General features: G+C 41.8%; 6 protein-coding genes and 1 long non-coding RNA gene across 9 annotated transcripts in view; 6 read left to right on the top strand and 1 right to left on the bottom strand.

Moving 5' to 3' along the window:
* Nucleotides 1–29,576: 29,576 nt before the first annotated feature.
* On the bottom strand, nucleotides 29,577–37,861 carry LOC309713481. The gene is made up of 3 exons (XR_014278593.1): nucleotides 37,822–37,861; nucleotides 37,432–37,528; nucleotides 29,577–29,732 (listed from the first exon to the last, which is right to left on the bottom strand). It is a non-coding gene; the product is annotated as an uncharacterized lncRNA (long non-coding RNA).
* Nucleotides 37,862–47,865: 10,004 nt separating this feature from the next.
* Nucleotides 47,866–61,809, top strand: fam171a2b (family with sequence similarity 171 member A2b). Its single transcript, XM_082544299.1, has 8 exons — nucleotides 47,866–48,185; nucleotides 52,490–52,717; nucleotides 53,325–53,417; nucleotides 55,298–55,456; nucleotides 55,773–55,952; nucleotides 56,051–56,164; nucleotides 56,665–56,791; nucleotides 57,393–61,809. Exons 1-8 carry the CDS (start codon nucleotides 48,089–48,091, stop codon nucleotides 58,879–58,881), a joined length of 2,487 nt encoding a protein of 828 aa, XP_082400425.1. The 5' UTR covers nucleotides 47,866–48,088; the 3' UTR covers nucleotides 58,882–61,809.
* A 1,103-nt stretch (nucleotides 61,810–62,912) lies between these two features.
* Nucleotides 62,913–87,697, top strand: grnb (granulin b). 3 transcript variants are annotated; one of them, XM_082544295.1, is made up of 18 exons: nucleotides 62,913–63,033; nucleotides 63,334–63,409; nucleotides 66,419–66,559; nucleotides 68,692–68,817; nucleotides 69,438–69,551; nucleotides 70,748–70,889; nucleotides 71,008–71,135; nucleotides 71,324–71,453; nucleotides 71,537–71,628; nucleotides 72,249–72,393; nucleotides 72,771–72,877; nucleotides 73,047–73,283; nucleotides 73,762–73,998; nucleotides 76,152–76,247; nucleotides 84,252–84,506; nucleotides 84,586–84,819; nucleotides 85,179–85,427; nucleotides 85,696–87,697. In XM_082544295.1, the coding sequence occupies exons 2-18, from the start codon at nucleotides 63,407–63,409 to the stop codon at nucleotides 85,840–85,842; spliced, it is 2,583 nt and encodes an 860-aa protein (XP_082400421.1). In that variant the 5' UTR covers nucleotides 62,913–63,033; nucleotides 63,334–63,406; the 3' UTR covers nucleotides 85,843–87,697. The 3 variants fall into 3 exon arrangements, with proteins under 3 accessions (XP_082400421.1, XP_082400423.1, XP_082400422.1); XM_082544297.1 differs by lacking the exon at nucleotides 66,419–66,559; XM_082544296.1 differs by lacking the exon at nucleotides 76,152–76,247.
* Nucleotides 87,698–97,327: 9,630 nt separating this feature from the next.
* On the top strand, nucleotides 97,328–104,758 carry LOC309713354 (serine/threonine-protein kinase pim-1-like; the record flags this gene model as incomplete). Its single annotated transcript, XM_082544913.1, has 7 exons — nucleotides 97,328–97,358; nucleotides 103,431–103,525; nucleotides 103,663–103,710; nucleotides 103,814–104,032; nucleotides 104,140–104,320; nucleotides 104,407–104,577; nucleotides 104,667–104,758. The coding sequence occupies exons 1-7, from the start codon at nucleotides 97,343–97,345 to the stop codon at nucleotides 104,756–104,758; spliced, it is 822 nt and encodes a 273-aa protein (XP_082401039.1). The 5' UTR covers nucleotides 97,328–97,342.
* Nucleotides 104,759–106,051: 1,293 nt separating this feature from the next.
* On the top strand, nucleotides 106,052–117,261 carry map3k14b (mitogen-activated protein kinase kinase kinase 14b; the record flags this gene model as incomplete). Its single annotated transcript, XM_082544912.1, has 16 exons — nucleotides 106,052–106,892; nucleotides 106,994–107,034; nucleotides 108,650–108,926; nucleotides 109,575–109,650; nucleotides 110,003–110,810; nucleotides 111,490–111,624; nucleotides 111,763–111,892; nucleotides 111,976–112,104; nucleotides 113,112–113,216; nucleotides 113,647–113,810; nucleotides 113,900–114,050; nucleotides 115,098–115,664; nucleotides 116,146–116,252; nucleotides 116,510–116,630; nucleotides 116,707–116,807; nucleotides 117,097–117,261. The coding sequence occupies exons 3-16, from the start codon at nucleotides 108,656–108,658 to the stop codon at nucleotides 117,259–117,261; spliced, it is 3,030 nt and encodes a 1,009-aa protein (XP_082401038.1). The 5' UTR covers nucleotides 106,052–106,892; nucleotides 106,994–107,034; nucleotides 108,650–108,655.
* A 4,407-nt stretch (nucleotides 117,262–121,668) lies between these two features.
* On the top strand, nucleotides 121,669–130,538 carry arf2b (ARF GTPase 2b). Its single transcript, XM_082544156.1, has 5 exons — nucleotides 121,669–121,779; nucleotides 122,878–123,035; nucleotides 123,841–123,951; nucleotides 126,348–126,472; nucleotides 128,607–130,538. The coding sequence occupies exons 2-5, from the start codon at nucleotides 122,888–122,890 to the stop codon at nucleotides 128,766–128,768; spliced, it is 546 nt and encodes a 181-aa protein (XP_082400282.1). The 5' UTR covers nucleotides 121,669–121,779; nucleotides 122,878–122,887; the 3' UTR covers nucleotides 128,769–130,538.
* A 3,034-nt stretch (nucleotides 130,539–133,572) lies between these two features.
* Nucleotides 133,573–144,179, top strand: part of grb7 (growth factor receptor bound protein 7) — a 21,932-nt gene continuing 11,325 nt past the window's right edge. Inside the window, exons 1-3 of the mRNA XM_082543507.1 lie at nucleotides 133,573–133,732; nucleotides 139,683–139,851; nucleotides 141,509–141,626. Coding sequence (XP_082399633.1) covers nucleotides 139,688–139,851; nucleotides 141,509–141,626 — 282 coding nt within the window. The 5' untranslated portion in view covers nucleotides 133,573–133,732; nucleotides 139,683–139,687. The remainder of the gene's footprint in view (nucleotides 133,733–139,682; nucleotides 139,852–141,508; nucleotides 141,627–144,179) is intronic.

Raw genomic sequence — 144,179 nt, 5'->3', positions numbered from 1 at the left:
TTTTGTCTTAGTGACGATTAAACTGAATGTCAGCAGATGTCAACATTTCTTAGTGCCAAATCAAGGCCGACTCTCCTACCTGCTCAATCAAAGCGCTTAAAGAATACTAAATTACTGAAAGCAGATATTTAAGTAGTCAGATTTCCTGTAAGAGCCTCATCTTTATCTGACAGCTCAATGCTGGTTTAACGAATCAATTTAATAAACACTCACGTGAGTAAAAGTCCTGTGTGTGAACCAAAATTACAGTTAATGGCGGCACGTAAAGGAATAGTGAGAAATGTCGTGTTGGAGCTCGTGCATGATTGTGAGTGTTAGTCTGATGATAGCTACAGCTGTGAAAGGATTTAAAGGCTTGAAAGAAACACCTGATGCCAATTAGCTAATACAAGCAGACTCCACCGCTGCGCTTGTGAACGAACACTTTTTGCACATTACCTTTTCACCCCAATCACACAGCCCTTATTAGCTCAGTTCAATTTTCAGCTGGGATTTACCCTCATTTTTCACATATTTTTCATGTGAACAGCTTGAAATGATCTCCTTACGTGTTCTGATCCTTCAGCGAACTTCATCGAGATGATCCTTTGAGTTTAATTACAGCAGGAAAACGTACAGCAGAATAGAACTACTGGCTGGTGGCAAACAAGTGTTGCTGAAGAGGAAAAATTTAATTGCTACAACAATCAGCCAAAGCTGAATTACCAGTTGGGGTAGAACAAGCCTCTGGCTTCCTGAAGGTTCATTGTGTGGAAGTTATTTGATAAAATGCAGATTAATATAGCCATAACACTGTGTGGTAACCTAACAGTCTATAACTGAAATGACAAGGGTCTAATAAGGTAAAGGCCTTCATTATATAATCTAGAGGCCTTGGGTTGTATGTTCGCAGAGAACAATCCACAGAGGGGACCCATAGAGGCCCACGGCTCATATTTTGCTGTGGGCCTCTCGGTCATGCAGTCAGTAAGCAGAAACTTATAAGGTTCAGCTCTGCTCACAGTGGCTGGGTGACACAGTGGAGAGACCCACAACAAGCCTGGCACATGTTGTTTGGGTGGAGATCAAGTGGCACTCTACAGGCTGCAATGCAAATGCCCCAACCTGCAGTTCCCTCTTATGGCCACTTGAGGCTGTGAATCAGTTCCCATAGACTAGCTCTTAAAACGCACAACTTTACAGTAGAAATAAACATGTTTACAGCTACAAACATCTCTAAATCTCTAAAGTTTTTTGTGTGGATTTTGTTTATGTGTAAACTTTGACCAGTACAGGGATACCAGTCAAAATCTAAACTGAAGCCACCTACAATAGAATCAAATGCAGTGCCTTATGAGGATCATACACAAAGCTCACAATGTACAGCACACACACACACAAACAGTGTGACATGTTCTTGTTATAAAGATTTCCACAAGTCAGAGGCTTCAGTTTCTCTGCTACCGCCTGCTCTGCTGGGCTCCTTCACAGCTCCTCTGCCTGTCCTGCCTGACAGCCTCTCAGCTCCGCCTCCTCACCGCTGCTGACCACCTCCCCAGGGGTTCTGTTTACATCTGCAACTTCCTGCATGGCCTCCTGAGAGCTTTGCTCTTCTCCAAAGGCTTCCTGTCCGGACTCCCGAGGGGCTCTGCCTTTGTATGCAACTTTCTGCACAGCCAAGCGCTGCCTTCACTACTCCTGTCTGTCTCCTCATCCTCTGGGTCATCCAGGTAAGCTACCTCAACACTGAACACCGCCGGCGTTCTAGGTAGACCCAGGTTATCCTGTCTGCTTTGCCTCCATGCTGTTATCTGGATCGTCCTCTCCTGTCTACTCAGCCTACAGGTTGGGTGCCAGGAGATTTCCTGTCTGCAAAACCTTCAGGCAGCAACCGCCTGCTCCACCCATCCCACCTGTCTTCCCTGCCTCAGACCTGTCCAGCTAAATGGCCTGTCCTCTGTGCTGCAGCCTTGGGTTGTTCTGTTGATGCCTCTGGGCCACCCACCTGTGTGGGCTCTTCTGCTGACCTGCGAAGTGTCTGCTAGAACTTGAACTCTCCTACCTGGTCTGCAGTGCAAACTTTACTTGCTTGTGCAAACCCTGCAATGTGGCTAAAAGACTGTCAACACCTGAGTAAAAGAACGATCCACAAAGCTCACCTTTCAACACTAAATTCACAGATAACCATTATTGGAAAGGTTTGAACATCTACAGGTTCCCCGGCAGAGTGGATACAGCATTTGATGAGGACCACGCGATGTGGTCGAAAGCTACACAGAAAGCAGAAACTCCGTCAAATTTCAACACAGATGAGAACAGCTGTCAGAAATGACAGCTCAATTTGCTAATGATGAGAGCGCGTGACTGCTGACAGCTCCAGAACAAGTGAAGATTGAGGCCTTGAGTTTAAATTACTTTTTCAAATTTAAAGTTTTAAATACATCAGTTGTCAGTAAGAAAATATCATGAATTCATTCATCAAATCAATGCAGACACTTCAAAAGCTTTCCGAGAGAGGAAAACTCGTCAAGTCAGTGAGACGGTGACCTAGAAACAGGCATCGCCTTCATATTTAAGCAGTCGCTCTATGTGTGCATGTGTGTGTGTGTGTGTGTGTGCGCATGCACGTGTGAGGCATTGTATCCTCGTGCTGACTCTTGCTTTGAGTTTTTTGCAACATCTGTGCACTGTGTCTTACCGGCACATTCAGAGCAACACTTCAAGAGCCCTCCCAACAATAACAAACACAAAGCAGTCTAAAACACACTCCAACAATCTGCAGGCGCAGTCAGGACGGGTGTGTGAGGGAGAAACAAAGGCAGCGTGCTGCAGAGAGAACAAGTAACAGCGGTTCTGCTTTTGTACTGAGGGAGGACAATGCGCTGTGTGATGTGCACGCTCCCAATCCTGCTCTTCTCTCACACGCCCGACGCTCTGAGATATTTCATGTGGTAAACAATCTCAAGACTCGGTCCTTGAACTGAGTTTGTCACAAAGCCAATATGAGTTACAGCCGAAGCCTTCGGAAGATGGCGTATTGATTTTCTGACAGGCTCGGATGTAGTAGCACCTTCCAAATGTGACACAGCTCTGCATGTTGATGAGGCCGCAAACAAAGAAGGGCTTAAAGCACCGCTAACCTGTGATGGATACAAGTAGGTTCATTTAAGAAGCCAGGCTGGGTTTTTTTAGAGCGATGAGTAGACTTATTAGCATTTTCCATCCACATGCAAAACAGCCGTGACATTTATGGTCCGTAGCGTAAGGCCAGTGTGGAGAGGCTACCATGACAGAGTACCGGATTATTGTTTGCAAAAAAAAGAAGTGTTCTTCACCACAGGATGAAATAAACACAGCATTTAATTTCAGATACTGTCCAGAGGATTAGGTCCCGACAATCACATTTAGCAGAAATACATTTGGTTTGGGCAATTTTAGTGACATCATCATTTTACACTCCTGACATTTATGAGGAGAGAGGCGGCAGTTGTGTAACGTGGTAACAAAACAGATGGATGCAGTCTTCGCACAGTAATAGCTGTCATTGTGTTGTAACTGTCTAGTGTTGTCCATGTAGCTGTAAAATTGTGTGGAACTGGAGGCGCAGTAACATATTAGGAGTGACATGATGTGAAAATGCAGAAAATAAAAATAAAGGCACGAGAAAATGCATTTTGAAAACATACAGTTATGAATAAATAAATAAATCTAAACAGATGGCGGTATGAAAACACAAAAATCAAAAAGAGATTTAAATAATTTCAAGACTATAAAATGATAAATGTACATGAGATGTTAAAGTGACTAAGATATAGAAAAATGAATTGTATAACATTTATTTAAAAACTATTTTACAAATTTATGAAAAAGAAATAATAATTAGAAAGATCATTTAAAAAATCTTCAGTTTAATTATTGACAAAAATCAAACAAAAACAGTCACTATGCAAACTGATCTTGTGGTCTGTTATACAAATGGCAGCACCACTAACAAAGAAAACTAGTGTAGGTAATCTGTGCAAACCAAGGTCCACCGCAGCATCACCTGACTCGGCTGCCTGGAAGACAAGGTGTCAAAAGAGGTGCGAAGAGACCCAGAATCGAGGCCAGCAGATGGAGGTCTGCTGTAGGTTAAAAGCTAATACTAAGTAGCTCTACTGTTTGTACTTTTGGCCAGTGTAGACTCTCTAGAAAACAAATCGGATTGCCTTAGACTCCATCTCACTACAAAGTCTCATACACAGCCTGAAATAAAGAACTGATGCATGTTTATCATCATATAAATATGGCTGTACAGTAACATCCCTGATACAGCCATCCAGATACAGGGATAACACCATCATGGAGGGAACACAGTAACACTGAATAAGGCCTGTGGTGGTGGGCTTCGTCTATTATATCAACAGAGGCTGGTGTGTTGATGCCTCAGTAGTTATCACTCATTGCTCGCCACTGACTGATTGTTTTTTAACGTGAAATTCTGCTGGGTTCTTTCTATCAAGAGAATTCAGTGTAATTATGGTCATGCCAGCTTACATCCTTCCTGGTGCGAATGCTAATGAGACACTGCACGAGCTCCACAATGCCATCAGCGACCAAAAAAAACGACCCACCCCAAGGGTTTTTTTTTTTTTCATTGTTCCTGGTGCTTTCAACCATACCAAACTAAAAACCAGCAGAAACAAAGTTTTACCCACAACACTTTTCCCAACATTGCCAGAAGGGGCGGGAATATGTTTGACCTATTTTACTCCAACATCTGTGACTCACACAAAGCCATCCCTGTCCCCCACCTGGGTCATTCCTACCACCTTTGTGTTTTTCTCTTCCCAGCATACAGATCACTGCTCAAACTATTCCGGCCAATAAAAAGAACCATCAGAGTTTTGCTCTGTGGAGCCATCACAACCCTACAGCACTGCTTTGAGAGCACAGGCTGCAATATATTCATGGAAGCAATCACTTATGACTAGCACATCTGTCTGGAGGAATACATAGACTCCGTTCACAGCGAAGTAGATCAAGGCTATCACTGTAGTAAAAGACTGTAACCACACATGTCAGCCAAACTAGAAACCATGGCTAACATCTCAAGTCCACCTCTGGGTCTTTTATGAGCTAGACAGGCCTGTAAACCGCCAATGGAAGGCAGCTGGGTGGATTTTGAGTCTGAATTACCTCTACACCCACCATAGAGAAGCAGGTGCTCCATCTGGCCATGGCTGATTTGAGGAGCACATCATCAATATCTTAGCAAATCGTATCTCAGTAACTATCTCCTTGTAGCACTGACTTCCACTATAATGAAGTGCTTTGAGGAAGTGGTCTAAAGCCCTATCCTCTCTTCCATCCCCACTGCCTGCCTCCCCAACCTCTCTACATCTCCAACACCCGTCTGCTTTACCACACTTTGACAAACGTCATGTCAAAATTCCAGCTGGTGAGAAAACTCCTTCTGCTCAACCTCAACACCTCAGGCTGTATGCTCAGCGCTCTGTTATTCACCCGGCTCACCCATTACTGCAACCCCAAGTCTGAGTTCAACCTCATCATGAAGTATGCTGAAGACATGATCAGCAGTAATGATGATGCATCAGACAGAGAGGAGGTGGAACGTCTGGTAAGCTGGGACCACAACAACACAACAACACTCTGTCTCTTAAGGTAGACAAAACCAAAGAGGCCCACCAGCCTTCACTGCTAATTCAGTGATTTTTAAGTAGAGTCAGAAGCAAAGAGTTCTTTTTGTGCACATCTCTGACACCTCTCCCATCATCGATCCTTACCGTCCCCCCCATCACCCCTAACCAGTCACCACAGATGGACGACCCTCCCCGAGCCTGTTTTTTTCCCTCCCACTAAGTGTTTGCTCAAAGAGGGTTGTTGGGTTTTCTCTGTATTATTGCGGGGTCTTCACCTTACAATGTAAAGCACCTTGAGGTGACTGTTGTTGTGATTTAGCACTAAATAAATAAAACTGAATTGAACATTTAACAGAGGAACTGCAGAAAGCTTCCTGCAGAGCACAGTGAGGCAGGTGAGAACATTCATAGGAACATCCTTCCCCTTATCCATGTTCCAGACATGCTGCATTTGCAGAGCCTCTGCTATTGTGAAGAACCCCACCCAACCCACATACAGCCTGGCTGCCCTTCTGCAATCAGGCAGAAGGTTCTGCAGCATTAAGAGTCAGACTGCGAGTCTCTACAATCACTGCAATCTATCAAAAGCCTAAACCACCCCGTGATTGTTGTTGTCTGTCTGGTTTTGCTATTTATTGTTGAATGTGCACAGTTGTGTGTTTATTGGTTATGTACTTTAGTCCATATGAAACTATATTTGCATTCAGCCATATACTCTATATATGGAAGAGTTACAGTAAAGCTGACTCATTTACAAATAAGTGAAAAAAATGCAACAAAAAAGGGATTAAAAATTAAAAATTCATGAAAATAAGTAGTTTGTATTTTATATTTCACATTTGCGGAGCTTCTTTGCTTTCTGCAACTCTGGTTTCACCCTGACCATGAAGGGTTTTCTTCTCTTATTTTCTCTGCAACATTAAACATGTCTATTTTGATTTATTGCTGTTAAACAATAAAACATTGTAGAGATATAGAGACAAACAAATAAATAAATAAAAGACAGTGTGCACAAACAGAAAGACAAATGTCCCTAGCCCACAGGGAATTGAAGGGCCTGCGCCCTTAATTCATGTGGACACCCAAAGTGTGTTTCTGTCCTACATTCATCCATTATGGTGCAAGGAAGACACCAATAAGTGGACAACAGGATGCAGCGGGTTACTCTCCTTTAACCTGTTTTAGCCCGTTTGCTTCAGTTTTTCATCCACATGTCAGACAATTATTATTTTTTTGTGTCAATCGATATTTCTGTCCATTCATCCGTCTACAGTTTGTTTATCCACATTTTCTGTCTCTTCCCAGAGACTGAAAAAAAGGAAATGACTGTCCACAAACCCCTCCCTCGATTTATGGACGCTTATAGATGCATCATCACTGGCATCTGGTGAGTGTTGCTTTGTGAAGGATTACATAAACACTCAAATATAACAGCAGTGGGTAAATGAAAGCCAGTGTCCCTCTTTACATCACAGCTCAGCACTTTTAGTCCTCCTTCACACTGGTCCCCCATGCTGAGACAATGCCTCACATTTTCATTAAGTTTTCAAATGCCAACAATGCACAGCAGACTGTATCCAAAGGGTGTGAAACAAGCTTTCATCATGTTTTTGCTGTCTTTATCTTTTGATCACCAGGAAACATTTTAGTGAATTAAAGTCAGTCAAGTTATGGTGATTTCAGTGAATCTAACAGAAACTACTACAAAGAAAAAGGCATACAGTTACAGTAAAGACTGTGAGGCTTTCCCTAGTTTCCTTTCGAGGGTTAATAAACACTGTATATTTATCATGCTAAATGCTAAATATCACTGATATTTAGCATTTAGCATGCTAAACCTGTAATGCTAAACCACCTGTAAGATTAGCAGCAATGTAAAACTACACAACCTACACAATCTTTTCCCTGCTTTTAGCTTGTTGGGCTCTGGTCACCCTAATGAGGCTGTGCACTAGAGTAGCATGTTAACATGCTGATCCCATTAATTAGTTTCTGTTCAGCAGGATTTGCAGCATTTTCAGTGGAAAAACCTTTAAATGACAATTTGCATATTAACGATCATGAGAAGGAGCTCTTGGCACATTTGTAGGCAATGCTGCATCTGTGCTGTGTATAAAGCTGGGAAACATGCCGCCTGCTGAGAGTGAAGAAGTCACTTGGATGAGGGATAAAATGCTTTCCCCCAATGAAAATGCTGCACCCAGATGAATTAACTTTCTGGCATGCCTTAGGTGGATTATTGATCATGCACCAAGACATGAACGTGCTGATGTCTAAGGTCAGTCAGAAGGCCAGAGGGATACTGGGATAGTTGGGCACTTGTGTGGAGCAGCTGAGTAAATCCATAGACTGTATATAACAGATGGACAACTGCAATGCCAGTTATTGGTTACTGAACTAAAATGGACAATATGACTGCAGTGCATTTTGCTAACTATGATATTATACTCAGGGTAATGCTGTTATATTTAATAATGTAACAATTCTAGAACATAAATGTAACATATTCCCAAATTTGGTAGGTAATGTTGTTGCTAGGATCCTTGCAGCATAATGTAATTTGAATACCAAGAAATGAGAAACACTGATAAAAAAAAATTCTAAACAGCCTGTCTGAACTGCCATAGTTAGCTGTAAGCTGCTGCAACACTGTGTGCCGCTATTCTGTTGCAGCAGCTTACGGCTCTCCGTCTCAGTACAGTTTGAGATGCTTCGTACACCTTGGACATCACAGGGCTAACACAAAGAGACACTCGTTCAAATGTAACACCAGTTGCCTTAACGTGTATGTGTTTGGACTGCAAGAGGAAACCAGTGGACACAGAGAATCCACGCAGGCACAGGAAGAACTGTAAACTGTATAAAAGGCCGAATGAATAAGATAATATAAGAACATGATAAATATTCACATTAAGAACACAGCATTGTATTTAGTGGTTTTCAAGTTCAGTGTTTAATATGGATATGGCTGCAGGGTAAAAACTGCAAGAATCATCTGGTGTGAGTTTTTATGGATGAAGATGCCACTTGGTGGGAGTTGGTGATGTCTTGTTTCTATAATCCTCTGCAGAGCCTTCCTATCAGCTGCAGAGCGGCTCCCATACCATACAAGGACACCATAGGTCAGGACAATCTCAATGGTGCAGCTGTAGTAGGACACCAGCAGTTGCTGTGAGAGTTTCCTGAGTGTGTAATGGTTTAGTCCCGGGGTTTGGAGTCAAATATGACCATTTTTGGATGAGCGATGAATGTGCTCTGAGATATGTTTTTCTTTTCTTCTCTTTCATTTCTCTTTGACTGTACTTGGGGGGGGGAGTGAGCCCATCTTTGCCCCCTCCTCGGGTGAAGGTATCCTTTCTGGGCTTGGCATCTGCACACCTGCAGCTCATTTCCTCGTCAATCTCTGTGCACCTAAGGAACAACTAAGGCTGCTATTTGTCGCCAGATCATCCCATCATTTAGCATATGAACTATGTAGTCCAGTGTACAGTAGTTGGTCCTCGCCTGTTTTCCAGTTGTCTGCCTGAAGCCTTTATCCAGTCTCTCAGAGCTCACTCCTGTGTTCCAGTAAGATGTGCAGAATACACAGATTACACGGACCTGTGTCTCCGTTAGAATCCACTCTCCACAGTGGAATCAAACCTTAGTCAAGTACCTGCCTCTCCATCCAACTCAGCTCCAGTCATCTGGAAACCTACCTGCTTGTCACACATCAGCGCTGCCCCTTCCCATCCTCAGAGTCTAGTCACAGTCTGCCCTCAGTAAGTGCTATGCTTTTCTGTTCCTCAGTAATTTTTTTATTTCTCTGCTTTCAGAAACCTCACTTGTTTGACAGCACCGTTAATAGATCCCCAATCCACCCGCCTATTGTTAACCTCCTCAGTTCTGTAAACAAATATTTAAAACTTTTTGTGGTCTGAGTCAATTCAGTTCAGTTAAATTCAATAACTTTTATTTATATTGCACCAAATCACAACAACAGTTGCCTGAAGCCTTATTATATTGTAAGGTAGAGACCACCGATGAGCAAGCACTTTGGAGACAGTGGGAAGGAGAAACTCCCTTTTAACAGGAAGAAACCTCCAGCAGAGCCAGGCTCAGGGAGGGGCGGGGCCATCTGCCACGACAGGCTGGGGGTGATCCTGCGATCTAGTAAGTGCAAAAATACGACAGTCTAAGAAGTTTTGCATTTATGAACTGCACAGTTGTAACACGCAGACATTAACTGGTGGAAGTGAGGCAACTTCTGGAGCCAGCGCCTAGTGGCCATTACAGGAACTGCATTTTTAAGTATCACATATGGCTTCACACTTCAGCCAGAGAGGTTATAATGTTTATGTGGTTCAGGTAAGGATGATAGTTTTGGGGGTAAAAAATTTCAGCTGTAACCGTGTGTTTGACAGCACTGAGGGCAAAATTCTCCCATGCTGGAGTATAGCCTGACAGGATAACAAACACCTGACAATTAGCATAGAACACAAAGCTCAGCTAAGCATGAATTATTATTTCTTTTAGTTTTCTGTTTTGCATTCTGAAAAAGCTCATTTTGATCCGAGATGTTGCTGGAGGATTAATGCATTTAATCTTACAAAATTTCATTGCAGTCAATACAAAAGCTGCTTCCATCAAAACCAAATGTCAGATTGCTGTATGAGGGGATCAGTGAATTATTTGAATTCATCATGTGAGAGCCAATAATAAGGTAGCGGACTGACAGTCCTGTTTATAGTGAAAATGTGTAGAGAAAAGTAATAGTAATCCATCAAACAGTTGTTGAGACATCTCCCAGAAAACCCTAAAAGTCAACAGATGGTGGCAGAATAAATGTGAAAAGCACCAAAGCTGGCGTGATTTACCTTCTGAGCACCATGAATAGCGGTCACCTGGCACCTTATGATGGTCCTGGTGGAAAAGTTTGTCATCTGAGTTTAACCTCGAGGCATAATACTAACCAAGCACCAAACTAATGGAAGCCATTGTGGAGCAGAATTTTTAAAAATGAACCCGACATCCGAATCATATATATATATATATATATATATATATATATATATATATATATATATATATATATATATATATATATATAAAATTTTTGAAGCATTGCTAGTAAAAACAAAGAAGAGATTTGTTTCATTTCCAGGTTTTTAGATTATGCAAGTGGTTACAGCTTCTGTAATCAGTAAACATATGTTCGCAGTATGAACTGATTTAATATAAAAACAGCACAAATGTTCTTTGTATGAGCTGAAAAATGAAACAAATATAAACGTGCTGTTGGTGCCTTTTGTAGCATTTTAATGCCGTGTTCTAACAAGTAATCGTGTTTACTGTGAGGCCATCCAACAACCTTCATCTCCAATTTTGGTAAGTGACATTATAATATTTTATTAGCCTCCTGGGACCAATGAGCAGATATCTGTCTGTGTGATTAACTCAAAGTTTCAAAGTCCATGAATACAGATTACTAACCAAGTTTATGGTCAGGTTTAGAGTTAACTTTCCTAATTAGCACTAAACTGTTTGTGTATTATTAGAAAGTTAATTTTGACCCAGTGATTTATTGCTTAAGGTAAAGTTGGGCTGACTCATTGCTATAGGTGGCAAATTAAAGTCCCTCAAAACCACACAATGTCAGTGTCCTGATGGTGGAAGAGGAAAACTCAGGGGCTTGGCCCCAAAGAGGAATTCATCATCTTGCTGCAGTATGTTTGTATAAAATCCAACAAAGACTTTAACTTGCATGAAAGTCAGACAAATCCAGCCTTTGGGCATTGTGAATATATTGTTCAGAATTTTATGGCGAGCCATCCAAAAGCTGTGGAGGCATGTCACTAACGGCCAGGAACGTCACCCCTATGATGGTGCTGAGGGAAAAGCTGACGGATCACTACAATAAGTAGCCTGAATTCGGGAAGCATGAGCAAAATTAAAGCCTTCCAACTGACGTTTGTTGAAGTATTTCCATCTGTAAAGTGGTCATCTGACTCATGCTGATGCTGCCATCCACGGAGCTGTGCCTGGTTTAAAATGGGCTTCACACACGCACAGCATTAGGATATGTAATACAGGCGTCACAGAGAGCGTGCAGGACCAGGCACAGTTCGTGGAGAATTGATTATGTCTTGTCAGCGGTTCCGGTGTCAGGCTTTTACTTATCAAGTGGTTGTGTTCCCATGGTCCTGGCAGAGCTGCAGCAGGTGTGAAGGTCAACAGGAGAGTCATATTTTAATCAAAGACCAAGGAGCTAAAAATAAAACTCCCCCAGCGTGCTCTGCACTGTGAGACTCAAGGAGATGTGAAAAGGCTCTGTAGCGCACACGTTTTAATTATCACGCATACACACTGGGGTTGTTGTTATGCATAAATGTCTGCTAGACAGGGCTGCGCCGAGGAAGCGATAGCAGTGCTCCCGGAGTCTGAACTCGAGCCAAGACTGACAGCAGGAATCAGACTGCACCAACAAAGTGACACAGGCAGCAGTTACTGACATGTGTGCCAAGGCTCGAGACTCATCTGATATGTGTGTGCCTGCGTGTGTTTCCATCTGCTTTTATATTATATGCAGAGTAGATGCTGCGGTCAAAATAATTGCCTCATCACTATATATCGCCAGGGCGTGTTGATTACTTTGGTGCAACACCGAGTGGAAGCCAAGGTGTGAATTTATAGGCAGGCTGAAAATTAAACGCCCTTGAAAAATAAACAGGTACATGAATACTGAGAAGGTGCAGAGAGAAACAAAAGACAAACACACAAGAGAGCAGAATTTTCTTTTTGTTCATTAACTTGCTGGGCTTCGTTGGCTTTCCTCAAATTAGAAAACACGGCTGATGTTTGAGCCCAAATTGCTTCATCTTATGAGGGTTGCTCTGTCTGGTAGCTCCAAATACTATCAGGAACTAAATGTACTACTGAAAATACGAGCTAAACTCCAAAGAAACCGTGATTTTGGTGAAGTCGGGTATTTATAAATCCACTAAAAGTTGTTCACAAATCCTTGAAATGTCTCTCATGCAAACATAAAGCCTTAAAATGACAATAAAGCCTTAAATCCACATTTCACAACTGCTGCAGACAACACAAGTGAGATCTGCTGTCTATCTGAAAATTATTGCAAAGTAATTTGATGGAGACTTTACTGCAGACCAGATGCAAGCTCTAAATCATGGCGTGAATGTTATTTTTCTGGCTTTCATTGTGACTCCAGCGGCATAACAGCAGGGCTAACAAAAGCAACCCTTAGTATAATAATGGCTGTAATTTCTTAATGGTCAGTGCTGTGATTTTACTCAGCCCCTCCAGTTAAAGCTGTAAGTCTGCACTTTTAGCTCAAATTCATTATGTAATCATAACTTGATTTTCTTTTTTTCTATGTCCCAGTATGAACCTAACTGCAGCTTTCACACACAAGTACACACAATGCTGGCATAATGGGCAGACTGTGGGTTTCCAGGCCCATCCAAGACATCCCTGTGCTCCCTCACTGGAAATCATACATACTTTTAAAACTACAAATCAAGTCAAACTATATTAGGTAGGAAGTCATTGTAGTTATAACCAGGTTCAAGCTAATGATTTGGTTAATGATAGCTAAATAGAGGTAGGCAACATGACTGAGGAGGACACAGACCTCATTAGGAAGCAAATGGGAAAGTGTGGAGGTGATTCTCACTCACTGTCGCAGTCACAGAGTCCAGCTTTCCCCACGGTGATCCGTTTAATCTGCTGAGCAGCTACCAAAGACGCCTTCTGTTTTTGTGGCTGCATTTCTCTGAGTGCACAACACTGGTTGTAATCGTGCACGCCAGTTTATCAAGTCATTTAAATATAGTTAGCTTGAATATCCCGTGCAGCCTTTAAAATGATTCCAGTCTATTGTTTTCTTAATTTTATAGACTTAATACGCTCAGTTTCACATTCAAATGTTTCAGGGAGAAAGTGTTTTCTGTGTACATCCGCTTATCACTACTCATATATGTGAACTTATCATTACAACTGTAACAAATATGTTTGCATTTTGTATTAACATTTTCACCATGAAAATTCAGAAAACTATCAATGGTGTAAACACAGGCACTACCACAGGGGAGCACAATAGACACAAAGACAAAGGCTAATGAGAGATGGGAGTATTTACACACACAGAAATAAAGCAGGTGAAGTGGAAACAGTTGGGACAAATAGACACCACAGAAATATAATTACCAAAGTAAAGCAGGAAAAGAAGAACAATGACTAAAATCAAGAAACAGAAGCCAAAGCTGAAACTACAACTAGTAACTAAAAATACAGTCAAAAATAAAAATTATCAGGAAACTAAATGTAACTACACTCAGTATCTCTGGATCTTACTGTTTATCTTTAAACCAGTAAAGACAAACAGTAAGACAGCAGCGCAGTGTGCACTCGCAGCATGTTACACTGTTAGCAGTCCCACTATGACGAATAATGGAATTACTTATGTAATAAACTCACACAACCTAATGTGCAACATTAAAAATACTTTACCAAGAAGTGAGACTCATTTTTTAAAGCGGTCAGTTCTTAAGTTCTTTATTTTGTTGAACCACAAAAAAATGAATTTGTCTGTGTTTTGTTGAGCACTGACCTATGAATCATTCAAGCATAAAAAGGCACCTAATTTAAGAGCTGAGCAGTGTGGTGCCCACACAGACACGTCTGCACATAACAGAGAACCAATTTTAATACACATATTTTTCTCCCCCCCCCCCCCTTTCTTAAGTTGAATCAGTGAAAAGTGTTTAAAAGGCATGAAATTTCTATTTTTATTTTTTGCACCAACAAGTTGATTCCCACGCTGTTACTTGGAAGTGTGACGTATCTGATCACAGTGTGCAGTGTGATCTTAAAAATTTGAGGAAACTGGACAAAGTGGAGGTGGAGAGGTGGGCCTACTGCTTCCCAGACTGGCAGCTGTGCACCTGCAGTGTACTTAACGACTGTGGCTGCATTCTCTGCCTGATTGTCTTGTCTGCTATGGTAGTAAACTGGCTCACAGGTCTAGTGTTTGCACAGTGTACAATCCTCTGTGCTCGCTTGCTTCGCAGTTACCTACCAGAAGTTTGTTGCATGTCCTTCAGACTCCACTCCTGTGTGTCTGTAAGGAGTCTAAAGCACAGTCAGACACTTACTTGCTCCATTTGAACCAGCTGGCTGTTGCAGAAATAATCTACCCTTCTCTTCCTCCAAAGCAGTGACATTTTGTCACATTTTCCTGACAAACAGGGAGCATGTGAGTTACCCGAGTGCCCTCGCCTTCCCTGTTTAGTCGGGCAGATCAAACTGTCTAACTTTACTGCATAAGGTGGTTACTTCTAATTGGATCACTTCCAAACTCTTGCTGCCTTTAATTCTGATTGGATAGTCTTGAATATTTTCATCCTGTTTGTATTCATTGATGAAAGTGTCAACACATTTCGTCGTAGTTTTTGTCATTGTACATTTGTTTTTATTTATCGTCTCGTTTTCGTCAGAAAAAAAAAAACTGACCAGTCTAAAAAGAAAACTAAGAAAAGTATCAGTCAACAAAATCAACACTGCTGTTAACTCTACATTGTTTAGGAAGGGAAACAGGGAGAAAATGCTGCACACAGTGGAGGCTCTGTCACAGTTTGAAGCAGCCTTTCAGTCAGTGGTTTAAGATCTTGTTGGATTATTAACTCACCTGCAGCAGATGGCTGCCCCTCCCTGAACCTGGTTCTCCTGGAGGTTTCTTCCTGTTAAAAGGGAGGGCCGGTGTCCTGCAGGTTTTAGATGTGTCCTTGATCCAACACAGCTGATTTAAATGGCTAAACTACCTCCTCAACATGTCTTGAAGTTCTCCAGAGGCCTGGCAATGTACTAATCATTTGGTTCAGGTGTGTTGACCCAGAGTGATATCCAAATCCTGCAGGACACCGGCCCTCGAGGCCTCGAGTTCCCCATCCCTGTCATAGGGGGTCATATGATTGTTGGGTTTTTCTCTGGACGTATTATTTCAGCGTCTACCTTATAATATAAAGCACCTTGTGGTGACCGTTGTTGTGATTTGGTGCTGTACAAATAAGTGTCTGATATACAATACAGTAAAAGCACACCTGAATAGAAAAAAGCACACAATGCACTGAGACAGAGCCGGGACACCAACACTATTGAAGCAGTGTGGGATCATCTTGACAGAGAACAGAACAAAAGGCGGTGAAAACCCAAAGAAAGGCCTTGAATGTCCTTCAAGAAGCCTGAGCTGTCAGTAAACAAACAAATATAAGTGCAATAACTGAAGGTTACACAATAAACAAAGCTAAGAGCAAAGACATCACGAAGCACCCAAGAATGTAAGAATGTTAGCTAACGTTAGATTTGTTAGCTATGGTTTTTAAATATTAACAGTTCATCTCTGACCATGAACCTTTTTTTTTTTTTTTTTTGAAGTAGTCGTTTCAATTTTCAAAACTTTTAAGTATGCTAGCTTATAGCTGAACGATCTCTGCGAGCTCCCACAGGACTAGTTACACTGAAACAACAGAGATGTGTTATACTTTGGATAATTATGTGTATTTATGTGCCCTTTGTTCATGACTCACTTTCATTTGTCAGTGGATACAATCAAGACTTTTCTTTTAAGACTGATTTGATTAACACTTTTAACTTAAACACACTCTTGATTATATGGAGCCATGCATCAATTTTCTGTTCTTTTTTTTTTTGGCCTGTCCCATTTGGTTCTTTAGCCGTCAGAATTGTTGTCTGAAGACCAACAAGGATACCCAATGGATTTACTTTACCAAATGGATCATCATGGCCTTGCCGTATTGGTCCATTTGATCGACCTTTGTTGTTATTATTTATTTTATTATATTTTCAGTTGTTACAGACGGGACAGACATGACTGAGGGATAGGAAAGGGAAAAAGAAAGATGAAGGAAAAGAAAAACAGAAGGGAAGAGGGACAGTGAGAGAGGGCACTTAAAAGAGAAAATCTCCTGACCTGGATCACCTGTTGAGAGAAAAAGAAGAGAAAACAAGCAAAAAACAAAACAAAACAGAGCAACATACTAAACACAACACCATCACGTTAATCAGCAGTAAATACGAAATGTTGAATGTTGTTGTGTAGCAAGCAGGACCGACAGCGCACAATGTGCTTGGAAATAGCACCAATAAAGGTGTAGTTTATGTCTATGAACAGTGGACACCCGCGTGCAATTTTCTGTTCTCCACTGAAGTGGACCCATTAATTCCTCCGGGTTTACAGAGGTGACACCTCACATTGTAATATAACTGTTTTTCCTGAAGCACATATATAATTCAAATAGGCTATAATTTCACAACTCTTCAGCTGCTGTGTTATCTCAGAACAAACTTTTGCTTACAGAACGTGTTTTGCAGTCTTTCTGCTGCCTCATCCTTAATTACTGCAGCTTGTTTTGAGTTTACAAAATGATACGAGAAAATCAGGGTTTTACTGAGTAATAACAGCTTTTAGAAAATAACACGCCTCACTAAATATGAGCATTTCCTTTTAAAAATCAACATTGTCCCCTTATAATGACTTGAGAGCTGCTCTTTAAGGACACTGCACTTCACTGGAAGTAGGACCGCTTGATGAATGTGTCCTATTCTTGAGCTTTCATGAAAAGAACTTTTTCACCCTGAAGCTAGACTTTTGTCTTTGGTGCTACTGATCTCAAGTGGTAGCTGACACTTTTGTTACCTACTTATTATTATGAAGTATGAACAGTAGAAAAGGTGTAGCCAGCATTTTCTGTAACAGGGCCAGAATGAAGAGAAAGACTGGATAGAAACATGCAAATGACTAAAACCCTTTTATTTTGGTCTATAAGCTTCCTTGTTCTACTTTTATCTTGCGCTTGATTCACAGATTACTTTCTGAGGATGTTTTGTGATTTTAATTGTAAATTGTTTTTAGTGATTTAAAGTTCGGTAACCGCTAACAAGCTAGCCCTGTCTCATTTTCCCATTGTCGGGTAGGTGTTGTGGAGGTGGGCATCTCACTACATCTCCTCCGACAGAAGATTTTCTTCTGAGCATTTTCAGCTGTGTGGAACTCAGCGAGGCTACAGAGAAGAACAAGGATTACTTTACATCTCAATCATGTTTTTGAACATTGGTTCCTTGCATATTCCTCCTGTCTGCATCTAATCCCGGGAATATACGTGCTCCATGTCAGTGCATCTTCAACTTTCTGAAGAGGTTGTTTTCAGATCTCATTAGGAGTCTTTCATTTAGTCCGCACAGGGTCTTTTATATAATTGTCTCTATGGCACTTTGGAATCTGAAGATCATCTGTAATTACCCCGAGAGACTAAAACCCATTTTTGTGGTGCAGAAACAGTAAACGGTGTCATTTTTGTACCACAGATCAGGTTCGTTAATTAAAAGAAAACCCAAATAATTAAGAGACATTAAAATAGTTCTGAGTCAAGAACTGCTCAGATAAAGAGTGACTTATATTTAAAATTTGCTGCTTTTTTTTTAATAATAAATGTTTCATTAGATTTTTTTCGTGTATCAATCACCCACACTTTGGAAATCTCTGCAGCTCCTGAATCAAACTTCCTGGCCTCACTATCTTGTCGGTGCAGCTTGTGTATTTTGAGTTGTAGGGAGCAGAGAGTCACTTCTGAGACATCTCTGAGATGAACTGTGTTGCACTGAGTGGGATTACACTTATTGTTTTGAATGGGTGTGAGGTGGCTGCAGCTGTGCCTGATTATATCACTTTCTTCTTCTACTTCTTTGTCCTTTATTCAGATTTCGTTTTTGCTTTACGTTAAGGGTCCGTGTTTTTTCTCCACTTACCTCCTCCGCTCCTTTTTTCACATCCTTGTTATTGTCCTAATTGAGCTCACCTGTGCCTTATTATCCCTCCCACAGTGACTGCAGGGAGTCCGTCTACTCCCTGCAGTCTTTGTTAAGAGTGTCTCTTCTTCATGTTCCTAAATCATCTTCTGTTGGCTGCCTGTTTACTGGCTTTCATTTCTTTTGAATTTTGACATGATTTTGGACTTCATCAGCTGCTTTTGTAATCTTAACCTCTCTGCTAGGCTCCACTGCCTCGTGTTTAGCAGCTGTTTTCTCCTGTTGAATTTATTTTTGACTGGACTTTCCCGACTCATCGAGCAGCGCTTTTCTTTTTTATACGAGCAATTAAAGTTTCATTTACCTCGTTGCCAGGCCGTCGTCTTTTGTCTGCACTTGGGTTCACGTTAATCTTGTATAATCTCTGCACAGCCAGAACACTTACATGGTGAATAAAGAATCTGACTCTCTTAGCTGTTGTTTCATCACTTAAGCTCTGCTCATTGTGACAACAAAAGAGAGACCAAAAGTAGATGATGCAATTTCTGGAAAAACTGTGGGCTTGGTCTTTGGCTTGCTGTTAAATAGTTTAAAGTGGAAATGTTGGCTAAAAAAACGCTAAAGGGAGATAACAGTTTATGCTATTATCAGAAAAAGATGAAAAAATGTGATTTAGGAGAGAGTGAATAATCTAGTCATCAGAAGGTTGGTGGTTTAATCACAGGTTTAAAAGTGCCTAGCCAAGAAAAAAGTAATTGTGTGAATACGTGCGAGTAATGCTTGTACTAAGAAAAGTTCAAATAGACTAGACGTGTTATTTAAGTACAAGTGCATTTGCACAGATGGGTTTAAACAGGCTAAATAAGTGTGCAGGTTCATTTTAGCTGGGACTGTATTGAGGTTTTGCAGACATGTAACGTCAACTTGTTCCCCATTTTGGATGTGTGACAGTCGTGGTGACAATGTACGATCAAGTGAACAATCAAACCAGCCTGGAGACCTGTCCACTGGTGATCTGGCAACCACGCTTTCCCTCACGAAAAATAACCATTCCTCCATCAGATGTGTTTCCTGGTGTCCTAGTCATGCTACAGACTGGTCAGTGACCCCTGAGTGAGGTAAAAAAGAGAAACAGTCACTCGGTCCTGTACGTAGCGGAGGCTTGCGTTTGCTCACTGGGTGCAGAATGTTTCTTCATCGCTTCGTTTTGGCCACGTTTTACCACAAGTCTAGTGATAAATCTACAATAGACTAAGGTTAAAATCCCAATCTAGTAAGTGTCCCCAGGCTAAACCTGGAACACTAATGGTACCGAATCCCTCTTTGTGGGAGTCAAGCAGAGAGAGGTTGAACATAGGCAAAGTAGCGCTAAGTGACAGAGAGGCAATCTCTTTCCACTGAACAAACTCATGTCTCCGCTACATAACACTTACCATTACCCACACGGCCGATATACATTGGCAATGCTTCGCTGTGGTGTCTGGGAGTCACTAGAATTTTAGAAGAATCAGAAGAATTTTAATGCAGCACCTTCTTTGCAATCAATTTCATCCAGTGAGAGCAAGCAGGCTTCTGGAGCTACCACCAGCCCGCTGGGTAATACATAGTTTTCCTTAGGAACCAGTGGTTATCTGACAACCAGTAAGATGGACAAGTCGTGAGTGATGTGCATATGAGGCCTCATGAGAATTCTCACTTGAGTTAAATCATATCAACCAATTGGGGTTGAGTTGGGGGGTTTTCTGCACAACAAACATATAACAAGATTGTTTCTTTTGGAATAATCCCACCAATGAGTAATGGGAAGCTGAGCTGCATGCATGACTTAATGGATGTATGCGTGTGACAGAGAGGTGCAGCTCAAGAGTTCAACATCATGTAAATACAAACAACATCTCCTTCCAATCAATTGGAAGCCCTTCCAGATTTCTAAGCCAAACTGTTTGCAGCTATGCCTCAGTAATGTCAAAGCAGTGTGTATATCGATCCCACTCAGGCGGTCAAAGCTGAAGCTTTTAGGCACCTGTGGCATTTGGATCATGATGCACACGTGACTATCAAATCACTCTCAAATCATTATATAAACAATGACATAAAACTAAAAGTCAGGTGCAAGGAGAGCGTCAGCAGATTCTGCTCACATGTGGAAAGTAAGTCATGTAAACATCTTCTCAGTAAAAGCTGTCTCATTATGAGGGGGCAATAAACTCACAAAAGGAGGGTAAAGCTAAAGAAGGGACCCTTGAAGCTGGCCTGCAGAGGAATAAACACCATAGTTTGATACAGAGCAAGCCTAAAAGGCTTATGTAGGCTTGATATATCTCATTTTAATGAAGAGCTTTCTCGAAAACATGTAGCTGATTCTAAAATCAAAATTAATGAGACACTGATGTGCAAATCCTTCAGATTTATCACAGAGAGAAGAGGCCCTGGTCCTGATGGTCTGGGAGGGAAAATACAGAAGTATTGCATGCATTTACCATCCTCTTTGGAATGACAGAAAGTTCCCAGCATATGGAAAGAATCTGCTGTGATGCCAGCGACAAAGGGTAAGTCTCTTACTGCACTCAGTTATCATAGTTCTGTGGCCCTCGCATCTGTTATTATGAAAACATTTGATCACATTGTTAAATCTGAAGTTTTATATGCAGTGTGTGCCATGCTGAAGTCCACACAGTTTGCCTTTAGGGCACATTGGGAAACGGGCTGCGCTGTTAAAACACTGCACTAAGTGGCAGTGAAAGAAATCAGATCCATCCATGTTTGCTTTTTATTAACTTTTCATCTGCTTTTAATTTCATTCATCAATTTCATTCATTGCAAAATGGGAAGCGGATTTATCAGTTAACTTAGACCTAAACTTCTGGTCTCAGATTTGCTTAAAAACCTTTCATCTAATTAGAAATCCCAGTCTGCAATTAATACAATACAAAATACTTCATAGAGTGCACTATACAGGTCATCGGATGTTCAAGATGGGCTTTACATCTTCCAACAACTGCTCACACTGTCAAGGCAATACACCAGACAATTACATCCACGCTCTTTGGTTCTGTCCACCAGTGCAAAAGTTTTGGCGCGAGATATGTGAAGACTTATCGAAGTGTCTGAAATGTAACATTCCAACCTCCCCCTTAGTGTGTTTGTTGGGCAGCTTAGATAATGTCACTTCAGAAAAGAATATAGCCCATATGATCTTCACTGCCCTATGCATAGCCAAGAAAACAGTCCTCATGAACTGGAATAATAAAAATAATCTTAATTCTAACCAATATAGAAATTATCTATTAGATTACATTAGTCTTGACACAGCCTCTGCCACCACATCAGATCAATTGCTCTGGGCCCCTTTTATCAGCTCCATCACCTAGTGGGGGTGGGGGGTCATAGTTTGGTCCCGCCTTCACTGTTGTGATTGGTGAGGGGGTAGGGACAGGCTTAGGGCGTCGGGGGGTTCCCCGGAGGCATCTTCCTTGGGGGGCTCAACCCGGGGTAGCGGTCACGTCCGGTTGAGGGCTCTGTTGGCTCTCAGGTGACTGTTTCCTCGCGGCTGCGTGCAGCGGGGCTAGGGGAGGGTCTGTGCTGACGGACGTGGGTTACTGACCTGGCAACCTGGCTGCCCCTGGGTGGGTCCGGGATGGGCGTGAGGTTCTGGGGGTGCGCCGTCTCTGGGCGGGGGCCCGGGCCGGGCCTCGGGGGCTCGGGTCCTGGTTGGTGTGTTGCCGGGGTTGTGGGCGGGTGGGTGCATGGGGGCCCGGCCCTGGAGCAGGGTGCCGCCGGTGCATCGAGCCGCCTGGGGGGCTCTTCAACTGGTGGGGGGGATGGTCACATCTGGCAGGAGCTTTCTTCTCTCAGGAACTCTCTGCAGGAGGGGGAGATACAGGAGAGGTGGAGGAAGATCTCAGCCTGGGCGTTTACCGTCTTATGTAGTCTGGAAGATGTGTGGTTGGTGGGGTGGGTGCAGTTTTCTCTGTGGTGGGGTTGGGTGGACTGTCCAGGGCTCTGTGGAGCCGGGGGGCGCTACTGCACTGGGCCCCGGTCTGATGGGCCTGGGCCCCCCTTCCCTGGCGGGTCGCGGAGGGTGGGAGTGCCTACTGGGGTCAGCGGGGGAGCTGGCCCCAGGGAGGGGTTACCTGCCCCTCCCTTCCTTCCCTCCCCATCTCCAGCTGCCTCCCTCTTCCCGCTCCTCCACAACCACCCACACATGCAGGGCCTTGGAGTGGGGGTATGTCACCAGGGTGCAGAGGAGGCTACCCCCCCCCTGTCCCCTTCTGGCTGCCTCTGCCTCAATTTTATCCCACAACTTAGACATTCACATTATTCACACTCTCATTACACATACATATAGGATCTTGGGGGTGGGCACAATCACGGAGTCCAAATCACCATCAGGGTGTATACCTCACCCCTGACGTCGTTGCCCACCTCTCAATTTTAAATACACTTAGTCATTGAGGGTTAGCAGGAGGGACTATGCGCTTACCTGCTGCTCCTTGGCAGGTAGCTCCATGCCCTCCTGGGTTTTAATTGCACCTTAGAACACATATGCATCAACACTACAATGAGCGGGTGGAGGGAGGTTTGGAGTCTTCTCCCACCCCCATTCTCTGCGGCCTGCTGGAGCGGGAGGGCTAGTAGGAGGAGTTGGCCGTCCGACTGCGGTCTGGGGTGTGGGGCCTCCCTGCTGCTGCGGAGTCGGGGTGGTCTGCCTCTCCCCACCGCAGGGAAAAGGGTAACGCCACCTGGGTCTGGGTGCAATTCCCCCCTCCAGGGGCAAGGGTACCTAGACCCGGTTTGTAGAGTACGCTTGGGGAGTGTGATTGTGTGTACAGCGTCTCTTTATGTCTGTCTCCACGTTGGTTGAGTGTGGAGTGAGTGCATATGAGAGCATGAGGGTGGGAATGGATGTTTGTGTCTGTGTGTGCCTGTATGTCTGTGTCTATATGTCAGGTTGGGTATCAGACGCCACCTCTCTGGGGACACCTCAGGCCCTCCAAGGTTTGGAGGCCTATCTCCACCCACCACCACTTCCCCTGCCGGTGGCGGACTCCCTCAGGTGTCGGTGTGTTGGTGGTTCTTTGTGTCTGGGGGTGGGCGTCCGGGTACACACCGGCTCACTCCTTGGCGGCCGCTTGTCGGGGCCTGGGGCCTGGGGCTCGCTCGGGCCCCTTTGGAGGTGGGGTGCCCCCGGCCTCTCGGCCTAGGGCTCGGTCACTCAGGCGCAGCTGGGGGCCGGCGGAGCTCACGGGCGCGTCACTGCAACTCCCCCTGACTTCTGCTCCGCGGCTGCTGAGTGAGCCCTCATCTGGGACTCTCCTCAGCTCTTACTGGGACAGTGGCGCGGCTGCCCCTCTGTTGGTCTTCCATGGTCTCTTGTGTTCTGGGGGCCTCTGGATGTCTGGAGTTTTGATCTCCTCCATACCCGCTTCACACCCTGGAGGACGGGGCTGTGGCCCCCCCACACTCCCTAGCAGATCATTACATGGAGAAACCTTTGGAATGCAAGCATGCTGATCCACACAGGTATGCACACATGGGTATTCACAGACGCGGACTAAAGCTTTCTTGGCTGCTGCCTCAAAGCACACTGTGCGCTGTCTATCTTGCGTGCTGCACAATATCGTTTATTACTTAGTAAATACTGATATCTATGACTAGCTAGTTTATTGTGATGGTGCTTTGTTTTCTCTATTATTATGTTGCTCTTTGTTGTTTGCTGTCTCCTCTGTTTGTTTGTTTGTTTGTTTGTTTGTTTGTTTGTTTGTTTTTTTCTCCATACAGGTGACCCAGGAGTTTTTTTTTTTTTTTTTTTTTTTTGTCTCTCTTCCCCCCCCTTCTCACCGTCTCTTCTCCCCTTGGGTTTTCTTTCTTTCTCTCCCCCTCTCTCTCTCATTCATTCCCCCTGTCCTATTTATTAAAAAAAAAAAAAAAAAAAAAATGACAAAGGATGAACTGAAGCTCTGCCATCACGTAATGTCGCATACTGCTGTTTCTGATGTCATTTAGAAAAAAAAAAAAAAAAAAAAAAAAAATTTCATTCATCCATATTTTCTTGCACAAAGGCTTTCATCTGATTTCAATGTCGCAGTGAGTCGGCCCACTTACTTTTTAACAACCAGATCCCACAGAGTTGGCTTAATGTACCTGGTAGGTGCTCATCATCCACTGGATCCCTTCGGGGTTGTGTGCTTTCATCGCTTTTATTTGTTTTATTTGCTAATTAAGGTCAGAGCAGTCAGATCAAGAATTATTGTTAGGTGTGTCGATGACTCTGTAATTATCTTCTGCAGGGAGTGGAGCATTATCACAATCACAATCACAATCCTTGATTAACTTAACTGGTATAACTGGAGATATCATCATGAAAATGCAGCTAAAGCCTAAAGAAATGATTGTTTATTTTTGGATTGGGCCCCTTCCCTTCCCTTCTGAACCACCGCTGATCAAAGTTAAATTTTTCAGTGCTAGTTTTTTTTGTTTCAAGGAACTTGCAATGTTTTCATGTAAATGTAATTTACAATCATTTATTGAGTTAGTACTTCTCTTTTCTATGATTAATCCTAAAAAGAGGAGCAAATGGAGAAGACAGTCAGAGATGGCTGAAAGATCACCTGAGCTGTGCTTTACAAGCTTCATCTATTTGATGTCAGGGTGTTTTCAAGCACACAAACCATCATTTCAGACCCTCAACATTCATGACGTGTTGAATTCCAGATGCTGTCGCCATGGTGAAGGTTTGATTGACACCATGAGATTCAGATTGTGGTAACAGTGTAGTTACATTGTACCTTATGTATGCTTACATGTTGTCTTTGAAGCATGTGCCCTGTGGCGAGATTAAACTTTGGACGCTACATTTCTACTCATACCTGTTCCTTTAGTAGAATCAGTGTCACCACAACAGTTTTATCTCAAGTGCAATTTTCCTTATTTTTATTCCCTTTAGGAGTCACCACAGCCGATCATCTGCCTCCATATCACCTGTGCATGTCCTCCTTCATGACATCCACAAACCTCCTCTTCCTCTTTCTTCAACATCCTTTGTCCAGTATTTGCACTATTGCACCTCTGCACATGTCCGAACCATCTCAACCTTGCGTCTCAAACTTTGAGCTGTTCCTCTGATGCACTTTTATCTGCTCTATGGGCTGTTTTCACTTACTCTGCTGTCAGCTTTGTGGTCACACTAAAGCAGGCTACTTAAGGAAAGATCTCCTTATTAAAAAGAGTATTTAAGTAGAAATGTTTCAATGTGAAATGCTCAAGGGATATCACCCAGGTGATGGAGTATTGCAAAAATAACATATAACAAGTAGCGTGATGTGAATAACTCCAGTATTGCATGATTTTAATTCAAAATCTCAGCACTATTTATAGCACTTAGATTTTCTCTGTTGAAAAATTCACAGGTTTTCAGCATTATTCTTTATCTCTGAGCTAAGAGAAGCTCCGTGTGAGTTTTACAATGTGCAGCTTTCAGAAAAAATAAAAGCACTGATGAAAGGCATTGATAAACTTAGATACATAAAATTACAGGAGATACGATTTGATTGGCAATTCCTTCTCCTCCCTGCTGCACAGGAGTCACATGGTGACCTGCTTTAATCTGATGAGACTCCCATAAAGGCTAACAGAACTACAATTAGCATGCAGCAGAAACACCCTCGTGGATTTCAGCATCTGTATGTCAGCACACAAGGGGGATCTGATCATTTAAAGCCTGGTGCTGATCACGTCTCTGCATCGCTTTCATCAAGCCCTGAAGGGGTGCTGTGATCCCACGGCTCGCATGAAGATCAGAGGTGCTGATGGTGAAGTGGTGTGCTTCATTTCAAATAATCATGCATTATATAAATCCCACTGTTCACTCGCGGGTGACCCGAATTCAGCAAGAGCACGGTGACACAGGTCACTGACAGCTGGAAACCACTTCTCAAGCTCTCCTCTGCCCCCTGCTGGTGCACTTCACTCCACGCATGTGCCAGAATCCAGTAAGGACATGCAGGTGACAGTGCCGATGCACAAATATAAGGTGTCAGTGAGGATGTAAGAGACTGCATTATTCCATAAACACTCATGTATGTAATAATAAAATATATTTTAGCTTTAGCATTTATAAAGCGCTTGTCAAAAGAGCGAAAAATATAATAGTCAAAGACAAGATTTTAAACAGCGAGACAAATGTTACACAAAAGCCATAAAAAAACATCAATGGTAAACAAAAATGAAACAGTGAAAAGGACAAACGGTTGAGTCAGACACTGAAAGACACCACGTTTAATGCCAAAGGTTTTAAGATGTTATTTTAAAGTATGTCACTGATTCTGTGAGGCTGATCTCCTCAGGCAGGTTGTTCCAAAACCATGAGATCCTGATGGCTCCTTGTAACCACCAAGAAGGGCAGCATGTGAGGAATTGTGAGCTGGCTAATATGGAGCTTAGGGATGGATCAAGATGGGCTTTGACCCACTGAGGTGTAAACCTAACCTGTCAGAATAAGCCTACTTGATATTCTTTTAATGGTTACTAAATTGTTCTCCCAAGTCTTAACAAGCAGCAGTCTGTTTTACATTTCTCCAAAATATAAGGTTAGCACTTCTGATGACTTGGATATCAGAGGGTTAAAAGAGATGAATAAAAGTTGGTTCTAAATGATCCACAAACTCAGAAGAGTTCATGATGGGATTTGATGCCATCAGTGAGAACCAGTAAGAAACCAAAGAGGGTCACTTTGAACCAGCTGGAGATGAGATGAAGGTTGTTGCAATATTTAAACCGTAAGAAAACAAATAATTTCCCACATTTGTCATGCTGTTGTGTTTTAGAAGCTTTGATTGATAAACTTTTACAGATTTAATGAAATTAGAATTTCATTATAGCTTAATTTACTTTGCTTTAACATGGAGCTCCTGAGCTGCATGGACTCATCGAGTCTGCTCAAACTATAAGTCGTGTTGTCAGAGAATTATCTGAAGACGTCTCAAAGAACTTCTTCTAAACGTTCACATGGATTTAGGTCAGGTTGCAGTGAAGGGATCTGAGTAACAGTAAGCCTTCTTTGGTCTCCCAGTAGTTCTTCAAAGCTCTGAGATATGTTTGGACTTATTATCCTGCTGCACTGTGGATGCAGAGCTCAGGGTGGAGCAGGTTTCTGAAGAACAGAGTGCTGTTTCTTCTCAGTCAGTGTGGAGTCGATTTAGTCCAACTCTAGAGTAGCTAAGCATCTCAGACACCGTGGCATCCTTCTGTTTCCTGTTTGCCTCCTTGCATTCCCCCTGCTGTTACTCCCACTAACTTCTAACTGGGATTCATAAGGAAATAGGACTTTTTTTTCTCCATCATACACTGAAATCCTGGTATGTCTGTCTTAGTCTGCTCCAAGGGTTTAGCCTTATTTGCCATCCTTCAAAGTGATTTACAGGCTCCGCTCATCCTCAGAGACCAATGGAGGAGACAGACAATTTTTATATGACTTGCCAGACTGAGATGATTACTCACATTTGGAATGAAACAGAAACTGATGCCCTGCATTAATATAGCAAATAGTGCTGTCGTTCCTATGATGGTTAATCAAACGCTTAATTATAAAAGGCATGACTGCCTTGTACATCATGAAGACTAATAAGGATTTTATGAAGCCCTTAATTGGAGAGGATGTAAAAGTGATGGTAAAGTTCAAAAGATAATTACAATTTTAGTGGTTTTGATGTTAAAATGTTTCCATGTGGAAATGTTTCCACAACAAAATGCTTTTGCTTGGAAAACAGTAGTTACTGGATGTAACTCCAGTTCTATGAGGTTTTTTGGAGCTTCACGTTGAGTTTCTGTGGCCACACTTTTTCTGCACTGGCTATAACCACCACTTAGCTCCACCCCTGTCTGAGACCACTATGACACTGGCTTATTTTTATGGAACTATTGCTGATTATAATCTGACACTGTCATTTATTTTTGATGTTTTTCCACCTTTGTGTTGCTAAATTTCCAGCAAAGTGGAAACTTGCTGGAAACTTGAGGCACAGTCATATTTCTAGCCCATTAAAATGGCTTTAAGCATTGATTCTCGTGAGAAGATTTACCTGCTAAGTTTGTTTCCGCAGCCACTGGATGTGCTTTTCCATTTCATACAAGTAATAAAAATTTGAACCGTGACTTTTAAATTTATTTACATTCAAGCCAGTAAATTAGCCGATTTAGAAGAATCTGGCTTCTTTAGCCTCTGCTGTTGCAGAGAAAGGAGTCAGGTAAGGCAGCAGACTTTAGTCTGAGGGAGTTGGACTTGTCATGTGTTTTCCAATTCATCCCAATGTCTGAAAAAGAGACAACTTCCTGGAAAACCTTGTGCAATACCGCCCAAGCTGAGGGTGCATGAATGCCAACCTTTCAAAAGCTGTGCTCATCTGAGTCAAGATGGCACTACTCTGAGACAGCCAGCTCGCAGCGTGAAAGCCATGCAGAGCAAAGGACACTAATGGCTAAACAGCTCCGAATGCACAGACCCACATCTGAACAGTCTAAGAATTTTATTTACTTCTGTAATTTGGCAAAATAGGCTTCAATACCTCACAAATACTGCCAAGTGTCAGCATCAGGGGTACAGTACTACAGGGGGACAAGGCAAATTAACTTATTATGGTTTACAGAGTTTAAGTTGGAAACACTTCATACAATCTCTTTATTTAAAATAAGCTGAGAAAATGTCCCTGTGAGTGGTCTGGAGTTTCTTTTAGAGTTTTGTTTTACTTGTTTATGTAAGATTTAGAAACAATAGATCTGAGGCTATGTTGCATTTCTGCACAGTTACAATAATACTGGCAAAACAAATCTGCACATGATCACTGACCGGGAGTCATTAAAACACAGCAGGAGCCTCAGCCGGTCACATCTACAAGTATCTAAATCCAAACATGGCATCAGTAAAATAATGATCACAACTCTGCTAAGAGAAGGATTTAAAGTAAAGCAGGCCTGTGAATCTGTGCTGCTCAGTTCAGAAGTGTTTGTGGTTTGTTTATATAGATAACGCAGTATAAGTACACACTACAGACCAGCAGAAACTGAGTTTAATGCTGTCACGATTAAACAGGCAGGACTTAAATGCAGGACTCTGAATGATGCATTAAACGGAGTTTATTTACAGCTAGACACAAACTGATATTTATATACAGTGATGGGGCGGAAGAGGGCTCAAGGGAATCCAGTGAATCCGGGAAAGGGAACACACATCCAAGCTCCTCTTCACACAACCTGTGACTCACACATCCGAAATCTCACTCCAAGCAGGTTCTGCACAAGGACAGGAAACACACAGAAAACCAAGATAGCACGATGATGGAAACGGGACTCACGAGGAGAGTTGGGGCTACGCTAACTGTGATAAGGACTGGAGGACCCTGACAAATGTACCAGTATCAGTTTACAGTGCATTTGTTGCTTTTAGGCTACAACTACTATAATTTCTCATTATCAAGTTTTAAAAGCTCTTTGGAAAGACTTCAGTTGATCCAAAATACTACAGAGAGTACTGGCAAAGACTGATGATGTTGCTCCCATGTTCGATTCTCTTCAGTGGCCTCCTGTAAACCCCAGATTTTAAGAACTATCCTTCCATACTAAGTCTTGAATAATCAGTCCTCATCATATTTTTAAAACACTATAGTATCAGCGTATAAGCTTAAAAGTAAGAGAGCATCTTCAGCTAATAGGCTCGTTTCCTGTGGAACCAGCTCCCCGTTCGTGTTTAGGGGACACACTTTCTCTGCTTTTGAATTAAAGCTAGCATGGAGAAGCTATTATTAGGTATAGACGAATACAATCACGTACTACCAAGTGTGGGGAAAAGGAAACAAACTAACAAATATTGAAAAATATTGTTAGTTTGGAGGAATAGAAGAACATTAGAAGATAACACTATGAAATAAATCTATGATTTAGAGCATAAACCAGGCTTTCGGATACTATATCGCAAGTATGAGCAAGACTGTGGGTCTGGGTGCAATTCCCCCCTCCAGGGGCAAGGGTACCTAGACCCGGTTTGTAGAGTACGCTTGGGGAGTGTGATTGTGTGTACAGCGTCTCTTTATGTCTGTCTCCACGTTGGTTGAGTGTGGAGTGAGTGCATATGAGAGCATGAGGGTGGGAATGGATGTTTGTGTCTGTGTGTGCCTGTATGTCTGTGTCTATATGTCAGGTTGGGTATCAGACGCCACCTCTCTGGGGACACCTCAGGCCCTCCAAGGTTTGGAGGCCTATCTCCACCCACCACCACTTCCCCTGCCGGTGGCGGACTCCCTCAGGTGTCGGTGTGTTGGTGGTTCTTTGTGTCTGGGGGTGGGCGTCCGGGTACACACCGGCTCACTCCTTGGCGGCCGCTTGTCGGGGCCTGGGGCCTGGGGCTCGCTCGGGCCCCTTTGGAGGTGGGGTGCCCCCGGCCTCTCGGCCTAGGGCTCGGTCACTCAGGCGCAGCTGGGGGCCGGCGGAGCTCACGGGCGCGTCACTGCAACTCCCCCTGACTTCTGCTCCGCGGCTGCTGGGCGAGCCCTCATCTGGGACTCTCCTCAGCTCTTACTGGAACAGTGGCGCGGCTGCCCCTCTGTTGGTCTTCCATGGTCTCTTGTGTTCTGGGGGCCTCTGGATGTCTGGAGTTTTGATCTCCTCCATACCCGCTTCACACCCTGGAGGACGGGGCTGTGGCCCCCCCACACTCCCTAGCAGATCATTACATGGAGAAACCTTTGGAATGCAAGCATGCTGATCCACACAGGTATGCACACATGGGTATTCACAGACGCGGACTAAAGCTTTCTTGGCTGCTGCCTCAAAGCACACTGTGCGCTGTCTATCTTGCGTGCTGCACAATATCGTTTATTACTTAGTAAATACTGATATCTATGACTAGCTAGTTTATTGTGATGGTGCTTTGTTTTCTCTATTATTATGTTGCTCTTTGTTGTTTGCTGTCTCCTCTGTTTGTTTTTGTTTGTTTGTTTGTTTTTTTTCTCCATACAGGTGACCCAGGAGTTCTTTTTTTTTTCTCTCTCTCTTCCCCCCCCTTCTCACCGTCTCTTCTCCCCTTTGGTTTTCTTTCTTTCTCTCATTCATTCCCCCTGTCCTATTTATTTAAAAAAAAAAAAAAAAATGACAAAGGATGAACTGAAGCTCTGCCATCACGTAATGTCGCATACTGCTGTTTCTGATGTCATTTAAAAAAAAAAAGAAAAAAAAAAAAAAAAAAAGACTGTGGCTATTAAAAAGATTTGGTAACACGCTTTTACTCAGTAGAAACAGATTTAGAAAATATCCATAATAATTGATTCAACAGAGGCTGAGATATGAGTTTTTGCAGTACGAGTCAGGCAATTAATCCTGAACTTGCTGAAATGTGATTCAATACCAAATAAAACAATTTTTCATGCTTGATGCTTTGAAAGGCTGTCTGTTGTACCTCAGGTCTAAACAACTGAGCATATGAAAATCCTTTTTGACACAAATAGGGCAGGCGGGCAGACACACACAGGATATATGATAGCAGATCACGACACAGACAAAGGAAAACACAGGGCTTAAATACACAGAATGGGAAACAGGAGGGAAACACAACTGGGACAAATCAGGGCTAACGAGACAAAGGAAGTGAAACCAGACACATTAACATAAGACATGGACCTTCAAAGTAAAACAGGAAACACAGACTGAACTTACAGACAGACTCACAAGCAGACTGCAACAGAGGGAACAGAGATGTGAGACCAGGGCAGACACAGACACTGACTGGACACAGAACAGAGGGAGTATGGAACCAAACTTAAGAACTACAAAATCACACACCAAGAAGAACTGGGGAAAAGAGAAATGCAAAACAGAAACCAAAACCTTCGCAGTAATAAACCAAAATGCGAACACATAAAGGTACAAAACTGAAAACACTGGGTCAACGACCCAGGTACCCTAACAATTCCAAACTGCTGTCCATATTTATTACCAGTATAGGTTCATTTATGTCTAAAATGATGTCTTACTCAGAATTCAATTTTCTTTTTTGCACTCCTTTAGCACTTTTGTTTTGTGCTAAAGGAGTGCAGATTTGATTCCATGTTATCCAGTTGTGTGTCTGTGTCCATCGCCGTTGCTCTGATTTCAGATTGACCGCTTGACCATCTTCTTTGTGAGAGCTGATGAAGCCAAATATCATCTAGTACAGAAATATCAGGCTCAAATGTCAGAGCTGCTGGACGGCTCAGCTGGTCGCCTCTGTGGCTTTTCGTGCAGAGGCTCAGGGTTCAAGTCTGGGTCTTTTTATTTTTTCATAGATCATGTTCATTTTTAGTTTAGAAGAGCACAATGAATGAGTCCAGCTTAGAGTGAAGACGGGAAACAAGCACGAAATAGAAGTGATCCTTTACTGTGGCTGATACAAAGCCCCAAAACTATAAAGTCCATAACGGTAAAAAGGAATGCAAAAGCATGAAAGACAGGCAATAAATGAATTAAACACCCAAGAGTAAAGTGTGCTGAATGAGAGGAGAACATAACAGAAACACATCTATATCTAGATGATCGATATAGATATCTATCTGGCTCAAGAATCTTAAAAATTACTATTCTTTGGTCGTCATAAGAGCTGGAGAAATTGTTTAGAACCTTTCCTTTAGTAAAAGTACACTGTAAAAAAATATTCCGTAGAAAAACAGAAAATGTCCTGGTAATTTTCTGCCAGTACATTTTCTGTTTTTTTACGGAGGTTTGACGGACCTTTCTGTAAATGATAAAACGGAAAATTCTGTAGATTTACAGTATACTCTCTGTACTATTTACGGACATTTCCTTCAGCTATAAAACAGAAAATTCCATTTATTCACAGTATATTTTCTGTATCATTAACTGATATTTTCCGTTAATAGAAAAATTGAAATTTCTGTTTATATTACTATTTCCAAGCACTTCTTTTCACTGTAACTCATTAAATATAGTTCTTTATATCCTTAAACGTACATTTCTATGCAATTACAACCTAGTACACCATGTACTCAAAAATTCATAAATTAAAACTTAAATTAATTTGTGCTTCGTACACAACAACATTGGTACAATTAATGTTAAATATTCTTTTATTCTCCTTAACTCAAACACTATACTTAAATATAATGACAGCATCCATCTTGTCATAAAACTACTAAACAGCTGATACATGAACAAAATAACTCACAAGCTTTCAAATTTGAGCATTTTTATTTCCTTGAAATCAGGTTGCCCTCATGTAAATGTGTTTATTTACATTCATTCAAGTGGCTACCAAGTGTTTTCTTCAAACAGGACACCTGACAAACAAAAAATGTCATATTTAACGACATGTTCACATTTAATAATATCCAGAGTACCTTTTAGTTAGAATCCCTGCCTTGTGGTAGTTTTGCCTCAGCCAAATGGTTAAGGTGTGGTTTACATCCATCTCTGTCCACTTATGATACAGTATACACATGTAGTCAGTTATAGCCAAACACCTTTGATTACTGAATTGCATTCACTTCATTAATGAAGTGAATGCAATTCACATTTGTGTGAACATTTGTCTGAGATTAACTCTTTGGGCTCTTTACCAGAGGTGGTCATTGTTTTGCAAGTCTCAAGTAAGTCTCAAGTCTTTATCCTCAAGTCTCAAGTCAAGTCTCAAGTAATGTCAGGCAAGTCAGAGTCGAGTCTCAAGTCACTGGTGTAAAAGTCCGAGTCAAGTCACAAGTCTGAAATTTTGAATTTCAAGTCCTTTCGAGTCATTAAAAAAAACGAAAAAAAGCATGTTGCAGTTATGCTAAATGTAAATATTAGACCATGTAATTTTTAAATCGGTGTTTTTCTCAACACATGACAAAATAGTGAACTTAGAAAATATACACAAATTGTGAAATTGCACCTCTTTAGAATGCAGCTCAATTAAACCTAGCTCCAAGAATAATTTTCACCGACAGTTCTGAGATAAGCTGCATGTTATTCTTGGATGCGGTTGTAGGACCGGCTTTAAAATCGCATGACAAAAATATCACACACATTAAAAAAAAACTGCATCACCAACGTAGCCTGGAAAACATTTGCTAGTTAGATGAAGTCAGCTATCTCATATTTATATGCATATTTATAAGCATACGGTTCTTGGAGTGAGTGCATACACTCATGAAGTTTAGTAACTTCAGGTGACTGCAACAAGCCCAGGTACAGTTTACCGACGGATGGGTGCAGGACCTTGAAACGCACCGTGTAGAACGAAAGACCATCGTACGTATCATAAGTTTACCAGTCTCACAAATCGTCGTCATAAATACACATTCCTTAACCGTTTATTAATAGGACCTTTGAGCTCAACGGTAATTAATTAGTAGTGGAAATAATTTCTGGTACGCATCACAGAAATGTAGCAGTGACAATAATACTGTATGCTGTAATCGTACTGGGCAATTAGTGATACAAAAAACCTGTTTTATCCTGTGAATAAAAGTATATGTTTTTGTCAATGTACCATAATAACAGAAGCGAAACGCAATATTGTGTCAGGACAATTCACTATTTATGCACAATAAACAAAGGAGCATAGCACAACAATTTCTGTTCAGCGCCAGACTTGCTTGTAACCTATATCACCAATTATGTTATGAAAATGACGTATTAACTACAACAGCAGACTGACCTTTGTGGAAATGCTTGGAGCAGACTAACCTGTGAGCTGGAGGGTTCTGGGACGTTATATTTGATCTTTGAATGGCTGCAATCCAGGCCATCCGTCGCATCTTTGTTACTTCGGAAACATGGCTCGAACAATTTCTCTTCAACGACGTAATCCGATAACAACCGATCTCTTTACCCGTCGGCTTCCCGTGGCTGTCATGCGACCGGCTATTGCAGTTAATAATACAACAGCTTCTTGACACTTTTGTGTTTCTTTTTATCTCTGTGTAACTGATTTTAATTGAAAGCCTGCGTGCGCTAGTACTTCTTGCCACGAGTTCCCAGAATCCTTTGCGGTTCTACCCGTGAATGACGTCACATTTTCAATCTCTATATAATATGCGTGTTAAATTTTATATTTGGGGTGAAATATCAAGTCTTTTCAAGTAAACCGGTTCAAGTCCAATTCAAGTCCCAAGTCATTGGTGTAAAAGTCCAAGTCAAGTCACAAGTCTTAGAACATTTTTTCAAGTCAAGTCTAAAGTCATAAAATTAATGACTCGAGTCTGACTCGAGTCCAAGTCATGTGACTCGAGTCCACACCTCTGCTCTTTACCTTACAATATAACATACTTGAGTCAAAATTTGTTGACTGTTTAAGTGGTGCCACATGAATACAACTGAACAGATCTAAAGAAGATGTTCCTGAACTTTGGGTTTATTCGAACAGGACTGATGGATAACCACAGGACTTTTCCCCATATGATAACTACAACACATAATAAATTAAGACAGATTACTGTCCCAAACTTAAAGATAAAAGTGTATTTACGGGACTTGTTTTGTCAGTGAGGAGCAAAGTATAATTAGAAGTGCTTGTTCTGATGAAAAGTTAAACTGTAAACAGCAGCATAGTGAATAAGGATCTGTGTCCACGAATCCTCAGCAGTGACAACACTTAAACATCATAGTTCAAAATCCTTAATGCACACCTTTTTCTCCACGGTGTTCAAATTCTCTAAGCTGGTTAAGTAGAGGAAAAAGTCTGACATATTTCATGACCATTAAATGTTAGACAAGGCTCTGAAAACGAGGTTACAGTTACAAACAAAAACCTCTGCTTGTCCGCACAGACCCTAAATCACAACAAATAAGACAATAGTAAGACAAATTACTACAAAGTCTTGTTACCGCTCTTCATATAACAGTGTGACAAAGTCCTGAATGCAGCCTGCATGTTAGTACATCAAGGTCCATCTGAGCTTTAAGTAAAATACACTCAGCTTTTCCTTGGATTTTAAGAGTTGCTCAGTTCATACAGGAACTGCAGCAGTCGGAGTTAACGTGTCGCTGTGTTGCTCCTCCGTGTCAGCCATTGAGACTAGTCGCAATTTATTCTGAGGAAAAAAAGAGAAACAACAAGACATTTTTAAAAAGTTTGTATTTTTATAATTTTTTTTTACCTAGAGCATAAACAACATAAACAAAAAAAGGATTAGGGCTGTGCGATATGACGATATATATCAGATTACGATATAAAAATGTCTATCGTTTCATATTATACACTATTCTTTGTTTTGTGGTGTTGCAAAATAAACTGTTTACGGCAATATTTTTTTCATGGTGTTTTCTTGCTATAGCAAGAAAACACAGATAAACACAGGTACACCCAAGTGAATTCTCAGATACTAACTGATACAGCGTATGCATCTGTTCATATTGCCCTTTTTTTTTTAAACCATATATGGCAGGAGTTCCCCTCTCCATCTCTAAAAACTTCTTTACACTGCACTCCAACTCCTCTACATCACACATGTTGCCTGAGGTGGCTTGCAAGAGAAAACACATCTGTCAAAACAAATCAGAGTGATTGTTTCTTTGCTAATGCTAGCACTATTCCACACAAGACACAGATCGTTTCTGATCTCAGAGCAGTAAAGGCAAAGCCTGGGACAGTTTATCCGGCATGCTGCTCTCAATTAAGGTTCTACGGATGTAAATGGCATCAGAAGCGAGCGGAGTTAATCCAGCTTCCGGAGACAATAGCCAACTGTGGCCACAAGATGGCAGAAATTTAATTAAATTTTCTTGTGCAAACAAGCTAGAAGCTTTATGACAGTGCAGTCTTTGCATGTAAGGCGAGAGATTGCTTCAACTTTGGTCTTAATTAATGTCTGCTTTTTACATTCCATGGGGCAAGCCTGCCTACACACACACACACACACACACACACACACACACACACACACACACACATAGATACAGTGTAATTAAGGGCACAGGTGCGGTCAGAAAACAAGAGAAAGCAATTATAAGCGGGTGAAATACTCACAGAGAAACTGCCTTGCCCTTCCCCACAAAGGATTAGGTGGGAAGTAAAACTGAACACAAAAAAACCCTGAAACATAATCTTAAAAGTACACTGGATGCTGATGGCATGAACACAGAAAAAGAAAGAAAGAACAGAAATATGGAATGAACAAAATGCATAAGAAATAACCAACTCAGAATATAAGCTAGGACTAAATAAAGACCAAGGGCTCTAATATTTATGGAGTTTAGAGGCTTTCCTGCTTTAAGCCTAATCAGCAATTAGAACAAACAAACAAAAAAAAAAACCCCAAAGAATCAAAATAATAATAAAAAAACTAAACAGAAACGCATAATGCACCATAGTAACCATAATACACAAAGTTAATAAATGAAGAAACTTGAGATTTACATGCAGATTGGCAGGAAGTATCAGACAAGCTGGAGAATTCAGCCGGTCATCTCTCTGTGGATTTTAACTCAAAGTTTCAAGCCCAGAAAAACTTATATTATATCATTTTATAATCACAATGTAAGAACCTCCAGGTGCTACTGATTTAGCACCTGGCTCCACAGCTGCACATCTCAGTAGGTTAAATGAAGGGTTAGAGATCAGAGGGTGAGTGTTTCAGACTTCTTGTGCACTCTCCATGAGGAAGTCGGTACTCATCTGTAGTGTCCAGGTAAGAGACACTATAGATGTATAAACCAGCATACTCATGCTGGTTTATGCTGCAAGTTAGATTTTATGATGGTGTATCCTAACTGCATATGACTCGTGCTCAGTGTCTCGCTTTAACAGATAACCCATCTCTGATGCTTCATATGATGATCCACTCCACCCCCTCTTCCTTTCAGCCTTTTTATGTGGCAGGTCTAATCTGCAGGCACTGGAGGGCTGGTGCAGCTCGTTTTCACATCAGTGACACTGATGTGCCAAAAGCCCTCAGAGCCTCTCCTCCCTAGTATTAGTATTTATTTATTTATTGTCATTGTCAAGAACAATGAAATTGCGTTTGGGGCTTCCATACAACCCAAAAAAAAGAAGAAAATAATAAATACCCCTTAAAACCCAAGTGTACATATTTAACCCAGTGTGACTCCAATGCAATAAGACAATCCTTAGCAATAATGTTCGTAGAAATTCAGACAAAGACCTGAGAAACATGACAAAATACAACAATGCAACCCATTCAATATTATTGTACTGTGAGATATGATATCAGATATGATAGTTATCTATTTAAGAAAGAGGGGGGGGGGGCAGGAGGGGGAAGAGAATAAAGATATGATGCACCAATGCAGACCAGTTCATTGCTATTAAGAAGTTGGATATGGTTATTGTCCGTGAGAGGGGGGCAGAGAGTTCAGGAGCCTCACAGCCTGTGGATACAGGCTGTTGGCCAGTCTGGATGTTCTGGCCTGTATAGACCTGTACCTTCTCCCTGAGGGCAGCAGATGGAAAAGGTGGCGCGCAGGGTGATGTTGGTCCCGCAGGATACTGTGCACCCTCCTCAGACAGCGAGTGGGGATACCGTTTTTGATTTTGGTTGCTCTTTGATTTGACTTTTGCATACATCATTTTTTTGTTACAACACACTTATTTATACGACTAATTCTGCCGACTACAGACACCATAGTTAGCTTGAGTTTGTCATGAAATCAATATCCTTAGTATCCTTATTTTCCTATTATATTGTTTTATGTACTTTAATAATGAAGGCTTGTAGAGCAAGGCCACTTTTGACTCACAAAGTGCTCACCCAGACTAAAAAACAGGAAGTTTTAGTGCACAGGCATATTAATAGATAAAGACACAGAAAAGAGGAACTTTCCATATAAGCAATGTTTAAAAAGAAATATAAATGTTTTAACACACTATGGGTCGGTTTTCTCTGTTCTATCATGGGGACAAAAGAATCGGGGATAAGTTCTTTCCTTGTTTATTTAATTTAAAATAAATAGTCTTAGTCTGCATTTGTGTAAGTCTCCCTTTTTTAAAGGCCTTGTGACTATTTGTTCACCTGTAGCAGAAAATCCAGCTTGTTTGCACACTCTCCTGGTATAAGTTCCTACATAAGCCCTCTGACTCCCTGTTGGCATCTTGGTCAGACTGACTGAGAGAGTCTCTCTCTCCCTTAGGGTTTGCAGTATATCGAGTGGAGCAGAGCCTCATAGTTACCATTTCATCAAACATGAAGCCTTTTCAAGCACATGCCAGAGCTGTCAGTGTCCATGCTTTAAGCAAGACTTGTGTTTATTATTCTGCATTTTCTTTATTAAACTCACTTTGACCCTCCAGACCTGCTCAGACCTGCATCTCTGGCCCCTGCTTTCCACTCCTCTTGGTACATTCCCTCAGCTTCTTTGCTACAAAACAACAGCCCCCCTTCACCCAGCCTGCCAAACTACCCGCTCTCTTTCTTATTCCCGGGGAGTCAATTAATGCTGTTTTGTCAAAGCTGCTGGCGTGTCTCTGTTACGCAGCAGTTAGTGGTGCATTAGGGCATCACAGTCCGTTCATCTGGGTGTTTTTTTCACACAAGAGATTGCCTCGCTTCACAGCACTGGATACTTGATACACAATCCACTAGACAGTGATGATAGATGATTGACAGGTGTGGTCCTTCTCATACAGTCTTCTGCAGAAGTACAGTAAGGTGTACCTGACTCACAGGTGCTGTCTATGTCCAGATTTTAATGTCCAACATGTCTCCTCATCCTCCGTTCATTTTATCCAAGCTGTCATGGGGTGAAATGTAGGTGCACCCTGGACAGGTCTCTAGTCTATCACAGGGGTAACACTGAGAGACAGCTATTCACTCTCACACCTATGGGTGATTAACCTAACCCATGCATGTTTGGAGTGTGGGAAGAAGTCAAAAAGGCCACTCAACCACAGGGAGAAATCTACTGGCTTTATAAAGTGGGCTAGATGTTGACTAAATATTCATCGATCCATCTTATAGATAAAATGACAAAACAAAGGTGAAATGAAGTCAAAAGCTAAATACAGTGCAACAAAAGACAAAGACAAAAAACTGCAGTAAGTTCATTCATTTAACAAGTGCATTAAAGCTTTAAAGAAAAAACATCCTGACATTATTCTGCAAGATTTCAATTTTCTTTTTTTGCTCTGTCCTTTGCACTGAAGTGACTGGTGCAGCAAAGAATGAGTCCTCTGTGAAATACCCAACAAATGCAATTTTGCACAAAGCATCTGTATGAAAATTAATGTCCAAAGATAGGAAATAGTTTAATATATGTGAGTAGGTCATGTTCCCCTTGTCCTCTCAGGCTGAGACCAACCACCTTTCTATCGTTTCTGCATGTGTATGTTGTTAACTGTACTTATCTCTGCTCGCACACCTGTTTCTAATCAATACTGACCTGCAGTATTTAACCACAGCTGCCCTTTCATCACCAGATCAGTGGGATTCTTCCTGATGTGTCAGCCTGCCTGTGCAAAAACCTGTGGAAAGCTGAAAGAGCTTATCTGTGCCAAAGCTCGTTAAACTGCATCCAAAGTAACTTTGAATCCTTGGATTGAATATTATTTAATATCTGATGTAACAATTGGGTTTTTTTTTTGTCTCATCCTTTGTGTAAATTTGAGTTAAAACTGTAACATAAATATCAGTCATCAACATAATAGATCTGGCTAACAACCTTCACATAAGGAATTTCAGCTAACACAGGTTAACATGGTCAAACTTTAATATCTAAATCATATCAGTTATGCACAAATGAACATATAATTAATTTTTATTTTTTATTTTATTTTTTTTTTCTAGAAAAATTTGTAGAAAAATTAAATCCTTTGTCATGTATAGGAACACACTGTACACACCTATTACAGTCTCCTAGTATACATATCACAGTATAAAACTTTTCAGATCAAAATACAAAATACAATAGAATAAAAGTTGTTTATTAAATGCAGCACAGCAAATTTAAACTGCCTCTGTAAAGCTAGATCAGGATGTTTAGTGAGCATTTAATGGCACTTTCTCACTTCCACATATAAACCAGCCTCTGTCACTTTATCGTTCATTTCCTAAGGAGACATCGAACAGGCGACCATCTGCCTTTGATGAAATATATGCTCACTAGATGAAAGCAGCAGAAAGACTTAAATGTGTGCTGACAGTTTCCACATTTACAGTCCTTTGATTCCTTCATGGATGCCATGTTGCTGCTTTTTGTTGCTCAACAGCTTTCTGGAATATCACTTGACTGTTTTCAAAGAAACAAAATGAAGCAATATCAAACATGTGATGGAGAGGCCTCCAGGAGAACAATGGCTGATTGTGTGTGCCCAAACATCCCCCTCCCCTGCTGACTCAAGGATGCTTCCTGATCTGAGAGCTGAAGAATGTAATGCAGAGTCATCACTTCACTCATGAGCTTAATTAAAAATCCCTTTGTCCGTTCAAAAGTGTCAGCAGCAGCTTTAATCTGTTTTATTATGTTCCAAGCAGCAGCAGACGCTGGCAAAGTTTCAAAACTCATTTTCCTCCCACTTCTTTGTGCACAGATTCAAGAGATCTTTCAGGAACAGTGATGCTATTTTCCAGAGATTTGATTGGTCGGTAGGAGATTTAAAGCGGTGAGCTCTAATCTGGCACATGACCTCCTCCAGAGCAGATAATGTTGACAGTATGATTAACCATAGGAATGCACTCCGGTGAGAACAAGTTACCATGGTGATGTATCAAACACGGGTTAACCCCAAAGTTTAAGATGAAATCCTGCTGATGATTTCAGATCCTACTTATAGAACAGGTCTCAGAGAGTTCTGGTGGATGTTAAGCCAAGATAAGGCCTGCAGTCAAACAGTTAAAAAAAACTACTCCCCCTTCCTAATTACATTACCTTGAAGTAAAATGTCATGAGTAGATGGATTTATACAGACTTAGAAAAACTTATACTGGGCTTTATAGTTTTTGAAGCAATTCTCATACCAGAAAGTTCATTCTCACCACTTTTAATCCATTTCTCATAATAATCTGTGCAAAAGACACTGAAGCAATCTGAACCTTTCTCAAATGTCAAACCACTCAAAGTCCATCACTTAGCGACTGAATTAGGACCCAAATCCAAACAAAGGTGAGCTGTTTATTCTGGCACGTGTACAATAAATCCAGGACTAATATACATAAAGTGTCAAAATCCAAAGATGTGCACAGGTGTACACAACCAGAAACACATAAGGGAGGTTAACAGCATGCTGAAACAAAGACTGAAGAAAACATTTTGTACAGGAGGGTAATTATGAGAAGTGGACACAGCAGGGTGATGAGAGGCAGGTGAACAAAGATGAGACAGAAGTTAAATCTAACAAAGACACTAGAGACACATAACAACAGAAATATGACAGTTAAAAACAGCTAAGTTATCAGAAACTAGATTCAAGGAATCGCAACAGAAAATCCCAAACTAAGAGCTAAACAAGAAAAACATTTTAAAATAAATCTTACAGACCATGATGTTGGCCAATGAATAAAAACTTCTCACCTCTGTGTTAAGATCCCAAATGTTTTGATATTTCTTCCCAAACCTTACTGTACTCTTTGAAGAGAGTACTGCAAAAAAGTACAGGCCTAATGTAGAGTAACAAGTGTTCAAGTGTTAACACAAAAATGAAACTTTAAGGATTTATTTCAAACTTTATACAAATATTGCAGATCCATTCATTTGATCCATTTTCTGCTTCTCCAAGACCGGGTTGTGCGGATAGCATCCTAAACAGAGAAGCCCAGACCTCCCTCTTCCCAACCACATCCTCCACCTTATCTTGGGGAACACGAGGTGTTCTCAGGTCAGCCAGGAGATCTAATCTCTTCAGTGTGTCCTTGGTCTATCCCAGGGTCTCACGGTAGGACACGTCACCCAGATGGTGTCCGTGTAAAGTGCCTGAACCACCTCAGCTGGCTCTGAGCCCCTCTTGAATGTCTGAACTCCTCTAACTAAAGTGAAATTGAGAAACGCAAAATGACACGTGAAACTATATGTCTTAGAAACAAAGAAAAAAAAGGCTCCAACATAGAACCCAGCAGCAGGAGCTATATAGTACAGTAGAGTCAACACACATGTATATATACAAACATAAATGTAAAATTACCATAAAAGTAAACAAAATGAAATATTACAGGAACATCCTGTCTGTCATCTGTGTCACACCACATCGCTGTTCCTACATCACATCCAATCACTTCCCTTGAAACACAGAGGGGAGTGTCTTTTATATGCCTTCCTGAGCCTCAACAAGTCGGTGGCGTGATGTCCTCACAGTCAGAACATCTGAATATGAATTTCTCAATCATACACCTTCCACCTCGAAACAGAGAAGACTTCCTTACTAGGGTTTAAATGACTTCAGTGGCAGGAACTTCATTATTATCTGTTGGTGGCTTTCAATCCGTTCCCTCACATGGTTCGAGTGGTGAAAACCTACAAATTTCCACATTGGGTGGCATATTGGCTTTCACAGTCAGCCTCTCATTTGGGGGAATGAGGGCACTGGAGAGGCCATGTACAACAGCTGAAGAAGCCAGTCTGTGGAGCAGCTCTCAAGGATGCAGCATGGTAAATTACCCCATGCTGAGCATTAGCAACACTCATTGTGGTGGTCTGGCACATCCACTCAGGCCTCTTTACTTTATTCAAGTCAAATCCTGCCTCATCCACACACATAAAAATGTGCAGCATCTCATTTGCATCCAACTCAACTATCTTAGCTTTGCAAAAAAAGAAAGCGCCTAAGCTTGACGCTTGTGCAGTCAGACATGTCTGTCTCAGGTGGAGACACTTTCAGAGACGATGCTTTGAAAAATCCCACCTTCCTCCACAAGATCTTTTGATCTAATGGCATCATTTTCTCTCACCTCTGCCACCTGCTGCTCGTCTTAAACATGAGCCACGTGTCTGTGTTTGAAGTAAACCTCTTTTTACATTTGCATGAATCCATACAACCAGGACTACACTGAACTCCATAGCAGAGCGTTAAAATATCATAGGTTTGTTTTGTCCTGTTCCTTCATATTTGAGCTCAGCCAAACAGTTTCTAAATTTTCACCTGATTTCATACATCAATAAAATCCTCTAAGCAGATGTGAAAAACCATTGCAGCCCCACAGACAGGAGATTTGATTTCTGTAATGAAAATGAAATACCACTGTGTCAAATGTATCACTTTTTTTTTATAACAATAAATCTACAAACACCTCTGTACATCGCCTGGGAAAAAAATCCTCAAGCCAAAGAATTTTAAATTAAATAATAAAGATGATAAATATGACAGCCGGCTGCCGTTGGTGGGTGAGTGAAAGCAGACAGAGCGAAACCTGGATCGAAGGGAAGATCTGAACAGAGTCCAGCACTAAGCCCGTCTGTGGATTTCTGCCCTGATGTGAATAACAGAGCGAGAGAAAAAAATCACTGTGCTTTAACTTTTCTGCTCAAAGAAACCAAAGACAGACAGATTTATAGTTAGATTTACCGAGCTCCTCATCAGAATAGCAGACATCGCAAAACCAGAAGTCGTTAAAAGTCACCACATTTATTTATTTTGAAGCATTATTTAGATTTAGCATAATTTAAATGATCAACAACATATAAAAGGTGTGTGCATAGAATCACCAGTAACAAAACAGTGAAAAAGTTTAAAAACTTTGCATCAAAAACACTTTTTTCCTCCTAAATTCTGCTTCTGCTGCCATCTTTTCTGTTACTGATTTCAGTTCAGGACTCTTTGAGCACTGCCTCTCTCTCTTATAACGTCTCTGACTGATCTTGGTTGGTTTTCCTTCTTTTGTGATCGTTTCCCCCCTCTGATTAGTTTCACCTGTGTTGTCCTCAACACCTGTTTCCAGCCAGTCAGCCTCCGCAGCTACTGGAGGTTTTTGTTATTCTTGTAGTCAAATGTCCGAGCATCCCTTGTGTTTATAGCTATTCCTTTTGACTTTACAACAAGAGCCACACACAGCTCACACTGATATCACATCATATTGTATCATATCATATATTTTCACATTAAATCCTCCAAATGTCTTAACATGAGAAAAGGAAATTTAATTTCAGCAGTATGTCACATTTTTTCTCCATGATGAAGAAATGCTGCTGCAGGATATGAAAGACATCTATCAGCATGGCACGTGCCAATTCTGGCCCCCAGGCCTTATGTTTGACTCCCCTGCTCCAGCTCAGCGCCACATCTAGAGTTGACTTTTGTTTTTTAGCTGGACGCTAAACAAGCATACTTTCAGAAACTATATAGAAAGTGTTACTTTCCTACATTCAGTTTTGCATTACATTGTTCTTGTTATAGGCTTTTCATGCTGGCTGGATATCAAATTTCCTTTGATATTTACTGTAAATGCACAAATTAAGAGAAATACTGAAGCCTCTCAAAGTTAACGTTTGAAAAAGATTTAACCACTAAAACACCCGAATACACACACTGACTCATTAGGGCTAATTATTGGACCTGAAGGTGACTTCTTCCTTGCAAATGAGTGGTGACTAAAATGAATAAAGCTAGATTTTAAAAGAAGAAGTCCAATTTCAAGAACTGGGGTCACAGAAAAAGTTTCAAAGGGATAAAAAAAAGTTAGATTATCGTATATCAATCAGGCTCAGTCAGTCAGGCATATATAGTCATGTAAGATAAGATTTAAAAAAAGGTGGGAAAGTTAAAGATAACGTGCCAAAAATATTTTAAGGTGACTGATAAATAATTTAGTGAAGTTTTTATACCTGTCCACAGAAGAGGAACTCATTATATTAAAAAACAAACAAAAAAACGTTTTTGCAGAACTCTGCAACAAACAAAACCAAGTACAACCTGTGATTGAATACTTTCAGAACTAACTTTAACAGCAATAACTTAAAGTAATAGTTTCCTGTAGGACCTGATGCAGGTCGATGGACACTTGGATGAGCTGTGACTGAAAGGCTTTTGTTTTGTTTCAGTTCATTGAGGTTGAAGAGCTTTAGCTCTCAGACAGCTGCAGTCTCATTTGAATCCTTTGGTATACAGAGGAGTTCACGATCGACTCAGTGTCTGGAAGACACCCAGTCCTGTGGCTGCAGAACAAGCCCAACTCATCAGCCCTCCGTGCCTGTGCTGACAGTCAGTATGGTGTGTTTGTGCTGATGTGCTGTGTTTGGTTTTCTCCAGACGTGGTTGGTCATTGACAAACATCGCCATTTTGGTCTCATCTGTCCAAAGGACATTGTTTCAGAAGTGTTGCGGTTTGTCCAGATACAGATCGAAGCTATTCTGCATTATTCTTTTCACAGAGAACAGCTTTCTCTCTGCAGACCTTCCAAATAAACCACACTTGTTCGGTTTTCTTCTAATTATACTGTCATGGAAAAACATTTTGAGGCCTGTAGTTTTTTTGAGCATTGCAGTCTGACCTTGGGATGAATTTGCTGGGACGTCCGGTAACAGTTTAGATTCTTTTTATCATGAAAAAAAGCAAAAAACTACAAAACATTTAGCATCTTTTCTGGTGGGAATATTTGATGGTTTTGTATCATTAAACTCCAGCTATCAGTCAGTTTGTATGGAAGCCCGTTTCTGCCACAAAAAACAAAACAAAAACAAAAACCAAGTATCCATAACTCGAAATTTCAAGTTATTTTCTTGAAATTTCGACTTATTAACTCAAAATTTGGAGAAACGGAATTAGCTCTGCCAATCAGTAATCTACATGAATGAGATCACTTTTTGTTACCCGGAAGCATATGGCGCAGAGTAACGTGCACTCAAAACCTGATCACAATAAATTGGCGCTTTCGCGAGTACTTTTGCTGATAGTAACGCCATGTGATTCCGCTAATAACACAAGGATTTCATCATTTTTGAAGCCACACTGAAAATACTCAGCAATCTGTGCATTCATGACTGGATGTAATACCGGTAGCTTAGCTGTAGCATTTATACCTGGGGGCTAACAAGGAAATGACGTCATTCACATAGATTACTGATTGGCTGCCCTAACTCGAAATTTCGAGTTACTTTTCTCAAAATTTTGAGTTAATAAGTCGAAATTTTGAGAAAATAAGTCAAAATTTTGAAAAAATAAGTCGAAATTTCGAGTTATGGATTTTTTTTTTTGTGGTGGAAACAGGCTTCCACAGTTTTGGCCTCTAAAATACATGGTTAGCAAAAGGTCAGCACCTATTATGACGGATGCCATCAGAAACAACACTGCATTATCCTGCTGTTATATCTGTCCTTGTTTAATGCTGATGAACTAGATTATTATTTTGGTTGAAGTAATTACCGGTCTGTTATTGAGGTTTATCCTAATACAGGCTTTTAAAGATGCCCTCTGTTTCACGCATTGATTGATTAAAAAAAAGATGAAAAACTGAGATTAATAATCTAATAATTAATAATCACTATTTGAGCAGGGACTTTGACCTCCCGATTCAAGGAAGGGTCCAGATTGGTATCAGAGTAGTGCAGATGGGTCGCTGTTCCACTGGAGATCAGCAGAGGGAAACGTAGCTCTCTTTCCTGCGCTCCTCCTCAGACAATAAAAACAAGGCGAAGCCCACACAGTCGGCAGCATCTCGGCTCCATTCAAAGACGTCTGAAGGGGGGAAAAAAACCAGAAATATGGACACACGGCCGCCGGTCTGGGACTAGAGATGTAGCTGCAAGGATGCCAGCCAACTGCATCTCCCGTTTGCTCCTCTTCGTGTCGGTGTGCGCGGTCTGGGAGGCGCTGGCCAAATCTCTTCCAGATCAGGGAGCACTGGGTAAGCTCGCCATACGGGGGATGCGGCACAATGAGGAGATGGGAGTGGTTGCATTTTTACGGCTTTTGTCGACAATCAGTCGATCTGTGCAGCGATGCGCCCTGATTTTATGGCAACCTGAAAGATATTTACGGTTAATTACAGGCGAGGCTTTTTGCCGTGCTTGCCCCGGGATAGCGTCGTCTTTTGGCGGTATAGATTCTTTAATATCTGCGAGTTGCTTTGACAGAGAGGCCACGCTGGTGGCCGTGAGCTGGTTATGTCCCCGTGCTGTGCAGATGTGAGAGATTCAGATGTGAGCGCAGGCCCGAGTCTGTTGTTCCTGTGCAGTGTCAGGCCCAACTAAGCCGGGCCTTCATGTGTGTCATTGTTGCTTTGCACAGTGAGTAACGGTGAGAGCAGGAGGGCCTGCGGTCTTGGAAATGTGTCAGTCCCTGAGCCAACATTTTAGATTTCTTCACTCCAAAATCAATTCCCCTGCATGAGAACCCCCGCTATTGTTCCGTTAAATAATGCTTCAGCAGAGGCCTTAACATACTCCGTGTTTATATTATTGTGGTGCATGTTTAAGGACATTATGTAATTACATTGCATTATGCATGCCTGAAGCTATTTTTGACATGCATGAATGGTCACAGGCACAGAGAGTGCAGGAATGTAACTGAGTATACAGTATTTGAGTTACTTGCACTTGCAGTGCTTTCCTGTTGTGACCTTCTCCGTTTACAGCTCCACACCGTAGAAGGAAATGTTCTTCTTTTTAATCATCGTCCTTATTTGTAGAGTCTCAAAAGCAAGCTAATAATAACCTGGAACTACAGAAGATTGCGAAACCGTTCCTAAAATGTTCTTTAGTGGTCCTGTATCTTTTATTCTGTGCAGTGAAAAGTGGATTTCTATTGATAATTCTTCACTTTAGTTTTCATATTGTCACTTTTACTTTTAGAAAAAGGTTCTGAATGCTGCTTCCACCTCTCCTTTAAGAAATGTTTTGTCTGTTAAACTAACTTTTTAACATAGATTTTGCACCTTTGCCTCGAGGGAGGAAATTGTCATTTAATTGATGCGTCAGGCTTGTTTCGGGAACAGCTCAGCAGTTCTCCTGACCTGCAAGCATTTGCACAATGCTACAAATCTATTCCTGTATTTAGAAATGTCAGATTGCTGACACATTCGGGTCTAAGTTGTGCCGCTTTATGTACTTACTGCTCGGTTACAGCCCTGGCAGGTGTTCTTTGGGTCAGCTACTGTCACGACACATCTGAGATCAGGCCCTTGCACTGTGGTCCTGTGACTGAGTCAGAGCAGCCAGATTCACCCTCAGCCAACATTGTTGGTCGAAGACAAATGTGGCCCATGAGAAAACTGCACATGTGGCTGAAAGCAAGTCCAAACATGTGTTAGTTAAAAAAAACAACACATTTTTTAAAATCATTTTCTTACCCTGTAAGACCAAATATTGGCTCACTCGTTCCTTTTTATGATGTTACACTGAATTTCTGTGAACATTTAACTCTTTTCTAACAGTTGGTCATTTAATTGACAAAGCCTGAGTTAGTCGAGGCCAAACATTACTAATAAGTAAACTCCAGATGTGAAACACAGACCATACATTGTTTGCTATCTGGGTTGGTGGAGATGTTGCTTGTTTTGGAAGGAAATAGATTAAATCAAAACAAGCTTACACCAAAGCGTAATCCATCTGCAGATTTTTCTTTGCATCCGTATTGAGTCAGGTTTACTCCTTTTTGCATATGACTTTAAAACATAACGTCAGAGATAACAGAAACAGCGCAGGTATGATAAACACAATCAGAGCCTTTAAATAATCTTCCTGTAAAACATATAATGGGTTCAAAAACAATGGCACTTTGACATTTCAGTCCCTAAAGAAGAGTTTATGGCGATTATATTAAAAGAAAAGCACAAACTGTACAAGAAATAAGAGGCTTCCTGCCTTCGATTTTGACAACCATTCGGTGAATTTAAGTTGTGTTTTGAGATGCGTCTACTGAATCACTTCTGAAGGACACTGAGGGAGTGAAAAATTCCCACTGCGTCTCACTGTGACTCTCTGTGTTTGTGTCAATGGAGCTGCTTCAAGCCTTCAAGTGAGGAGCCCAGATTGAGGAAATCCTCTCTACACACACACACACACACACACACACACACAAAGGAGCCTTTATTGGACAATTTATGTTAATGGATGGCAGCATTTATGCATGCACCGTGGATATGGACACACAAACACCCACACACAAACATACTGCTTATTATCTGAATGCAGCCATTAGCTGCTGTCTCTGGAAGAGTTGTGCATCGAGGGGTTTGTCACTGGAGGCCTGCGCGGTTTTAGCTCACAGTCCTTCAGGGACTGAAACACAACAAGCCAGCTTTTTGGAGTGTCAGCTTGTATCCATGGGAACATCCCCAGCATGACCCACATCTACGTCGTCCAAGAGACGAGATGAGAAAATGTTCCCGAGCTGACAAGAATGATGAGGGGATGAGGGGCGGAAATAGCCACGCAACGGATTTATGGCGGGTGTGGCTGTGATGACTACAAACATCATCATCAAACTAACAACAACAATCATCCCCCGCTGGAAGTGATTAGTCTGCAGCAGCAGCGCACACAGCTCACCGGTCAATACATTTAAAACTCTGAATGCATTCTTCATCAGTCACATCTGTTGACTCATAATATACATGCTGTGGGGTCAACATAAGTTACACCTCCTGGTGATGTTATAGTCGCCGATGCCCTTAAAGGAGACCTATTATGCTTTTCCTAATTTTCTGTCACGTAGATATATTGTTACTATGGTGGATGCACAATAGATCATGCTGCAGACTGACCTACACATTCAGCTTTAAGCAACTTTTTTCTGGTCTTGGATCTGTGTGATGTCAGTAAGAGGAGATACCTTTAAGCTCTCATCTCAGGCACAGAAGCCCCACCCACCTGATGTTCAAACCTTCAGTTTACAAGGGTCAGCCAATCAGAAGAAAGCCGGCTTAAAGTGGGAGGAGCTACAAGGCTTAGTAAAGGATAAATAAGATTATTTAGATTTTTGTTCCACTCGCTGTGTGTTTATACACCACTCTGCTTTAATTATTACTTATTATTTATCTCTGGCTTTCTTCCACAGCGGTTCTTTGTCCTGCCCTCCTCCACTCACCCTCGTGCCAGTCGTGGCAGATAACTTCCCTTCCCTTAATGGCTATGCCAGAGTTTTCTACCTGTTAGAGGGGAGTTTTTCCTTCCTGCTGTCGCCAAAGCACTTGCTCATCATTGCGGTTTTTGCTGTGTTATTTTATAACATACTTCAGAACATAAAGCACCCTGAATTTAGTCTAATAGAGTCAGGCAAAAGAGATTTCATTGTTTTAAAAAAACGAAACTACCTTTTATATACATGAAAGTAAGTTAATACTGAGAATCACCATGACTTTTTTTCATCAGCACAAAAAATATTATTGCCAGCTAAACATCCTGAATATCTATGAGTCGATATGAACTGTTAGATGATTTAACAGTGCTGTTTGCTAACTATAGACAAAAACATATGTTTTTAAATATTGGGCCATTTTGCTTCTATTATCTTTCTTTTATGGAAAAATGAAGTTAAAATGTTTATTTAACCCAATTTTGTCACTTGTACGTATGTAATTTAATACTTACTTAATAGGAATATATTTGCATATTTAAACATAAACTTTCTGAACACTTATAGCAAAAATCATTAATTACTTTAATTTGAACTTATTTAATGTAAGTAATTAACTGAGGAAATTTAACATTACCATTTTTAAACATAACTTTTCAGAAAACTTTTAATACAAAAACCATCTCTGTTAATGTGATTAAACCTAAAGCCTGATTATCTCCTCAGGCAATTCTAATTATTATAGTAAATAAAATACAAAGTGTATTTAATGTTTTTATTTCACCTGTTGGGGCACATGCTGTGTTTCATGGTAATTATGCGGCCTTCGCTCCGTGTAGGTCATTTTGAATGACATTGTAACGCTGCTGCATAAGTATGCCGTCCTTGTAGGACAGCTGAGGGTGACTTGATAAATTGAGCCATACTCAAGTGTAATTAGATCTTTAAAACTGCAGTTTAATGAGACGACACAAGACTGGTGAATCGGAAAGCTTCGTTTTTAATATGACAGAAATGTTATAGAAGAAATATCTTTTATTTTGTTCAATAATTGACTAAATATTAGCCTTGTTTGTTCAAAACACTCATCAGTTAGCTACTGGCTAATTACTCTCCCTATTTTTCTCCTTGCAGAGGTGCAAATAAGAGTCCAGGTGTTCGACAACAGCGACCTGTCCCAGTTGGCAGACGCTCAGGTGGAAGTACACGGCAACCAGACCCTGTTGGCGTCCAGCCGTGCTGGCAAGGATGGCGTGGTGAGAGTCAGCTTCCTGTACCGTGCGGGAACATGGGTCATTATTACAGCCTCCAAACAAGACTACGTCACCAACTCTGTGCCCTGGCACTCCAGCCGCATCCCGCGTAAGTCCAGCGCATTTTACGACTTGTTTGCTTTTTTCTCTACTTGGCAAGTACCGTAACGGTAACGTTGAGCCTTTAAAATGTCGGATATAGAAACATTAGATGCTATGTCCATCTTTTATATACATCCAGTAGATAATAAAACCTAAAAAGTATAAAAAGTATTTTTTACCTGTTGACCTACCTCATCCATTTTAAGGTTACTCCAAAGGGTGCGCTGGGCTTCAATACTGCTGTGATTAAAATGGAAGCAGCATTTCTGTTGCATAAAGCCTGGTAGTGCCACAGCTCAGGTTTTTTTTAGAACAGGATCACAGGATCTCTTGTTTCTAATTGTGGGAATAAAAAGATGTCTTTTTTGTTTTGTCGCTGGAGTTTTCAAATCTCAGTCGGGCCTGTCAATGAGGACGAGGAGACTGGATTTAAAAACTGCGTCATGTGTAATTCACCCACAGAATCCAGTTTTTTTCCTTTAGCCTTGAGGTTATGGAGCTGCTTTTGCCTAGATGATGGTTATTTTTATTATTTTGAGTCGTAAAACAAACTCTGTCTCAGCAGTGTTCCTGCACCTGTGAAATCTGCTGATTTCATTTTCTTCTTCTTGTAGTGTATGCAGCAGTCAGCCTGTACCTGCTCGTTCAGAGGCCGGGAACTCTTATTCTGTACGATGACGTCCTGCAGGTGCTCTCTGGGTCTCCAGGTAAAAACAGCCTCTAAAAAAAGCCTCATGCAGAACATATTTAATATAATATAGACTCATTAGAAAACGATAGTCCTGTTGTGGTGATTTGGATTGTTCAGTTTGGCCATTTGAGTTTTTATTTTTTATTTTTCAATACCAGAATTATTGCAAATCATCACAATCTCGCAATCTCGTTGCCTTTTAAATGGTTGTTTTGAATTGGTTCTGCACCCACTCCCAATCAGTTGCTGTCTTGGTCTTGAAAGCAATCTTGGTGTGTCAAATTAGCAATAAAATTCAGTAAGAAGAGACAGACGGATATAAATTTGCATTTGAAAGGAGGCAAGTTGCTAATTACATGCAATCTGTTTGTGACATTTTGGTGATTAACTGCAACAAAATGCGGAAAATAGCAAATCTGTTGCACAGAAGTTCACACTAACTGGCTTATGTTCAGAGTTCAGCCTGAAACTCAAAGATCTGAAACAGAAATGTAGAAATGAATCCACAGACAGCGATGCCGTTGCTTCAGGGGCACTTTAACTGCACAATTACAATGGTGCTCGACAGCCTCATGTCAGGTTTCCTGGGTCGTTGACCCGGTATTTTCAGTTCATATTCACTGTTTATCTTCCGTATGTTCCACTTCCTGTTTTATTGTGTTAGCCCTAGTCTGTGTGCATTATGTTCTAGTTATCTTCCCATTTATCATTAGTCAGATTGAGTCCAGCTGTTTACTCACCTGCCCCTAATCACTCATCATTTAGCCTGTGTATTTAAGTCCCTCAGTTTCATCAGTTCATTGTCTTGTCATTGATGTTGTCACTGCTGTTTCTGTGTGTGTTTTCAGTTCAATCAGTCAGTCAGTCAGTCAGTCAATATTTGTTCATCCAGCCCATAATAAACACCGTGGTAATCCTTCATAAATTAATGTCCTGCGTTTGGGTCATCTCTTCCTCGCATCCACACACGACACCTCTGACACCTCACCTGTGTAGGAATATAACCAGAATACAACCAACTGGCAACCAGATGAGATAAGATAAAGATAAGATAACCTTTATTAGTCCCACATGTGGGAAATTTGTTTTGTCACAGCAGGAAGTGGACAGTGCAAAAGTTATATAGCAAAAATTAGAATACAATATGAATAATATACTGTAATGTACACAACTGTACAGAATAGAATAAAATATACAATAAGATAAAAATAGAATACAAATTCGATACAACTTTGTATTGAGAGTGGACAGGTTGAGGGCGTTGCACATTAAACTTCTGGGTGAACATTTGGTCACCACAACTATTGTGATCAATTACTGAGCATGAAACAGTTCAGTGGTTCCTGTTTTTACCCTCCTGTGACTGAGCCGTTACACAACAGCAGAGCTCTGAGACTGTACTGTATTCCCTCCACACCCTGTATAAATGAAATTCCTGGATCCCAGCAGGTATTTTGATCAGGTTTGTTTTCTTTTTCCTAATTTTACTTACTTCAGTGCGAAGTAATGCATATTTGTGAACGTGTAACCAGTTTTTCTTGTCTATGGTTAAACAGTTACTGGATCCAGGGTTGGATCCACTCCAAAAATTAACCACTTCTGAGTTGTAGCAGTCTCCATCTTTCAAGAAATTTTGTGGCAAATCCTCCACAATCCTGCTAATAATGAGATAAACAAACAAACAGATAAGCCATAATTAAGGATTCACACCCCTCTCCACAACCTTAAGCCTAGAAGAGCTGTGCGTTATTATTACAAATATAGCTCAGTCGCAGCCGCCTCCGTACAGCTGTGATGCACTCACACATATATCGTTACACCTTTTTGAGCTTTAGAAACAAACACGGTGGTTGTAGGCGTGATAGACTGTGAGGAGGGGGATTGTTTCTTTTTCAGGGGCTCGTAACCAGCCGCTGGTGCAGCTCCAGAGGAAGTCCATTCAGCTGCCGTCCAGCTCCAACTACACAGCACTCACTGCTGTGCTGACCACAGCCAGGAGCCAGTATGAAATCGGGGGATTCCCCTTCCTGCTGGGCCAAGAGACCAACAGCTCAGGTCAGTGTCAGTCTGTCAAACTGATGTTACAGTGTGGTCCAAGTTTCTGTGCCTTTCTGGATCATCTGAGGTGGTTTCATTTCTAGGTCTTTCCAATAAAATTTTGCACTGCAGTTTGCATGGATATTTTAGTGTGTTTTAGAAATAGTTGTCCCAGATCTGACTATAAGCTTGCTGTAAATAAATTGCTGCTACTTTGCTAATTTATTGTCATTTATAGTCACTCGTATACCACCCTCTGGTAGCAAAATGAAGATCAGAGTTATTATTCTGTTCATTTTTAGCTGTTTGTATTTGTGCCTCACCACCAATACAGGTGCAGAAACTGGGTGGATGGACTTGACGGCGCTGGCAGTGGTCAGCATTCAGCTTTTTGATAAAGATGGCAGCGTGATCCGCGTTTCAGATCCGATCCACATCTCTGTGCCGCTGCCATCAGACACCCGAAACAGGATGGCCACGAGTGTGCCCGCTTGGCTGTATCAGCCAAAGACGGGTAAGCTGTGTGCTAAAACTTACAAATAGTCTTTTATTAATGTAAACTATGTATGTATGACTGTACTTAGAGGCTGCTGATCATTTTCTTTCCTCCAGGGCTGTGGGTTCGGAACGGGACGGGCTACATCAAAAAGGACGGGACGCAGTTTGTCTGGAACGTCGTGGTTCCTCAGATGGGATACTGGTTGGCTGCCTTTCCGACGTCTTCAGGTATTGAAAATGAAATGGCTGTTATTGGTAAAATGTTAACTGGTGACTCTTCATGTGCCTTTTTACTGCTGTGGAAACACAGATAACAAGAAGCTGGAGAAGCCTTTACTATAAGATTCACTTTATCGTCCCTGAGGAACTCAATAATAAATCAATAAACAAGGTGATTTTGTAGGACAAGGTTAAATAGCCTTGAGTTTGAAGCATTGATCGTATGAAAAATGATAGCTTCCTTAAACTTGCATCCGTTTTTAATGGCCACCAGGGGGTGACTCCTCCGGCTGAAACAGACACCAAGATGGTGACAGCAAAACCAATGGGTGGCGTCATGTAGCTATTATCAGCTGAACCAAGTTCCTGATTATTTCATGATCAATGTAAATCAAATTCTTTCCTCCTCACTCACTTTACAGACAAACTAGCAGTTGTTTGGACAGCATAATAGGGAGCTGACATGCTATGAATGAATCTGAGTTAACTTTTGCAATGATGTCTTGCAGGTTTAGGTTTGTCTCATCCAGGCTTGAGGGATATCACCACCTACCACACTCTGTTCCTGCTCTCCATCCTGGGATCGCTGGCCCTGTTGGTGCTCATCTTGCTCTGTGTGCTGCTCTACTACTGCAGGTGTGGGGAGCATAGGTCCAGGTCTCACTTTTAGGTTTCTATTTGTAGCAAAACGTGGGTTTATTTTAGTCCTGCAAAGCCTATTTTTTTCTACTATCAATAAATTAGGACCACACCCACCTGCTGTTTATGAGGGGTGACCAATTATAAGGAAAATAGCTTACCAGAGGACGGGCTTGTTCTACACATCCAAAACAGCTTATTTTAAATGTGGGCTTAATTAAGGTCCGAAGAAAGCTTATTTTGAGCAAAGATACTCCAGTAGACATGTTTCCTTTTTTTTTACTATAAAATAACATATGAAAAACTAATTAAAAGTTTACTGTGTACAATAAGCATTCATACTTTATTTGAAATGGAACTTTGACAAATTAAGGGAGCTATTGAGTACTGCAGTACACAAATAATCCACCAGAGGGCAAGAAGCATGCGTCAGATAGTGTACCTGTTTTTTCCAGCGATGTACTGATCTTGCCTATGATAAAGGTCTTAAAAACTGGCTTTATGGGGTTCCTGCTTCATTAGACAGTTTTTGAAATCCCTCCCCTTTTTTGCAGCTGTTTTGCTTCCTTCTGACTTTCAGTTTTTGTTTATCTTTCAGACGGAAGTGTCTGAAACCACGTCGACAGCAAGGCAAACCTCACACGTCCAATCTAAACGGTGCTAAGAGAGACCAGGGCACATCCACGTCACGGCTAAATCTGATCTGTGGAGGCCATGTCGAATCAGGCCCCTCCAATGACAAATCTGACTTGTCGCCATCGCGAGACTACCAGAGTTCAAGGGAGGATTTAACTAAGCATGTTCCAGCCCACATGCTACGACACGCAAAGGGTAAAAATGCGTCAGGTTCCCAACGGGGTGAAAGCTTCCCCATGAAGGTTACACGTGCCACAGAGACCAACAACTTGGACAGCCCTTTGCTGCATGACGACTACAACCGGAACTACAGCCCCAAAGACAACAAGGAGTCCGACTATCACAGACACCACAACGCCAACGACAATCGAGGGTACTCCTCCGATCCCCCATCCCCACCTCGCTTCCAAGGCTACGTCCCAAGCCAGTCCGACAAGCCTCCGGATTATTCCGCAGCAGCAGCAGACAGCCTTGCCCGACCTACTTCCCTCAACACCCAACCAGGTCAGATCATCTTTTGCAGCTCCATTGACCAGATGAAGGAGAACATGTACCGTAGCATGGTGCCAACCCTGGTTATCCCCGCCCACTACATGCGCCTGCCATCTGAGTTTTCTGGCAAAGATGGCAAGGACCAGAAGGATCACGACAAAGATGGCACACAGATGGGAGGGGGCCAGCAGCACCATCACCACCACTCCCAGAAACAAGGCCAGCAGCAGCAACAGCAAGGAGGATCTCAAGGCGACGACTCTGAAGAACCGAGCTGGGCATCTGACTCATCCGGGGGACCTGTGACCATCCCAGTGCTATTCAACGATTCCACCATGGCTCAAATGAACGGGGAACTGCAAGCTCTGACAGAGAAGAAGCTCCTGGAACTTGGAGTTAAACAACACCCGAGGGCGTGGTTCATCTCTCTTGATGGTCGAGCTAATGCTCACGTGCGCCACTCCTACATAGATGTTGGGAATGACCTCAGTGGCGGTGGTGGATTCGGAGGTGGCTCCAGCAGCACTCCACGGGATGTCAACCTGGAACCGCCTCTGGAGGCCCAAGAGCGAAAATCAGCTGGAAATAGAAAGGGAAAAGATGAGCGCTGGGGGACGGGAGGACGGAAGGGCCACGGTGTTAGCAGCAGCGGCGGGAAGAGTTACTCCAAGCTGGCCTACCCTGACCACAGCGAGCCCAGCAGCAGTGAGGGACGTCCCGTCTCTCCCGAGGAGAACTCCCTAACCCCTCTTCTGGACGAAGGCCCGTCCTCCCGAGGATCCACCATCCCTAGAAGAGGACGCAGCCGCGTGAACAGCAGCCGCAGCAGCAACAGCGAGAACCGCCGCGACTCCATGACCAGTCCAGAGGATGATTCCGAGGACAAAGATGAGAACAAGAAGAGCCCCTGGCAGAAGATCGAAGACAGGCCTCTGATGGTCTTCCACCCCAGGAAGTGAGCTTTTTGAATGAACACTGGAACTATAACAGCCTTGTGAAAGAGGAGTCTTTCACATCACCGAGAGGGAGGTCACAATAAGCACAGCCACTGCTTCACCAATCCATATCCAGGTTGTTGTTTGACCTTTGTGTTTGCCAGTTACTCTCGTAGCCTCACTGTCAGTTAATCCCTCTGGTTTCCACTGAGTTGTAGATTGAAATCTGTCCAGTTTATTGTGAACCCCGTCTCCTATCACCTGTCACTGAACCATGGTCTGAGCCATTGCACATACTGACTGTGGAAATAGCCATTTTATAGAGCAAAATATAAGAATAGAGCACTTGCTAATAATTTGATAACTTATTGATTGATACTTACAGAGTATTTGGAAGTGGATGGCATTTTTTATGGGACGGATGGGAATTCTTGGCAAATTAGGTTTTTTTCCCTGGACTAATTCTACCCAGATGCTCACAATGACTGTAGAAGATGTGAGTTTCTTTTTTCTTCTCTACTCCGAAACAGCTTCCCTGTCTGAGGAAGTTGTGAAAGTTTGTCATTGAGCTCTTGTGAACAGATTACAGAAATATTATAAAGTCCAACGTGCAACTTGCATTTTGCTCCTTCAGGGATGTTCTTGATTTCCTCTTCCTCCTGTACTGTGTTCATGTGTTGTAATTACTTACTCAAATAGTAATGATTTGAACTGTTCAGCATCATCTCCATCTTCTCTGTAATATCACAGTGATCTACTGTACAATTTTGCCAAAAGTACGCATTTCTGCCTTTCTTCTCTTGGTGAGAGTTTTGGCCAGCAGAGACTTTGTTGCATTTGGGTCATTCCAGTAAAAATCAGTCAGTGCCTCCCACCTGACCCTGTTTGAATCAGCAGATTTTTTATACAACAGCATCTGTAATAAAGAAATGTAAGGTTTCACCTTAATACTGTGGATATTTTTACAGTTATAAGCCCTCAAAATACCTAAGAGTGGTTTAAAATTCAGCTCCTTTTAATTCACATTAAAGCTCTGTTAAAAACTTCAATTTCACACCCACTCTGTCACAACCCAAAGGGTCTCAGGACGAGTGGATGCTCTGAGTATAGGTCAACATATGAGAACACTTGCGCTGAACAAAAGTAATGGCCAAAGAAAATTTGGAGACCCTCAAGGATTTTGAAAAACTTCTTTAGAACCTAAAATTTTTGGATAAATGTGATTTATCAAAATGATTAAACACAGTATGTGAGCACCAATGTCATTTCTCTGGTGAAATATTAGATTTGTTTATGTAAAATCTGTGTTCATCAAAAGCAACATTATGGCTTTTAGACTGTGACACTTGGAGATGGTGTAACATTGATTTGCTCACAGTTTCTAACATTTATGATGTTAAAAACTCAAGTAAAACCCTGTGTACTTTGAGGGCCTTTAACTTGGACAGTATTTATAGAATGAAGGTAAAAATTTGCATGGCCTCATTAAATTTGAGGGGGGGGGGGGAGCCGTGGAAGCTTCTGAGGGGGTCAGGTGGGATTTTTTTTTTTTTTTTCAGATTGGGCTGATTTTATATGGAATGACCCATTTATCTTGTGTAAATACATGCCCAGATATTTGAAAGACCATTTGGTATAGAAAGGTTGCATGCATATGAATGTATGAAATAAACAGAAGGCACCAAAAGCCCTCCCCTACAAGTTCCTGCTAGACAACCCCTAAACGCCAAGAAACAAGCGTAGTTCCAAACCGCTTTTACTTGAAGACTTACTATTTCTGAAATATCCTACTGAGATCAGCGGGGGTTGCCTGTAGACAGAGCCTGAACCACTTCTCTCCTGTAAGTGCCTTCTTTCACATAGGATCGAGTGATAGGCATGCCGGTCCCTTTTTAAAATGCAGTCAGCGGTCACCTAAACTCACTGTCGAGATCGGCAGGCACTGATAAGCACACTGCATTGCGGTAACAACAACAGCAACACGCGTCACTCTGGGGAGCATGCCTGCCAAAACAGACAACTTTTCTTGCGGCTATTCCGTCCTTGGATATCTTAATTTCTTGTATCTATCCTCTTTTTTCACGGAACCTGTAAATGGTATGATCTATATGAGATTTTATGTGTATACAATGTGCATGTTAAATGTAGAATAGGGTGTTTTTAATGATTTTTTTTAACTATTATTATTGATAACAAGGATGTTTGGCACAAAATGATGCATTGGACTGTGTTGCCAAATGAACTTTATGAAGATACACTGACTTTTCCCTTAATCCAGTTCTAACGAAATTCACTTCCGGTCGTAAATGTTTACAACGATAACATACTGACCAACACGCTCCTGCTGTTACTAGCATCACCACTGCCTATTCAACAACTGTGAACTTAGCGAGGCTGACGGCTGTTTTGTTGGTGGTTTTTGCAGAGTAATGGGTTGCTTATGAAGGGAAAACGGCTGTATAAAAGTCATGCTGACATGTTGGTCCTTTGTACCATTCGCTTGCTGTTCATAAGCCTGTGTCAGTAGCCTATGGAACAAGCTGAAAATGTGATGTAAATCAAAGTCTGAAGAATAGCACAACCATGAATCGAATCCTGCTAAAATGTTGCGCCCACTGCTGTAAGTGTACTTTTATTTTTTTGAACCAGATATGGAAAGTATTGAGTTGTGCAATCGTGGCTTTTCTTGCTTGTTTATGTTTTGCTAATGAAGTGTTTTCTCAGATTTGGTGAACGATTTGACACCGAATCCCTGAGAGGAAACTTCAAATCTGGCAACCTACCGCGCTGGATGTTTTTGATAGTTAAGAGCATCAAGAGGACTGAGCTGTAGGCCTTCATCCTGTGCAGTAAATCATCGGCTTCATTCACCTGGTCAGTTGTTTGTAAACTGTAAATTGATTCAACTTTCTGTACATGAGACAAAATAGAAATAAATTTGTTCCCACGGTCTGTCTGTGTTTGGGATTTTATTTTAATAAAAAACCACATCAAAACTAGCCTCTAATTAGGTCAAAAGTCCATGAAGAAAAATAGCAAACTCAAGCTGTTGGAAAAGTGAATGTAGCAGAACAAATAGATGGCAAATAGATGTTCCACCAAAGGATACTGAGGGCAATCAAGGAGAGAGGAAACAGCTGGAGGAAAAGAAACAGCTGAAATTAATCAAGATCAAAGATACAATTAAAGGAAATCTAAATACAAGACACAAAACACAACTCACTGCCAAACTAAATCAGGAAGCAGGCAAAAAACCTGACAAGAAGATAAAAGAATAAAGTAAACCTGAGGTATCAAATATTTAGAAAACTAAGTGTTTTCAAATAAATAAAGTAAAATAAATTAATTTACTTTGATTTTAAAAAAAAAACCCCAAAATAAAGTATACAATAATAACAATAATGTTTTACATATTCTAATCATCTAGGAGTGGAAAGTATGCACATATAATTAATCCTTCTTCATAAGTGCTGAAGTATTGTTTCAGCTTCCTTGTTGATAGAAACTTCAGGAACATCAACATACATATTTGCACATAATTTATGCACTGTTTGAAATGCAAAAAAATGTTCATATATAGTTTTTATAATTCCGCAATTTTATTTCCGCACGTCAAAGGAAAATGCCTCCAATTTTGGAATGTTGACTGCAAAATCTGAGTAGAAAAAAAATATAAAAACTAAACAAACAGAGATATTATTTGAAATTCAACCATCATTATCTTTTTATTATACCTAATAAAGACTGTGTTTTAAGCAACTTTTGCCATGGTTTTTCTCCACACACACACAAACACGAAAACCGTAGGTTTGACGTTGCCCACCGCTTTAAGTTATAACGTCCTTCTCTTACAGAAAACATGCTTTCAATACTTTGTGATGTTTGAATTCTTACCACATCTGTGCCAGTGTCGTAAGTTTTCATAAATTCAAATAATGCAATAGATAAAAAGTTAATTTAATATTCTATTTTTATATTATTTTGTTGTTGTTGTTTTATTTTCCTAACCCTGGAACGCTGCAGTGTACTGGCCCTTTAAGACGCTAGCCTGTAGAGTCACGTGTCAGGCGTCATGTGATATAAGTATTATCAGAGACTGTTTGCTTTGTGCGTTCTGGGTGTTGCAGGCTGTCACTACCACATCAAACGGTACATGTATGTGACCCTTCAGGCGAGGTAAGAGGATGATTTCCGTTTCGTACGTTGATTTAAAAAAAAAAAAAGAAAAAAGAAAAGAGAACATCCGCTTAACTTCATTTAAACCAGCTAGCTTTGTTTTTAGCTGCATAGCCTGCTACGCTAACTTGTATTTTTATTATAAAAGCTAGCGTTAGAAAGCTCTCTCCTTTCAGCTGGTATTTTTTATAAGTTCCAGGTTATTTTTCTTAAACGTTGTCACTCCTTTTACCCCCTGTAGTATAATGCAGTATTTCCTAAAAGCATAACATCGACTGACAGTGTACTGTTGTTTTTCAGGAGTATGCAGAAAAGTGCCCAGTGCTGATAACGATTAAACTCTTTCTACCTGCTCTCGGGATTCCTGCTAATCATGGTAAATGTTTTATTTCGTATATATTGCTTCAGTATTGGCTTTGTAAAGGTTTAGTTTGTATATTTAAGAAAAAATAAATAAAAAGTGGGCGGAAAGCGACTAAACCCCATCCCCGAGCTTTACCATATATTGACATATGCACAGGTGAAGTTTAGCAATCTTTCACGTTATGAATTGTTGCAGTTGTTCTTTTAAAGTCGTTGACAGTAATGTTTGTCTTTTATTGAAATGTGAGCTTAACGTGTGTTTACAAAGAAACTAGACCTTCCATTATTGCCCTGTTGGTGCAGCCTTTTCTTATCTATTTTCATTTGCTATGTACCAGATCTGTTTGTCTTTTAGTTTATATTGCCCTCCCACGTTAGATTTAAATGGGTGTCGTGGCGTTGCCCTTTGGCATCGTGTGTAGGTTGTCTGTGTAGGTTCCCACTTATCTGGGTCATGGTAGTCTTTAGATCTGGAATATAAGGCAGCTGGACTTCATAAGGTTTTGAAGATATTTTACTTGTCATCCAAGAGGCTTCTTGAGTTTTAGAGAGGGAATGCTGTCCTTTCACACCTTGTCTCAGGTGACTGACATCATGCTGGGCTGGAGCAATGCCTGAGGTTTTACTTGTCTGCTCAGGTGACAGGATTGACCTGCACAAACACTTTGGGTCACTGCTCCCAAAATGACCTGGGACAGTTTTTCTAAACCTAAAAAAAAACTGGGTAGAAATTTTGAGATTGAGCCACTATATGAGCCATCATGACTCCTTTCTAGTTTGTAGCCAGTGTGACGATTTGGTAAAAGTTAGAATCTGGCAGGTGAAACTAAAGTGGATTACCTGTTTGAATTTACTTTAATGATTTGTGCTCTTGAACTAAATGCCATGAACAGCACGTCAATCCAGAGCTGAAAGATCTTATGAACTGATCAGATCATTTCAGCAGCACGTTACTTATAGATCTGCTCTCTGATTAAGACAGTGGATCTGTATATGACCGTAGTTAACATAAGCCAGGAAATTTATCAAATGTCAGCATCCTGAGCAGTCCCTAATCTTTAATCTTCCCCTCATGTTTGCTTTTTTTTTCTCTCTCTACATCTTCTTGATCTCTGAGAGTATTGCACATTAATATTTTATTGTTGGACAGTCTCTCTAATTGGAGATCGGGCTGAGAGACAAACTGCACAGAAACAGTTTGTGTTTTGTGCTTTTAGAAACATTGCATTTTAATTCTTCCGCCCCTTTTTTGCAGTACTAGTAGCTACTTAAGAGGGACTATAGGATCTTTGAAATTGAACATGTCTCTATTACAAACCAGGTGTCTTACTTAGGTTAAAGAAAAGAGAAGGAAACGAATAAATAGAAACCTGTGAAATGCAATGATGTAAAATCTTTAAATAATAGAATGCAATGATTCTAGTAGAACAGGAACTCATGAAGCTAAATGGGTATTGAGGTGTATAAAATTTGAAAGGTTGCATTTGCCTGTGCTCATGGCAGTGGAGCTGAATGCCATCAGTAATAGATATGGACGCTATCCAGAGTGAGAAGTGCAAAGAAACACCCCAACGCTAACCTAGTACAAAAATATGAAAGTGAAAATTGACGTTTTGAGCAGACGCATAACGCTATTTTAAACATGTTGCATGTGTTCAGTTTGAACATCCCTTTTTCATTCTCAGTACAGAATCTGCAAAAGATGAGAAGTCCTTAACTACAGCAAAATGTATTTGTTGGAACTTGGTCTCAAGTGACAGAGCTGTAAAAGCAAGCTTCATTTTCATATTTGGGCAGTTTCAGGCGTCATCTTTGAATTGAACTGTAATTAGATGTAAAATGAGGAGTTCTATAAGGCTAAGCTTTTATAAAAGTTAAAGTTTATGTTTGGACTACTTGAAGGCTTCTTGTTAACAAAATTAAATTCCAAGAGGCTGCATGAGGCAAACTTTTCACTTGTATTAAAATTAAAGCATCTCCATAAACTGCAGCTGTCTGCCCTGAGTTTAAAATCCCTGCCACAGATGCTACTGCTTGCCGTCTACAGTGCATACTGTTATTAAATTATATTTGAGGAAATATTTGTGGTTTCAGCCCAGAATTGCCACCTTGTCAGAAGCATCCAGACTTTTAGGAGACATTTCAGAGTGTTTTGTGTTTTCTCGTGATTTCCTCTTAACCTGTGTTTTAGCAGTGTGTATCATCAAAGTGGTATTAATAATCTGTTTTCATTCCTGATGCTCATTTGAGGAAAAACAAAGACAAACAAGATGAACAAGAGCTCTTCCAGGAACGGTGATGCCATTTTTCTGAAGACTTAATTGGTCTGTAGGTGGCGATTTCTTACCTGTTCTCTAACGTGGAATCTAACCGGCACTGGAGCAGATAATAACATCATGGCTATGTACTCCAGGAAGAAGTGAACCACCTTCATAACATGGAAAACTTTTTATTTCCATCCAGCCTGTAAAATGTATAGCAATTAAAATGTTATCACAAACTTGTGACATGAGCCAGCAGGAACGTCCAATGAGTTTAGTTTTTCTGGGACAAAAAGTCACTGCTGTATCACAACAGTCCAGAGGAAAATCAGTCTTAAATTGGCACTAAATCTTTTTTCATTACATATTCAGCAGTCTGTTAAGTCTGTTATTCTGTTCTTTCTGCTTGAGCTAAAAGGCCGTTAATGATGCTAGCGGCCAACTAAAAATAATAGACATGAGTCACTTTCAGTCTGAGTTTTTGCAAAAGCCAATAATTGAATCTTGAACTCGTGACTTGCCATTTATAGTGCTGCTGTTTAGGACATAAAGTAGTTATGATATGAAGGGAACGTCAATCTCAGAAGGATCTGGGTTTGTTTAGTGGCGAAATCCAGTTTCAGTTGAAATTCTTTTGCAGCTGCTAAGCATACTTGTCTTTGTTTCCCTCCTCCTCACTCACAGCCAGAATAAAACCCAGAAATCCCCATAAGGGTTTGTATTAATCGCTCACAGCCCTGTCCTCTGTTCCCTGTGTTCAGGCTCTGCAGATGGGGTTCTTGTGTTTGGCCCTGCTGGGTCTGAGCTCGGCGCTGGTCTGTCCCAATGGACACACATGTCAGAACAAAAACACCTGCTGCAAGAATACTGAGGGGGGATACGGATGCTGCCCGCTACCACGTGTGAGTTACCCGTCACTGTTGTGTCTGACCTGGATGTTAATCAAGTACACTATCGTGCTTCTATAAGTTAAGACGAGGGTAGCAGCCAGGTACTGCTAACCAAATGCACTTGATTCATCGATCATCAGTGAGTGTGAGCGACGAAGAGTTTGCTAGTCTAAAGCATTTGTGTGTTTAACACAGTGCTGAAGAGGGAAGATGCCAGTAATGATCTCAGAGGAGCAGTTGTTGCTGCCCATCAATCTAAGGGAGGGTTAGAAAGCAGTTTCCAGTCAGTCTGAAGTCTGTCATTCTACATAAGTGGAAAACATTGGATACAGTTGCCAGTCTTCCCAGGAGTTCAGGTCCCGGCACGTTTACCATGAGATCAGACTGTCCAGTGCTTAAACTGAAAAAACCAAGATCTGCATCTCACACTCTACATGCCTCAGCGTGTTTAAGTTTGTGACGCACAATTTACAAAAAAAAGAAACGGGTATGACTTGTTTACAAGTGTCAGGAAAAAGTGCCTTGTCATGGCAGCACAGCTTAGGTTTGCAGAGTTGCATGTGAATATTCCACAAGAGTTGCAGAACAATGTTTGTTTGGCACTGTATAAATAACGTTTGATGTAATCTGTCCAAATGACAAAAGCACCTCAATGCACTTTATATTATATGATAAAGACCCTACAATGATTCAAAGAAATTCCCAAAATTGGATGACCCTGATGAACAAGCACTTGGCAACAGTGGGAAAGAAAACTCCCTTTGAACAGGAAAGAAACTCCTGGAATCAGGCTCAGGGAGGGGCAGCAATCTGCCACGACCGGTCGGGTGTAAGGGGAGGAAGACGTGACAAAAGATGCTATGTGGAAGAAAGCCCGAGATTATTAATAACATCATCAACAATCATGGGACGTGCCCAGCAGCCTAGGCCTGTTGCAGCATAAATAAGGGAGGGTTCAGGGTCACGTGTTCCAGCCCCAAGTACATGCTTTATCAACTCTAATCTTAAAACGTCATTCCAAATGTCAGCACAGTGGTGGAGAGCTGAGGGTTTGTTTCACAGCCACAGCGTTGTACTCTAGAGTCAAATGGTCAAAGCGTGGTCCAAACTGGATCATGCACCAGCACAATGATTGTAAGCACAGCAGCAAATCTACAACAGAATGGGGGGGGAGACTGAAGTTATTGCAGTAGTAGGTCAAGCTGCAGACCTCAACCCAACAGAAATATAGTCAGGACCTTCAGAGAGCTGTGCACAAATCAATGCTACATGCTTCAAGGATCAGTAGCAACACTGCAAAGAGTGGGGAAAATTCCTCCACTGCAAAGTCCAAGCCTCATGGTCATGTAGAAAAGAATTTCTTTAAGTTGTTGTCTGTAGCGATCTGCTGAGTCACGGCTTGTACTTGGTTTTTCACATGACGGCAGAGGGTCCTGTGAAAATAACTTTCTCATGACAATGAAGACTACTTAATGAGGAAAAGAGTATTTTTATTCATTTAAAACAGTCATTAGAGGGCCTTCAATGGCGCAGTAGGCGGGGTCACATGGCAGTTTTACCCACAGACACCACTCTGGCTTGTTCTGCCACAGTAAATGAGTAAAACTGGAAACCTGCAGCATGTGAGCTGTAGAGTACAATTTTCCTAGAAGCTAGCTGTGAATAAGGCTAGCGCTCAAACTCGGGCCGTTTCTCAGCCATAAAGCGCTCTCACTGAGAACTGAGTGTCCGTTGTACTGATCGAGGATGACACGGGGTTTTATTTCCCTCTGTGCAGGGGCGTCTTCCTCCTGACGGTGTTTTAATTTTGAGAGCTTGTTCATATTGCTCACACGCTGAAGGGGAGTTCTTTTAAAAATATAGTATTAGAAAGTTTAATAGAACAAAACAGTCAACATACAGTTTCATAGAATGACCTTGAACATTATGCATATTATTGACAGTATATATTATATGACTTTTGTACAAGAGTTGCAGGATATTTTGTACTATAAACTAATAAAACTCAGTATTTATGTTCTGCTTGGGAAAAATAGTACTGTAAAATAAAATGTCAGTTTGCTGTCACTTAAAATTGATTTCAATTTTTAAGTTTCCTCTCAGTGAACCTGTTTCTCTTACACTCTGTTTGAATCCCTCTGTAGGCAGAGTGCTGTTCAGACCACCTCCACTGCTGTTACGAGGGCACCCTGTGTGATTTGGTCCATGAGAAATGCGTCAATAAAACAGTTTCCCTGCCGTGGATGACACGACTCCCGACCCAGCCTCAGGTGAAGGGGGTGGGGCAAAGCTTAGCTTCTGTCTTTAGACATCTTAACGTTGATTACCCCACCAACAACCATTGGAAGATTATCTTAAAGGAATCTCCAGTGAACCAAGCTCAGTTTTGTTATCTGGATACGTTTGCTCAGTTGGTGTTATTTGTTAAAATAATGGAATTGTCTGATCTGCTTTGTACGTTCCTCCCACCCCAAAAACAAATGACTTAAAAGAACAACACTCATGGGTAAATAAGGTGTTTGAAGAGGTGCGGGGAATGTTTTTGAAACGTGCAGAGTATTGAGAGGCGCAATAGTGTTGGTTTCACGATGGCACTACAAGCACAGATGCTTCGACCTCCCCCACACAGGCTACCTGATCTCTCTTGGTGCAGCGCCAAGATGTTTCCACGGACTTAATCTCTCCAGCAGTTGTTTGTTCTCTTGTCTTGCAAGGAAAATCTATATTTTATATATGTATATTACGCTGTGGCTGGAGTGATTTTCAGTGTGTTTTAATTGACTATTGATTCCTTGAACTGTTCATATTTGAGTGTTTTTAAGCCTTTTGTTTGTTTGACCATGTGGCGTCCTTGCATTTGTATGCGTTGGCTGTGATGTGATTGCTTCAGCTCGAGGAGACGGTGAAGGCAGTCGTTTGTCCGGACCAGGTGTCTGAGTGTCCGGATGACACGACTTGCTGCCAGCTTCCTGACAGCTCCTGGGGCTGCTGCCCCTTAGCCAAGGTGACACACATAAGCACAAACGCCATCTCTTTGCCTAAAATCACTGACTCACACAAGCCCCAGGTTTCTCACACCAAAAAATGATCAGCTGTTTCTTGCATGAGTTCTTGACAGGCTGCCTATGAAAGTTTGTAGCTGTTTAAAATGAAATGTGATGTATTTCTTCACCAACACTGTATGTTTAATACACACTTCAGTTTGCCTCAAGTTTCACACACACATTGAAATGGTTTCAGACCATGTTTATAGATGATGTAAAGGATGCACAGGCTTAGAAAATGCAACAGCTTTAAGAATCTTTAAGTTTATTTGCAACCCTTCTACTACCACAAATTCCTGACACTTCATTTAGTGATGACTCTGTTTTAAATCCTTAGCGGTGATCATTCATTTTATATTAAAAAAACAAACAAAGTGTCATTGGACTTGTGGTTGTCTGTGTTGCGTCTATTTGCCAATGTCTTCAATCATGTTGCCTCAACACTCATTGAGGGGTGGTTGTGTGGTTCTGAAGTTGCTTCATGAACAAATTGGCTGGCAACACAGAATGACACTGCACGTCTGCCACAGACTGCACATTTTCTGAAGTCAAAATTAGTGAGTCTGACCTTTTGCTGAATCACTCATAGCTGCTGATGTCAGCACTCTGCAGCTGCCAGCAAAGGCAAAGAGGGGAGAACTTGATCGATCCTGAAAGCAGCTAAAACTATAGAAATGTCAGAATCTAAAGTAAGTGTTAAAAATGTCAGACACTTAGGATTTGATTTAGACACACCAAAAATGAAAACTTTATACATTTCAGCTTTTTCATATTCTGATAATGGCTAATACTGTGTGAATATAAGTCTTATAATCTCTGTATACTCCTGGTGGAAAATAAAATAAATGTCTGTTCAGAGTGAAATGACCAGTTTTAGACATTTATTTGCTTCAAATGAAACACTTTGAATTTCTTCAGTATTTAAAACTCATTGAAGCTGCAGCATTTCCTTGGAATCAGATGGTGTTTGTTGGCTGCACATTCAGCAATCAGTGCTCATTTGCTTTAATAGAAAGGCACATCTGCCTGTTTTATTCAAACTACTCTATATACTGAATTAAAATGTCTCACGTGCATCAATTGTTCATTTTTCATGTCCCAGTTGTATATCTATAGTGCTGGTGTGCTTCACGATCCCGTGATCTTCTCTCTGCAGGCGGTGTGTTGTGACGATAGGCGCCACTGCTGCCCTGAGGCAACAAAGTGTGATATCGCTCACTTGCGGTGCGTCTCTGCCTCGCTGGAGTCTTTCCCTCTGCTGGCCAAACTACCTGCTAGAAGGAGAGGGAATAACCCAGGTGGGGATTACATCATATAAATAAACAGTGAAATGTGATGATCATGTATTCACTTACGTTTCTAAATTTATATGCAGATGATACTGTAGTGTTAACAGAAGACTGCGTTTCTCTTTAGGTCTTACTACTTTTGTAGCTTCCATTGGCAGTTCAATATCGTGCCCTGATGGGAAACTCAGCTGCCCGAACGCTTTCACATGCTGTCTGCTACCCAGCGGAGAGTACGGCTGCTGCCCATACCCAAAGGTGCATATAAATGCTGTAGATGTAGTACAAGTGATTTGAATTAAAGTATTCCAACAGTTTCCAGCATTTTCCATATTTTTATGTTGCTGAATTAAAGCTGTTTGATTCTTACTGTACTGATTGGAGGAAAACATTGACACGAGGGTTCCTAATAAGGCTAAAACATCCTGTGTTTGAATCTCATGCAGGCCACATGCTGTGAGGATCACCTTCACTGTTGCCCTGCCAACATGGAGTGTGACCTGAAGCATTCACGGTGTAGGCGTGGCGAGACCGTCATGCCCCTGATGAAGAAGATCCCTGCTGTAGCCAGTGACAGTAAGTCTTATCTTTAAATTAAAAAACAAACATTGAATAGGATTTTATTGATGGATCCCGTGTCACTTCTGTCATCCCCTCAGTCAGTTGTCCAGACAAGAAGTCATTTTGTCCTGATCACACCACATGCTGCAAGATGATCAACGACACCTACGGCTGCTGCCCGATGCCCAGTGTAAGTAGTATGAAGTCACTGAGCGATGGGGTCAGTTTAGATGAACAGGAAGTTGCAGAGAGACCGACTCTTACTAGCTAAAGGTCATTGTGAAGCTTTTTAATATTTTATCAGGTGTTTAGTCTTTTTAGATATCAAATAAGTGGCATATCTAACAAACTGAAGGCTGCTTTTGCTCAAATGTAATGAGTCCCTGTTGGAATTTCCTTTCATTTATGAATTTGAAATACTTATGGAGAGTTGATTCAAAGTGTTAAGACTTCCTTTTGGTAGTTTTCCTCTGAAAGTCAATACGAGGTTGAAAGAAACGCTACAACATTGCAATGAATGAAGTAATCATTAGACTGAAAAACCAGAATAAGCTGCACAGTGCTTCAAAATGAATGGATAATTAGCCAAAAACACTGCAAAATCGAGGCAGGGATATTCTTCAGTGTACGTCCTTCACCTGAGCTCTGCTCAAAAGCTTTTCAGTTACTGAAAGCACAAAGACTCATAAATGAAGGTAGTTGCAGTAAAGGCCCAGGAGAGCAGCTCGGGGGAGGAAATGCAGTATTTGATGAGGTTGAGTTCTCACTTTCACACAATCATTGATTGCAAAGATTTACTACTTCTTTCAGGCCATCTGTTGTTCAGATCGCATCCACTGCTGCCCTGCAGGCTCAGAGTGCGACCTGTACCACAGGACCTGTGAGTCTACCCAGAGAAACCCCACCATGACACTGGCAGAAGCTGCAACCGAGCTCCTTAAAGTCCAGAGAAAAGGTGAGTGAGACGGCCATCATCACATCTTCTGTGATCAAACTCTAAATATTTAATGTGTTTCAGAGAAAAACATGTTTTAATACAAATGTTTTATTAATATCTTCAGTAATGTTGCCTTAATCTGTTTGACTGAAATTCGTCAACTTTAACGTTTTGAGTGGAGTGGGAAGAAGCTTTTCTCCATCTGTTTTCATCTTGTCAGTGATTGGGTTTCTTTGTGCCAAAATTTGACAAGGAGGAAGAAGAATGTGTGAAATGTATATCTGGTTGTGCTGCATTGTGGGGGGGTTTCCCTCAAAACGTTTCATTGAGTCAAGCAGTGTTACAGGAATCTAAAAATGTTAGCTTCTGTGGTGGTGATTTTTATTGTTCTGCAGACCTTTCAGTCCATTCCATCCCCTGCAACGACTCTGCGGCCTGTGCTGACGGAAGCACCTGCTGTAAAACACTGAAAGGAGACTGGGCCTGCTGTCCGTTACCACAGGTACACTTTTCCTTTAATGACCTGTTCTCCTCTCCGACAGGGAGACTGTAACTCATGTGAGTTATTGTCCATTAATAAACACGAGTAGAGCTTATTAATGGACTCTCCTTTAGGTAATGTAGTAGTTCATTTGCAGACTCTAAGTCTGGGTTGTTCCTCATCCCTGCAGGCTGTGTGCTGTGAGGACCACCTGCACTGCTGCCCCCACGGCACCATTTGTAACCTGAAAAGCTCCACGTGCGACGACTCCACAGGTAACGCCGTGACTCCCATGCTTGGACACGTGCCGGTATTTCCTTTACTGGAAGACAGTAACAACAGGTGCGACAAATCAACGACATGTCCTGGGAAATCCACCTGCTGCAAGACTGCGAGTGGCGGTTGGGCCTGCTGTCCGCTGCGTCAGGTAATCCGGGGCTGAAGTGAGGACTGCTTTCTTCTGTCTTGTCTCTAGTATTCAAAATGCTGAGCTCATGAAAATCCTGTAACCACAAGTACATCAGGCTCAAACCATCAACAGAGAACTGAGCCAGATTTTTCTGAGGAGGGCAAACTCATGCTGATGTGAGTGGGCGAACAGTGGCGCAGGTCAGCGGGTGAGCTAGTAACAATGAGCTAATTCGTAAACAAACATGCCAATTTATTTCAAAGACTCAGAGCAAATTGGTGTGTGTTAAACAAGCAGACTCGATGAGGGAGCGGGTACCGATCACCGCCTTTGGAAAGATGTGCTAAATTAATGCTGCCCAGGACGCTCACACAGGAGATTTATGATCTTAAGAGTTTACATTTGTAAATTAAAAAAAAAAAAAATCAATTGGCTTACATGGCTTTCTAGTAGTTCGGTGTAACACTCCTCTGGTCTGTATTGTGTGTACCTGCAGGCTGTGTGCTGTGAGGACCACCTGCACTGCTGCCCCCACGGCACCATTTGTAACCTGGCAGCCGAAACTTGCGATGACCCTCGGGGCTTCTCTCCGCCCGTCTCCTGGCTGACAAAGGTAGCAGCTCTGACCTTGGAGGTGGAGGATGAGAAATGCGATGAGAAGACCAGATGTCCGTGGGGCTCCACCTGCTGTAAAATGAACTCCGGACAGTGGGCCTGCTGCCCTTTACCACAGGTCAGCATCTCCTTTCTGCCTCCTGATCATATGTGCTGGCCAGATTTAACTTTGATGTGCAAATAGCCAAGGGTTTGTTTGTTCTTGGTGTCAGCTGTGGTTATTTCTGACATCCTGTTCTAATTTTTCTTACTGATACTTGAATTATTTTTATCCACAGCACATTCAAACACGACAGAAATTGTAATGATTTGGTTAACATTAACCACCGAGCCTCTGTAATTTCTTTTTTTTTTTTTTTTTTTTTTTTTTTTGTCTGGCATCATCTCCTAATTCCTGTGTGATCCCAGGAGTGCTTTCATGGTGCATAAGTGGCTCATCTTTAGGTCATGACCTATTTCTGGGTGGTTATTTGTTTACTGTAGTAGTAGTAGTAGGCTTGTAGATTCCAGCTTCCAGGTCTTGAAAGTTCATACTCATCTGTTAAGCCCTATTTGCACAGGATTAGTAGTACCAGGGGACCTTATGTGATTTAGACACATGCACGCCCCTCCTAATCCTGAATTAAATTCATTAGAGGTCCCCAGGTAATCCTAGATCCAATGTGAACAGTGATTACAGTCCAGCTTAAGACGTGTGATGATTAGAAAATGTCAATCAAACCCAAGTCTGAGGATGGAAAATAAGAAGTCAGCTGTGGCTCTGAGTGCATTTCAGTAATGTCTCATTCACACTAGTTTAAACACAAAATGGAACAGGACAGCAGCCTGCTTGTAACTCAGGGAAACTTCTTTTTTTTTTTTTTTTTTTTTTTCGGTGACAGTTTGCTTAGAAATATAATTATGATCTGTTCACAGAATTTCTGTTATGAAGCAAACAACAGGTTTCCAGACCATTTTTTTCTTTTGAAACTTTCTTTATTTCTCACCACACTCTCAAAGCCTGACCTATAATTATATTCTAAAAACTCTCCCTCCCTCCGACATTGGGGTCTTGATTGATTATTCTGGACCATATACTGCATATACTTAGTGTTGACAACATCAAAGAAATACCAAATGTAATAAAAATTCTACACCCACAAAAGAAATATTTAAAGATGACAATAACATCCTGGCATCAAACTCTCTCCATCCTACTCCGCTGACCGACCGACCAGCCCGGGTTGGCCTGCAGGCTCACGATACTCAGGGCCTCCTCTGTGCGTTCCCTGAAGTGAGTGGCCACTGTGGAGCGCAGCTGATCCGCCCGTATGGCATACCGGTGTTGCTGCAAGCGCGCTCCCAAACAGGCCCAAATTCCCCCCACATGCATTAAACCACAATACTACATCGTAAGACCCACGCTGAGTCGCAGGCCTTCACACCAGCTGTCAAAGATACTTTTAGCAGTCTCACTCGTCCAATGAATGCCATCAGCTATGGTATGGAAGTGTTGTTGAGGTATGCACGGTAAATAATTATAATGTGTACTGATGAAGTTATTGATCATAGTGAGATTTGACTGTTGGAGTTTGGATAGTGATCTGGAAAAGTGGATGTGGGCTACAAAAATGTCCGCATTCGGAAACACGGCTTTCGCCCCATTCACCACCTTGCGTAGTTGTTTAATTGAGGTCTTCTGAGGGTCCTGATCCTTATTATTAAGGCCTACAGACAAGATCACCATTTCCGTATTTTCACACACCGGCGTCATTTCCAACAGGTTGAAGAAATGGTAAAAGTTCGCACCCGGGTAGCTCTCCACCTGAATCTGATCATTCTCGAAGGGGGGTATTCTATTTAGATTGGAGTCCCCCAAGAAAACTACCGGTTTATCAACTTTGATTCTCCAATCCTGTAATTTCCTACTAGGCCTCGCCCGATGGTAAGTAGGTGTATGGTAACCCCCCTCTGCGCCCCTCGTCTCCGCCCCCGCCCCGACCGGCTCTCCCTTTCCTGTAAGCCCGCGCCCGCTGTGAGACTCCCTCTGCTTTATTTGCCACACGGTTTTAAACTCTGCCGCCGAGCCATTGCTCTCATTATCCTCCTCGCTCAGGTGAAAATTACTCTCAATATTAAAATAGTGGGGATCAGCGCGGTCCAATGAGTTACTGCTCAGGTTTCCCGCTGGCTCCTGCTGTTGCAGGGCCTCAATCGTCATTTCACCCACTACCTTGTCACCTGTTTCAGCAGAGGTTTGGATTTTTACTCGCTTTTGTTGTTTCATTATAGGGTCCGGACCATTTGTCCGGTCTCCTGCGCGAGACGTGGAGCAAGAAACTGGAGGGGTGGCGGGCTCAGATGGCAACCTGTTCGCGGCCGTTAAGGGCAAGTCGCAGCGCACAGTATTTCTAGGACACACAGGGGGGGAGCACAAAGAGGCAGGCAGAATGTCATCAGCTTCATCCAAATCTACCACAACATTTGATCTAACTCTGGCTGTTGCCTCCACCCTACTCCCACCCTCTCCCGTCTTCCCCCCCATCTACATTTCTCCCCTTTTCTACAATTACCCTCGGGAGGGCTCCCGAGGTGGCCGGCGCACGGGCATTAACAGTCTGAAGCTCATTCAGCTCCTCTAAAATAGTTTTCCTTTTCCCCAACGATAGGTTTTTCTGATGGGAAACATTTTGTGTATTATTGCTACTAGCAGTCTGGTTTTTCACCACTGTAGGTAAGGGCGGAAATTCATTATCATCTCTCAAATCAATCGGCATTACCCCCGATCTTCCCCCCCCTCTGTACTGTGTTCTGTTCCCGTGTGTGGCCGGCCTCCGAGCGGGCCCTCCCTCCACCCTCTTCCCCTGACGATTTAAGCAGAGTTTCAACTGTTGACATTGTAGAAACTCGTAAGCGAGCCCCGTATCTTTTAAAAGCCCACGTCTTTGCCACCTGAAATGACACCTCAGTCTTTCTAGTTCCTTTTAAAGATTCAATAACAGTGGCATAATGATCATAAAGAATATCTAGATTTTTGGACATCCAAGAGTCTGTGTTTTGCTCAAGTTGCCTCCTAACTTGTTCTGTGGGCGCAGCCGGTTTTATAAAACTAGAGAGCCTGGACACCTGTTTTATCATACCCCTGGGGTATAAGCCCGTGTCGCGTGCTTCTTCAATCACACTTTTATGGTGTACAGTCTGTATTAATTTAAATATATTCTTCGCACTCTTCCTTGTGTCAGCATCAAGTGCACGCTTTGGTGCGGGAGCATCTTGTCCTCCTTGTTGTCTAACACGTCTCATGTTCGGGCGACCCCATCCCTCCCCGTGCCTCGTCCCCTCCCGACCCCCAGCATGCGTAGCCAGACCACCACCAGACGAACTTTCACCTAAGGTTTCAAAGTTATTGTTTTGTACCTTATATTTGTCAGTGGGGAGCTCACCTGAGTTTCTTTGTGTTTGTTGGACCACTCGATTCAGGCTCAGTGATCTCTGTCTCCTCCGTGCTTTTCGCTGGTGGCGTGGAAACGTCCATCCGCCATCCTGCATGTCGTTTTCTTGCAGTCGTGGCGTTTCCAACCGGTGTGCTTCCATCCTGGACCCGAACAATATAGTAGTCCCACCGATCACGGGCGTCCCCGCGTCAGTGTCTGTTGGTCGGTTGAGACTCAAAAAACAAGAGGGTTTAGGTGCACACACCGATGCCTCGCTCAGATCCAACGCCACCTCTCACTTCCCATTTAGAGTTCACAGTCAATTCGCTACAGGTGAATAAAAACTCCCCACTTTACAGTTGTAAAAAAAGTTCGTCAATTAAAATAGTCTTTCATGTGACTGGGCTAAACAAAGTTACTTGTCGCCCATCTCTGGAAGGGCTAAAAAAGTCGCCTTTCTTCCAACAAATTTGGTCTAGCGTCCCTGACGTTTCGCGGAGTTACCGCTTCTTCAGAGGGATACATGCTACTAGGTGTCCGGAAGGAGCGAGGCATTTAAACACATTTCCTGGGAGATGCCCAAGTCCTGGGCCCCTCCCAGGATTGGTAATCATAGGTCACATGGATGTTTTCATGTCACCTGATCCCTCCCCAATATTAAAAGGTGTCCAGGCCTCTCTCTAAAAGAACAACAAAATTAAAAATAAAAAGAACCCATTTAAAATATCATATGGAATTGATAAGAAAGAATAAAAATAACCATAGAAATTTGTAAAAAGATAAAAATAAAACCCATGATAATACCATTCAAAACCATAAAATTATTATTTATAATTTTTATGATTAAAACATCATCCTGCTGAGGATGGTTTAATAAAATATATAGATATATAGATATAGATATAGATAGATCTATATAGATATATAGAAAATAAAACACACAACAACAACAACTAGGTAAGGGAGTGGGGTCCGGAGGGAGTCTTAGGGCTGTCGCGGACCAGGGGGAGAACCCGACAACGGGTAACATCCGGAGCAGGAATGTGAAAACAGGGAAAGAAAGGAAAAAGAAAATACATAAAAAAAATCTACAAAAACTAAATAAACAATCAACCCATATTCACCTTCATTCCAAAACTAAAAAGGCTATGTAAGGCAACCCATAATAATAAGAACCCTATATTAAGAATGGCTTTTTAAGAGTAATTGAACAAATAATCAACGAAAACCACAACTTGAAGGGCTGCTTTTCCTATTGCACTAGGACAGCCATTATACTCCCCAATAGATGATGGGGGGGAAGACATCACTATAACGAAATCAGGTAAAAGGTCCAGTCGGTCAGCGGAGGCCTCAACATAAATAAGAGGGCAAATTAATTCTTATTTCATGGCCACCTCAACCCAAATGCTTGGCATTTTTAGATATTCACTCCCCACTATAAGGTTTAAGTTTCCCAAATGCAGTTACCAACTGTTAATATTTCCCCCAAGATGTTAAATTTAGGGTCATGCGGCCTGGGCAGGGTCATCTTCCCTTTTAATTCTCCAGTTCTAATAGTATCTGCCAAGCCAAAGTGGTTAGGTTTAGGGCCATGTGTCTAGTTAAGACCATCCTCCAAATTATCCACATTCTAGGGACACTTTCTTAAGGCAAAATGGTTAGGTTTAGGATCCAGTGGCCTGGGTAGGATCATCCCACAGGTTATACACAATGAAGATACAAAAAAAAGAAATTGTTAAATTGAGATTATTAAATCTTTTTGAGAAAAACAATTCAATAAACTCAGTAATCTCCATTTGTCCCAAGGAGATGCTGTTTTATATTTCAAGGAGTAATCAGTCTGTTTACTAAGAGGTCCTTTTAGGAATCGTGGATGGATGTCAGATACAAATTCCTGGCACAGGCTGGTTAGGTGTTAGGAAACTATAGCTTAGATGTTTTTTAATTCAAACTTTGGTGCACGGTCCTAGGAATTACTGAAACATCCCATCTCTACTTACTCCGCTCTTCTCCTTCTCTCCAGCATACTCCTCTTCTTCTTGGGTGCGTCTTGTACCTTCTTCCATATGTTGTCAATCATAAAACCGTCCCCCAATGTCTTTATTCCCCCCAGGCCATAAGGCAGACTCATTGAAAGTTCCAGCACTGTCACCAATACTAAAAAAGGTCCCAAAGCCATATTTCTCCCATAACTCCCTGGAGGGGATGTGACCTCCAAGAGAAAGGGTTTTTATCGTTTTTGATTTTCTTATTCATTTTCAACAATAATCACACTCCATGCAGTTAGTAATTATAATGAATCCTCACACTGTTAGTGTTACACTCTGTTCAAAACAACCTCCATGCAGTTCTGTCATGGGGACTTATGGCAATCAGGGAAACATACTCAATATTGACAAGTAGTCTTTGTATTTCATTTTGAGCTCCTTAACTGCAGGACTACAACGCCTGTGGATTTATTTCCAATATTTGTCGCATCTGCGGCAGATTTACTGCTGACTCTGATCAGGAAAGTGAGACGTCGAAAGAGAGGTAAGCGAGCCGGCGTACTCGTGCGTTTGAGGAAACGCGGACTGAGAACGGCCCTTCCTGGGATCTTCCTTTCTAATGTACGCTCACTCTGGAATAAGATAGACGAACTGGCCCTGATGAGAAGCATGAACAGAGACTTTGCCTCCTCCTGTGTCTTATGTTTTACGGAGTCGTGGCTCAGTGAGGACATCCCGGACTGCGCGCTCAAGCTGGAGGGCTTTCATCTGCTGCGCGCGGACCGGCAGGCCGCTCTCTCCGGTAAAACCAAAGGTGGAGGTGTCTGCTTCTACATCAATAGTGGCTGGTGCACAGATGTAACAGTGATTGCTCAGCACTGCTCTCCCTCTCTGGAATATCTTTTCATTCACTGCAAACCGTTTTATTCTCCGCGGGAGTTTGCTTCATTCATCCTGGCCGCTGTTTACATCCCGCCAGACGCGGATGCGCAAGCAGCTCAGTGCGCACTCGCAGAGCAGATTCTCCACACGGAGCGGACATACCCGGACTCTCTCATCATTGCTCTTGGGGACTTTAACAAAGCCAATCTGAGCCATGAGCTTCCGAAATACAAGCAGTATATTAAATGCCCGACCAGAGAGGAGAGGACATTGGACCACTGCTACAGCACGATCAGCGGGGCCTATCGCGCGGTGCCGCGCGCTTCACTCGGACTTTCTGATCACGTCATGATCCACCTAATCCCCGCGTACAGACAGAGGCTGAAGCTCTCCAAACCTGTCGTGAGGACCAAAAACTGTGGAGCAACGAGGCTGTGGAGGAGCTTCGCACGTGTTTGGAGACCACAGACTGGGACACAATGAAGGCTGCTTCTAACAGCTTGGACGAGTTTACGGACACTGTCACCTCCTATATCCACTTCTGTGAGGACAGCATTGTGCCATCACGCACCAGGGTGAGTTATAACAATGACAAACCCTGGTTTACTCCTAAACTCAAAAAGCTGTGGCTGGAAAAGAGTAAGGCGTTCAGAAGCGGAGACAGGGACTGCTACAGAGAGGCCAAGTACAGGTTCACTAAGGAAGTGGACATTGCCAAACATCAGCACTCTGAGAAGATGCAGCAGCAGATCTCAGAGAATGACTCGGCCTCTGTGTGGAAAGGTTTTAGGAATATTACAAACTACAAGCCTAAAACCCCCCACTCCACTGATGACTTGCTCTTAGCCAACACCCTTAACGACTTCTACTGTCGTTTTGACGAGCCATCAGGCAGCCTTCACACCTCCAACGACCCCAACAATAGAGGCACTTTGGACACTCATTCCCCCACCTCTCCCCCCCTCCATAGAGCCATCACCACCTTCAAACTGTTCACCTGCAACACCCGCCCCCTCACCCCACACAAAAGAGGATTTCACACCACCTCCTCCGACCACAACTCTTCATATTCATGAAGCAGATGTGAGGAAGCAGTTTAGGAGTCTGAATGCTCGGAAAGCTCCCGGCCCAGACGGTGTGTCTCCTGCCACCCTCAGACACTGTGCAAACGAGCTGGCCCCAGTGTTTTCTGGCATTTTCAACTCCTCACTGCAGGCATGTCATGTGCCTGCCTGCTTCAAGTCCTCTACCATAATCCCTGTCCCCAAGAAACCTAGGATCACTGGACTAAATGACTACAGACCCGTGGCTCTGACATCTGTGGTCATGAAGTCTTTTGAGCGCCTAGTCCTCTCCCATCTCAAGACCCTCACGGCCCCCCTCCTGGACCCCCTGCAGTTTGCATATAGAGCCAACAGGTCTGTAGACGACGCCATCAACATGGCCCTACACTTCATCCTGCAGCATCTGGACTCCCCAGGAACCTACGCCAGGATCCTGTTTGTGGACTTCAGCTCTGCCTTCAACACCATCCTTCCAGACCATCTCCGAGGCAAGCTCTCCCAGATGAATGTGCCTGATCCCATCTGCCGGTGGATCACTGACTTCCTGACGGACAGGAAGCAGCACGTGAGGCTGGGGAAGAATGTCTCGGACTCCCGGACCATCAGCACCGGCTCCCCTCAGGGCTGTGTTCTTTCTCCTCTACTCTTCTCCCTGTACACCAACTGCTGCACCTCCACCCACCAGTCTGTCAAGCTAATCAAGTTCGCAGATGACACCACCGTCATTGGGCTCATCTCTGACGGGGATGAGTCTGCCTACAGGAGGGAGGTTGAACGTCTGGTGTCTTGGTGCAGCCACAACAACCTGGTGCTGAATGCCCAGAAGACAGTGGAGATTATTGTGGACTTCAGGAAGCACACAGCCCCACTCCCCCCCCCCATCATCCTGACTGACACCCCCATCACCTCTGTGGACTCATTCCGCTTCCTGGGTACCACCATCACCCAGGACCTGAAGTGGGAGCCCACCATCACCTCCGTCATCAAGAAAGCCCAGCAGAGGATGTACTTCCTGAGGCAGCTGAAGAAATTCAACCTGCCAACACGGACGATGATGCAGTTCTACACTGCAATCATCGAGTCCATCCTCACCTCCTCCATCACCGTGTGGTACGCTGGAGCCACTATCAGGGACAAACAGAGACTGCAGCGTGTTGTGCGCTCTGCTGAGAAGGTGATTGGCTGCAGACTCCCATCTCTGCAGGACCTGTACACCTCCAGGACACTGGGGCGTGCAGCCCGGATCTCAGCTGACCCTTCTCACCCTGGACACAGTCTGTTTGACCTGCTCCCCTCAGGCAGGAGGCTCCGGTCCATTCGCACCAGAACCTCTCGCCACAAGAACAGTTTCTTCCCCTCTGCTGTTGGACACATGAACAATAACCACATGACTGTCCCCGCCACTAACACATGACCCTACGCTGTGTCACTGCATCATTTCATGTCTGGCACTGATCACCACCTGCACTCATGTATATATCTTTCTACGTAGCACTCATAATTCTTATTCTCATGTATATATCTCATGTATATCTCATGCACATATCTTTCTTTCTACATAGCACTTTAATTCTTATTGTCTGCACTGAAGCACCGCAGCAATTTCCTAATGTTGTAAACCTCAACATCTGGCAATAAACCCATTCTGATTCTGATTGAATCTTTATTTGGTCTGTAACTGTTGGCAATTAGATGTGTTGACCAGCCTGAAAAATGCTCAACCTTTGGACGACAACCCGGCCATAAGCTGACTACATGGGCTGCCCTCCAATAGGCAACTGGTCTCAGTTGAAGGCTGACCACATCTCATCTTTGTTTGTTCACAGGAATCAACTTAACTGGTTAACAGCCAGTTGTTTTGTTGTTAATCCATAAAAATGGGATGTTGCCAAGCGCTACATTGTAACGTTGCAGTTAAGTTTCCATCCTGCAGCAACTTTGTTTTTAAAGGTGTTGTTTTTTTGTTTTTGTTTTTTTGTTTTTTTTCTCTTCTGAGTGCAATTGTCTACATGACCCCCATTCAGTCACAGACCGGTATCAGACTAACTTGATCCTTATTGCTGTTTCAGTCACATGGCAGCTGACCGGGTGATCAGGCATGGGCCCGTCAAAGTGGCTGTTTCAGTGACTTCATTGCACAGTTTCAGTAATTTTGGTCAACCTATGCTCTCAACCCTGTTCTCCCTCATGTGACTGTAGAGATTTTCTGTACTTCTACTTTGAGACAGCTGTTATACCTGAGTGGATTTTTCAGAGGCAAAGACAAACTGATCGAAATTCAAAAGTCTGAATTTAAATGTATAGATGTGTTAAATCATCCAAAATACTCCTTCTCTTTTGGGAAGATGTAATAGGAAACACTGAGATTTACACCTGGAACCAGTGGTTTAACAACAGAACTCTTAATAGTAGACAATTAGTTGGTGTTTTGAAGCTGACTAGAGGTGGATCATATGGTGTCAAATAAAATGAGGATAACTTTTCAGCTGTTTCATCAACAGAAGAGCAGCCTGTGATGTTTTGAAGGATTTCAGTCTGTGATGTAAGGCAAGGCAAGTTTATTTGTATAGCACAATTCAACAACAAAGTGATTCAAAGTGCTTTACAGAGACATTAGAAACAAGAACAAATAAAAAGCATGATTTAAAATTGAATAAAACAAGCAAATAAACTAACTAATTAACAAACAAACAAACAACAGTATATAAAATCAAAACAGATAAAATCAGAACAGTAGATAAAATCAGTAGTTAAATGTAAGTTTTGAAATTTAGGCTTAAAGTGTGGATTTGGTGCTTTATTCAAATGCAGCTGAGAACAGGTGAGTCTTCAACCTGGATTTAAATAAACTGAGTGTTTCAGCTGATCTGAGGCTTTCTGGGAGTTTGTTCCAGATATAAGGAGCATAAAAGCTGAATGCAGCTTCTCCGTGTCTGGTTCTGACTGGTTCTGACTCTGGGAACTGATAAAAGACCGGATCCAGATGACCAGATGTAGAACTCGTTCCTTGTTTCGTTCCAGGCTGTGTGCTGCAACGATCACGAGCACTGCTGCCCCAAAGGCTACAAGTGCAATGTGGCAGAGGGCACCTGTGACAAACCCGGTGGCCTCAGTGTGGCCTGGCTGCAGAAGATCCCAGCCCTGCAGGAGGAGCTCGGCCAGACTGTTTCCCATCCAACTCAGAACATGTGCGACACCCAGACCAGCTGTCCCAGAGACACGACCTGCTGCTTCATGGAAAAGGAACACAAATGGGGCTGCTGCCCTCTGCCGAACGTGAGTTTAACCCCTCCCTTTTTTAAATTATTAATTCTTTTTAAATGGGAGAGTGTCAGTTACCCGTGTTGCCCGTCAGGCTGTCTGCTGCAAAGATGGAAACCATTGCTGCCCCAGCGGACACACCTGTGAGCCCCACCACTTCTCCTGCTCCAGAGGTTCCCATGTTATACCGTGGTTCGCCAAAGTGAGCGCTGTAACAGAGCCGGGCGCCGTGATCGACGTTAAATGTGACAACAAGAGCAGCTGCGCTTCAGGGACGACCTGCTGTAAGCTGAAGACCGGAAAGTGGGGCTGCTGCCCGCTGTTCAAGGTTTGTGCATCAGTGATGTTCAGACTGTCATTAAATCCTCGAGTTTTCCACAAAGGTGCTCATTTGATAAGATCACAAACTGATCTGTGACATTTCTGCAGTGTCTTGCTGATGTAGAATATCATTTGGTTTCACAACAGACTAAAATGAATCAGACAGCAGTTTCAATAGTGATGTAAAACCGGCTTTCTTTCCTGTTTAAACAAATTTGGTGCTTACAGCAGGAAATACAATTGCCATTTAGACCATATTTTTGGAGTGTTCAATAGTGTATATAGGGAAAAGCTTAATAGGAATCACTGAAATGCTTCACTCGTGGCTGTAGCATGTTAATATCTGGCATCGTGGTCTCTTCTCAGGCTGTTTGCTGCACTGACCACGAGCACTGCTGCCCTCAGGGCTACACCTGCAACATGCAGACAGGAACATGCGAGAAGCAACGACACTACCACCACCTCAGCACCATCCCTCAGATCGAAGTGCTACAGTCTGTGAAGGAGGACGAGGAGGATGTGGCGTGTGATGGCAGGGGCGAGTTTCGCTGCTCCAAACGAGACACCTGCTGTAAGATCTCCGCCACGGAGTGGAGCTGCTGCCCCTCCCCCAGGGTACGTTCACCTGTCAGTCCCTCCCACTCATTTACATTTGAAGTCATTCTTCCAGCCGTGACTTTGGATGGTCCTTGTTCTAGGCTCGATTTTGGAATGTTTATGTTAAAACTTAGCAGGTATACTATATGTTGCTGTGCTACTACTCATCTTTGATAATCGACTTTTATTGTTGCTGAATTCATTCAGCTCATATGTTTGTTTAGAATAAAATAAGTTTGAGCCTTGCCGATTGATTCGGTGCTGAACACGCTGTGTCTGTTCTCAGGCCGTCTGCTGCTTTGACTCGAAGCACTGCTGTCCTGCCGGGTACTCGTGCGACCTCAAGGCCGGAGGCTGCACCTTGCAGACCCAGCTGACCTGGGACTCGTGGTTTGGGGACCGAAAGAGAGACACTGTCCACCACGGACTCTAATCCACTGAAGTGCAATGATGATCTCAATCTTTCCGTTATGTCATCTACTGGTGTTGTCTGTGGACAAGAAGGGCTTCTTCCCGTTTCATTTCGTGGAGGTGCATTCACTGAGTTTTTTGCACTCTTGCGTATTTTTGAGTTTTGTGTGGTTGGGGGGGATTTGGTCCACATATGCAGGAAAAACATTTGTTTAATTGCTTTTTGCCAATGAAGGAATTTTAGTGAAGTTGAAGTAGTTTTCAAGGGGGAAGCAGGTGAAACCTAGCCTGCATTCTGGTTGAAAATATTTATTGCACTCCTTCAGAACCACTCTACATCTAGGTTCCAGGACAGCTTTACAGTGCGTCCGTTTCAACCTGCGGTGTTATCTGTTAATGTCAGATCTGAAGTTTTCTTATAGGTAACAAACCCCATTTCAAAATAAACTTCAGTGAATTCGTCTCTTTTGAAAGTCTATTGTTTCTGCTGATATTTTTTCTCCCCCTTTCTTCTTCAGACAGAGTAGCTTAGCATGAGTGAACTTAAAATAATGAACCCATACAGGGAGCTTGACACCTGCTCTCAGTTCATTCTGTCTGAAATTGGCTGCTTCACTCCTTTAGCTCTACGTATCTTCTGATTGGCTGCCCAAAACTTTAAACAACAGGTGGGTGCAGCGGGTGGAGAATGCGCTCTTCAACCTTTAAGATAGAGGAGCATGTTTTTGTACCAAGGTTGGCAGTTCCTTTGAGTTTGTGTAACAAATCTTATGCATATTTTGATGACATTTGTTGATACTTTCATGAAAGAAACTCCCTGATCATTAGTGTTTAAACATGAGTGCACAGAGCTGGTCTACTCTCTGGAAGAGAATCATGAATGTACAAACTGCCTTTTTGTGAGCAACATTTCCTAAATAATCTGACTTGAACCACGTGTCTTCTCTAAAAGGCAGTTTTTGTTAAGTCAGCAGAACTGTATCATCTTTCCTGATGGTTTATTCATTAAAATGGCAAAGTTGCAAATTAACCACTTTAACAGTGGAAAAACCACAAATCTGGACAAACTAACAGGTAGCCTTTGGAATTGTTTCCAGTGTTTCTGAATTTATTAATGCAGTTGTTAATTTGACTGTTTCAGGCTTAGAGGATGAAATCGAGCTGTCCGATTAGAGCTGCTGTGATTGTGGGCACATTTACTTTATGGTAAAGTGGTTTTGGTGTCTGGAGACTCGATGTTTCACGGACTCTTAAGAATGTCAAACATTTATTGTTGTACATGCAAACTGAAATGTAGGCGTCTGTAAAGGTGAGAGGAAAACTTTAGACATTTCACTTCCAGAAACGAAGGATTTATCGGAACGTTTCATGGCTGAGCCAGTTTTTAATCAGGTTTTCATAACCATTTCACGCTTTCGCCACAACTTGGCTGCTTGTTGCTGTTTTAATGTTGCCGCCAACAAGCAGCACCATTAATAAAAAATAAATAAATAAACAACAATAATTAAAAAAACATTTCTTTCCTCATTTGGAAGCTGACGGGACACGAACGAGCATCGAGCAGTTTGTGCCTTCTTCAGTAGGAGTTACTTGTATCCTTTGGAAAGTCTTTTGTTTTGTGCAGTTGTAACATTGATTTGCATCTTTGTCTTCATAGAAACGTAACACAGGCGCTCAGGAGAATCTTTTGGAGTTATTTGTGAATTGAGACTTGGTCAGTGTCACAGTTGGTAATATGTTTGAGTTTGTAGATTCAGGAGTTCCTAAAAAGCTGAACGATCTCTTAAACTTAAGTAATTTCAATGACTTTTAAATAACTGTCATGTAAAGTGGTTTACAGATTGGCTCAATCTGAAAATAAAAGTTCATTTCGCTGATTTCCTTTGCTTGTTTGTGGTGTTGTTTTGTTAAAATGTGTGCAGGTGTCACTCAAAATGAAGGAAGCACTTAAACTGTGTTGTTTAACTCCAAATCAATCACACTTCTGTGAAATCAAACTGTCCACTTGGGAAGCAACACTGACAATCAATTTCACATGTTCTGCAAATGGAACAGACAACAGGTGTAAATGATGGGCAATCCCCAGTAAAGGAGTGGTTCTGCAGGTGGTGACCACAGACCACTTCTCAGTACTTGTGCTTTATGGTTGATGTTTTGGTCACTTTTGACTGCTGGCAGTGATTTCACTCTAGTGGTAGTATGAGGCGGAGTCTACAACCCACACAAGTGGCTCAGGTAGCACAGCTCATCCAGGATGGCACATCAATCTGGGGTGTGGTAAAAAGGTTTGCGGTGTCTGTCAGCGTAGTGTCCAGAGCATCAGAATCAGAATCGGAATCAGAATGGGGTTTATTGCCAAATGTTGAGCAGGTTTACAACATTAGGAAATTGCTGCGGTGCTTCAGTGCAAACATACTGTCATAAATAGCACTTAAATAGACATGGAAAAAAATAAAAGTAGGGATAAGAATTAAAAGTGCTACGTTGAAAGATATATACATGAGTGCAGGTGGTGATCAGTGCCAAACATGGAATGATGCAGTGACACAGCGTAGGGTCATGTGTTAGTGGCGGGACCAGTCATATGGTTATCATGTGTCCAACAGCAGAGGGGAAGAAACTGTTCTTATGGCGAGAGGTTCTGGTGCGAATGGACCGGAGCCTCCTGCCTGAGGGGAGCAGGTCAAACAGACTGTGTCCAGGGTGAGAAGGGTCAGCTGAGATCCGGGCTGCACGCCGCAGTGTCCTGGAGGTGTACAGGTCCTGCAGAGATGGGAGTCTGCAGCCAATCACCTTCTCAGCAGAGCGCACAACACGCTGCAGTCTCTGTTTGTCCCTGATAGTGGCTCTAGCGTACCACACGGTGATGGAGGAGGTGAGGATGGACTCGATGATTGCAGTGTAGAACTGCATCATCGTCCGTGTTGGCAGGTTGAATTTCTTCAGCTGCCTCAGGAAGTACATCCTCTGCTGGGCTTTCTTGATGACGGAGGTGATGGTGGGCTCCCACTTCAGGTCCTGGGTGATGGTGGTACCCAGGAAGCGGAATGAGTCCACAGAGGTGATGGGGGTGTCAGTCAGGATGATGGGGGGGAGTGGGGCTGTGTGCTTCCTGAAGTCCACAATAATCTCCACTGTCTTCTGGGCATTCAGCACCAGGTTGTTGTGGCTGCACCAGGACACCAGACGTTCAACCTCCCTCCTGTAGGCAGACTCGTCCCCGTCCGAGATGAGTCCAATAACGGTGGTGTCATCTGCAAACTTGATTAGCTTGACAGACTGGTGGGTGGAGGTGCAGCAGTTGGTGTACAGGGAAGGTGCTACCAGGAAACAGGCCAGTGCATCAGGAGATGTGGAGGATGCTGTAGGAGGGCAATAGGAGCAGTAGGACCACTACCTCCGCCTTTGTGCAAGGAGCACTGCCAGAGCTCTGCAAAATGACCTCCAGCACGTCACGAATGTGCAGGTGTCTGCTCAAACAGTCAGAAACGGACTCCATGAGGGCCCTACGTCCACAGGTGGGGGTTTTGCTTACAGCCCAACACGTAGCAGCATGTTTGGCATTTGCTAGAGAACACCCTGATTAGCAACTTTGTCCATGGTGACCTGTGTTCTTCATAGATGAACTTTATCATATCTCTATCATAATATTTCGAGCTCAAATTTTTAATATAGAAAAATATTAATATGCACTTGTAATAAATGTTACAATATACCATAAAAGTACAATTGATTATCACAAAACAAGAAACAAAAGCAAAATCCCAAAGTAGAAACTAACATTTTCTGTGTATGTGTACATATTAAAAATGCAAACTTCTTAAAAAGGAAAAGCACTCGGATTGGAAAACTAAAACAAATGCACAATAAAAGATTGTAGTTTTGTTTTGTTTTTTTTGTTTTTTTGTTTTGTTTTTTTTTTTGGCCAAAAATGACTTCCTTACTGATGATATTGGGCACAACTGGAGAAACACTGCCAAAGTTGGGTTCGCATCTTAACTTTGTAAAGCTTTAACCATGAAATAATTGCTACAACATTCTGGCATTTAATTATTCTGGCATGTTTACATAACCTTCAGACTTTATATACACCCATCATTTTTGTGCAGTTTATTGCTCACAGTAGCGCTGCATGGGTCTGACTGTATACAGTAGGTTTTTGAGGGGAAAAGGAAATCGCACTGATGTAAAGGTCTCATTTTGACCTTCTGGAGATGCACAAACACCGAGGTTAGTGTCAATCAGCCCACTGGTCTCCTGTCTGCTCAGCATCTGCCCCCTGCGGGCCTGGAGAGACATGACAGCACATGCGTCAGACTGACTGCGTCACTTGTCTTTTCAGCCCAATAAAGCGTTCATTCTCAGCACAAAGATGGGTTCAGTACCTTCCAGTAGAAATACGGGACGATATTCTCCAACAGCAGAATCAGCGGCAGGACGACCACTGTGATGCTAAGATCTGATCAGACACATTCAGTCATCAGCAGTCCGACAATCACTTCAACACAGAGTTGATTGATTCACGCCCATGTTTGTATCTAAAATTTCACCAATTTCTTTGAATACTGACCATCACAGCCCAACTACAGTTTGTCATTGTGCATTCAAAGAGCAGCGAGGGGAGTAACCTCCTCTGGATAGATTAATCAAGGTTTGTTGTTTGGCCACATTAACGGGAGACATGTTGCATCATGAAAGTGAAAATATAACCATGAATTTGCATCTTAGCAAAGACTGCTGGAACATAATGTGAACACTTCTATCATGGCCACCAGCCTATAAGGTACAGGAGTGCCTGCTTTTTATGCCAACAGGCTACTCAGTTCCCACAAACTTTAAAGAAACGATACTGGTAGATTTCATATTTGTTCAGTTATTTAAAAATCAATATTTATTATCCATGACCTACTCCTACGTAATATTTTTAAACAAAATACAATATACGTTATAATTCCCTTAAAAGTAAACACTGCCCCAACAGTGAGCTGTCTTGGAGAAAGTTTTGTGGTGTTTATGAATTTACTTGTGTCTGTGTTTTTGTCTTCTCCGTCATGCTGTTTGCTTTTTCTCTTTACAAAAATGACATCTGGGTTTAGAAGAACACCTGTCAGCATTTCCTCACGAACACACAACATAGGTGTTAAACACATGTACTATCAGCACTGAAGTCATTGCTGATGTCACTAACGGGCTTACCTGAGCAGGTGAGATCCAAGGTATTGACAGAGGACGATGATGTTGCTCATTCTCTCAAAGCAAACGCAGACTGAACACAGTCATGTATGAGCTCCCACACAGTCCTGTCAGACACCCTTTTCTTTCCTAAAGAAATAGCAGAGCCACAGCCCAGATGTTTACAGAAAACAGCTGCTTGTCTCAGAGTCCAGCCAATACTGTGCACTGCTCTCCATTCTCCCATATTTTTCACCTCCACTGTGCCAGCACAGCGACTGGCTCCGCCCACCACCCTGACATCAGGGTCTGACGAGAAAGCAGAGTATCAATAGTAAAGAAGTCAATGTACTTCTGCAAATAATAAGTTAAAAAAAACTTTACTGCTCATTCTCTTCTGTGATTCATTTTTTCTTTAATTTGTTTATTTACCTGCTGAACTGTGTGTCCCTATAGGCTGGACGCCTGTGGAGAAAAGCAATGAATCCATCAGTATTAAGCAAGAACTTGACTGGGGCTCAGCCATAGACAGGAAAAAAATAAATTATTCCCAAAAAGTTGATTCTGTTCATCTGGATGTAACATTTTCAATGGGAGAAACGTTTCATCACTCATCCAAGTTCCTTTGCACAATAACTGAAGCCAGCCTACTGAATGAACAATGGGCTGTGAGGTCAGTTCCTTGATCATTAATGCAGTGCTATTACATGCACTTTAAATTGTTTCTGTTACAGAGTGAAAAACAATGTTAATAAAGTTATTCTTTGTTTTAAGGGTTTTTTTTGTTTTCTTTAATGTTAATAAGGATACAATGTTGTGCAGAGATGTACTTATATTAACAATTTAGACAAATTATACTATTTATAGTTGCGGGGGAGAGTGGGGGATGCAAAATGTTTTCTTGTTCCTAAGGGGGGCGTAGCAGAAAATAATTGCGAAGCACTGCCCTAAAGTATCCAAATCATAGACTCATACCACCTCTCCATCAGTAAATTTGTCATTTTGCCACGTACTGTAAACCTAAATACTCTTGCTACGACGCGCCCGCATCATTTTAAGCTTTTCCTGGCTTCTCCTCACTTGCCATTCCTTCCTGTTCACCTCCATCCTCTTCCCTGCTTCAGTACATTCACTTTCGGTTCAACACATAAAATACTTCCACACATGACTCCGTTTACGCTCAGCCATTGTTGTGAGTGGGCACTAGTGATGTGTGGATCAATACTGAAATATCGATTCCTGTGATACCAGTTATTTATATTCTAGAATCGGCTGTATAAATGCGTCGGGGAGTCCTTTAGTGCTGCAGGCAGGCAACGTGTTCAAATAGCGCACAACTGCAGGTTTTTTATTTCTATATGATAATTCTGCATTTTTAAGCAATAAGAACAAGTAGTCTGTTGTCATGTAATCATTATGAAGCTATCATTTGAAATACAATAAAACATTACGTTTTTGTACAAATTATCGGAATCAGATCAGTATCGTCGATACCACCCTGAATTTTACTTGGTATCGGATCGGAAAGGAAATCAGTGGTCTAAGGGGCTGCGACACCTTTATACAGCCATATTTCACATGTAGTTCCTTCCAAGTTAGATAATCCGAATGATAAAGTTTCTTTCCACTGTCTTCCTGTTATTGATAAAGTACAAATTACTCAAATTACTAAAATATCGATATTTTAATATGAGAATCGATTCTAGAACATAAATACCAGGTATCAGAGGAATCAATATTTCCGTATCGATCCGCACACCACTACTGATTTCCTCTTCAAGGCCAGCTGGAACAGCAACTCTCCACCAGATCGTCTGCTAACCAGCGTTATTGTCGCCTCACTCATGCGCTTCATTGCAATTTATGCTTGTACTCGTTTTGTTTCTCTTGTGCCTAGTTGTGTCCACGGATTTTTTACCTCACCGCCTACAGTTTCCTTTCCTTTGCTGCTGAATTTGCCCCTCTCACTTTGGTTCGGACTCCCTTCTTCTTATCACCTGCCTGCCTCCCTGCTCTCACAGTTAGACCACCTCACAGATTGGACCCCCTTAAACTTTTGACCCTATAGTGCAACCTTGGGTCTAGTAATGGAAGCGAAGGGCTTCCATCAGTATTTTATCTTTCCCAAATTACAGTTGCTGATTGATTTTGAGGGTAGAAAGACCAGTGAAAATGTCAGGCTTCAGATTTCATTGTGCAAAAAAATGGTTTGAAAGTGGGTCAACAGACATTATTACCTTTCCTTAATATTCCTCCCATAGCACCAAGATAAACACAATGTTTTTTTCCTACCCTTTCTCTTGTTTATGTATGCTTTTGCATTTACACACACACACACCAACGCAAATCCATGGAAATGCACATTTAACAATTATAATCATCTTAGCACCCATGACCACAACGGTCTTCTACATATAAAAAGATATACCAAACATATTAAAGCTGACTTATACGTGTTGGATGTCTTCTTCTGTGCTTCTTGTTCTTTTTTAATTTAACAGCAGCTGGTATTTAACACAAAGCATCCTACCTGAGCTCAACAGCAGCATCACCATCAGAACCACAAAGTGATCCATTTCAAGGTGGGCTTCTCTCTGCACTGATCATTACATGTGCTACACTCGCTATTTATCTTCCAACAGGAAGAACTGGAACTTCCCTCTTCTTTATCTAATTTTGGTGGTTTTTGATTCGATGTAAAGCGTCTTCATTTCACTCACGCTTGCTTTTTTTGAATTGACACAGATCTGTCGGTTCAGTTTGTCTCTGCATTAAAGGAGTCCATCATCATATCAGTCACAGCTCAAAGTCACAACATGTATTTTATTTGACATTTATTTTATATCAGAATTAGGGGTGGGCGGTATAAACGGTATATGATACAAATGATACGAACTTGGCCAAGAGATTTTGACCATACCACTGTACCGCGAAAGCGCATGTTGATGGTGTCATCAAGCTGTGCCTGTTTTGGTCAAAAGCATTGCAGTGGCTGCAAACAACATGATCTGCAAATTACGCCAGGTTACAGTAGTCGCGAAGAGACGAAGCACATTTTAGAATATGAGGAAAGCCAAAAACGGCGCTTCCTCCACTTCCGTACCATTGATTCATTAATGTTGAATTCTCTCGCAGCTGTTCTATTCCCGTGTTGTTGCAGTAAATTAATGACTAACCTCGTATTGTGGATGGATTATCTCAGTTGTTCTCCTGACTGAAGTTTGGTCCATTTACCAGCATCCTGCCATGCGATTACATTTGTCCCTAACCATCAGGAACCCTCCTGTTAACTTTTATCGAGTGGAAACGTGTTAGCGTTCCTCCTCCAGCTTCACAGTGACTCCAGCTATTTTAGCATTATATTGTGCTAAAATTACTTGTAATTAATCTCTGTTTCTCTTCCACAGCATTTCTTTTATCCTGTCTTCCTTCTCTCACCCCAACCGGTCCTGGCAGATGGCCCCGCCCCGTTTCTTCCTGTTAAAAGCGAGTTTTCCCTTCACACTGTGGGTGTGCCGGGTCATATGATTGTGTGGGTGGTTTTTTTTTTATTATTGTAGGGTCTACCTTTTAATATAAAGCATCTTGAGGTGACTGTTGTTGTGATTTGGTGCTGGATAAAAAAATGTTTTAGTAATAAAAATAAATACAAAAATAAATGAACGTGAACATATTCGTCTATAGTGGAAAAGTATGTATTATTTAAGCTTTTTCAGCAAGACAATGAACCCAAACACGCAGCCAAGGACACTCTTGACTGGTTGCACAGAAAGAAAAAAAATAAAGCTGTTAGAATGGCTCAGCCAATCACCTGACCTGGATCCAACAGGAAATCTGTGGAAAGAGTTCATAGAAAGGGCCCACAGAACCTTTAGGATTTGAAGACTGATTGTGTGGTGAATGGGCCAAAATCACACCTGAGGAATGCATCCAACTAGTTTCTCCATACAGGAGATGTCTTGAAGCTGTCATCACATATAAAGGCTTTTGTACAAAGTATCAAATACATTTAAGTAAACATGTTAAATAATTTTTCACTGTGTCATTTCTCATTATTACACATAATTTATGGGCATCTGTGGTTTGGTTTCTTTCTATGTGTGGACTGGATAGGTTGTTATCTACATATGGTGAGAATTTCATGTCAACAGAATCTTTAGAAATGTATTTATGCAGAAGAGAAAAAGTCACAGTAGGTAAGTGGGATGTATGTTTTGCTTTTTGTGTAAGGATGACCTCACCAAATTTAATGATCACATCATCAGCCAGGCAGATTTTCTAAAGACGTTTATTTCAGCCTTGAGTCTTTGCCTCCCAACCTGCTGTTAAAAGGTCAAATTAAGATTACAGGAGGAGGAAAAAACAACCTCTGAAAGGAGTAACGTGAACATATATTGCAAGATGGAGCCAAACCTTAAATGAAATGACAGATTACAAGCCATTAGAGTTCTCGAAATAAAACAGCAAACATCCACGAGTACATCAGAAAGGTTGCAACAACTGACAGCGTGCTTAGCAAATACCTTAGGCAGCAGAAACCAGAGAAACAGGAGGAGACATCACGGCAGGACTGTATGTACCACCGGCAGATAAAAGAAGCTGCTAACATCCAGAAACCCAACAGGTGGCTGGACAGAAACCCAGCACAGAGAATGTGTTGAATCATGGCAGCACATGAACAAGCTCTGAGCACAAGCTCCATAGAGGCTGGAGGTCTCGAGTTCAAAATGGGTGGCCGAGAATGTACAAGCTAAGGTCCTGTGGGACTTCCAGATACAGACAGACAAAATGGTGATGGCTAACCTGCTGTACATAGTAGTGGTGGACAAGCAGAGGAAGACGGCCATAGTGATAGACATAGCTACATCAGGAAGAAGGAACACGAGAAGCTGGAGAAGTACCAAGGGCTCAGAGAAGAGCTGGAGAAGGTGTGGGGGGTGAAGGTAACACTGGTCCCAGTGGTAATCGCAGCACTAGGTGCAGTGACTCCCAAGCTAGGCGTGTGGCTCCAGCAGATCCCAGGAACAACAAGGATCCTCAAACCCCAGGCGCCTGATAGAAGACCAGAGCTTGAAGGATAGATCACCCACAGGGGCGAGAGGGGGATTTTTTTGTGTTCCTTACATGGTGGAGGATGGCTTTGCCTCAATGCCAAAACAGAAAAATATGAACAGTCAGAGGTTAAAGTGGGATTTGGAGAGTGGGGGAACAATAAGATCTGTTATAGTGATTCAGCATGGGGAAAATACGAATTCAAAATCATTTCTGTTGTGAGCTCCAGTAGATTTTCTTAGTGGCCAAGCTATGATCAGCTGACCTGCTGCTTTTTGTAGATTTACACCACTGAATTCAACGATGTCAGCAGATGTTACACAGCTATCTTGCTTGAGTTTCATTTCCTCCACTAACAGTATACTGTATGTTCTCTTCATGCTAAACTGTATAAAGTTGGTATAGTGAATGAATTCAGTGAATGAATTGAAGCATCATCAGCTTTAATGTAAATTAAACTCTACTACACTTGATGAAAGCCAACACTGACAACACTTTACTGACAGTACTTTACTGTGAATTCACCACGTTAATGCAAGCATATTATAGGGATGTATAGCCTTCCTAAAATTGTTAATGATAAGGACTTAGAAATAATATTTAGTTATTGGAAGTCTGATTTTACAAATCAGAATTTATCTGTTGCATGATTAAAATCTGCAGTTTACACACCACGGAAAATAAGCAGTAACTTTGTGGTTTGTAACCTCAGAAGAGAGATAAGATGTTCCATCTCACGTTCAGCACAGAACCATGGCTCGGTTTCTGAGTGTCTAGATGAGTCTTTAAAAAAACTGGACAGTCTGGGCAATGAGCTACAAGAACATTTTCTAATTTAAGTCCAAAGACTCGTGCTGACAGATTTCTTTCTCTGTCACAGCAGCTTTTTCTTCATCACATAGAAAAACAGTTAAATATGTAACTTCTTTACACTGACAGAAAGGGGAGTTTCAGGTTAAAGCGGACTGTTTGGGTGAATGTCTGAGTTTGACACCCTTGATTTACTCGGAAGGAGTGCAGGTGTCAGTGAGTTGTAGTCAGCATCTAGCTACAGAAGAGGAGCATAAAGGGAGTAACTACATGACATGATGTTTTACAGCATTTCTATCAGCTCAACAACATCATCACACGAACTGCTTGTGTGCTAGCTAAAGGTCCAGCTGCTTATTTCACAGAGAGAAAGGAAAGAGAGCTAACTTCACTGAGAGACGGAGACAGATAAGAAAGACAGAACAGGACAGGAAGAAGAGATGATAGATTTAAAGATAAGGACTGCTCAGTGGTGTTTGATAAACTGGATGTTAAAGCTGACATGTAAGTCCTCACACTTAAATCAGATACTGGGTCTGTACATGTGACATGTTTTTCATATTGTGAAACATCAAACTGAAGTAGACTAACTGTGTTTTAAAGGTTGCATGAAAATCCTCTGCAGGGTTCCTGCACCTGCTGAATCCCGTTTTAACTTCCCATACTCATTTTCCTGTTTAGAGGCAAAGTCACCCTCTACAGTGAAGGCAACAGAAAGTAGATTTTTTTTTACATTTTTCTTCTTTTTCTCTGCTCATGTTCAACTTAACCAATTTAAGCTAATTACTTTTAGCAGAATTAAAATTCATACTACTAATATTGTTTCATCATTACATTAATGTAGCACATGGTTCAGTTAGCTTTGTACAAAAATAGCTGGCGCATTGAGGCATTGGTTGTTGTGATTTGGCACTATATAAATAATTGAATAGAATAAAAATGTCCTCCAAGGGGTTACTTTTTCCTTTCTTACTGGGAGTACATTTTAAAGTCTGTCCTTTTTCACTTTTACTTGCGTAAAGAAGTTGAATCAGTACTTCAGCTTTTACTGGAGTACTTTGTAACACTAGTATCTGTACTTCTACTTAAGTACAGAATGCCTGTACTTTTGCCACCTCTGGTCATCTCAAGAACTTTAATGGCTTGTAATCTGTCTCTTCATTTAGGATTTGGCTCATCTTGCAAGAAATGTTCCTTCCGGAGGATGTTTTTTCCTCCCCCTGCAGTCTTAATTTGACCTTTTAATAGGCAGGCAAACACTCGAGGCTGAAATTAGCTTCTTCGTCTGATGATGTGATAATTAAATTTGGTGAGGTCATCTGTACACAAAAAGCAAAACAAGCCCACACACTTCCTGTGACCTTTTCTCCCTGTATCATCTAACCCCACCCTCTCCACCCAGCTCCTTCTCGTCATCAAAAGTTGTTATGACGACCTGAGTAAACAGAAGAGCAGAGCAGAGACACAGCTGTGATGGTGGGGGTGGTCTATGTGTGCCTGTCCTACTTTACTTTGAACTTGGAAGGTCAGAGATGCCAGGCCACCTCTAGTGGTAGAAAGTAGAGCAGGGCGATATGACCAAAAATATTTATCACTCTATATACATTTGAAAATTTGCGATAACGATATAACTGACGATAGAATTGACACTAGACAAACTACTTTACAACTCCACAACTTTATTAGTGCAAAAAATCCCATCAATGTATTTTCACTTAAACAAGCAGCTGTTTTTTATGTGCATTAAAGTTATATAAAAATCTAACAGTGCAAATGCAAATTCCTTGCTGACAGTTTAACCAAAAGGCATTTCCAGCTGACATATCCTCAGCATTACCATGTATAATATCCACAAAACTTAAAAAGAGGTTATACACACACAATATTATGTTGAAGCACAGTACGTATCACTCCGCGAGGCTCCGGCTTACGATAGCCGTAATGCTCCGACAATCCATCAAGCGCCGCTTCGTAGCTTAGCAAAGTCGCACTAAAACATTTGACAGATTTTCGAGTACCACATATACCAAGCTCCTTAGACTCTAAAGACAAGAGTTTATATATATATACGTGAAGTACCCTCAATTACGTGAAGTACCCTCAGAAGGTCTGCTAGATGATGTTAATGCAGCACTACGGGCAATACCTACAACCACGATTACCGACACTAACAAGCTGATCTACAATACGGCAGCAGTGATCAGTGAGATGCTTGGCTACAAGTTGAACAGCCACAAGGGGCAGTACCCTCCATGGAGAAGGAGGCTAGAGGGCAAGATCAAAGTAGCACGGAGGGAGGTGAGCCAACTAACGGAGTTGCAGAAAGGTGCGACAAATAAGGTGCCTAAGAAATACAGCAAGCTGTCCATACCTGAGGCCTTGGAAACTGCCAAGCAAAGACTCACAGCCTTGGCCAGCCGCTTGAGGAGGTACACCAGAGAGATAGAAGGCAGGAGAATAAACCAGCTGTTCTCCACAGAACCAGCAAAGGTGTACTCTCAGTGGCAAGGGAACAATAAGAGAACAGCACCACCAAGGCTGGAGACGGAGCAATACTGGAAGAGCATATGGGAGAAGGATGCAACCCATAACGGCAATGCTCAGTGGCTAGTGGATCTGAGGGCAGACCACAGCGACCTCCCTGAACAGGGTCCAGTAACCATCACAGTGGCAGATATCCAAGAAAGGGTCTCCAGTATGAAGAGTTGGACAGCACCAGGGCCCGACATGGTTCACGCCTACTGGCTGAAGAAGCTGACTGCACTCCACGAGCGTCTGGCAGCACAAATGAACCAGCTGCTAGTTAACGAGAGACACCCGGAATGGCTAACTGAAGGCCGGACGGTCCTGATCCCCAAGGACCCCAAGAAGGGACCGGTCCCCTCCAACTACCGACCAATAACCTGCCTCAGTACTACATGGAAGCTCCTGTCAGGCATCATATCGGCTAAGATGAACAGGCACATGGGTCAATACATGAGCGGGACACAGAAAGGAATTGGCAAGAATACCAGAGGTGCAAAACACCAGCTACTGGTAGACAGAACAATCAGCCGAGACTGCAAGACCAGACTGACCAACCTGTGCACTGCCTGGATTGATTACAAGAAGGCCTATGACTCAATGCCCCACAGCTGGATACTGGAATGCCTAGAATTGTACAAGATCAATGGGACCCTAAGAGCCTTCATCAGGAACTCAATGGGGATGTGGCGTACAACACTAGAGGCCAACTCCAAGCCCATAGCACAAGTTACCATCAAGTGCGGGATCTACCAAGGAGATGCTCTGTCCCCACTGCTGTTCTGCATAGGCCTGAACCCCCTCAGTGAGATCATTAACAAGACTGGCTACGGATACCGACTACAGAACGGAGCAGTTGTCAGCCACCTCCTGTACATGGATGACATCAAGCTGTATGCCAAGAGTGAACGAGACATCGATTCACTGATCCACACTACCAGGCTATACAGCAATGACATTGGAATGTCGTTCGGACTGGAGAAGTGTAGTCGGATGGTAACAAAGAGAGGGAAGGTAGTCAGAACTGAGGGGATTGAACTACCAGAAGGCAACATTGCAGACATAGAGGACAGTTACAAGTACTTGGGGATCCCGCAGGCAAATGGGAACCATGAAGAGGCCGCTAGAAAGGCTGCAACCACCAAGTACCTGCAGAGGGTCAGGCAAGTCCTGAGGAGTCAGCTGAATGGTAAGAACAAGATCCGGGCCATCAACACATACGCCCTGCCCGTGATCAGGTACCCTGCTGGGGTAATAAGCTGGCCAAAGGAGGAGATAGAAGCCACTGACATAAAGACAAGAAAGCTCCTTACCATGCATGGAGGGTTTCACCCCAAGTCCAGCACCCTGAGGCTGTACGCTAAGCGGAAGGAAGGGGGCCGGGGACTGGTGAGTGTCAGCACCACAGTCCAGGATGAGACAAGGAACATCCAAGAATACATTGGGAAGATGGCCCCAACTGACCGAGTGCTCAGTGAATACCTCAGGCAGCAGAAACCCAAGAAAGAGGATGGAGACGAGGAACCATCATGGAAGGACAGGCCCCTGCACGGTATGTACCACCGGCAGATAGAGGAGGTGGCTGATATCCAGAAATCCTACCAGTGGCTGGACAAAGCTGGACTGAAAGACAGCACAGAGGCACTAATCATGGCAGCACAAGAACAAGCTCTGAGCACAAGATCCATAGAGGCTGGGGTCTATCACACCAGGCAAGACCCCAGGTGCAGGCTGTGTAAAGATGCCCCAGAGACAATCCAGCACATAACAGCAGGGTGCAAGATGCTAGCAGGCAAGGCATACATGGAACGCCATAACCAAGTGGCCGGCATAGTGTACAGGAACATCTGTGCCGAGTATAACCTAGAAGTCCCGAGGTCAAAATGGGAGATGCCCCCAAGGGTGGTGGAGAATGACCGAGCTAAGATCCTGTGGGACTTCCAGATACAGACGGACAAAATGGTGGTGGCTAACCAACCGGACATAGTGGTGGTAGACAAACAGAAGAAGACGGCCGTAGTGATCGATGTAGCGGTTCCGAATGACAGCAATATCAGGAAGAAGGAACACGAGAAGCTGGAGAAATACCAAGGGCTCAGAGAAGAGCTCGAGAGGATGTGGAGGGTGAAGGTAACGGTGGTCCCCGTGGTAATCGGAGCACTAGGTGCGGTGACTCCCAAGCTAGGCGAGTGGCTCCAGCAGATCCCGGGAACAACATCGGAGATCTCTGTCCAGAAGAGCGCAGTCCTGGGAACAGCTAAGATACTGCGCAGGACCCTCAAGCTCCCAGGCCTCTGGTAGAGGACCCGAGCTTGAAGGATAAACCGCCCGCAGGGGCGTGCTGGGTGTTTTTTTTTTTTTTTATCAGTCTTCCCTTTTGTTGACATTCCTTAAAGTGCAAACTCTTGTCTTTAGAGTCTAAGGAGCTTGGAAAGAAAAGCGTCTGGACTTCTTTAAGTTGCTTGAAGACGTTTCACCTCTCATCCCAGAAGCTTCTTCAGTTCTAAGGTCAAATGGTGTCTTTAGACTTTTCGTATTCCCCCTCTGCCTCCCTGGGCCCAAGAAGCAACAGGCACTGCACCCAAAGCACCAAGGGCGGCACAGACGGATACCTTAGGTGTTCTGCGTCACACCACACATAGGATAAAGGCTGCAGTTAGTTTGTGCCTGTCACATCCCCTAATTTTGGAAACAAATTGGCTGGGGTTTAATAACCTTTTGGGGCAGTATGTGGGGATGTGATCACAACTTTTAGTAGCGTGTAGTGTCTGGGCTCAGGGTGACGCGGGGGGAGGAGACTCACTAGGGCGTCACTACAAGGGCCCACCACCCCGTGAGAGATTAACCACTGGAGCAGTCTCGGGATGACACCCAACTCTCAGCCTTTGACCAAGTGATAGAAATTGATGGTCGGACCTACATGCACATTGTATTACTGAATGATCCTAACAGAAAAAAAAAAAAGAAAACCAGTTACCAATGCCTTTATAAAAAAACTGTTATATTTTATTTCACATTTGATAGTAACACACTCTGTTATTGGTTAATTGTTTGATATAATAAGAAAGTTTAATGTAAATAAATACATTAAATCAGATGACAACGTAGCTGACACTGTGTTTATAAGTATTAGGTCAACCAGAACTGTTCAAATTGGCAGCCACACATCAAGTCTTTATACAAACAATATTAAAATATAAAAAAATATATATAATGAAAGAAACAGTTGAATTAATATGAAATTATTGAATTATATGAAATATTATGGCTAAGTGTGCCACAGCGTTTCTCTTTAAACTACTTGGGGACACTTTTACTGGCAGGCAGTGATGTCACTGCAAGGCAAGATTCTGTTGCCATAGTCTGAGTTTATTTTGAAAGCTCACTTACAGAACTCGCTTAAACAGCTTAGAAAAGACAAGCACATGCATTTGAAGAAATATTCACTACGTTTTCCTGTTTGAAAGATTTTAAAAATTAAGATGAACAAGGAAACGAGAAAAAATACAAGTCCAGCAGATAAGAAAGGTCCAGGAGATCAAAGTAAGTAAACAAATACATCAAATCTGTGTAAAATCCCCCAAATAACAGAATCTACATTTCTAAAAATGTTGACACTCTGTGTAAAAATGAATCATTTGAATCCTGTGTTTGAGTGAAAATAGCAGAAATACAACATGTCTAATCAAAGAAAGGTTACTGGGGCAAAATAATGGGACAAGTTTATTCTTGGACTCAGCAGTAAAAACAGACCAACAAGTGTCATGAAGCTCTAACACTTAGTAGACCTAGTATGGACTGGTGTTGCTCTGTTTTTATCAAAAGGATGAACTTGTTATTAGAATTTAACCAATCCTCATTAAAATGCCATCAAAATCCTTCCAGTCCTGATGTCGAGCACTCTTTTTCACTACTGTGTTGTTGTTGTTTAGGTAAGTAGCAAGCAGCTTGGCTTTTATACTCAGGTGAAGAGCAAAATGAACATTTAGGCTACAGCAGAGAGTCATTTGTGTCACAGCTGTAGTAAAACAACATGTGTGTTTGTCTTTTCAGGTGAATTCCAGGCCAGATACGTGGAGGAGCACCATCTCGGAGGAGGCGGCTGTGGAGCAGTGTTTGCTGGCTACCGGATAACGGATCGTTGCCCAGTAAGTGTTCAGATGGTGGGAGTAAGACAGGCAGTAACGCAGATAAGGGTTAATATCGTAAGCTGAGACGTGTGCTGTTTCACACCTTTAGTGATGCCATACGGAGGAAATGCTCACCAATGCTCTGTGTCTTTTAGGTAGCCATCAAACACATTCCAAAGGACAGAATCCCCATCAAAGTGACGGTAAGTGTGCAACACTTGAACTGTTTTTACATTCCTGGACTGAGTGCAGCGTTCACCTGTGGAACGTCTCTTCCTCATCATCCACTTTGTTGGAATATATCAGGGTGAAAACGCGAAGCGGGTCTCGGTGGAAGTGGCCATTATGCTGAAGCTTGCAGCTGAAGCGGATGGACCAGTGGGAGCGTCAGCACCCGTGTCTCTGCTGGACTGGTTTGACCTCGGCACAGAGCTGATCCTGGTGCTGGAGAGACCCGTCCCCGCTGTGGACCTGCATGATTACATCACAGCAAATGGAGGATGTTTACCAGAGGAAAAGGCCAAGGTAAGTTGACTGGAAGAGCCTTAGACTGTACAGCATTCAATCAAAACACAGAATATCAGAGAAGCATCAACCTGTTGACTCATTACTGTCTTTTTCATCTTTTCCAGGTCATTCTGAAGCAGCTGGTTGATGCAGCAAAGCACCTGGAGGATAAACACATCTTTCACCGGGACATCAAGAGTGAGAACATTCTGATTGAGACCGGCTCAGATGTGCCTCGTGTTCATATCATCGACTTTGGACTGAGCTGCTTTGCTAAGGAGCGATCGGTGTGCCGCCTCTTCTATGGTAACATATTCAGCTCCTGCTCTTCACACATGTAGCAATTTGTGCCTTTTGTTTTACAAGAAATTGTCATTGTGTCTGTTTATTAGGTACAGCTATTCACACCCCTCCCGAATGTTACGGACGCAAAAAATACAGGGCTGGACCCACCACGGTGTGGCAAATGGGAGTGGTGCTGTATGAAGCGCTTCATGTGGGGGACTTTAATACCATGACGTTCCTCCAAAAGGAACTGAAATTCAACAAGGATCTGTCGCCACGTAAGAAAACGTCACGCTTCAACATTCACTGATGGCTTGGATCACTGGAACTATCATCTTCATCTGTTTTCTCCTTTCTTTCTCTCCAGACTGCCGGAACTTCTTGGACGCATGTTTAACCAACGTCCCGGAGAAGCACCCAACGCTGGGGGACCTCCAGCTTCACCCCTGGCTCAGATAAGCCCGTCTCTTTCACACACAGACACACACTTCATATCTTATCATATAAGTGTGATACATTACCTAACTTTCTTTTTATTAACTTTTTTACAGGAAAAGTGTGTTTTTAGTTTTTTTGGCCTATTCTAAATTTTGTTATCCTGGAGTTCCTGTAACCCCCCCAGCCATCCCAGGAAAGGGGATCTCTCTTTGAATGGGCTTTCCCCAGGTTTCTTCCCATCGATCTGGCCCCCCGGGGAGTTTTTCCTCGTCTTCATAGAGAGCTTGGGCTGGGTCAGGAGCTCCATCAAAATTGGCCTAATTTGATTAGTCAAATGTAATAAAATACTTTAATTAATCAAATAAAATTTAGTAAAAGTCTGAACATTTAATTTCCATCAAAATAAAACTTGTTTAATTCAACTTTGGTGAGAATACTCTTTTATTACCATTTCAAGGATTGTTTTTTACCCAAAAAAGAAGAAAACTGAAAATGAATCAGGTTAAAGTTTAACTACTGGCCTGCATTTACCAGTAAGTACAAACTCTCCACAAGTACCACTTAACTCAGGTTTCCCACGGCACCTGTGCAGAGTTTCTGTTTATGACTGCGCTCAGGCCTCTCCAGTTTTGCCCCAGAAAGTGGTAAAAAATTATTTTTAATAGATCCTGATTACATAAAAACAGGTTTTATGGTTTGCCCTCATTGGCACTGATTTATTATTTCCATCAGTGAATGAGAAATGAAGACGCTGAAACAGCCTCAACGAGGCTTTTCACTTCTATGTATAGCTGATTCGACCCACCAACAGCAGCGAGGACTGGAGTGACAGTAACCCAGTGACGTGCGAGGAAACTTTCTGCACAGCCTCACAATTGGTCGACCTCTGATTCCATTCACGTGTTGCCAGGGAGAGGGACCCTCCACCCAAATCACACACATAGCGCACTCCCTCCTATGGTATTTTACTAATTCACACAGGAATGCACCGTCCAGTTGTCAAGGGACAGAAGAAACGGAGCTTTTTTTTTACAAGTGTAACTTCAAATATGTTATGCAATCATTATTTAACTCTATACACAAACAGATATCAGTGTGTGTGTATATGTAAGGACATCATATCAACAATAGGGTTCAATTTATCAACAATTTGATTTTGTCTTCTTTTTTGGTTCTGAACAGTCTGTCACCAAATAACAACATGAGCCTCAATTTGATTCTTACGTTTATACAAAGTATGATTTCTACTAAGATTTCTTTTTCACCTTTTCAGCAAATTAACTCCAAGGTTGTGTATACAAGTGGGAAGAGAGTTCGTATGCATAACTGTACAAAACAATAATTACACAATTCTTCACAGCATCTTAATATGTGCATTGTTTACACAACATCTCTATTTAATTATTAAATCATCATCAGTACCTTTATTATGAAACTGCTGATTAAGCTGCATGGTTTTCTTCACCACAATACACAAAAGATTTTAAAGATTTCATTCAGTTTAATTTTATTGTATTTGTGCAGCTCCAATTCACCACAACAGACACCTCGGGGTGCTTTGTATTGCAGGGTAACGACCCTGAGATATATGAGTGAAATGTCCAACAAACAGACGAACCCCTGCGAGCACGGTGGAGAGGAAGAACCTTTCAGCAGAATCAGGCAAGGGGAGGGGCAGATTTCTATGTGGTCTCAGTGCATCATGGGAAACCCACAGCAGCATATCAATGAGGTCGCCTGAGATCTCCCGATCCACCCCTTAATGAAACCAGTTATAGGCCCCACATATGGGTGGGCTGAAATTTGGCGTTCTATTTTGATTTTTTCCAGCATTTTTGAGACCTCACAACTTCTTAAGCACAGGGGACACGTTTCTATTGCTGGAAAACAATGCTTCTCTTGCTCTACATCTTTTTTATTGAAAATAAGAGCCGTCATACTGAGGCTTAGAGCTGAACAGTGGGAATTTGGCTTTAAACTGTGACACTTGGAGTGGGTTTAAGACCCAAGTGTCATCGAGGACAGCTACGGAATCCATGAAGCGTGTTTGAGGCTGGTGTGGGCGAGTGGGTGGGCCCGGGTGACAGAGGTGCAAGAGCTCGTAACTCACACACATGGTCAGCCAATCAGCAGGGCCTGTGGGGGCAGAAAGCCGGTAAGTTACACTTGGAAACTAACAAACACATAATAACACAGAACGGACAGACAGCAGAAGACAGAAGGAGTCACGAGAGGAAACCTCGATCTCTTCTGCAGGATTTCAGCTGAACCCGAGACCAGCTGACTGAGCTCCTAAGGTAATGTGCTCTGCTGTGACTGGATGTTTGAGTCAGACTTTGCTGAGCTGGAGGTGTCCTCACTGTCAGGTCACAGAGTAAGAAGGACGTTTGAGGCTGATGGAAAGTTTAGTGATAGTTGCAGCATTTCCAGAGTCTAACATGTTGATCTTGCATGTCCTGAAAGTCTGACTGGCTCTTAGATGAAGCTCATCTGTAGATAAAGCCTGGTTAATTCCATATTATCAAAGTAAAGCTCTTCAGGTATCCATTCACGCAGGCTCTGTGCGAGCACTTCCAGGACAAGTGTGGCCTCTGTGAGTGGGAAGAGTGTCTGTTTTGATCCCCCTGTATTCGCTGTCAACATGGCGAGCCCTGAGGAAGAGAGACTTTGACAGCTGGACAGCCTCAGTGGAAGGCATGCAACCGCCCCTCTGTGCGCTATTTATATTCACCTTGCCGGGCTTACAACCGGTGTCCCTTCATTCACACCCCGCCACGGCAAATGCCACCACATTAAAGTGCTTGTCAGCTACAAATCAGTGGTTTCTACTACGGCTGAATTAATCAGGGTTCTTGTGTTGCAGGAACCTAAAAGTAAGGCATAAAGGATTATTTTAGACTCAATTACTGCCTGATATTATAACCCGGTATTTGTCATATCATATCTGCCATATCTTGTGTAAATATGACAAAACTAGGGTTGTATAATTAAGGATATAAGAATGAAATAGTTTTCCTGCTTAACATAAAAATGTAGGATAGATATTTAAATAATTAATGAAAAAATAAAACATATTCACATATTCATACATATTTCTCAGTGGTTCCAACTGTTGAAATAAAAACAGAAAAGATATCCAACATCACACATTTCCGTACAGTATACAGTATATTCCTGATCATTTTATTATAGGACAACTCCTGGCTTTAGATGATGATTCATTTGTTTTACAAAAAAACGGATGGATCCATCTGCACATCAGGGAAAGAAATGAGCTGAGCAGCACCTAAAAAATCTGATCTATAGTGACCCCAAGTGGTTAAACTCCTTACCTGTGCAGGTGTTGTCCCTAAACAGTCGATTATAACGAAAAAGCAAACTCAGTCTATTATTTTGTTCTTGTATAAAATTAAAGCAGATTTAGGGATAAGCATTTGCATCTGCTGCCGCTCAAAAAGCTCACATATTAGTTTTCTTAGACAGGCCTACTGATCATAAAATGCTTCTAACCTTGTTAGAAGTCTTTTTAAAGCATTTAGCTTCCTTATACTCTAACTTATTAGCAGCCAAGCAAGACAAATATCTCCCCATTCACTACTAGGGTTGGGGACCAAATTATATTAAAATATTCAGGATGAAACCTGCTAACTTTGGTTATTCTCAGACATTTTATCGCCAAGAAACAACAAATGTATCCATCTTTTATCCGCGCACACGGTCTCTTAACATTATTCTACATAGTGCAAACACACACCTTTAAAGTACTAAAAGAACAGGGTCCATTCTGTGTGGCCAAGTTATCCACACCAGGGTTTTTAGTAGGATCTGACTTACTTCAAAATACTCCATATGAAACTTACTGTTTTGGTTTCTCTTCTTTTAAACATTTTTCCATCTCCTTCTCTCCTCCAGTTCTAGATGCCGACCGACAGCGACAGAGACATGGCCATACCTCGGTTGTTTAACTCCAGCACACCCTTCATCATCGTGGCCGGCGGATCTGAGATCTCGTTTCTCACCAAAGTGGACGATAATCAGGGATGCGAGGAGGAGAAGGACTCGCTGGTCCAAGCCATCGGCCCCCACCTGAGTCGAGTGATGCAGCGCGGCACAGCCAAGCATGTTGTCACACAGGGGCGTGAAGTTTCCGAGGAGAATCCGTGTGTTTCTATAGTCGCGCAGGCTGAGCGTAAGTAAGACTGAGATCAGATCTGAGTCAGGACTGTTTTACATTGTTTTCCTTTTTGTCTTAGCTACTTGCATCCTTCTATTACTTTGGTTTAAAAAACACACAATGAAAGCACATGTAGAGTACATCCAGCACAGGTCTCCAGTCTATCATGGGGCTGCACAAGACTTAATGCAAGCCCTGAGGGGCCAAAAGACTTCATGTCAGCACAAGATGAGTACTTCTTTAATCAAAGGGCTTTGATCTTGCTTTTAAAGAGTAATGACTAAAACAGGCTTAAAGGTTTTCAATTACCTATAATTGTTTTGAGTTGTACATCAGCACTTTTCAGGTTTGCAGAACAGCTGCTTATGCAACCGAAGATCACTAATGTTCACTACCAAGTAGGTGTATTAAAGAAGTGGTGCATTAGCTCCTGTTGTGCAAAATGACATAATAGCAGCTAAAAGCTTCCAGAGACGAATGCAGAGAAACCGAAGACAACATTTTTACTGTTACACCTCTGAATGGAAGCATGCAGTTGTAGCACATGGACCAGTTAAAAGGTCCAGGCTTTTTCTCCATTTACACATTTTCAAATCATGTTTATGAACTTTAATCCACAACGAGACTTCTCTAACTCTAACTCCTACTGTTTCTCTGTCCCAGGAGAAGACTTCCAGGAGTTCAGCCCGACCAACACTCAGTGCCCCTACTCTCAGTCTCGCCTCCTCCAAAAGCACAGGTAAAGAACACAACACACATTACCTGTGCACAGGCTTAAATGCCCTCCATGGCCAAAAATATAGGATACAGGTATTATATGGCTTCCATTTAGCTTGTACGTGAGGGTTCAGGGTTCTTTATGTGCCTGGGTATGAAGGAAGCTTTTGTGCTCATGACCAGCTACATATTTGTATTCATAGACAATAACAAGGTTTTAGCTGTGCTTTTTCTGTGTGCATGAGACAATGACCTCTTCCTGCACTTTAAATAACTCATGTGCTCCAAACAACATTGTGATCAGCTGGATTTTAAAGAAAGCATTACGCTTTCTGTGTGAGAAACCAAATTTTCATACTTCTTCTCATTTGCAGGACTCTCGGTAAGGAAGCGACTGTGAGCGACTCAGATGATGAGAACTTTGAAACAGCCACCAAATTCCCGCGCTACCACCTCCAGAGAAAACAGCGCCGGAAAACCAGAACCACACAGAGCCTGGAGGAAGGGGAGGAGCCTCCTATCATCCAGGGTCTGTGGGTGCAGGAGATTGATTGGCTGAAATCAGCAGACAGAGAGACGACTTCATCAGCTGAAATCATACCTCCTCCTCCTCAGTTTACTGACTCGGCCTCAGACCCCTGCAGAGACTCGTGCATGTGTGACAGCTGCAGCTGTGCAGATGTTTGTGACTGTGTGAGGAGATCAGAGGAGGCGTCGCCGTCAGAGGACCAATGCAGATCCGTAGATACAGAAGACACATCCAGCACCGACCACAGAGGAGGCTCGGGCTCTGATACCGACTCCGTTCGCACTCATGAAAGCGACTCAGACTCGTCTTATGACGTTGATGTTGGCACACAAGGCATCATGTCGACCTTTGACCTCATGTATGTGTCTGGATTTACCCCTTCCTCCAATGCAGGATGGAATTCTGACTCTAGAGGAAGTGTGCAAAACTCACTGGGAAATTCAGAGTATTCCCACAGCCTCAGCACTGAGAATACATCCCAGTGTTCCTTTGGGTTTGATGACATGAGTGACACAGTTTTAGATGAGCTGAGGGGCAAAGTGGCACACATACCAAAGCTGCTTGTTTCAGCTTTCTGCAGAGATTTCATCAAACAGATCCTAAACAGCTGGAAAACATCGAAACCTGCAAACGAAGGACTCATATTTCATGACGTAAGACATTCACATCCAGTCTATCCACACTGTTTTTGTTTATGGACAGTAGACAGCAGAAGCAGTAGTATTCAGTCGCTGCAGGCTGCATCAGTGCAGCATTTGGTTCAGCTTCTAAGGAGATGCACATCAGGTTACCTCGTAGCGTTTCACAAAGACTCGGATTTAAGTAAAAATTTCTCTTTAACCAACAATAATGAATAACAATGTTTTTAATTCATAATTTAGTAAAAAATGAATGAAGTGTAAAAATCTGTGACATCTAAACTCTGAATGCAGACGTTTCACCACTTAAAGGTGGAAACTTTTACTTCGTGTACAAGATGTGAATGTTTAGAAGCTAAAGACACATTTAAAATACAATAAAAGTTATGAGCCAAAAGAAATCAATAAAAAAATAAAAATAAATAAGGTAACTTACTGTTAGCAGTTCTCCAAATGGAGAAACCTTTGCTGAAGAGCGGCCTCTGCACCAGAGGGAACAACGCCAGGATGAAGAACTGTTAACAGTAACTTGGTCTAGATTTGAATACTGGTGGTGAGGTAGGTGAAGTGGCCTGAAGGGAAGGCTCATCTGGGATTTCAGCGCTTAAATGAGGAAGACTGGCTGTAAAAGGTTTTTTTTATGGGGGATTTGTGATGTAACTCGTTTCCTTTTTTCTCTCTTTGTTTCATCAAGCATCTCCAGCCCAGCAGTTTTCAGTACAGAGAGGGAGAGGAATACTTTGTCCTTCATCACATCCAGAATGGATCATATGGTGATGTGTTCTGCGTTCGTGACAGAAGCACTGGCTTCAAATGTGCTGCCAAGAGGGTAAGCCAAGATCCGCTGAGTCAGTCATTACAATCCAGATGTGCTCCACCCGGGAGGTTTAAACTCCCGAGAGCTGACATGCTGATTTTATTTAAACTGATTTCTGTTATTTAGCTCATTGTTGGCCGTTCTTCTCAGATTCCACTGAGTCATTTCAGCAGCGAGGAGGTGAGCACATGGAGTGCTCAGAACTCTCCTCGAGTCGTGGAGCTCTTTGGAGCTGTGAGGGAGGGGCTTAACGTCGTTCTCCTCATGGACCTGAAGCCAGGTAACCTAACTACACGCTACAAACTGCATAAAAACCGTCTGAGCAGTCTGAGAGAGTAATCATACTCTCCCAAACCCCATCAGCTTGTTTAGCCCAGCTTCTAAAGGAGATGAACTGCCTACCTGAAGATCTGGCCCTGCATTACCTTCATCAAACACTGGGGGCGCTAGAACACCTACACCAGAGAAGGGTGGTTCATTTGGATGTCAAAGGTATGTGTTCTGTTTTTGTATAATGACTTAGATCTGAATGATAATATGTAGAAATTAAGAGAATTCAAACCCTCTGGACATTTTAGAGTGACCAGTGTGGTCCTAATCATTTTATATATAGGATAAATCAAATGTGCAGGTGTATGCGGATGTATTCAGGCATTTTACTTGAGGAAGTAAAAAAATATCAGCAAATACTCTTAAAAATAATCATTAAAAGAAAACACTGAGAAGCAGGAGCTATAAGCGTCTGGCCTCTTTGCATTATTCACTGAGTAGATAAAAACAATAATGATGTCATGCTTTATTTTTAGGCAGTGCATTTTATAGCAAAATTTTTCTTAATTTATAGAAGTTGCTAAAAAATAAAGGACACAAATATATAGGTAGTACTTTTATCTTTAGTTCATTATACACATTATTTAGGCTCATTTTGACTTTAACTTGCAATGGAGACTTTTACTTGTTTTGGAGTATCTTTCTACTGAGATAAGACGTGTTAAACTCTACCCCGAGTTTTTTGTGAGACCCCAAAGTACCTTTGCAGAGATTTTATATAACCAGTAGAACATACAGAGAAAAGAGCTCAGCGAAGCCTCAAGCTGGTGGTTGTGCTGTCAGCTAACATCTCCTGTGATGGTACCTAATCCTAAAGGGACACCTCACCCCTAAACCCTCGGTAATCCCTGCTCATACGATTGAGCAGGAGGGGTTTGCTCACATTAGGCCCCTCTATTGTGCTCTGAGCTCATGTCTAAAAGCTTCGCTCATCATACATCTGTCAAATTACCCACTCTCATCATATCAGATAGCACAAAGTTCCTGTGCTTTTTTTGTAGATGGTACCTCATTCTACCTCGAGATGGCCGTTCACGCTTTAGCCCCCCCATGCACCCATCACTCTTACAGCCTCTGACAGCCTCCTGCTTCTCAGTCAACTGTTTCATAATGAGCACCCAATGAAAACAAGCTGTCCCACTGAATCCTGCGTGTTGATCTTATTCCAGTTGACAATGTGCTGCTGTCTGCAGACTGCAGAGACACATTCCTCTGTGACTTTGGTCTCTCAGAGACTTTAGATGACAGTGGATGGAGCACCAAGAATTTCAGGGGTAAGTTGATCCTCAAAAGTCTGAAATAAACTATGGTGCAGTTTACAGATGACTAACCTTTTGGTTCAAACACCATGATTTTTATTGATCTAATTAAAACACACACACATATATATCACAGCAAACTGTCAGTCTTTTTAAAATCTACTTGTGAAATGATCTACTGCTTAGGTTCCCATAAATACACAAAAAGGAGTTTGCAATGAATAAATCTGCCTTTCACCACCATCTTTCAACCTTTAAACATTCATAACTTTAAAAGATAGCATGCAATATTCTTAACCTACCGTGTTAGCATTCAAAGATTTGCAACAGTCTTCTCAGTATTTGATTATTAACCACAACGCTGGACATATTTTGACCTCTACATCGTTGTGAGTGGCTTTTTGAGTTTAAAGACTTTTAATTCATTTAACGTTTGTGAATGTAGGAGCTGCATTCCCCGGCACAGAGACCCACATGGCCCCTGAGGTGGCACGAGGGGATCAACTCTGTGCCAAGGCGGATGTGTGGAGCAGCTGTTGTATGCTACTGCACATGCTCAATGGATGCCAGCCATGGATACGTTACTATTCCCATCCACTGTGTCTCCAGGTAAAAATCTCTTATTTGCTGTTTGTGGAAAATCAGACAGTTACAGGCTGAATGGGACAAAACCACACTTGTGTATTCATCTGTTTTAGATTGTCAATGAGCCTCCGCCTCTGTGGGAGGTGCCATCCAAGTGTAACAACTTCACAGCTAAAGTGTTCAGGGCCGGATTCCAGAAGGACCCCGAAAGAAGAGCGTCAGCAACTGAGCTCAGGAAGAAAACCACCAAGGCCCTCAGAGCAGGTCCATGCACCTTATGATCTTCTAATCATTTAAGTGTGTACAGTTTATATTACATTAGAGTTGTGAGAGCAGTGAAATCATGGCCCACAAACTAAAATGAGTTTAAATCACGATACAAGCATTCAAAGCCTTTAGAGAAAAGCTGCATGTAATCACCAAACACATAAAATTAGCCAAAATAAAGCCCATCTTATCAAAACAGCTTTTTGAGACAGTAATCCAGTAATCCATGCCTTTGTTACATGTAGGCTGGATTATTGTAACGCACTTTATTGTGGGGTTAGTGATGCATCCATTAGGCGTCTGCAGGTTGTGCCAAATGCTGCAGCACGTCTTTTAACTGGAACAAAAAAGTTTGAGCACATTACCCCCATTTTAATTTCACTCCACTGGCTACCTGTACATTTTAGGATTGTTTTTAAAATTCTCTTATTAGTTTTTAAATCTCTTAGTGGCCTGGCCCCCCACCTCTCAGAGCTACTACAACCATATACACCTGCCCGTTCCCTTAGGTCCGCCAATCAGCAGCTCCTTAAGGTACCGAAAACTAAGTATAAATTTAAAGGTGACCTTTTGCTGTAGCTGCTCCAAAGTTGTGGAATGATCTGCTCTTGCACGTTACACAGGCCTCTTCTCTTTCTGAGTTTAAAAGTCTCCTTAAAACATATTTATTCGCTGAAGCCTTTGGCACTGTTTAAGGGGGTTGACTCAATTTTTGACTCAACATGTTTTATTTTATTTGCATTATTTAGTTATTTATTTTATCTTATTTTATCTTATTTTTATTTTATTTTTACTTTGCTTATGCTATTTGCATGTACAGCACTTTGTGAACTCTGGTTTTATGTTAAAGTGCTTTATAAATAAAGATGATTTGGTAAAACAAATAAAACAGATTATATAATATCTCCAAGAGGGAGTATCTCCTGAGGAAAATAAAATAGGACCTGTATCCAAATCCACTTTTTGCCAAAGAAGGGACTCAGCTGTCTATAGATGCCAAGTATTTTAAGCATATTGTGACACTGCAAATTATTTTCTCCACAGTTGGAGGTCTGAGTTCTTGGTCCATGAAAAGCGCCTGTGAAAAACTGTATCATGTCCAGAACCAGAATGAAGACGCTCGCTGCTCTTTGTCCCATCAGATTCAGAATAAACCATCACATACTGGCTCAGCACCTGCTATGTACTGGGTGAGCCCCTGGAGAACTGCAGCAGTAGACGAGGACAGCAACGACTGGTCAGAAGGAAACTCAGACAAAGAATCTGAGTTGGAGACATTTTGCTTAACTGGGGAGTGGGACTCTGAGCCAAAACCACTGCAGGATGATTACATCACAAATGACAAAGACTGGAAGACTGGGTCTGATTCAGAGGTAGATATATACATGGCGGAGGACGAATATATTCAGGAGAAGTGGCTGAAAACTGACAAGGACTATGAGGGGGATTGGGAAGAGGAAGGAGATGAAGAGGAGGAGGAAGAGTGGGATTCTACCGAGTCCACGGAGTATCTTCGTGCTCTCCGAGGCCTTTTCCCTTTACTGCAAAAAAGTCACCAGATAGAAGAGAATTCGTGGGGATCAGAAGCAGAGCTGGAATACCTCAGAGATGGTGAGTCATAAAACAACTCATTACTAAAGCCCCGAATCATATTATTATTATAAATGTGGCTCAGATGAGGTTACAGAGCTCTTTGTTCTTCGTGTCATATTCAAAGATACACTTTTAAATGGGACATATTATCCTCTTTCTGTTATTCTGTCATTTATTTGCAGTTACAATGATGGACGCTCGTAGTCTGTTTATGTAAACCTAATCCAAAAATTCCAGCTTCAGACTGCAATAAACACTCGTTTTCATGCATTTTTAAACTCTTGGTTCTGCATGATGTCACAGAGACAAGATATCCCTAATATGGTCATTTCAGGCACACATCCACATGATCTTCAAATGTTTTGTTTATGGGCACAGCTAATCAAACAAAGTCGGTTTAAAGGGACTGGAGCTAACTTGGCTTGTTTCAGACAAGGTTGTCAAAGCCTCATCAGTGTCCGCTAATAACAGAAACTTTTCACATGTTGTCCTTTACTAGATGTGACTAAAGGTACCAGAATCAAGACCCCGTCCCCTGAACCTCGAGATGAACCACCATCCTGCTTCAGCTGCTCTGACACATCGCAGATAGATGCCTCAGAGAAGGTGAGTACCCGTGCACGAGGGATGTAGCCAACCTTGACGTCACTTACTGGTTTGCAAAGTCTTCGCCATTTTAGCGTTTAGAAACCAGACATGACATGACAAGCTTTGCTTAAGGCGCTTCTTCACTGGCTTGAATTTTGAGACTGTTACGCTACGTCCATCTTTTACATAACAAACATGAGCATGCATGCTTCGTGTGTACATTTATGTACAAAATAAAATCCTCCACAAAAGAAAATCTTCTTTCTTATTTTTAGGACTCTGATCACTCGTCTGATGACCTCAGCTCTGGCATCTTTTCCTCCTGCAACAGTCAGACTGATGCGTGCTTGGAGTGGTTAGCTTTAGCCAATCGGCCGTCCTCACAGTGCTTTGAGGGTAAGATGGCAGGGACGCACCTCTGTGCTGATCGAGGGCTGTTGGCAGAATTTTTCTAATGCTCTGACATTTGCAGGTATCGATATCTGGATAGAGGACCCCGAGGGCAAGTGTTTGAGGATACGCGAACGTAGGCGGATCAAAGTGGGGCATGTTGCCATAGGCATTAGTGATCAGGTATGAGAGAGTTTTAAGATGTCCAGAAACCTTTTAGCCATCAGACCGAGGTTTCTGTTTTGTTTCCTCAAAGTGTATTTTGGTTTGCTTTTTTTCTCTTTTCTTATTTCCGGAACAGAAAGTGAAATGTCCCGAAGTACAGTTAAAGAACAAAATTGGGGAAGTTTAGATTTAAATCTGTAACTATCTAATGAAAGAACAAATATACTAAATTATCATTACCACTTTGCAAATACATCTGACACCCAGTCAGCCAGAATCCATATGAATAATTACACCTGTCGCTCAGATCTCAGGGAAAGCCTTCACTTTGGAGACTCTGGACAGGAAGACGGTGTCCTTTGAACGAGAGATCAGAGAGTCTGGTCTGTGGCTTCGCTGTGTTCCTGCTCCTGACAGATGCCAGCACTGGAGGTGGAGAGTCAGAGACGGCAAGCTCGAACTTCGAGAATGAGACGGATATTTTCTGTTCTCTGTTGTTGTTTTGGTCTTTTGCACTAATTTAATTTGTTTTTTCCATTGGGAAAAGCTTTTAAGCACTTTAAAACTTTTCTCAGTGCATTTACACATAGCTCAACATATATAATCCATTTTGACAGAAAAATGGGCAAAAAAGCTTAAACACGGGAAAAACAAAGATACCAATCAAGCACTTTATTAGGAACACCACACTGGGTTCAGGTAGGCCCTCTCTTTGCTACCCAACAGCCTCAGTTTACTTCCTGTGTTGCCAGAGTTGTTCTTCTGGATTCAGACTTGCTGGTTAGGACGACGTCGACGTAGGTCGTCTGAATTCAGTCTCATATTCATAAAACCACATTTAAGATGAAGGAACCATTAGAAGATGACTCCTTCCAGTGTGACTGGTGATTGTTGGTAATATGCTGGCAGAAAGAGACCAAGAAAACATTCCCCATGTTATCCCACTGACACCAGCAGCCTGGGCAGGTTGGCTCATGCTGATTTTGACCTACCTTTTACATGGCGATAGATCCTTGCTGCATTTCTGCTATCTGGACTGTATGTGATAATCTCACCATCCTGTGTTTAGATTAGATTACATGTTTTTAAATCCAGTGAATCACATTATTAACAGGAGCCGTCTGAGACTCCATATTCCTGCAGATCCACCAAGGCTGAAAATTCCCTCCATGCCACACATGAACTGAGTATGCACAGGATCCGTTTTTTGTTTTGTTTTTTTCCTCAAGGAATCCCAACACAATTTCTCATTTTTGTTCTTTTAGTGTGATATTTTTTATGTATTTTTGTAGCTGTAACACAAAATATCCAATCCTTCAAACAATGGTAAAGGATCCCTTCAAAATCTCCCAGATCCAGACCTGAAATGATGACCACTTTGAGGTTGTGCAAAGTCCCACAGCTGGTAAAGATGCACAAACAAACCGAATCAACTGCAAAAATAAACTGTAATTTGTACTTAATAACTACTTACATGTCCGTTACCTTACCGAACCCCAGTACTTAGCTTATACTGCTGTGTTAAACCAATGTCATAACCTACACCCAGCCTGAGCCGCTCCCTACCAGAAATCCAACAACACATTGTAGGAATCCAGACCTCAGCCCCTGTGTTAGGTCTGTAGTGTGAACACAATATATTGATGAGCACAGGAGTAATATTTCTGCAAAATAAAATGTAAGAGGGATTTACATGTACCTAGCTTGCTCATTATGCAAATACAACAGCTAATATGTGGAGATATGTTGTTTACCTCGTTTTAATAACTGTTAGTTTTGTCATGCTCACCTCTTTCCTTCATTTCAGCAAAGTGTTGTTGACATCTAAACGTTGAGCTCTGACAGGATCATCTCTGTTTTCACTGGTGTTAGCAGAGCAAAGCAGAGGAACGAGAATAAAAACAAACATTATGGTCCCATTATGGTCAACCATTCAGCACAGCACTGTAAATGAAACTTCAGAGTTTCTGCTGCACTGGTGCCACGTGATTGGCTAACTGAATAACCACTATCACAAGCAGGTGTTCCTAATAAAGTGCTACTTGAGTGTACAAATAAAAAAAATTTGATTTTCAGGTTAAACTGTTTCTATGTGTTTTAAGTAAGGATACAAGTAGTTTACACTCCAAGGTTATAAATGTGCTTGAATAAGAAATGGTGTTGGTAGGGCTGTAATAGGTTGTGACATCTGTATTTTTTTATTTTGTGTGTTAAGATTGTTTCCCTCTTTCCGTTCTCCTGCTTTTTTTTTTTCCTTTTATGGATCACTAGGAACAAAAAAAAATCCGTTCTCTGTATCTCTGTTTACTTTCTGATGTGGAAGAAAGAGTTTGTCATGTCATCTGTTTCATTTAGAGTTTAAATGGCATGAAGCTCCTTAAAATGATGTGTGTTTTCCACAATATACAACAAGGCTGGAATCTCTTGGTACTTGAATGTGTCTTACATTTTATATTCTAATAAAAAATGACTCAGAGGCACAAAAGTTGCTGTCTTCTGCTCATTTCCAGCTATTGCCTTTCCCAGTGGTTTCTGACTTGGTGTCATTTGAGAAAGACCAGGATTAGACCTGCTGCACACTGTAAACATTTACAGCACTGATAACGAGGCCCAGCCCTATAAAAACAGATGCTGTTAAACACGTGAGGCTCTTACATATGACCAGGAAGGTGTATGAAAACGGTCGCCTCAGCCTGATCCTGTTCATTCATTAATTGTAATATAGGTATTGATCTTATACAAATTGTTTTTGTACAGTATAAACTGTATTTGATAAATATCAAATATAAAAATGTTTCTGTCTGGGCATGAAATATACAATTTTGTATTATTTGTATTTGAAATAGTTCAGCTAGAGGTTCCCACTGAAGAGAGATTCATGTTATTAAATGAAAGTAACTGTACATGCGACACTCTTTATGACTATAGCAACTAGCTGGCTAACCTTGGCTTGCTTCTCATTGACATCAATGGCAAAAGTGCCATAAACCCAGACCAGTGCTTGCTTTTTGTCCTTGTGTGGTGTTAACTGTTTGTTGACATTGCTAATTAACAGACTTTCTACCCTAAGGTTAGCTGATGATCTCACTGTTAATGCTGTGAACAGAAGAGTGGTATTCAGACAAGGTTCACATGAACAAGCACAGCCATCTTTAAACTTTTTGTGGAAAATTCAAACTGACTCACTGATGTAAAGGTCACTACAAAGTCCCATTTTTTAGTTATGTTACAAACCCTTTAAACTACGAATAAAAGATGCTCAATAATTTATTATTAGACTTTTTTTTTTAATGTATTGCTACTGTAAGGCCCACAAAGTGTAAAAAGATATATGCTTCAGAAAGTGTAGTTGACGTGGAAGTGCCTTAAATATGCATTCTTTCTAATGACCAGCAGGGGGCGACTCCTTTGAATGCAAACACACTTCCTGAAGTTTTTCCTTCCTTGATCTGTGCCCTCAGTAAAGTCTTAGCTGGTTGTGCTATGTGCTTATGAGCACAATCAGCTAATTTTAAGTCATACTGAAAAACAACATGAAGTTTCCTCTTTGGCTCATGACTTGTTAATCATAAGATGGCAATCGTTGGCCTGTGGTGTCCACTTTTTTCAAAATACCAAGATGGCAACAGTAAAAACAAAACACTCATCTTGAGTCACCAGCGCTTCACTAGCCAATGGGTGATTACGATGACTACACCCATCTTTTATATACAGTCTACAATAAGGCCTCACATTTCCAGCTTGGTGCTTGAGGAATGTGAAGCTTCTGAGTTTTCTTTAAACATTCCTCCAATAGCAAACACAGCCAATAATAATTGCAGACATCAGGTGCTGTTAACTGCTGACAAGTGTGATTAATTACCATTCTAAAAGTTAAACCATAAATGATTAAAGACAGTGGTTGTGAGACTTGCAGACAATGAATTTATTCATGATAGCCTGCAGCCTTGGACTAATCATATAATAGATAAATGCTAGCATTTCTGTGTCAGCAATTTGAATTAACACAATTAAAATAAGTCAGGATCTAAAAAGAAATGTCAGGATGTCTCTTCAATAGAGTCCACTGGAAGGATTTCACTGGTTCAAGTCTTCAAAAAAAATGCAATTAATCAGATTATGAAGAACGAGATGGACAGTAAGGCCTAAAAGTTGGGATCAGCCAGGATCTTGAGTCCCGGCATGGAAAAACGGGCCTCTAAACAAGTAAATGTTAGAACTCTCCACCTCTCTCACACAATTGGAAAGAGTGCTGGAGAGGCCTTCGGTGACCCCAGTGATCACTAGGTTTTACTCAGAAAATGTGCTTAAAAGTAAAAGCAAATTAAACATCCATAAAGATGAAAAACGATCAAAAAGTAAATCAAAATGACCACAAGCAAACATAGAGGAAAAACAATAAACTAGAAACAGATTTTTCTAATGTTGTGTTTCTGTGTTTTGTTTTTTTGACTCCCTATAGTCCTTGTGTTTATGTGTGGATTTTTTTATTTATTGGTGTCTTTTTAGGGTTATTTATGTTTATTCATGGCCCCATGTACTTGTTGGGGATCTCATGGATCGTTTCCGCTTGACTTGTATGCTTTTTTGCATGTCTTTGTGGTTATTCATGTCATTTAATCGTTATTATCATTATTTGTCTCTTTTGTGGCCAATTTCTGTTTCCCTGTAGTCATTTCTCGTCGATTAAAAAAGGGGAAAAAACAGAAAAACTATGAGGGCCCGGTTCTCAGTGTCTGAAACTTGAATAAACTTGTCTACGGCTCACTTCCTCGACATTTTGTACACTGTGCGCACAGGGCTCTGCCGACACGCTGATTGGACCGCGGCGTCATCTGGGCGGGTTATCCGTTACACCATGCGTGCTACGATTGGACGCGGTATGAGAGTGGGAAGTGGCCGTACGCCGGTGTCTCCCTGGTTGCGCAAGACGCCATTTTGGGGTGACAGTGAGAGATAACGGAAAGATCGAGAAGCTGTCGTTTTAAAGGTAATAACCCACATAAACTCGCTTGTGTTTTGCCTGTAACGCCATTTATTGTACGGCGATTGTCGCGCGGTACCAGCGATTCGATTTAGTTTCGCCTGAGCATGACGTCACGAGGTTCTTTCTCAACTGTGACGCGGCATTTAGCTAACGGCTGTTAGCTTAGCGAGCTACCGTGTATCAGCTCTTTTAATGTTCACGCCACAGAAACCAGGCCTCAGTTTTCCAGGTGGATTTCGTAGCAGGTCGTCGTTATATGTATTAATAATATATGCTGTAACCGGCAGTGGTCTTTAGACCGTTGACGAACGGTGTCGCCTGTTCGTCGCAAGTTAGCATATGCTAGGAAAACTAGCTATCTAGCTGAAGCATCCGCCCTTAGTGAAGCGAACTGTATCCTGTTTCGAGTACTGGTAATCAGGTAAAGAGACCAGAAAACTTCAGACTTTTCACAGAAAATCTGCGCGTTCACATAGCAGAACGTTTCAGCCTTTATTGACACGTACTGATATGAACTTTAACATTAACTTAGCTTGACCTTATAGTTGAAAGCTAGCGTCTTGTGACGGCTCACTCGTACAGGAACATTATCCTAACCTGCTATTGCAGAGTTTTCTAGCTGGAACAGGCCTCTCTTATCTTTTCATCAGTTAGCTATTCGCTTTATCCATGGTTGTACAGCTTAGCCTCAGGATATGCGATTTTTCTGCTGTTAAATAATTGACACATAGGCAGTTTTAACACTTCTGTAGTGTAGAAGTTAATGGCTGATATGGACGGCCAGAGTTAGCTCTTAACTTAGAGTCGTAGACGAAAGCCTCAATCATTCATTTGTGTAAACATTTAACTTGTTCTCCTCCGTGTGTCACACAATGTACCTCTTTTTTTCGACTAAATATACAGCTGTCATCGAACTGCTCTAATGTGGTGTGCCTCTACGAACTGACTAACGATAAAACGACGGTAAATCAGTCCAGATGTCAGCTGTTTTCTCTATGATACATTTTCCCTGTGTTCACTTCCTCTCACCATACTGCACTGAAACCGATTAACAGCAGACCTTACACTGTCTTAACCCTGTCTCTGTCTCTGCTTTGACAGCTTCATCACCATGGGGAATGTATTTGCAAGCTTATTCAAAGGCCTGTTTGGCAAAAAAGAGATGAGGATTCTAATGGTGGGGCTGGATGCGGCTGGAAAAACAACTATCCTATATAAACTCAAACTCGGAGAGATAGTCACCACCATTCCCACCATTGGTATGAACATTTACATCTATCACTCCAGTGTCATTGTAAAGAAGCTGTATTTTTAGACTGCTATGAGAAGATTGTAAGTTGTTAGTTATTTCCCATTGTTATTTGAGAGGACAAAAAAAATCCTGTTCAGCAGATCTTCAGGTCTTTTAAACATTTGACTGTTAATTTGTTTTAATTACTAGGGATACACTGTTACGGAACTTAGGGCTATGAATAATATATCTACTTTTTGTGTTTATTTTTATTTTTTTTATTGCAATTTACTTCTTACTTTGTTTCAGGGGAAGTAATTAAATCATAATTAAAATTAACTGATCTATTTTAAAGTCTTTAACCAGGAGTGATGTAATAAATATTGGCCACAAAGGCAGGTGAATGCCATTACCAGTCAACAGGGTGACCAATCATTTTGTAGCTTTAAGCAGTTATGGTAATTTTTGATTAGTGTGGTTTTTTTTTTTTTTTTGGTTTTTTTTTTTGCGAGGGTCCAAGTTTACTGTGTTTTGGTCTACAGCAGCCAGATGTTTCCTTATGTCCGATTTTTGGGACATTTCATTTTAACAATGGTTTAACAAAGAATAAGTGATAAAATGAGAGTAACTGAAGACCTTTTTTTGATTAAAATGCAGTCAGGAAATGTTGACTTTAAAAATAAAAAAGTCATATTAGGAACAAACAGTGGAAAAAAAAAATATGTAGAAATCTTTACCTGCGTGTAGTGTTTGCTATCGAGTGGTCCAAAGCCTTTTAGTGACTCATCTATGTTTCCTCTCCTTCTTTTTCTTTTTTTTTTTCCTTTTTCCAGGTTTTAATGTTGAAACTGTAGAATACAAGAACATCAGCTTCACAGTTTGGGATGTGGGCGGTCAGGACAAAATCAGGCCGCTGTGGCGCCACTACTTCCAGAACACTCAAGGTGAGGTGAAAGGGGGGGTGTGCAGTGGCGTTATCTTAGCTGGCAGTTGTGTCAGTGAGCATTACTGCCCGTAGGTGGCCTCGTTGGTGCATAGAGGATATTAAAGAGACCAATGACTCACATGCCATTGTTCCATTCTCAAAGGGCGTATTGTGTGACTCCTCTACTGTTTCCTGATGTGTAACTCATCAGAATGTATAGCCTATGCTGTCTTGTGTTTGCCAGTCATGATCCGGCTTGTAAGCAAACTTAAGTTGAACATTTTGTGGTATCTTTAATCTGCAGAAATTTATTGTGATTGAAGCCACCTTATTTGCTGCTCCTGTGGTTTCCCTGCATGCATTAGATGAACATCACCTTCCACATACTGAGCACCCAAGTGTGAAACTAAATGTGTCAATCATTTCAGTGATGATCTAAGACGCAGCATCATTTAACAAACAGCATGTCTGACTACAGAATTTTCTTCTACAGCAAACAAGGAAAGTTGTGTTTGGGTTAGAGTGCCGAGTATTGGTTAATGATTTCGTGATTAAGGTGACAGAAAATCTTTCTTTCCATCATTTTTCCAGGCAAAAAGATTAAGGCTCTATGCAAAATTAGGCCTGTGGACCATCTCAATCTAGTCTGTCCTTAATGGTCTAGCCTCTCCCCAAGAAATGTTAAAAACAAACAAACAAAAAAAAGTAAAAACACATGATACTTCATTTTTTTTTATGATGACCTGTTATATCTTCACTCTAATGGTAAAGTTCTTAGCATGCAAGTGGCTTTTTTGACAATCTAACAGAAAATTCTGTTTAAAGTATGGCCCTGTTCTTACATTATCTAAGTCAGTATTGTCTTCTGGGGGCGTGGGGGGGGAGCTGCCCATCACTGTTTTAGGTTTTTAACACTGACTGTTTTTACCCTGTAGAGACGTAATTTTCTCTGTCAAATGTGTCATGGTGCTGTGATGCCCTTAATGCTCAGACAAAGTTATTGTATTACAACTGAAATGCTTAGAATATCTAAAAATTGAAATTGTCTCTATCAGTTCTGTCAAAAACATAATGAAAATGGCGATTCTGAATTATAGCTTGATATCTTTATCCCGACATGAAGAGAAAGTCCAAACAGTGATAAATCTCAGTCAGGCCTCCACATTTATGACGTCTTTCTGTCCGAACATCGTGAGTTAAAATGAGTTTGTACAACTTTGTAATAATTAGTAAACATGAGTAGAAAGTTGCTGGTTGGTGTTGTGTGAAATGTTCCCAAGTTACCGCTTCGCTGTTAGCTTCCTCTGCACTATGAAAAACAGAGAACTGAATAGTTCAGACCATATAGCGGATTTTTGTCTCTGATATCTGATCCAGGTTCTGTAGATAGAATTAACCCAATATCTAACCAAAATATCAGATTGGCGTTAACCTAAAAAATGCGTAATTATCTATCGCTTAAGGTAATAAAGAATCAACCCTCAAAGCCAAGAAAAACCAGCATTCCTGTTCTTGATCATGATCCCTCAGCTGAACACCAGCTGAGTCTCAAGAATCCTAAATTTCAGGCAAACTGACCAAATTAACAGCATCACTGTGTCTTGTAGATATTCCTTTCATTTTTGTGCCCTTCACATCTTCACAGAGTCTGTAATGTAACAGGTCAGTGAGGCTGCATACAGATTCTATCTTCACAAACAAATAGTATCTCAGTTATAGACCGGAGCTGAGCATGTGATCACGTCGTCCCCTGTTACATGAATATAAAAACATCCTGTTTGTACATTCGGTGAGCTGTGGGTATGATGAAACATTTCCTCAAACAAGCTGGCATACAGATCAGGAAGTGTGCTTCAGCCATAGGACATCTAACAAAATGACCTCAGTTTTCTTGGCTTTGTCTTTATTTTTTGTGTTAAATTTGAAGCAGGAAAACATCATTCAACACTGTTGTACTTTCATCCATCCATTCGTGTCATGAAGCTTTTTTTTTTATACGGTCATTAAACTGTCGGTTGTCTCAAAATACAGCTTTCACATGATCTATGACAACTGAAAATGATTTGGCAGCTTTAAGTCATAAATTAATCTGTACTGAACTTAACAAATGACTGATGTGTTTAACAGCTTCTGGATTTAATATATTCTCACAGTCAGCAGACCTGCAGCTGCCAAATCACAAATTATTACTCATACTTTTTTTTTTTTAATGCCCACTCTACTTTACTGTTTTGGGGATTAATAAATGGCCAGGAGAGCTGGTCCAGACTGAATTATTACTGGAACAGAGTCAGAGCTTTTTATCTGGGACAATAGAGCACGTATTGTAACCAGAATATAAATGAAGACATGTTTCTGCATTTTTTTATATTTTTATGCTGTGTATTTTTTATTTTTTTATTTTTTTGTATGCAGGGCTCATCTTCGTGGTGGACAGCAACGACAGGGAGAGGGTGAACGAGGCGAGGGAGGAACTGTCCAGAATGCTTGCTGAGGACGAACTCAGAGACGCCGTGCTGCTTGTTTTTGCAAATAAACAGGTGAGTTTGCGTTTCAGACACACGTAGAGCCAAGAAAGGAAATGAGCCTCAAATTTACTTCTCAATTGGTTTGGATGAAAAAGCTTTCAGATATAAAGATCAAGACTTTATTTGTACAGGACCTTTCTTTAATTAAAAAAAAAAAGAAGCCTCTGCTGGTTCAGAGGCAGAAATACAAGTATCAAAATGGTGTGAACTTCCACCTTAAATGTTTCCCTGTCGGGGATTTATATACTTTGAGATAGGACTGGGGAGCGTGTAGCTAGCCGTGTTAATGTGGGCAGGCAGAAATATCAGGCGGCCATATTGTGGGAGACAAAATCCATAAATTGGTGCATCCTGCTACTAACCTGAAGGTTGCTGGTTTGAGGCCCTGTACTTGACTCCTGGCAAAAATAAGCCAAAAACAATAACCTGACAAAACTAATATTTAAAAAACGAATGCAGTCCATATGTAGAAGCTATTTCATTTTTATTTTTTTACAATGAAGAACAGCTGTCACTGCAGGATCAACATCTGCACATTGATTCTCTATTCTGAAACCTGCCCTGCGGTAGGTCACATGTATTGAGAAGAAAAAGAAAGCATTGATTAGATAAGGAGCTTTGTTAAATGTTAGGCTGCTGTTGGGAAGCATTTAAGTAACAAAGTGTTGCAGGTTACCTTTGTGGTGGCCATCTTGTTTTCCCAGTAAAGAGGAAGCCTGCCTCAATTGCAGCTCTTTTATAGGCCAGTCTGTATTAAGAAGGTGTGTCTTGAGAGTATTTAAAGGGAGCAGGAAATGGATTGGGAGCCATTTTGAGAAGTTGCTGTCTGCATGTGCATGATGTTGGCAAGAGATAATAAAACAATTACTTTAATTAAAATAGAGTGAAGTCTGATGTTTCCCTCACCGCCCCTCACTGTGTAACAGCTGCTCATTCATTTTCTTTGTCAGAACTCTGTCAGTCAAGAAAAATGCAAATGATGATAAATCTCAGACAGATTTAATAGAAGTAACACCTTTTTTTTCCCTCCCTAAATGAACCGTGACTAAAACCACTACAAACCACTTTGTTACTGATCTGTTGAAATCTTAAATGTGCTAACCAATAGACCTAACCACAGACATCAGTGACAGCGGAGAAAAACCAACAGGATATCGTCTCATCTACCTATCAGAACAGGTCATACGTTTGTTTCGGCGGGTTCCTCAGTTCATGTAGATTCCAATGTTCATCTGGTGTTTTGTGTCTGCATGCTCTGTGTCAAGTTCACACCTTTGAAGCTTGGCTGTGTTCAGTTAGCAGGGGGTTCTGTTCAAAATCTTGCAGAGAGGCTGTTGTTGGTCCGTCTTTGCAGACTTTCTGGTCTGTGTGCAGATTTTAGCACAGTATAAGTACAGGATGTGAGGGAACCAACAATTGATTAAATACAAAACTTTCCATTGCTTCTGGCAGGTGTGCACACTTTCATGAGGGTTTGAGCATGTTCAAGGCCTCAAAAATGGAATTCATTACTATTAATTATACTACTATAATAATACTATTAATAACGGCAGCATAATAAAACTTGTATTAATATAAAGTAGTGTATTAATAGATCCCTATAGTAAAATAATAAAATCCAAATGTAAATATTAATAGAAATATGAAACTTAAATCAGTATTACGACTACTACTAAGGATCATTCAGTAAATGAATAATAAATGAGCCTTAGCACATTCAGTGTTCAGGCTGTTGTGAAAACAACTCCCATGATCTGTCACCGCATTATGACATCACTAGATGTTTATTGGCCCCCACCATCATCTATTCTGGATAACCCTCCTCTCTGACTCTGAGAATGATAAAAATAAGATTATTTAATATCACCTGAAACAAATGACTTATACTCAAACTCAGCAGGAAAGTTTTACTGAGAGCCGATCCCCAAACACTTGTATTGGACTGGAAGTTTTTTTTTGTTCTCCCCTCAGCCACTGCTGTAGCCCCCTAGTGGCCATTAAAGAGAGTGCATGATTAAGGCACTTTCACATTGGCTGAATTGTTCAGAAGCTTTTCTACTGTTGATGGAAGCTTGTGGGATTTTTGGTTCAGATGGTTAAAAATGGTTAGAACTGCATCATAACTGGCTGTTTCCTCTCCCTCTAGGATCTCCCCAACGCCATGAACGCTGCAGAGATCACAGACAAGCTGGGCCTGCACGCCCTCCGCCAGCGCAGCTGGTACATCCAGGCCACCTGTGCCACCAGCGGAGACGGCTTGTATGAGGGCCTCGACTGGCTCTCCAACCAGCTGAAGAACCAGAAATGATCCATTCCAGCAGTTTTGAATTATTATTTTTTCGTTTGTTTGTTTGTTGTTTATTTTTTTTCTGTTTCGACACAGCGGCAGCACCGGATTCAGGCCCCCCTCTGCGCCCCTCTAACTCCTCTGCCCTGGCTCTTTCTTTCAACGCCTTCCTCCTGCTTTCTCTTCCTCCTCGTCCGTACTCTTGGGGCTCTAGCCTGTGCTGCTTGTGTGTGTGCGTGTGGCTGTGGGTGTGTATGCCTGTGTGGATGTGTGGGTGTGAAGGCGTCTCTGTGTATGCTGGCTGGGATCGGGAGTAACCCTGGCGTGCCTTTTACACACCTCCTGTGGAATCAGCAGTCTGGTTTTCAAGGCCCCCCCCCTCTCTCTCTCTCTCTCTCTCTCTCTCTCTCCATCCACCAAACTCAGTCTCTGCCCTGCTCGGCCTACCCCCCTCCTCACCTAATCTGTCTTGCACGGCCCCCCCCCCCCCCCCCACCATGACCCTGTTCTGCCCCGCCCTTACTCTTCAGAGGAAGCACGGTTTTCATACGGCAAAGAAAGAGCAAGGGTGCAACTCCCCACTCCTCCCTGTAGAATATATCTATGTTGACTAGAAATGCCCCCCTCCCTCCCACCTTCAGTGCTTAGGTGTTCATTTTAATCTGATTTTTGAGACCTCAAACCCACCAAGAGATTCAGTAAATTGCATCTTAACCTGTATCAGGTCGAAGCAAATGGAAAAAAAAAAAACAAAAAATGGAAAATTTAAAAAAAAAAAAGTAAGAAAAGAGAAAATCCCATCCTTGATCATTCTGGTGTCATCTGAAAATCATGCTGTTTGTTTTATTAATATTATTATTATATTGGAATATAAAAGATTATTCTTAGCAATGGTTCTCCAGTGAACACTACCTTTCTCCCCTCCCACCACTAAGTGAGAGCGTGAAGCACAAAAGAAGAGAAAATTAAAAAATTAAACTCTACGAGAATATGCAATTCTTGACTTTGGGTTGCTGGCGTTTAAATCCTGGGATTAAATTAGGATTTTCCTTTTTCTTTTTTCTTTTCTTTTCTTTTCTTTTTTTTTTTTTTTTGGAGATGACCTTCAGTGTTTCCATGCCAGATACAAGGTGTTGGACATTTCGCACACTTCAGACTGAGGCAGGTGTCCTAATACATTCACAGGCGTCACATGTTATTCCTTTAAAGAGATGTTACATTTTTTTTTTCTGTAACTAGTTTTAGCATTTCTATTTGTACTTTGACTGCTGAACCAAATGCATTTGAGCAGTATGACAAATCCTGTATATGGAAGTAGAAAGTGCATCCTCGAGGGCCTCAGACGAGTTTTTTTCTTCTCACCAACGGTTGGCACATTTATTTTGAAAGTCTGAAAGCATCCAGCTGTGTGTGATCTTTTTTTTTTTTTTTTTTTTTTCTCCTTCCTGGTCGGGATGAAGGATTGGCACCAAAAAAAACAAAACAAACCATGATAAAAAATAAAATAATGAAGGCTCTCTATAACTGTGAACGGTCCAGACGTCTGGGTGTTTACAGGCAGAAAGACCAACACAGTAAGTACTCTGTCGGAGGCTCGTCGGCGAGCTGGAAGGACTTGGTGGTAGACCTGTTGAGGGGAATGGGTGTGCAGTTAGCTGGTCGTCCTCAGTGTTGAACCATGGGGGTTAGAGCTGGCACTTCTGTCAAGAATGATTGTAAATCTGTAAGTTCCCCTATAAACTGTTTCTGTGGGGATTTCCTGAACACATTAATAAACATGATTTGATCCAACAGCTGTTGGAGAGGCTTTTTATTTTCTCATGTGTTACAGTAGTGGATCTTTGCATTAAACAAGGTTGTAATAATGATGCAATCCCTGTGAAAGTTCAGGCCTTAGATGGCGCCCAAATCTGGTCAGCTTTGTTTTTTTTGTCCACATGGTTCACAGTGTGGTGGTGCACACTACTAGTGTTTAACAAGCAGGAGATCCAGAGAAGGGATGCAAATCCCTTGGAATTTTTTTCTCCAGGAAGGGTGTTTGGTGGGTTTTTTTGTTTTGTTTTTTAAATGTGGAGCTACTCAGATGACTTGCTCAACATTTTTCTGGTGGTTTTATGGGCACAATTATTCATTTCAAGTCATACTAAGTAAAAACAAAGCTCATTTTTTGAGTTATGCTGATTATTACAGTTAGGAGGATAAACCACACTATGCTCGGTGGCTAACCTTTTCAGTTGTCATAAAGCGAGGAAATATCCATAGAGGCCAAAACCTTTTTGCAAACGAGTTTGTTTTTGCTGTCAAATTAAACGTTTTAATATGGGGTCTATGGAGGTAAGGATGAGTTGCAATGCAGGCAATCTATTCTCCAAAGTTAAATTTCACCTAATTTAAATATTTATGTAAAGTAGGAGTGATTGATATATTTTATCTAAAACATATGACTCTGCAAACTGAAGGTGATGTTATGCTGTCAAAATGTGTTGATGACTGTACAGAGGAGGGTTCCTGTCATTGATGCAAAATAAAGGAAACGCGTCTTAATATTAATTCATTCAGTTCGGCTCTCCTGGCTCTCCATATAGTAAAAACGTCTGTCTGCTGAAGTGGCTGCTGGCTGCAGAAACACTAACCAGGAAAAGAAAGATACTAGGTTGTTTTCTCTTCAGGACAGCGTTTCTGTTCCTGTTGGGTTTACTCAGACGCACTTCTTAAAATTTTCTTTCGCCAGCACAAAGTCTGCGTTTGACTGAACTGTGGGAATTCTTAATCTATCAGGAAATAACAGCAAACCTTTCTAAAAGAAGAGAAAAAGATTTAATAAATGAAGTTGCTGCATTCATGATGTGAAATTACTGTGAAGGCACAGGTTTGCATAATTACCTTGCAGAGGCAGAAGTGTTTCCTTTAAGTTTAAACATGAATTTGTTTATGAAATTTTAACTTTGATTGTTGAATGTCTTCTTTAAACTGTTTCTTGCTCTGACAGCAGTCTGTAAAAATGTAACCAGGACTAAACTGCTGGTTAAACTTTGAACAGAAAACTCCAGCCTCCAGATTTAACCTCTAGGTGGAGACAAACATACACAGTCACGTACATGCAGGCCTACTGCAGACTAGAGTTCCAGTCTGAGTGAGAATGAAACTATAAAATAGAAGCTATTGGTCATAAGTAAGGCAGAAAAAGCATTTTGGTGTCTGGTAAAAACAAACAAGCAAAAAACAAAGTTTTTATTAGTTTATATGAAACACAAAAAAGGCCCAGATTGTTCATTTTTATTCACTATTAAATTTCAGATGTTAAAATATCAAAATAATAAAAACTAAAGTGCCCAAATCTGTTTTTTTTTCTAGCCAGTTATTTTCTTGACTAAATTGTGAGATAATTTATTCATATATATTTTTTTAAAAAGTTCAACTTTGATAAATGAAGCAAAAATACTACTTTAAAATATAAAAGCCTTGTATATGCAGTAAATGAAAATAAATCAATCCTGAAACTGCTGGATGAAGTTGGATGGAACCTTTAAACCAGGGGTCCCCAATCCCAGTCCATGAGGGCCGGTGTCCCTGCAGATTTTAGATGTGTCCTTGAGCCATCACAGCTGATTTAAATTGATAAATTGCCTTCTCAACATGTCTTGAAGTTCTCCAGAGGCCTGGTAATGAACTAATCATGTGATTCAGGTGTGAGATCTAAAACCTGCAGGGACACTGGCCCTCGTGGACTGGGATTGGGGACCCCTGCTTTAAACAGTAAAGGCAGCCAATCAGTGACTTTTAATATTAAACCAGCAAAGATTTCTGGTTCCCGCGTGGACAAAGAAGGCCACGTTTTCTTGCTCTTCTAGTTGGGCCTCTGCTCTAAGAAGATTAAAGAGACTTTTCTGGCATACAATTAATGCAAAAAGATGCAAAATAGCTACAGATAAACAGATGCAATGCAAACACAACGACACTCAAAAGTGACCACAAAATTATCCAAGCTAACTATAGTGCTACAAAGAGCTACTTAGAGACACAAAAAACTGCATAGAGCTATAAACGAGCCAAAAAAGGTGCAGAATAACTAAAATAATGCAAAGCAACAAAACCTGGGTTACACAACTGCATGCAAAATGAGCAGAGAGATGCAAAAAGCAGACACAAAGTAAGGCAGAGCAGACAAAAAGGCCCAAATGATCACAAAGTGACACGAGGATAAAAATATCACAATGAGACAGAAAGAGAGAAAATAATAACAAAACTGATGCAAAGTGATTTAAAACGATATAAAAATACAGAGATGATACAAAACATCTCCATAGAGATGGAAAATTCTCAAAACAGATACAAAATACTTAAAATAAAAAAATGAGACCTCACAACTGGGATGCACAGAGGCACAAATAACCACAAAGTGACAGGGTATGGGAAAGATGCATAAAGGAAGTAAAACTAGACGTGGAAAAACTGCAGAGACACTCCCAAGGGACGTGTGAAATAAGTAAAACTATAGTAAAACAAGAGGCTCTGGATGCAAAATGACCATTTGATCTATGAATCATGGGTAAAACTACCCATCAAAAGAGATTTCTCCTCAAATTCTTTCCTTTTACCTGAGTCCACCCTGCTTTACTGGCTCAGAATATTCTGTGTTCAGGTTTGATTCTGTACTCTCTGCTTTATGTAAGTGTCTTGGTATTTTCCAGGAGAAATAAAAATGGCACAAGAGTACATGAACCCGGAAGGTACAGACATGTTTAAACTGTTTTTTTTTAATCCGTAAACGGCAGCAAGGGCCTCGGCGAGGGAGGGGGAGGGGCCACCGTGCACACCTGACGCACTGGCTCCTCCCCCTCTCACCTCTTTAGCACACATACGCAGTTATCGGCTTTCTGTTTGGCTGCCCTGGGTTAGAAAAACGCGAAGCTCAGCATCAGAGTAGGATATTAACAGTATGGTTGACAGCTGAAACCCGCCAACCTAACAGACGGAGTTTACAGGTAAGTCTTCAAAGATGGTAACTGGTTGTCAGAACAGGTGCAGGCTGGTTTTGTAGCACGTATGAAGCTTTATCTTAAGTCAAGGTGTCAGCCGAACTCGGCCGAATTGGCCGTTGGCTCAATTTAAACTAATTACGTATGTGTTTAATTAGACGGACACTTTGTAAAGACACTTGTACCATTTTTTTTTTTCGTGGTTTCATTAAAGAGTTCTGGCGCCGTGCCTAGAACTCACCTGTGTCGGCTTGAGTTCGGGCCTTATTGGGGCTTCCAGGGTGCACAGCTCGTTATTTATTGTTTGCAGATGCGGTAAGAAGCGCGATGTGTCGAGAGAACTCAAAGATTCCTGAGTCCATGCTTGAAGGCTTTAAGGTGGACTTGAGAAATCAGTTTATTTACCTAACAAACAAATATTTCCCAAATAATGTTAAAATGACTCGTGTAGTCAACCGAACTTGACCGAATTGATCACTGTTTTTGTCTTAATGAAATACAGCTGTGTTCAATTGGACTGATGTTATAGGAAAGCACGTGGGCGATTATCCCACAGTTTGACTATGGAGTTCTGTGACGGCGCTTACGCCTCACCTGTGTTAGCTGTGATTTGGGACTTAATTGCTGCTGTCAGTTTGTACAGCTGGCTCTCTTTTCATTTACAGATGTGATAAGAGGCTGTGAGCTGACCCAAACATTCCCCGGGATAAGCTTTAAGGGTTTGAGTGTGACTTGTGAAATGAATTCCTTCCCTTGAGCGCACTGTGATTTCGCCAATAAAAGATTACATCTAGGGATGGGTTTAGCCGAACGTGGCCGACTTTATCATTGGCCTGGTTTCAACTAAATAACTGAATGAATTGGACAAAATAAACACGTTTAAGACACTTTTCTTAATTTTAGTATTAAGTTCTAGCGCTACATCTGTACCTCACAGGTGTTACGTTTGCTGGCAGTTTCACTGACGCCTACAGATAAATGTGTCACATTTCTTAACATAAGGTCGAAGCTTTAATGGGAAATTATGAAACAGTGTTTCTTAGTTGGCGGATAAACGCCTACACTGCCAATCAGTGATAAGTGTTTTCCCTCCATGTGTCGGCATGTTTCAGGTACTGTATCTACAAGAGGAGCCTTATCATTGGCCTACTGTAAACTGTACTGTTGGATTATAATTCATTCCGACTTTTAGTAGTTGTAAAGGAAGTTGGACTTATTTATCCTAATAAATCAATCAATAAAATGTCATTTTCACAAGTTAAATCATTACAAGTGAGAGATTTCATAGTAGAACGAGTATATTGCAATGTGTGTCAATGATAAATGATCAATCACATCTGAGGTAGACCTAAATGTGGCAAAAAAAAAAAACCCTTAAAAGTCAAGTCTTAAACTGTGAAATGAATAATTTTGCCACTGGTGAAGCATTTATTCGAGGGAAATTTGATTATGGAGAAACAGGGTCACTACTTCGCTAATAAAATGGGATGATTTGCCCCTTATTAATAAGGAATGATACAAAATCAGATATATTAAACTGAGCTTCAGAGGTTTGAGACTTTTATCTGTTAGATATTTTAAAGACCCCAGAAAATTGTTGCCAAATGAATGAATTATGAAAATTAGCCAGATTTAAACTGTTATTTTAGTAGTAATCAGTCTGCAGCTGATAGTTAAACTGCTCTGCTGTATTGTGAGAAGGCCCTTTCTTAACAGTGAAGTCAATCAGACGTGACTCGGTGAGGGTTTGTTTCTTTTGCAGTCTGAAATGAATACTTTGATATTTTAATGTGTAACTCGGGTTTGTGGTACTTTATTTGTAGTGATGGGGATTTTTCGCGTGCACACACGCCATTTCAAGCAGATGAATAGTGTTGGCAGCCCTTGACTTGAAGTTGCAGATTTCATTCAGCTGCTTTGAGGTCCACCGGTGCTTTTCTTCTTTAAACGCGTGTACACCTGTTCACACATGGCTCTTTCAAACTGGGGAGATTTTGCACCACTAACCGCTGCACACTGGGTGTCTGTGTTTGAACAGGGCAGTGTTATTGATCTGCCTGTTTTGAGAATAAAGGCAATGTTCGGATACCCCGGCTCTGATGTAAGGATGGTGTTTTTTAAAAAACCTGCAGACTGGCAGCACAGCTCGTCACCTGCTACGCGATCTGCATGGCAATAACAAGGAGACAATAAACCCAGTCAGTGTGCTCTGGGTTCATTGTGTCTGTACAGCGTAGACATTCAGGGCTTTTCTGAGAGAGGACAATGTCTAATTGTTCGAATATGAATCATAAAAAATGCGTGTCAAAAGTGACGAGTCAAGTTTTCAAATTGGAAACAAACCTTGTTTCGAAGGCCTTTAATTGGCAGCTTGGCATAATTTTAAAATGAGAAATCTGATAAATGACAGGAGCGTGATAAAATTCAGATCAAATCTGAGGTGTAAAACTGACAGCAGCGAGGTGGTGGAGCAGGTTTACTGCCGATGGCACAATTGATGGTGGTTTGCTTGAAATGTCATGAAGCAAAACTCTGAACCACAGTGAACCTCGCAGTGAGAGCAGGGGAGACTTCTAGGCTGCTTCAAACTAGAGACGGTGTGTATGAGAGCTGTGATGGTGGAAGTAATAGTGAAATCTTATTTTGGGATAAAATTGTAAGGTACTGCAATGCTTCCTTTGTTGCGTCCTTTAGCAGAGGATATACTGGATCCTCCTTAATGCAAGGAAAAGAGCTGATGCCATCCAATAGTACATATGTTCGCTTTCTTACAGTGATCAGTGACACAGATCATGCAAATGTTAATTTGCAGTTTTGTTTGGTTTCGCTTCCCTTTCATGCTGTGACCCACTGATATGGTTTCAACCTTAAAAATTAGTATTAGTTTTAACCTGAATTTAAGTGTTGCATGAATTAATTGAACTTCAGGCACAGAAAGCTTAAATGAAGGCAGGAGCTGCTCTCGATCATCATTTCTATTTATTTGAAATTACAGCTCTGGCAGTGAAGTGGTATTTTTCACCAGTGGCTCAGGAAAGCCAGTAAAAACTCAGTGGGTAAAGTATCGAAGATTCACCTCCTGGATTTTAGTTTGACGTCAGCAACATGCAAGCGCAGAAAGATTCTTTTCTTTTTTGTTTTTGTTTCCTCACGTCTTTAGGAGTTATCCTTCTCACCTTTCCTTGATCTCATGACTTTTTTTTTTTTTCATCATGATCAAGGAAAAGTGTTTAGGAGAAGCGTCACAGGTATATTTGTCTGGTTGGTTTGCTGCAGACGGCTTTTTGCACGACACTTTTTGGACCCGTTGGCAAACTGATGCAGAATTATTAAAGTGAGATGTTGCCTGATGTGACTGAATGTGCTCTGGCAGATTATCATTTAAGGAGAAAAGATCGGTTCACTAAAATAAAAATAAACTAGATTAGACGGAGCAACAGAAAGTTGTATCTGATGGTTCAACATAAATCTTGGAAGAAGTATGGAGGAAATGTTTTTAGCGTTTCAGAATAAACAAATGTCTTAGAAGATAGACATGTCTGTGTAAGATGTCTATCACATGGCTAGCGCCTCTCCACCAGCTAAATATGAAACTTAAAAAAAAGAAAGAAACCCTTGTTAGCGGTGAACTCAAAGTAAATACAATGATAGTAAAACTGTATTAACCCTGCTTTTCCAGCTTTTATGAACCTGTAACTCTGTTTTTATATAAGCTTGACTTGTATTTTTTTTCTAGAATTTGCTTATAAATGATTAAAAATGATTTTTAAGAGGTTTGTATTTGATAAAATCCTAAAGTATCCGAGCGGGTACTTCAATTATTAGTGGCAATCAGTACTAGTTTGAGAAGAGATCTTTGAGAGAATGTTAAACTGTTTTTGTTTATGGTTCAGCTCCAGGAAAAAATGCAAATGCCATCAATCCTCTTCTGCTGATCCTTTTCATGGGTGTGGGGGGGCTGGAGCCTGGAGCCTATCCCAGCTGTCTTAGAGCGACAGGCAGGGTACACCCTGGACAGGTCGCCAGTCTGTTGCAGGGCTAACACACGCACACAGACAACCATTCACATCTATGGGCAATTTAGTTACCAATTAACCGATCCCCAGTAACTGCATGTCTCTGGACTGTGTGAGGAAGCCGGAGAGAATTCACGCAGACACGGGGAGAACATGTGAACTCCACACAGACAGACCCCATCCTGAAAATGCAAATGATTTAAAAAACAAACAAAACGACACTAAAACTTCATGCTTTCTTTTATTTGATACAAACCAAATCAGTGCTCTCTGTTGCAGCACGGTGTGGGTGTTTACGGAAATGTTCAGCGACCTATAAGGAAATCTGTTTTCATATTCAGACGGTGCGCCGCAGCAGTAGGTGTTTGTGGAAAATCAGGTTCACATTTATCTCGGGCTGTCTGCCACACAGGTTTATTTTCAGAAAGACAAACATGACTCAACCGAGCTGTTGTTCTAGTAGTATTGTATGCTAATGCGTGTAATTGTTATGTTATGAGAGGTATTTTGTTTATCGCCAATTTGCACAAACATGGTGACAAAAAGAGCTTCCGGAGATCAGCAGCAGATCTGAAAAACAAACCTCTATGTGCAGTAGTTTGTCAACATATGGTTAAAAACTAAACCTCCTTTCTAATATTACTGTCATGAATTAAAGAGAAGAGAGAAGCTTAAGTATTCCCTGAGATTATAAATGATAACGTGTGAGGTTGTGTGGTTTTAAAAAAAAAAAAAAAAAAAAAAAAAAATTTTATTTGGTGATCTCAGTGCAGGCATACACATTTCAGTACTTGTTATTAGGAAGTGAAGCAGTATTATTTTTCTGCACTTATTATCTTCATGTTATATTGAAGATTTTAATTCAAAACAAAGAAATTATATTTAACTGAAGTGTGGAGATAATTTTTGGACCAGCTGCTCGTCTGTGACGTGTTCACTGACATGTGGTGACTCGCGGTGCTCTGAACACTTCGTAGTCCTGTCGCTGTCTAAAGCCCACAGCCTACCTGAGCACTGATCATGTAACCAAGAGAACCGTTGCTTATTGAACATTTTCTCCCTTTCAGATCATAATCTGTAAATTATAAAGGGTATGTGGGGAAAAATCTCAGATCATCTCCGACATTCAAACTCACTTCCCTTAAATTGCGTCTCTCCCTCCTCTCCCCCCATTCCTTCCCCATTCTGATGCTCGGTTTGAACTTCTGCTGTTGTCTGTGTTAGTGAGGCGATGAGCAGGTGTTCCTAATAAAGTAGGTAGTACCTCTGAATGGCAGTGGCATAATATCTGTCTTTTATTTTGAAAAACTTATGAAAGTAGTTTTGGTGAAATGAATGAAAATGAGGCAGATACAAGAGATTGTTACCCTACAGGCTTAAACTTTTAGAAAAGGCCAACATAAGTAACACAGAAAATGGGCTTGAAATTGTATCTAGTCAATATGTTTTGACTAAACCATCAATATAGAACATAATCCTGAAACAATAGCTAATGAAAAATACTGGATATATACAAAATAATGTAAAGTTTGTCCAAAAACATCCATGATGGTTTAATCCTAAACTGGCTGTAGGTGCGAATGCCGTATGACAGCTGGCTCCAGCCCAACCATGACCCTGATTTGGGTAGTCAAAAATAAATGGATGGAAAATCTGGAATCAGCAGGAAGTGTTTACTGTTTCTATTAATATCGCTCCAATAATGCAGCACAAATGTTGTTATGCTTAATCTCACATTTGTGACGTACAGCTGGCTGATTAAGCTTTAAGTATACATTTAGCACTTGGAACACTCCCTCTGTCTGAGTAAAGGTCAGCAGTATTTTGCATGTGGATTTCACCAGCAAGGTCATTGCAACAAGGACGACATCGGCTATAATAATAAACCTGAGCTCTCGAGCAGCCTGTGACTAAGGGCTGACCTTCACCTTTGCCCTCAGGTAACATGATGGAGGTGGCAGGTTCATGGTCAGAAGTGTTTGAGGGCTCAGAGACGAAGGAGGAATCGTCCGAGACGCTGTTGGGCAGCTCTACTCTCACTCTGGCTCCTCTGGTATCAGACTCGCCATCCATCCGCCGCTCCCAACCCATCCTGATTACCTCAAACAGGTACGACCAGCACACACATTAGTCACGGTGACTGCTCAATACACACACCATGGACATGAATCATTAAACTCATGAAGAAGGAGGTGGATGTTGACTCAAGTCAGTGACTCAAGAGTCATCTGATGTTTAAAGAAGTGAGTTTCTGTTCCTCCCAGCAGATGTAATAAATACTGCGAGCTGTCAGTGGGTAGATGTCACACAGGTGCTGTTTGACTTCTTTTCTTTGCTGGGGTTCTTTATCACGGCTTGATGGATGAGCTAAGACAAAGAGAGCGACGTTCTCATGATGCAGAGATGTCATCACCTCGGTGTCAGCGCAGTAAAATGAATAGGTGTTCCACGTTAGGCAAGATCAGGAAGAGGAGACCGGTTCCTCTTTCCAGCAGTGGGAAAAAGAATATAGGCTCTCCCACTGCTGCAGTCCCGTCTCCCCCCCCCCCCCCCCCCCCCCCCACACACACACACACACACACACACACGATTATGAATCATTTAGCTTTATTAGTGTCCATGAGTGGGCTGATATCAGCCCAACAGCTAAAACGGTATTAGATAACAGCATCTGTCTGCCTCTCTTTCACTTTCCCTCCAGCTGTAAATTATCTGACCTGTCTCCTCCCCTCTTCACTCTGCATGAGCAGAAGAGGTAAAGGCATGTTATACAGCTGGAAATCTCACAGCAAATGCAGCACTATGTGAGGAGTGCACTTGGAAAAGTGGCGCATAAATATTTACGTGACTTTAAAACTAAAGGAAAAAATCCAGCTGTGTCAGCTGAGACTTAATAGGGTGACGGGGATGATTCCCATGAAACCTGGGAAGAAATCCAGACTACATTCATGGTTTAATATTCGATTTAATTGATGTGTTGCTTACAAGTTTTAGCTGAGCTGTGACTAGACCTGGCAAGTTTTATAGAAATTCAGGTGCAAGGCTGAGGCGCCCTGTTTTAGGTTTATCATGGTTTTGAACAGTTATCATCTTAGTCTGCACATCTGGGTGAGAGGAATATTCCAGGAACTATGACACCATTTTTTTCCCGATTGATCATGAGATGAGGCTTTTATAGACAACCTGTTCTTTAGCAGGTAGGTCTGCAGTGTAAGTTACCATGGTGATATATGTGGTAATAAGTGAGCACCCATGAAAACCCAGGCTTAAACCTCACTAAGTCTCAAATCCTGCTTGGTATTGCAAACCACCTGTAATCTCAGACTAAAGGGAGACCCAGCTAGGATCTCGAGCTGCTCATCACCAGATACCGATGACTGGCTGCTAATGAATGTTGTCTTGGTACCTTACCTGACCTCTCAATGTCTGATCAACGTGCAATATGAGTGCAGGCCTGCAGGGGCGACCTGTCATGTTGTTGAGTTTATGTGCACGCTGCAGTTAGCTACGTCAACTTCTGTCTCAAACACGTGAGACTTGTTGTTGGGATTCATTTGTCTCAATTCTCAGCACCAATAGATATGAATATAATCTGCTTCATTGTGTCTGCATCATGCTTGTTACAGTAGATTATTTTTTTTATCATCAAGATAAATATAGAACATTACTAGGCTTATCATTTAACTGCACAATGAGCTTATTTGTCAGTTTTTCTGAGTTTGCCTCATTTTGATGTCGTTGTGTTCTTTCTGTCTGAATGTTTCAGGGCGAAAGGCGTGGAGTCGTTCTCTTCCTCTGTCCCGTCCATACCAAACCCGTTCCCTGAGCTTTCCAAATCTCCGGTGCTCATCAGTTCATTTCCACCACAGTCGAGTGACAAACATGTAAGTGTCCTTCCTAATCAGCTAATTCAGAGATCCAAGGTAACCCTTTAAATGTTTCCAGTAGTAAGTATTCTTTTTGTGTTTTAATAGCTCTAAAGTCTCTTTATTTTGACTATTTTGTTAAAGTGACCACTGCATGTTTAATCCTTTCATTCCCCATTTTCAGTTTCCCTGAATTCAAACCTCATTTCAGACTTTCAGTCATGCCTTTTAAAAGAATACGTTTTACAATTCTGCAGGCAAATTATCATTAATCCACCTTTGAAAGCTGTCCCCAGTGGATCCTCCTGGTTGTGTGTGGTTTTTTTTTTTTTTTTTTTTTCTTTTTTTCTACATTAGGTTGTAATTTCAGTTTCACTTGCGGCTAGAGGAGTTAGAAAGTACGACATGGAGAAACACTCTGTTGGTTTAGGTCTTTTATTTTCATGGGATTTATTGTACTTTTAGAAAGTGTTTGTTTGGGCTAATCAGAGCTTCTACTGAGTGAATTCCATCACACCTGCTTGGCTGACAGGTGCTATCAGAACACGGAGCCTTTACCTGTCTGATTGTGACTGACGGCAGAGCTATGTTGCCATGCCTGCATGGACTTATTTTGAATCACAAACACTGCCAGAGTAAGCATGTCTGCAGTTACATCAGCATGTCAGCGTGTTGCGCGAGCCAGCTGTGGACTGGATTTATTACTTCACTTTTTTTCTGAATATTCCACCAGAAAATATCGATGCTCTTACCTTTTGTCACCCTCGATTTGAGTGACGTCTGCGTGAGCTGAAATGCACTCGGCGTGACTTAACTTTTTGTTCCCCTGAGGCAGTCTTCAGGTCTTTCCAGGGTTCAACAAAATCAGTCCCCCAATAGTCAGTAGACTTCCTTCTCTTTAAATGAATCGTTTGAGGTTAGTGAAACTGAGTGTGACTCTGCGTGGGCTTTAAGATGAAGCTGCAGCCTGCCTTCTTTTACACATGGCCAGCAGCACAGAGGCGCCATGACTGGGACGGTGAACCCAGGTGGAGTGAAAAAAGTTTATTTTCAGGTTCGACAGCAGCGCTTCATTAGCGTATCACAATCAAAAACCCAGTGAAAGTCTTTTTGTCACACCACCTGCTCAGCAAGCTTAAAGGGGAAGAAAACAATCTTTTCAGCTGCTCCCATCCATCACCAGCAGCTCCACACACAGCGATAAAATACTGAAACTAAAGCTGATCTTTGCTGCCATCTGTAAAATCACAGAATGGTGAGTTCATCCAGATCAAGAAGCTGAGCGAGAGAGTGTGAGTCCAGCTTTGAGGCCACAATTTGTGCACAGGAGTTTAGTCATGCAGACACAAGGAATGGCCAAAAGCACTTCCATAAATAATAAATCCTTTTTCCACTTTGCTGTGGAAGAACTTGACTGTCCTGCAAAGAAACCTGAACTCTGTTCCTCCAACACACCGTCTCTGAGCCGGGATGTATCCATGTTGGACCTTGGTAAATTTCTGACTCCCTGCAGCTGGTTAAACATCTGGTGCTGGCACAAAAAGCAGAGGATCTTTGCACAAGCTGATTAATTGGGTTTTAATTTAATTTACCATTTTGGTTTCCAAAAATTCTGAAAATGAAATGATCAACTCAAATGCACAGGTAACATTGAGCCATCAAACAATTAATTTAAAAAGTTTTAATTTAGTAATCTTGATTAAAATAATGCATCCTGACCTGTTTTTGATCCCATCAGTAGCAGGAAAAACTAAACCAGCGCAGGATGCAAAGTCGTTAATGGAGCATTAACCTGAAAAGAAACAAACGAGGGATGAGATTGAAATGAATCTGGAAACACAAAAGCTCGTGAACAGAGTCGTGAGTCAGCTGCGTGTGGGCTGCAGAAGATTTTCAGCTTTCCAAATGGGCTGTGGCGATCTGGAGGTTATGAATGACTAGCATAGAGGATAGTCTTCACTCTTTGCTTTCCATTAGCGCACATGTGCATGAGTGTAAAGGTGTTTGTAGTAAACCAGTGAAACCAGTTCCTTTTGGATTAAAAGATAAAATCATGAGCTTTGTGTCTTAAATACGGAAACGTATGTATTTATCTTTTTCAAATGAGCCGAGTGAATAGTCCGTGGACTGACTGGATGCTGACCTGTGGGGATTTCAGCTAAAAGAATTTTCCTCCCCCATAATCCCACTTGGTCAATGGGTACCTATTATTTATTATGTCTGACGCAGTCACTCGCCCAACCAGTCTGGACTTAATTGATTGACAGGCGCAGGTTTCAGGGGTTTCTGGTCGGGCAGGTTCGTTGTCTTTTGCTTGAAAGCGTGCTGCGAGATCCAGACAGTGTCAGACAGCAGCGCTGTCTCATCCTGACCGGTGAATAACCTGCACTCAGTTCACCTCAGCAGCATCGGGAGTGCATGGACACGACTGCTTCATCGGTCTGTTTACTTCAGCGTGTGCAGAAGAAGATGAAGATGGGAGAGGATTGGGTCTGAAGCCTGCGGTGTAGATGCTCAAAGTTAAGATGCAAACAAGATGAAGAATAAAACAAGCCTCGCTCATGTCACACT

This window comes from Aulonocara stuartgranti (assembly GCF_965226115.1).
Source record: "Aulonocara stuartgranti genome assembly, chromosome: 8".
NCBI classification, from domain to species: Eukaryota; Metazoa; Chordata; class Actinopteri; order Cichliformes; family Cichlidae; genus Aulonocara; species Aulonocara stuartgranti.
Note: the sequence above shows the minus strand (reverse complement) of the source record. Positions and strands in the feature narration are given on the sequence as shown.

Bases quoted from the DNA above. Each gene is read 5' to 3' on its own strand.
- fam171a2b (XM_082544299.1), top strand. From the start codon at position 48,089: ATGCCAGCCAACTGCATCTCCCGTTTGCTCCTCTTCGTGTCGGTGTGC. The intron at 55,953-56,050 runs GTAAGCTGTGTG...TCTTTCCTCCAG, and splicing joins GCTGTATCAGCCAAAGACGG to GGCTGTGGGTTCGGAACGGG. The intron at 56,165-56,664 runs GTATTGAAAATG...GATGTCTTGCAG, and splicing joins TGCCTTTCCGACGTCTTCAG to GTTTAGGTTTGTCTCATCCA.
- grnb (XM_082544295.1), top strand. The intron at 73,284-73,761 runs GTAATCCGGGGC...GTGTACCTGCAG, and splicing joins CCTGCTGTCCGCTGCGTCAG to GCTGTGTGCTGTGAGGACCA. The intron at 73,999-76,151 runs GTCAGCATCTCC...GTTTCATTATAG, and splicing joins CCTGCTGCCCTTTACCACAG to GGTCCGGACCATTTGTCCGG.
- arf2b (XM_082544156.1), top strand. From the start codon at position 122,888: ATGGGGAATGTATTTGCAAGCTTATTCAAAGGCCTGTTTGGCAAAAAA. The intron at 123,036-123,840 runs GTATGAACATTT...TCCTTTTTCCAG, and splicing joins CACCACCATTCCCACCATTG to GTTTTAATGTTGAAACTGTA. The intron at 126,473-128,606 runs GTGAGTTTGCGT...CTCTCCCTCTAG, and splicing joins TTGTTTTTGCAAATAAACAG to GATCTCCCCAACGCCATGAA.